The following is a 144179-nucleotide window of genomic DNA, read 5'->3' on the forward strand; positions in this document are numbered from 1 at the left end:
TAGAACAAATAGTGTTCCCTTTGTTAGATATTTTATGAATATGGGTGTTCATTCTATTTTCCATGCAGAAGCATTAATAAAGGTAGTATTTCCAAGAATTCTGATAGTGTGTGGATTTTCTTACATATTCTACATTGACAGAAAAGTTGGCATTTATTGGCAAAACTATTAAGCGTATTAAATTACTTCACTCACACACAAAGCAACTTCTTCAGTTCCTCCTTCTGCTCCTCTTCCTCCTTTGCTCTGTCTAGCTTGACTTACAATTTAAAGGTTAGATACCTTTCATACACTAGACACACAGATTTTGTTTTATACTATAACACAAGTACCAGCAATAAATTAGTTCTATTTCTTGGTTCAAGAAAGGAAATAAGTGTGATTGGATGATACATTTCAAAGACTCCAAACTTAAAAAAATCATGCTAATGATAATATATTAACATTACAATCATTGCATTCAATTGTATACCTCTTATAAATACATACCTGATAAGCATTAAATTGAATGATAAAAAACTTACTGAATTGCTGAACAAGTTGTATATTCATTTATTAGATGGTTAAACTCATTAATTAAATGGTGTATATCTTATAGCTTTCTGCCTTCATTTTGTTGCCAGGTTTAAGCTGAGAGTACAACTAGAGGTCACTGGCTCTGTCCCTTTCTTCTTCTCCTCCTCCTCTTTCCTCTTACTCCCTCCTTCCTTTCTCCTCTTCCTCCTCCTCTTCCCCCCTACTCCCCTCCCTTTCTTCCTCCCATTCCCCCCCCCCTCCTTTTATTTTCCTCTTTCATCTCCTCTTCTACTTCGTTCTCTTCTCCCCTCACTCCTTTCTGGAGCAGCCCCTCATGGTACTAGATAACTTTTAAAGATGTGGATTGTCTTAGAATTTTCAGTTGATGGTTGGTGTTTAATTCTGGAGAAGATTGGAAATGCCTTCATAATCTCAATATAGAAATAAGGTTTAATAAGAAACGTGGGATCATCGGAAGAACCTGATTTCTGAAGTTCTGTAGACTGAAAACTCAGTGCTTCTGGTAATTCACAGCTGATTTGATAGCTTCAAATATACTTGAATTTTCATTATTTGAAGAGTGGAGCTAATAATAGTTATAAAATTATTTTGAGTGTCTTCATTTCTTCCCTTCCCTGCATATCAAGTAGGAGGTATTTCTCCCTCCCTCTTATATTTCTCACTACTTCATTTTATTTTCATAATTAAGTATATGTGAATTCTTTTGATGATATACAGCTATCTAAATATCTACTGGGTCTACCAGTATAAAATAGGTCATAGAAGACAGAAGTGATAGGTTTATCAATTTTTTAATTGTTAAAAATATTTTAAGGAATTTAATTTTTTGAGTTCCAAGTATATTTTAGATATGAGACCCTTATCTGCTGTATGGCTAGTGAAGATCTCCCAATCCGTGGGCTTTCTTTTGATCTTGCAATGTCCTTTGCCATGCAGAAGCTCTGCAGCTTTATGCAATCCTATTTGTCCAGATTTTCTTTGATTTGTTGTGTTTCTAGGTCTCTATTAAGAAAATTTCAGCCTGTGCCAAGGAGACCTGGGGTTTCTCCTAGTCTTTCCTGATCTGGTTAAGAAGTAAATCAAATTCCATGCATCTATCCAGAAAAAAATTTAAAATATATCAATTCATATTGAGGCAACCTTCTTAATACTGGGTGATAAACTTATGATATTGATTCTTTATTTTTTTATTGTGAAAATGCTGTACAGAGGGATTGCAATTACATGGGCAAGGTAATGAGTACATTTCTTATCAAGCATTGTAGCCTCCTCCTTTGTTTCCCCTTCCCATCCCTGCCCTCCCACCTTCCCTCCACCCCCCCGCAAAGTCATAAAGTTCATTTTTTGACATAACGTCTTGTACATCTCATTGTTGCAATGGGTCCAACGTATGGCTATTTAAACAATTTGTTTTTTCCCTTCCCCTCCACAAATTATACCAACAGACATTGATTCTTTTTATGAATAGACAGTTTTTGCTCACCTTAGAACAGGTAACTGGATCCTCTAATATTTATTATATACAGATCTTTGAAAATCAATATACTATTTTTTGACTACAAGACCCAAGGACTCCTTTTTAGAGCTCCTCTCTAAATGGAGAGTCTTAATATTTTCTTTCAGGGTTTCTTTGCACTTTCAAATAAACTTATGTGGTTTACAATTAAAAAACTAAACTTAAAAAAACCTTATAAGACCAGTTCTTATTCTTAAGCAGATTTAAATAAAATGGACTGGCCATCCTAATTTCAGCTTAAAACTATATTTAATTCCAAAATGCCATTTTTAGGTAATACATTGAAATTATGTTCCAGTAAGAATAAGAATAGAAACAAAAAATCAATAGGGCAAGTGAGCTAAAGACCAGTTATGAAAAGTAGAAAGAGACCCAAGGCAGTTGTCTGATGAAGTTCCTATGTGAGCAAAATTTAGAAAGCAATTCTAAGTGTATAATCATAATGATATTGTATAAAATAATATTTAATCTTATAAGCTTTATGATACCATTTTCCTAATACTTGTCAAAACCATTCTTAAGAGCAAACTCTAAAACTTTATTCAAACCTGGAAAAAGAAACAGTGTGCTTAATTTCATGTTGATGTACTTTAAGAAAGAGCTAGGGCCAACAGCAGTACACACAATTTAAAAAATAAAACACGTTTTCAATAAAAGAATAACATTAGTAAGAAGCAGATTCATAGAGGACTGAAGGTGTATGAAAATTTCCAATGAGCCAGCTATAATAAAAACTATGTCTCTAGTGGAGGGTCTGGATCTGTATGGTGGCAGGTGTTTTTAACACTAAGATTTAAAGATCTGCACAGAGATAGGGCTCAATAAGTAGTTATAAAATATACTATTGGAGCTGTGACATTCTTTTCAATGGAAGCATACAATTATATATATATATATATATATATATATATATATATATATATATATATATAAACACAGACACAGACACACACAGACACAGACACACACACACACACATATCACATTTTCTGGATCCATTCATCTACTGAGGAGCATCTAGGTTGGTTCCATATCTTAGCTATGGTGAATAATACTGCAAAAAACCTAGATGTGCTGGTAGCTTTAGTGTGGCCTTGTTTGTGATTATTTGGGTAAATGCCCAGAAGTGGGATTGCTGGGTCATAGGGGAGCTCTATGTTTAGTCTTTTGAGGAACCTCCATACTGTTCTCCAGAGTGGTTGAACAAATTTACACTCCCACCAACAGTGCAGTAGGGTTCCCTTCTGTCCATATCCCCTCCAGGATCTGGTGTGATTAGATTTCTTGATTATTGCCATTTTAAATGGGGTAAGGTGGAATCTCAATTTGTTTTGATTTGCATTTCATTTTATGGCCAGAGAATTTTAAGTGAAGTAAGCCAGACACAAAGAAACATAGGTCATATGGTTTTCCTTATTTGCAATAATTAGTATACGTCTAGGATAATCTTAGCCAATGAGCAGACTAGCCCAATATCTATATACATATGACCATATAAGATGATGTTTGATGTTGGTGTAATTTATGGAGGGGAAGGGAAAAAAACAAATTGTTTAAATAGGGATACAGGTGGACCCATTGCAACAATGAGACTCACAAGTCGTTATGTGGAAAACGAACTTTACAACTTTGGTAGGTGGGGGGAGAAGGATTGGGGGGGGGGAAGGATGGGAAGGGATGGGAAGGGAAACAAAGGAGGAAGCTACAATGCTTGATAAGAAATGTACTCATTATCTTGCCCATGTAATTGTAACCCCTCTGTACAGTATTTTCACAATAAAAAATGAAAAAAAAAAAAGATGATGGGAAGTGAAATGAACTTCAAGACATGGACACAAGAGATTTTTCTTTGTTGTTGTTTTTAATGTACTATGTGATTTTTTTGTTTCTTTTGTATATTCTTCCCCCTATGGTATATCCTCTGTTGTTATTGTATTTGATTTTGGTACACTGGTATTGAATATATGTTTATTTGAAATAGGGAAGAGAAGGGGAACAACAGAATGGTGAGACAAAGGGCAAGGTGGAACCAATGTAATAGTGATGTACATAAGACAATATGCTGGAAATGATCTGTACAACTTGGGGGAAGAGGTTGGGAGGAGGGAAAGTAGGAGAAAAATGAGGGAAGGGGTAACAAGATTGACAAGAAATGTACTTATTACTTATGTAACTCTATATCACTTTGACAATTTAAAAAGTGAGAAAAAAATTCTATTGGGATCTTTGTGACTTTAGAGACCTTCTCAGTACTGTGAGTTGCTAGGGTAGGCCCTTAGTTTGTCTTCAGCATTTAAGTTCATATTGACCATAGCTTCCATATCCCAGACACATATTTGGGGACTATGAATTCAAAATGAGAATTGCTACTTGGAATTTCCTCATTTTTGCCTTTTCTTTATACATTTCTTAACTAAGTTAAACTATTACAAATATTTCCGCTACTTCAGTAGAGAAGGGGAAAGAAGGAATAAAAACTCCAATATTGATTATGTTAGCAGTTTCAATATTATTATAACTGAGGAAATAAGATGTAGGAAAATAAGAGGACATCAGACTTCATGAATGTGAAGATATTGGTACTAGGTAATATTTAAGAAAGAAAACTAAAGCAATGTTTGTCATTTCTGTATTGCTTTTATATAACCAGAACAATCCCGTGGCATTATTATATTAACTTCACACTTAATTTAAATTAAAGCCAATTGTCATTGGAATGAATAAACACAGTTTGTTGAGGTAGATAACTTTCTAGAATCCATGTCAGTGAGCCAAATGGAACTTTCCATCAACCAAATCTGACTCAGAATTCTTTTTTTTCAATATGTAAAAAATTTATTGTAAAAAATACTGTACAGAGGGGTTACAGTTACATGAGGAAGGTAATGAGTACATATCCTACTGAGCATTACCTGGTCCTTTGTTTTTCCCTTACCATCCCTTCCCTCCCCAGCTCCCTAATTCCTCCCTCCCCCCACCCAAAGTTATAGTTGTTTATTTGTACTAGTACTGGGACTTAAACTTGGGGTTTGCTCCTGTTCCTTATCATTTTCACTCACGGTGGGCATACTACCACTTGAACCAGAGCTTTTTGCTCGTTGGCTTTTTGCTGGTTATTTGGAGACAAAAATCTCACAAACTCACCTGCATGGCCTGTCTTGGAACCACAATGCTGGGATCTTAGTCTCATGAGTAGATAGAATTACAGGCATTTGCTGTCAGTGCCTAGCAGGCTTACTATTTTCTCTACTGTTAGCATCAGTGAGAAAAACATTTCTGCATTATAAACTTTAATATATTCAATTGATCTACATCTAAGACATCCTGTGAGATTTCAGAAATGATGCCAGGAAATTGGGATGTCCTAGCTAAAGCTTGCCTTTTTCCTTATAGAAGCAAATGCAAATGCATGTCTTCATTTAATCTCTAAAATAAATATGCTAGGTCAGTGAAATTATGCTACAGTTTGTTATTTTTAAATACTTGAAAATAGATACTTAAATGTCTGGGGGATTTTAGTAAAATTAGATACAGATATTTATTTCCATTTAGAAAGGGTCTCTGACAATAAAGTCCTGAAAGCCACTGCCATATCATGCATCTAAAATAAGATTTTGCTAAAATTGCATTACAGTTGTCTTTGGATCTTTAATGCTTGCTTTTACATGCAATTTAGGCTAAAACATCTAGGTATTATTCTTTAATCTGACCTAATCAACTTCTAAAATATACTATGTAGACTGCTCTCAAAAGTGTTGAATCAGATTACTAAATGGTACCATAGAGATTTGATTAAATGGTTTAAGTTCACTTTTGTGGAAAGCTTTAAAGCATAATAAGCTTAATCACATTAGTTAACATATCTCTTTTGTACTTTTGTAACAAATCAAATATACACGTTATTTAATACCACTGCTACAAAAGATTATATGCCCACCATCAACTAATGGGTTGTCCTGAATTGTCTTTAATCCTAACATAATAGAGCAAGTATTGTTCATTGAGCCTGGAATTTAAATTACTAATTTACCTTTAGCATTTCCTTAGAATTAAAAGCACAGAGGAAGATTTCTAATACTTCAGTGAAAGTTCATTTGTCTTTTAATTTATGACTTCTAAATGTATCAACTAGCACTGGAGAATGTGTAGACATTTTTTAAAGTGTTCATTATTAAACCCAAATCCTGGTCGAAAGCAGGTGTCATTTCTCTGTTTCTTGTTAGTTCGTTTTTTCAGGATTTCTTTGGTGAATCCATCATACAATTCTAAGTGTTGTGTCTACCGGGATTTACACCACTTGTTCAGTCTATTTATACCGAGTTAATTAAGTGATAATCCCAAAGTATCAGAGGACATATGAAGTAATAAATGCCTGCTTCACTCCCAGACACACTGAGACCCATGTGAGGAGTCACAGAATGGAAGACTCCCTTATTACCTAATGCCACATTCCTCTGTGGAGCGATATTGCTATTAAGCAATCTGTGCACTTATTTTCTTTCAGAGGTGGTATGCCTTTCATTTGATGAATATTTTTTTGACAACTGATGTGACAACCGAAGGTATGCAGACATGAGATTTTAAAATAGAAAGAAGTGATTGGCTTCACTTTAGTCATCTTAGGCAAATCCATAGCCCAAAGAGATCAAAACCGTTTCATTTTCTAGCCGATATCCATGAGTAGATGAAGGAAACAATCTCCAAAATGCCTTTACTTTGAACTCCTCACTGATCCTATATAAGCTTCTATATGCAAGCACACACGTACACACACATGCACACACACACACACAGGGTAGGGATTAATATAGTTTAATATAGCCAATTGCTTGCTTGTTTATTAATTTCCTCTATTTCCATAACTAAAAATAAGGCAGTAAAACTCCTTGGTGTTTTATTAACACTACAGACAATGTTAAGAGATGAATACCTAAAAATATGTCTTAGAAATTCTGTGAGTGAATTTTAGCTATAAACTAAGTGCAAAACTGCAGGTGTTTTTAATAATTTGAAAAAATGAAAACAATATTGGTCAATCCAGGAAACTCCCTTTTTAAACTGATTTTTTAAAAAAGATTTACTATTAAATCCAGTCAAAGTTAACTATCTTGTATTCATTCTTTTTTTTTTTTTTTTTTGGGTCGGTTGTGTGGCTTGAACTCTGGGCTTGGGCGCTGTCCCTGCGCTCTTCAGCTCAAGGCGAGCGCTCTACCTCTTGAGCTACAGCACCACTTCCGGTATATTTATTCTTTAATGATGGACTCCTTTCACACCAATTTAAAATGCCTTTAAACATGGATAAAAAGTAAAAGAACTTCAATGAGCTTAAATGTACAAGTTGCAAATGTGGAATTTGGCTATTATTCATGTCTAGTTGTACTGCTACTAATAGCTACTTATAAACAAACATTTACTCTCATTGGCCATTAGAAGCATTGAGGTATGTCAGTTAGTTCTTGGTTGTTATTTTTTAATTATTATCATTTGATATTTCAAATCTTGATAGAGCACAGAATAGATTTCAAACTCTTTTACTTGAGATGAATTAATTATTGTGTGGTAAAAAGAAATAGCTCTTCAAATGAAGCTCTCTACCTGCCCACAAAAGCCTAAAATAAAATCACTCTGGAATTGTCCCCAAAGGCTCTTATATAAGACAGGCTGGCTAGACTTATTCTCTGTGAGCATCCAGCACAGAAAGATATGTGGGAGAGAGTGACATCATACCTAATATGAATTAGAATACATAATGCAATGTGAAGGATTGACTAGACCTATGGAACATCTAACCCTTTTGGTAATTAATAATATTAAACCTTTGACTAAAATGAGATCAAACATGAGGCCAGGCCCTAAATATATATTAACTCATTTGAGTATTATAATTACTTGATTGTATCCAGCACTATATTTTCCAAATAAGAAAGTGAAATACACTGAGATTTAGAAATTTAAATAATAGCTTCCCTTTGGACCCTAGCAAACAATCACAGAGTCACTACTTAATAGTTGTACCAATGCCTATCATTTGTCCCAGAGGAAACGGTTTAACTGATTTATAAATGCTTTGCCAGTAAATGTGCATAATTAAAATATTAGGGATAGCTATAAGGAGAAGAAAAAGTAAAGTTTGTTGTTCTTGTTGTTGTTGTTTTTTGTTAATTCAGCCAAAGCTAAGGTAAGACTCTAGACCACAAAATCATATTCGTGATAGGCATGCAGGAGACTAGACCAGCAAAGCTGCAGTGAAGTTTTAGCAAGTGAAGAAGAAACAATGGAGGTTCATTTTAAACGGCCATAGATTTTTATAGAGATGTTATTCCATGCCAATAGAGAAAAAGGAATTGTTGTGAAAAGCACTGGGAAATTTTGGAATTAACGTAACCCTGAATAGTAGGGGGGTATTACAAATCCTCCATCCTGTACATACAGTCTGCCTTGTGAAAGAACTGTAATTTATCTTTCCTGTCCATGGCCAGAGACATAAGCTCTTGGAGCAACAATCTTGAGCCTTGTTACCCCTGCCCATGGCCTGAAGAGGCTAGAGCTGATCCACCAGGAATGAAGGAAAAGGACGTTTCTCTCATCGTAACCTTTAAGCTAGACATTGAGCTCAGCTATCTCTAACCACAGGCCCTTTGTTTCCTGTATTACCAAGGCTGTCTGAATACAGCTTGTGATAAATACCTTGGTCTATCCCTTCCCTTCCTTATGGAAAAATGCTGTGTACATCAATATGCTGAACTAGAGCCTTATCTACTCCAGTCCCTCAGAATTTTGGGTGCAGACAGTCCATGTGGCTCAGCCTTTTCTAAGGTTAAAAAAAAGACAACAGTAAACCTTTTCTGACACCCACCCTCTACACAGGGAACTTGTTATCGGGAATATATTATGAACAATTCTCAGTGTTAGAAATAAACAGATTTTTCAAATGGGTCTGATTACCATGGAACCTAGAAATAAACCTTAATGATACCTGGGAAAAACAAACATTTAATCCTATACCTGCTCCTACAAAAGCTTTATTAAACACAGTGTAGCTAATCTTGTTCATCACTTCTATGCTAGCATGACAAATAAGTATATTTTTAAAAGGCAAATAGCACTGTATATGTTAAACTGCATAGCTATTTTCACAGCTTAAATGTACCTCTAAAACTCCATCATAAGTTTCATATGTTCATTTAAAGGAAGAAAATGTTGTAGGCTGGATTAAGTAGGATATGAATGAGCAAGCAGAATAAACCAGTAAAATTTAATTAAGCAATTTAGCACTCCATAAAAGCAGCAACACATAAAAGTAAGATGTAAACGATAGGGGGTCGATGCATGACAATTCTAATCTTATAGGGAATTAGAAAGGGCACTGGGTACAAGAAACAGACAGGCATTTTTCTGCACATGCTAACTTTCTGCATGATTGAAGGGGAGTTTTCTTGTGGAAAGTCTACCACTGTCTTGGCACTTTTTGTCTTGGGCAGATAAGGTTCTAAGAACAGGCACTAAAGAAACTTTCATATGCGGCAAAGACATGGCTATCAGTCTTAATGTCCAACACTGATGCATCCAAAGGGGACCCTGAGGAGAAATCTCTTTTTATTAAATATCTAACATTCAAATCCATCTACCTACCACATACAGTGATTAAATAATCCCAATAAGGTCATTGAACAAAAAAAAAAAGCATAGGATCCCAGAGATAAACAACATGAGCTCCCTGTATAAAGACACAAAGGACGAGCAGTACAGTGTCCTTTGCTTCCATAGCAACCATTTCAGGACTCTGACTTGTACTTTTGAATCTTGAAATTATTGTGATATCATCTTTCTTTTAAATCAAGCTTCATTTTCAAGGTGCCCTTCACTTGGCCATTTCTAACCTTATTTCCTATGAATTTCCAAAAATTCCCCAGAAATTTATTTTAAATGAAGCTCCATCTTAAATATTAAAAGATTTAAATTCAAAAATCAAAATTGGATCCCTTAATACTTAATGATGGTTTTTCTCATAGGCTCATCTAATTTACACAAGGGCGCATTTGATAAGATGTATAAAATTACATTTCATTGTACCCTGATTCATATTCTTTTTTCCTAATTTTTAAATTATATAATTACATGTTATGTTATTATTTATATAATTTATATTTTATGTGCCCTCAATCACATCTAGTACAAATTAATTTAAATAATTCAGATAAGGAATAAGTAGGTAGATATACAAAAATACAGTATTTCAAAATATATCCATTAACATTGAATTTGGTTTAATTTCTCTATAATGAATAAATTATGATTGTACATTTCTCTTCCTTCAGGTACCTTAAGGGTCTCAATATAGAGAGCACACAGTAACTATCACTTGTCTTTGTAAAATTTATACGTTTTATCTTCTCTAACATCATTTTATTTTGGCAGACGTTGGCCTTGAATTCTGGGCCTGGGCACTGTCTCTCAGGCCTTCAACTCAAGGCAAGCACTCTACCACTTGAACCATAGCACCATTTCTGGTTTTCTGGTGGTTTATTGGAGATAAGAGTCTCATGCCTTTCCTGCCCGATCTCAGCCTTCTGAGTAGCTAGGAATTCAGGCTGAGCCACCATGCCCGGCTTCTCTAACATTTTTTAACTAATTCTATCTTTTAGATACGTCATGTATCATTGTTTGTAAAGATTTCCCATGCAGAAATTTTCTAAGAAAGGTATAAGGAGTTCATGAATACTTACATTGTCATGCATGTCTATTCACCAGTGGTTGATGTTTTAGAACATTCGGTCCATTTCCCTGTCTTACTGTAGAACGCAGTGCAGTCTCTAAATCCTCCTACTTGTATCTCAGGGAAACAAAGACATTAAATAATGTCTTTGTTTAATTTATTTAACCCAGAAGCAACAGAGCACAGCAGTTCAAAGCATAAAATTGTACACCATTCCCAACTAGTTCACATATCTCCATTCAGTTTTGCAAACTCTGAAAACTATCTATATTTTTATGTACTTATCCAGGCTCTTAGTTATGGAAGATATTTTCCTACACCTTTATTCTTCTTCAATATATTAGCTACAACTTTTTAATCTTTTACATCTGTCAGGAATTGGACAGCAATAGAAAATATGAGTCTTTCATGTTTCATTCATTACCCGTTTTTGATAATGCTGGATAAGGAATTACTTGTAAGACAACTACATCATCTTATTTTCAAATGTCAAAGCTGTTTTACATTCAATCTCCACCCACCGGGTTTCACATCTCTCTGTGACTTCTTCCTGATACAACCACCAAAATGAATTTTGCCAAGTGTTTTTCTGTTTCCATTGCTCTTTCTAAATTTAGTAGCTGGTATTTTACTCTACGGAAGAACTTCCTCTTTGCTTCAATTTATCTATCGATTATTTTGGTTTTGTGAGTCTGGATTCAGACTTACATTTTATTCATTCCATGTTAGCTTATTATTATTTTTCTTTTTTTTTTTAAATTTTTATTGTGAAAATACTGTACAGAGGAGTTACAATTACATGGGCAAGATAATGACTACATTTCTTTTGCATGTTAGTTTTTAAAGTAAACATGACCCTCGCCTGGCCAAAAGGGTTTCCTTTAGCCCTGGTTTGTGCTCATCATTTGTTGAGAGTTGCTATACTTCCTGGTTCATAAGATGTTCCAGGATCATCTTATATTTTTCTGTCCTGGGCCCCGTATCAACAATTTTTTCAAGAGGATCTTATATTTTGTTTAGTAATAATACCAAAGAAACAGACAAATGAAAATAGCAATAAAGGAAAACAGAGCGACCCCTGTGAAATCAGCTGTGATGTATAGTGGGCTCATCCTCTGAGTTTCACTGTTTAACTTACCAAAATATGTATCTCGGTATAGTCAGTGAGGTAGAGATAGAATTAAGAAACACTTTGTACTAAGAAGAATTGTGAAAACAATGAAATTATTCTTCTTTTTGAAAAAAAATCATTTAACCATTTCATAAGAAAAGCATGACATGAAAATGTAAATGTGTAGTGATGATTTACATTATTTTTAGTACTTTCTCGTATTTAGGACTTTTCTATTCTACCTGTACTGGCTTTGAATGTAAGCCCTTATATCTCAGCTATCTGAGTAGCTAGGATTACAGCATGATCCTTTAGCACTCAACTGACTTATATGATATTAGAATAAATAACTAAGCCCTGCACACACACACACACACACACACACACACACACACACACACACACACACACACACACACACACACACACACACACACACACACACACACACACACACACACACACACACACACCCTCACTCACTCATACACTTTTGTATACCTTCATGATATATCACAACCTATTCCATTAATTGCAGAAAAGAAAAAAAATAACTTGAACTCTAAAAGTACTTGCATACCACAATTCACTTCTAATAGATAATAAACTATACTGTAGTCTAGTCAATGAGTTGGTATTTTGCTTCTCTCATGGTTCAAGAAGAGAATTAACTACCTCATTTCTATACTAGATGTTTTTCTTTTTGCTGGCAGTTTCTCCTAATAATGGTATTTTTCTCATAAAATAACCTGTGACAAAATCATTTATAGACATTGATCAATCTTATTGTTTTCAAAATATAAATTAATCTATTAAGATAAACCAAGTGATAATATATTGAATGTTTGGTGTCACAGAATTGAATATGTTACAGTGAATGCTATTAACTTCAATAGAACTCAACTGGAGGATTTAGAATAACCCAGGATTTCAGAGAAAGATCATGCTGAAAAGTGGGAAGGGGATCCAGCAAGCCCAATTCAACTGTCTTTAAATCCATGTGCAATCCCAGCATAAACATCTATGTAGACACTAATAGAATTTTTTCATCCTGCTAAATGAGTTACTCCTTTTACTAAACACACATTTTTTTAAAAATGTGTGGCATTAAAATTTTTCTTTTGAAATATCAAAATCAGATTTAAAGTCAGATATAATTATGGGAAGTTCTGCAGTCTCTTAAAAGCAAGGTGACAATGTGTGAACTCCTTGGGGACATTAAAAGATGGCAATATATATTTAATACACAGTTTTGCCAATAAAATGTGTTATTTGCATAGTTTTTGCACCCATGTTAAAGCAGTGAACAGATGGTCAGGAGAAGTAGAAAGGTAGAGCTTGTTCACATTTGGTAGCATATAATTCAAATACACATTTGAATGAAAGACACACAGGGCACGGGCCTGTATGAAGCTACTGTTGATTAGTTAAATGACTTGGTCAAGCCACAACGTCTTCGGCCTTATAATTAGGAAGATGTGTCCTAATTATAACCAGGTGGGTAATTATAGCAATTAAATGGAATAATAAATAATATTACTTAGAATTCTGGTCTGCGTCTTATAGATACCTGTTTTTGTTTTTTCTTCTTTTACTTTCTTACTCTTCCCCCTACCTACTGGGTGTGTTCAAAAAGTAAACACATTAACTTATCAGAGAGATTCTTTATAATTTATTTAATTAGTATTAGATATACATCACTGTCCACTGTTGGAGAACATTGTTTAAAAATTTGAAAACCTAGATAGTGAGATTAAGTAACTTCTTTATGACTACAGTTATTTTGTCAGGATATAGATTAAAGTCCAACTTTTGACGTTTTTTATTCTTCACATTTTGTCTTCAGATTTATTAGGTTCAGCTACTTATAGAGCAGCTAATGTCCTAAACATTAATATTGAAATATTCTCAGTATCAATATAATTAATTACTTCTTTTTAAATGGAATCATGAATTAAAACTTTACAGGAGACAAAGGGGCTCTAGCATGTTTCAAAGTTATTTTTCAACTTCATTTGGTAATATTTCAGTTTCAACAGCCCATTAGAATTTATTAAAATTAAATGTGGAAATTAAGTAATCTTGATAGTCTACGACTTCATATCGACACTGTGATAGCTTACTGATGATTTGGGATAGAATTAGTCGCTGGTCTGTTCTCATTGTGATAGTCTCATTTTTTCCAAAACTTATAAGAGGGAGGGAGGGAAGGAGGGAGAGAGAGAGGTGTGAAAGAGAAATGAAGGGAAATAAATACATATGATTATTTTTTAATATGATGTTTTGTTTGTGAGACATTTCTGGAATAAATATGTTAAAAAGAGAGAGAGAACAAAGAAAACAAGAAAATAAAAAATAGGAAAAAAATGAACTGAATTCTGAAAGATCATGAGGTATGATTTACATTTTAGCAGGGAAATCACAAAATGTTTCAAAAGAATGTGCTGATACATTCCCTGTAGATACTCAAATGTGCAAAAACAGGGCTAAAGAAAAGTTTGTTTTGTATATAGGCAAGAACAATGAGAAAGGAATGTTAAGTAGCTGTAATTAGGGTCAGAAGTGAATACATGTGGTACTTAGGCAGGTTTACATTTAGGGAGAAAATAAAAAATAAAATTGTGGTCCAAGTAAATAAAAACAAAAGTTACTAGAGTCACAGACTGAGTTCAGATTCAGTGATTGTAGTCTTTGATCAATGCAACTTCTAGAAATATATTTGCAAGTCATGACGGTTTGTATGAAATTTCCTGTACTACCTAGTCAGTGAAAGTTTAAAGAATGAATAAAAATGATGAAAGAAAAAAATATATAGCCTTAAGGGAAATAATTTACTGCTCAACTATGATCTAATTTTCTCCATCCAAGCCAATAATCAACTCTATATAGTTCTTCTTAAACATAATCACCAAAGAGAGTCCTTATTTATAGCAACACAGAGGATGTTTTAATGTTGTCTCTTTTCAACAGAATGATGTGAGTCGGAAATGCAGAAGCTTCTTGTCAACACGGAGCATGTAGCAGTAAGGAAAATACTGAGAGACCCTCCCCAGATGCATGTCAATCAAACAAAATTATATTGCTTTCCTTTACTCCTCTCAAACTCTGAAAGGCAGAAACCACACAGAAGAAAACATGAAATTTGCAATTATGTTAAAACGATGAATCAATCTGAAAAAGTCTTGAGTTATTAGGTGAACAAGTAGATTCTAGGCTGAGGCAATTGTACACTGGATTTGAAGGTGAGAGAAAGATATACTCTGAGCTTGTTAGGTCTCCATTTTAAGAATCAGTCTTTAAGATTAACATCTGATTTTTTTTAATTTCAGGTAAGTTCTGGTAGGTTGCAGAAAAGCCCAGCATAAAATTTAAATAATGTCACATTTAACTTGTTCCCAAAATATTGCATAAAATCGCACCAGATGAAATGTATTACTGGCCAGACCTAATTCGTATACAACAGGGCACAAGAAAAAGAGTATCACGTGAGTTCTTTCCTGTCAGTGTGGCCCCATCCTTTGTTCTTTGAGTTTTTATTACAGAGCAACAAATCAGCAATATTTATCAGGTGTGCATACATACAGATGTTGTGTGCATATGTCGCCTCTTCTTGCCAAGTTATAAGTCTGTGAAAAATTGTGCCTTCAAATCAGAGGAATATCAGTGTATGTGAAAACACAACTCAGTTCCTAAAGGTGCTGACAAAGTGATTGCCTAGTCAAGTCTGACCTGTGAGGCACACTCTTCCACCAAGAATAAATATTTTCAATTTCTAATACAAAAACACATTAGGCAAAGCTGTTATTTCCAGCGTATAAACAAATATTTTGTTGTGAATGTATTTGGGTAAAGCTCCAAAATTTCTGAAAACAAACTCATGTATTTGACTGTGAAGACTTCCTTAACAACTTGAGTATTTTATTTAGTAAAAATATATTTTTTCCATTGTAAAAATACTGTACGGAGGGGTTACAGTTACATGAGCAGGATAGTGAGGACATTTCCTATTGAGCATTGTTACCTCCTCCTTTGTTTTTCCCCTACCATCCTTTCCCTCCCTCCCTCTACAACTCCTCCCTCCCTCCCCCCACCCTACCCCAAAAATGTAAAGTTGGTTTTCAACGCAGTGTCTCCTACTCATTGTTACAATGGGTCAACCTGTCTCCTTATTTAAACAATGGAGTATTCCTATATATCAGTTTTATTTTCCAAAACATGAGCAAAATTATTCTGCATAGGATAAATCTACCTATTTACCTCTACCTAAAGATGAAACACAATTCTGTATCATTCTTTTCTTGATAAGTAACTGCAGAAATCTTTTAGTTCGAAGAAAACATTTAGTTTTAATATATTTAAATTCATATTTTTTGTGCTAGCACTGGGGTTTTGACTCAGAGTCTGGGCACAGTCTCTTTTCTTTTCATTCAAGGGGGGCACTGCACCACTTGAGCTACAACTCTACTTACACTTTTTTGGCTGGTTAATTGGAAATATGAGTCCCATAGACTTTCCTGCCCAGGCCAGCTTTGAACCACGATCCTCAGATCTCAGGCTCTGAGTAACTAGAACTACAGGTGTAAGCTACCAGTGCCCAGGTAACTTCGTAATTTTTAATAAGTGCTAACTTCATATAAACTTTATAGAGGCATTTCGCTTATCAAGAAATGCAATTACATCATTTTACAAATGTACAATAAAATGCAACGTAATCATTTTCAGCAGAATATAGAGATTATAAGATTCCATTCTAAGGTGACAATATGAACTATCAGCAAAAAAAGTGTCTTGTGTTCATCAATAAATCTCTATATGTAAGGTTCTAACTGAATGACTATTTTGGTGTCTACACATTGTCTTTTGTTTAATTAATGAAATGCCTAAAATTTTCAGGGAACTAGTTTGAGCATATAAAAGCAAAATAATTCACTTGATAGTTGTTTGACTTTCCTAATTGGGATAGTGTGATAAACTCTCAAATTTTTGGAAGTATTTTAAGATGTCATTATTTCCAGTGAAAGCAGGAAGCAACAAGAACCCCCAGATCTCTTGGGTGATTGTGTAGTTGACACTATTTTTCCTGCCAGGTCTGAAAAGAAAAGTTGAGGTAACCAGGAAGAGTAACCAAGTTCCATGTATGTGAAGGGAATTGAGTGGTTTCTGAATTTTCAGACGAGTCCTTTAGAAATCAAATTTATCTTAAATGACATTTTCTTTTTTACTTTATTTTTGGTATTCTGAATCTCCGAAAAGCCACTTGACAACCTCTAGATACCTCCTGCTGTTAAAATGTCCAAGGGAAAGAAACATGACATTGTATCTTATTGTTTCATTTCAGTGAGTTTAGAGTCCTAAAAACAGGAAGCCAGCATGACAGGAATTACAAATAGCTTTTAAATATTATTTGTCTCCTAACTTTTGCAATTTCTTTTTTTTTTATTTTGGTATAAATTTTCCCTGTGTCCTGCTTGCTTATTGTGTGCAAAAGTCTTATTAGTGGTCTGGCTCAAGTCGAGTTAGAGTATATTATCTTTTCCATTCTAATAACTATCATTTCAAAATTACCTTGCCTGGAAAACCTCCTCTTCTAGCAAGCCCTCATAGGACAGCAGCCATGAATCCATAGCTCAACAATGAGTTTATAGCAACAATGACTAACCCATTGGTCATTATTTATTTGTCCTATTAGGATTTTCTTCTTACTGGCAATTTAATTGCTATTGAGGCTGAAATCCATACTTTGTAATCATCATTATATTACTGGCTTATTTGATCCTTAGGCCTTCATATATAGTTATTGTTCAAATGGCCTGTATTTAAAAGATAAAATTCACAAGTGGTGCTGTGACTCAAGTGGTAGAATGCTAGCCTTAGGCAAAAGCACTCAGGGACAGTACCCAGGCCCCAAGTTCAAGCCCTACAGTCCACAAAAATAAATAAATAAATAAAAATAAAATTCACAACACTATATTCAGGCTTCCTCATGTCTAGCTCCTACTTGTCAACTACAACAGTATGAATGGGCTGACTTTCTATGAGAGGGCAGAGGACAGTTCTGAGTATCAATTAAAGGTTTACTGACTGCCATCAATGCTGTCATTCACACCTCAGTCTGCTCTCAATGGAAGTTTTGTGGATGGAAAGGCAGAAGAGGAAGGACCCAAAGGCTGTGAGCTAGGAGCCCTTAAAGGTTAGCAGAGGATATAGAAAGAGCAGCTAGCTAGCAGATCTGCTTTTGGCTTTTTATTTTGAAGATAGAATCTCGTGAACTTCTGTTTAGTCTGACTTTGAACTATGATGGTCTAGGTCTCTGGCTCCTGAGTGGGTGGGATTACAGATGGGAGCTACCAGTGCCAGGCTTGCTTTTTACATTTTAATTTTCCATATTTTAGGATAGCAGCCAATCTGTTCAAAACCCCGTATTTGTTTTACTCATGCCGTAAATAATGTGCTCTGGAATGAGACTGTGTTCTTATCATCATACGCTCAAACACTGAAGTTGTATTTCTGTGTTTAAAACTAGGTGTTTTTTTTTTTTTTTTTCCTTTAACTCTGTCATTTTCCAAAACCTAGCACTGTAGATTTCTGGAAGAGCCTTCCTCCAACACCTTGACTTGGTAATTTGACTTTGCCCTAAGCTTTGCAGGCCTCCTGTGGCTGGTTGTAATAGGCAGTGGAAAAGGAAAAAAAAAAGCATTTGCCAGCTAGTAGTGAAGACAGAAATAACCCAGACACCTGGAGACAAATATTCAATTACACTTCCCTGCCTCCCAGCATTTTCATAGCCAAACCACGAACTTCACAAAAGTAATAGTCAATTCCACAAATATTTACAGAACTCCTGGTATGGGGTTGGGGAGAAAGAAAAGACACTGCCAAGTCTAAAGCAGGAAGAAACAAAGGAAAGGAAGAGAGGTGCCAGTTTCTAAAACTGAGCATTTTAGTGAAATGAATCTGGAAAATTTTAACACTATCCCTCAAGTTAACCTATGTAACTATATTTTTTATTTTTTTTTTTAATTGAGAAAATACCATACAGAGGGGTTACAATTATGTGATCAAGGTAATGAGTACATTTCTTTTTTTTTTTATTCCTTAATCTAGTTATCTTTCCCCTTATTTCCCCTTCTTTTTTTTTTTATTGTGAGACTACCATACAGAGGAGTTACAATCACATGGGCAAGATAACGAGTACATTTCTTATCAAGCATTGTTGCCTCCTCCTTTGTTTCCCCTTCCCAAGTAATTAATTATATTTCTTGTCTTGGAAAAGTTTTAAAGATACTCATGTAAAACAAATAGTAAATACTGGCACTATTACTTTTGAATTTCAAATGAACCAATAATAGAAATTATAGTTAGGAAAAGCAAATGACTGATATACCAGAGGCCTGTGGTATATAGATGTAGTTGGAGGTAATTTCTAGATACAGAGGGGAGATACATGTGCACAAGAAAGAGGGGGGAAAAAAGGAAAAAGAAAGCATCAATACTTAGACTTGACATATGCTAAAATTTGGAATTGGGGAAAAGAATAAATCTGTGTGTGTACAATCAGCACAAATCATCTATAGAGTAAAAATATCAAAAGAATGTGGAAACTAAATGAGAAAAAAAGAAGTAATTCAAGAGTAGAAATGAAAACAATGGCAATATTTTAGGCCTGTTAAAATTGACTAGTAGGGTAAAGAATTATCCAGAAAATCAACCTTTGATATCCAGCCAATTTGAAACACAGTAGATATCCTGGGGCTACATCATCAAAGAATAAACTGACAGAGTAAAAATATCTGGTGTTTGGTTTACAAGCCATATCCTGAAAAGAATGGCTCTGGCCTCTGAACTACAGAGGAAACTTTGATTTCCTTCATGGCAATCAATCTTTCTAGAATAGTACCCTGGCTTATGAATTGGAGCAGAAAAAATAAATTTTCTTTCGAAAGTATTTGCATAAAAGTTGACTGGTTTTAGAGAAAATGAGTCACTCCTCAGAGCAACCAACTTAGACTTTCCCATAGATATGGTAAGAAATTTCTAGAAAGAATTCCTGACTTCAGTGGAATGAGATTACCCAATACAACAACAGAATTGCTTAAGAGGGTTTGGAAAATGAGGAATCACTGCTTTTGAGGATTCAAAAGGAATAACCACATATATAAAAATTACACTTACTTATAATAAGTTATGGGTCACCTTCAAGTTTACTGCTGGTCCTTTGTTTGAACCCTGAATCAACAGGAAAGAGTGTTTTGCTCTCCAGCCCAGGACTCTGATACACAGAGACATTGTAATTGCTCCACATTCCTGAGTAATCATTTTCTGATGGGTTTATTGCCACCTCTGCCTTATCAGGGCATGGCACTGTTATGGACCCTGGTGATAAATTACCCTTTAGAGAGGGATAAGACAGTGCCACTTTAACAAGTGCAATAAAGCACTTTTTATACGGGGAGAGTTCAGTGCATTTCCCATTCATCATACACCCTCAGTGATTTTACACAGATTTTACACTGTTGATTAGCTCATTAGTGGGGTTAATTGGATACATTAACTGGCAGAATTACAGCTTGACTATGAACCAGGGGCTGCAGCATTATAAATGACAGACAAACCAGAGACATGCATGGCCAGCCTGAAGGAAGTTCTTCTCTTTGATTAACTTTCATTAGATTTTAATTCTTTCCTCCTCCCCAGTTCTGTAATTGACTCCATATGAATATTTACTGTGGGTTGGGTAAGTGAATAGATGACAGTAATAGATATTTTCAGTCTTATTCTAGCTTAACATTACTTTTATTGTAAAATAATAAGAAAAAGTAAAGAAAAATAAGGAGTAATTTAGAAAAGTGATGGAATACGCTATAAGAAAACAAGAAATGATTGCTGTCTTAAATTTAAAAAAACTTCTTTGAAAAACTATGATATTTTACAGACTCCTTGGTAATTTGCAGTATAAATAAATGATTCTCTCTTGGGTTGGACATCAGAATCACACGGAAAGCATTTTAAAATAACTCTACACATTAAGCTATTAAATAACAATGTCTAGAGGTAGGCCCACAAATCCTTATAATTAAGAAATTTCCCAGGCAATTTTATACTGGGATTAAAGTAGTATGTGACAGATCTTTAAAATATGAAGCAAAGAGTTGTCTTTATTTTCATGAAAGTGACTTTAAATGGACCTATTACTATCCGAGAAAAGGCCAGAGTCTTTTCAGAAACAAGAATTCTTTATCACCCATCGCAGTCTTCAAAAGCTCAGGCCCTAAAAACATTCTTCATCTATATATCTTTGGTGATTCTTCTATATATCTTTTTTATTGTAAAGATGTTGTACAGAGGGGTTACAGTTACATGAGTAAGGTAATGAGTACATTTCTTATCAAACATTGTTACCCCCTCCTTTGTTGTAAAGTTCATTTTCAACACAGTGCCTTGTGAGTATCATTCTTACAATAGGTCATCTTTTGTCCTTGGTTCAGCATTTTGTTATTCCCCATCGCTTCCCCAATTACTGTCTTTGATTCTGGAACCCTGAGTCTTGTATATACATTTATGTATATATCTTTTGATTGTCATCTGTTTAAACTTTATATCCTTCTAGTTATTTGTACAAGCTTCCACTGACTTTGGGAGAAGCCACTTTGAATTTTCTTTCCCTTTCTGAGAAAAGGTATTTGCCTCTGTGTAAATTTTGTGTGTGTGTGTGTGAAAATACTGTACAGAGGGGTTACAATTACATGGGCAAGATAGTGAGTACATTTCTTATCAAGCATTGTAGCCTTCTCCTTTGTTTCCCCTTCCCATCCCTTCCCAGCCTCTCCCCGCCCCCCCCCCCCATGCAATCCTCTCCCCCACCACACCAAAGTTGTAAAGTTCGTTTTCGACATGACAACTTGTACTTCCTCTGTGTAAAATTTAAGAATGTAAATGATATGTGCTTCATGCCTGTAATGTATGTGGCAGATGGGGTAGAGGTGGGCAGTGGGAAGAACAGGAGCTTTTCCATGGGCAACTGCTTTTCAGCTTTGCCCTATTACCCACGTGTTAAGACAATAGGGAGATTCCTCCTTCACTGACCTCCATTTACTTCATGAGTTGGAATCTGTCACATTATCCATAGGACTAGTCCTGAAAGGTTAGTGAATGTTTACCCGATTCCATGTGCATATGGGACACTAGTTCAAGTCAGAAAGAACCATCTCTAGAAGAGGGGAAGGAAAAAGTCTGGACTGTAAGGTATAATGCATAGAACAAGTCTGAGAATTTCTTATGAGTGACAAGCACACACTTTATGAAAAGAAAAAGGAAAAAAAAAACAAGAACAAGAAATTCGTGTGGAAGGAAGACTGTTCATGGCAGTGGCTTAACCATCTCTATTTGCTACCTTCAAGCAATGAGTCAGAACATCATACTTATAAAATGTCAGCTGAGAAGTGAACCACTGAATGAGAAGATGAGGATGCAGGACTGGTTGGCAGGGGTTTATTTTAATAGAAGCAAGCAAAAATAAATAAAATGGTTTTTTGACAATTGTTAAAAAAGTAAAACAAGCATTCCAGAAAAATGAGGAAAAAATAATATCCATGGCAGAACAAATAAATATTAGAAAACCCTATCTGAAAATAGTTAATTATACATGTGTATGTAATAGAAATTTGATATAAATAAAGTGTAACGACCATATATCGGCAGTGATTCTCTGTTCTGAAATTGAGCAAATTCCACATCAGTTAAAGCTTTACGCTGATCAGGAAATGTACCATGGGTTTCACAATTGCCACTGAAATTCTACAATAGATTTTGATTGCTCTCTGTAAGAGTAAAATGAAGCTTCTAAGACACATTGTGGACTTTTGTTAACAGAACATTGTCATGTTTTCAGGTGGTCTAGAACCCAGAATTGCCTATCAGACTCCATGTGTGTCAGTGATTTGTAACTTTAAGAACAGTGAGCTGTTGGGTGCATCATAATTTTTCCTGAAACCAATATTATTTCTACTTTTTGGAGGAAAATTCATATTAATGATTTTCTTTCCTTAAATTATGTAATTATTTTTATTTTGAAAGCATTAGCAAGTTTCTGTTAGTAATAATGACCAAAATAGAATAGCAGAATAACTTAAAGCTAAAGAACTAAAGTTTATAAAGTACTAAAGTTTATATATATGTATATATGTGTGTATATTTCCCTCTGTACTTTGAAAGCAAAGTAAAAATGCAATCTATTAACCAGAGCTCTTGCCGTTCATCTGTTCATCCAGGTCTCTTTCTTTTCTAAATACTTAGACCTGCTGTTTGTACCCCTCATGTGACACTTATCTTATTTGCCTTCTGCCATAGTTATTTGCCTATGAACTTTATCTTCCTCTTTAGATAATCTGTTTCTGAAGGATAGAAGCTAGGTTTAATGAAATATAAAACAGGCAGCCAGCTAATCATTGTAATTTTCATAATACACACGAAGATCTCTGGAGAACAAAGGGTGAGTCAAAGAGAACACAGGTTGAGATCGACATTGATTGCACCTGCCTTCAAAGTTCATATCATGAGCTCAACAGATCTCACAGCTTGGAGCAAAATTGATGAATATACATTAGTGTCAGACAAACTATTTTTGTATCTTACAGGATTTTAAAATGACTAAGAAATAAGGGCTAATAAAAGCATATTGGAAAAGGGTATTGAAATAGGGAAATAAGTTTTGTCTTTTTTTTTTTTTTAACTACATTGTAGGCTATATTTAGCCTCTTTGAGAAGAAAAAAACAACATATAGCAAAATGGACTAGGCACAAATTGAACAATGTATTGAAATCCAATCACAAGATGAAACAAAAGGTATGTTTAAATATGCAGAATGTAGGAAAGAAGATTGCTTTAATGTTTTTTTGGGAAGCAATGAAGAATGTGACAGCACAGAGAAAAGTTGAAAATGTGTTTAGAATACACAAAATATATTACTATGCTATTTCTCTCTAGCTACAGATTCTGCAAGGCTTTCTTGTTTTCTTTCTTAGTGGAGTTCAGACACTACTAATGTTGAGTTGTCGTAGCATAGTACCAAAGGCAATCACCTACATCTGGAAGAGCATTAGGAAGGGAAATCCCCTAAGTGGGACACAAACTATGTAGATCGTTTTTTACCTGCCATTCAGCATGGCTCACACTTTGTACATGGTGGAATCCGTTTTGCATTATCTACCACAGAGTTATGGCTTCCTTTGGTTCTTGATTAGTGAATTCATTGCCATTCGTCCTGGGGTCTAAATTTCAATCTCTGGATACTCAGCTAGAGGAATAATTTTAAAACACCCATAACCAGTTCTCTTTTTCTAAGCTCAAAAACCTATTCTGTACTCATTTTTAGCTGTGACCAAGAATATGTCTCTGAATAGCAGAAATGCAAGAGTCTCACACTGAATATCTGCTACCTCAGCCTTGTCATGTGAGCTCCATTGAATGCGTCAGCAGGGTGAAATCTCAGACAGCCCCACCAACTGCATATTACAATTTGAGGACATTAAGTTATTGTTTCATCAATTAAAGATAGGAATATATTGAACATGTTCTTGAAATGTAACATGTTTTTTCATGAGTCATTCATTTCATTTGCTTATTTCATTTGAGCAATCCTGCCTGCAAAATAATAGAAAATAGCAATAAATAGAAATGTAAAAACCAGAATTAAGGACACCTAAAATAGGAACAAAAAAAGACTGGCTAAATACAGTCTGGAACCTGAATTTTATTTATTCAGAGAAAACTTATCGTTTGTATAACTCTATTGTTTATCCTAAGTTTCATCCATGCAGACAGGTGTAAGTATTCGTTGGAAAGATAAATATCTGCTCTATGCCAAAAATGATTAGTCAACAGAAATCATAAATGAAAGTAAAGCATGGTATGTCTGTTTAGTATATAGACCTGCAACCAAATCAAAATCCAAAATAAAATGATAGTTTCCAAAGGTATAATATGCTGATAATGAGTGTCTGTGGATTAATTTGCCTGGTTTAATTCATTTAAGTAGTTTAGTGCAATCTTAGAGTACTTTAGTTAGAATGCATTTTAAGTCACAGGATGTACTTTAATTACAAGATAATTTAGTACAGCATTGGTTAGAAGAGTAATGAATAAAAAGATGTATGTGTGTGTGTGTGTATGTGTGTGTGTATATGTGTTTCACACATATCTACACCCAGAACAACAAACAGTTTCCATATCAATTTACAAATCTGTTTTCCTGGGATTGCATACATACCTAAAGGATTATACTGAAAAATATTGTGATCCTGAGAAAAAGTTCCATGCCAACGTTTCATTATCTGTCCTGTGGAAAGCTGGAAGCAGAGATAGGATGTGAATAGAATCGTCCTGTTTCTATACTTCACATAGCTGTCTTTACTATGAGAAGAAAATAAACTGGGCCCAGGAAATGTTGTATAGACAGATCCATAGATAGACAGATGAGAGCATCAATACTCCCATACAAAATTATTTATCTCATTGAATTTATTTCAGAAATGGAATTAAATTTAACATAAGTCCACACACAAAATACATTGGATGCTGCTATCTTATAATAAATCCCTCCTCTTAAGCTGCTTTGAGGTATAAATGCAGCCTGAATATGAAGGATATTTAATGTCAAAAGCATTCATGATATTGCATATATACTAGGCCCCAGTTGGAAATGCAAATTTACATGAAAAATCCTTGCTCTCAAGATTTATAACTTAGTAGATACGCTTTTTAACAATAACACCAACATAAGAAAGTATAGAAAGCTTAATACAAACATTATTAGAGAAAATCTGCATTTAACTGTGCTGTCTCCCTATCTGTAAGTCAGCATGTGTGTGTGTGTGTGTGTGTGTGTGTGCATGCATGCATGCACATACCTATTTGCAGTCCCCTGAGTTGCTGAAATTAGAACACCCAGCTTAGGTAGATAATAATTCAGTTTGAGACCAAAGAGCCATTTTATGTACTTTCCACTCCAGTGTTTCCATCCAGAATTTCACATGCCTCTGTCTTTTATTGCTGTCTCATTTTTACTCCAGATCATAGTGCTTCTTGAAGGCTGCTAGTGAATGAACAATTTTGTTTCTATTCCCAGGATAACACCTGTAGGAAAACAACTCAAGCAGAGTATTTTCAGTTACGCAAGAAAATCCTACTTTCTATGATCCCTCTAAAGTCATTTGAGGTATAGATTATGCAGTACCTGCTAAGATATTACAGAGTGCTCTTCTCTCTTAAGAAGCTGTGTTTCTTCCATTCTATCTATTTTTAGCTCCCTTATCAAAGATTAGGTGGCTATAGGTCTATGGGTTCATTTCTGGGTTTTCACCTTCTATTCCATTGGTCTTCAGGTCTGTTCTTGTGCCAGTACTAAGTTGTTTTGATTACTATGGCTTTCTTCAGTAAATGGTGCTGGCAAAATTGGTTAATCACCTGTAGCAAACTAAAGCTAGATCCTTATATATCACCCTGCAACAGAATCAACTCCAAATGGATCAGAGACCTGGGAGTCAAAGCGGACACCCTAAAAACATTACAAGAAGAAATAGGAGAAACCTTAGGTCTCCTTGGCACAGGCCAAAATTTTCTCCACAGAGACCCAGAAACACAACTAATCAAAGAAAGTTTGGGCAAATGGGATTTGCATGAAGCTGCAGAGCTTCTGCATGGCAAAGGGCATAGCTAGCAAGAGCAATAGAAAACCCCCGGATTGGGGGAAAATCTTCACTAGCCATACAATGGACAAGGGTCTCATATCTGAAATATACCTGGAACTCGAAAAATTAAATCCTCCAACAACAAATCCTCAAAGAAATAACAGCTCAATAAACAAGTGGGCTAAAGACTTAAAGAGAAACTTCTCTGAAGAGGAAATAAGAATGGCCAATAGACATATGAAGAAATGCTCAACCTCTCTAGCTGTGAAAGAAATGCAGATCAAAATAACATTGAGGTTCCACCTCACCCCAGTTAAAATGGCTATAATCAAGAACTCTAATAACAACAGGTACTGGAGGGGATGTGGCCAGAAGGGAACCTTACTTCATTGTTGGTGGAAGTGTAAACTTGTTCAACCACTTTGGAAAGTAGTATGGAGGTTCCTCAAAAGACTCCACATAGAGCTCCCCTATGACCCAGCAATCCCACTTTTGGGCATTTACCCAAATGATCACAAACAAGACCATACTAAAGCTACCAGCACGACTATGTTTATTGCAGCATTATTTACCACAGCTAAGATATGAACCAAATGCCCCTCAGTAGATGAATGGATCAAGAAATGTGGCATATATATATATATATATATATATATATATATGCCACATTTCTTGATCCATTCCATTATATATATATAATGGAATTCTATGCCTCCATCAGAAAGAACAGCATCACCCATTTGTTAGGAAGTGGAAAGACTTGGAAAAACTTATATGAACTGAAGTAAACCAGGTCCAAAGTAATATAGGTCCCATGGTTTCCCTTATTTGCAATAACTAGTACATGTGTAGGACAAGCAGAAAAGGTCAAAAGCTATCTACATATAACAATATAAGATGATATTAAGCAAAATGAACCCCAAGATAGGGATACAAATGTCTTTTGTTCTTTCTTGCTATTGTTTCTAATGTATTTATAATGTAGCATGTGATTTTTTTTTGTTTCTTTGTATGTTCTTTCCCTATGGTATAACCTTATTTTCAGTGTTTTTGATGTCGGTGCCCTGCATCTTGTATATACACTTCTCTAATTTGAGGAGGGGAAGGGATAAAACAAAATACTTAAATAAGGTACAGGTTAACTCATTGTATCAATGAGATATACAAGACACTATGTTGAAAATGAACTTTACAACTTCGCGGTGGGGGAGTAGTTTTGGAGGTGGGGGGAAGGGGATGGTAGAGGCAACAATGCTTGATAGGAAATGTACTCATTACCTTGCTCACATAATTGTAACCCTTCTGTACAGTATTTTTATAATAAAAATGTACAAAAAAGAGAATGCAAAAACTAAAAAGAGAATGCAAAACAAAACATGCTGTGGTATTGTATTGAAAGGTAAAAGTTAGTGTTGAGATGGTTCTCCTCTCTCATTGGCAGGCAGAGTTCTGAGCAAGGCTTTTTTTTTTTTTCTTCTACATAAAGCTCGCCTTATGCAAATGGGACAAATGCCACACTCACACAATCCTTGAAATAAAATGATAAGTACTCAGCCTATCAACCGGATTTAATCTTCCTTATAAGAGATCAGTCACTACAAAATTGTCCAGTATTTTCTGTTTGTCCCCTCTTTCTCTCTATATTATAATACCCTTTGAGTGCAAATTACCATATTTTGCTGTAAGACTTTCTGTCCCTTCATTGTAGAAACTATTTTCATATCTATAAATACATACCTATAGACTACTGAACGTTGTTTCCACCTTAGCATAGCAAAACAAAGTATAATTATTCATGGGAGAATTTGAGAAGTTATTGAAATCATGTGTTTCATTTGAGACTGCTTATCCTACCTTGATTTGGTTCCTGATCTCATTTGGTATAGAATTACTATCACATTAGTCTTCTTTTCTCAAAGGGTCTCTTGGTATCATTTCTGACAACTAAATGTGAATCTTATAATTATCTCAGAATAAAAGGCTTAATTTTAGCCAGATACCAGTGGCTCACACCTGTAATTCTAGCTTCAGGATGCTGAGATCCTGCAGCTCATGGACCAAGGCCAGCCCAATATGAAAATTCTCTGAAACTCCATCTCCAAAATACCCAGTAAAACAATGGGCTGGAAATGTGGCCCAAGTGATAGAGCACCACCTGTGTTAGCAAGCCATACAAACATGAGGTCTTTCAAACTCCAGTACTTCCAACAAAGAAGATAAAGAGGTGTGAGAGCTTAATTTTGAGAAATTTCTCTTAGGAAAAAAAATACTTTTATAGCATCTTTAATCAGGATAAATGAGAATATTCGCCCCCAAAGTATTCTTCGGCCTTGAAACCATAACATAGTACTAACATTCACAAACCTTTAACAGTTGTATTGTAGTTCTGTGTTCTATTCATCAACCAAATCTCTGTGTAATTTAGAGACAATTTTCATTTTAAAATTCGCATTTTTAAATGTTGTCGACTTCTAGTCTGCTTACTGTAAAGTCTTACAACATGGCACTTAAAAACCACTGCTCATAAAATTTACAGAGGCTGTTTGCTGCCCAAGACAAAATAGATTTTGCTGTTCGTTGATTCAGACATCGTGTTACCTTTAGGTTTATGCTCAAGTTTTCACATTCATTTTTCCTAGTCTTGAAGTGACAGTTATTGCAAGCACGGCATCAACCGCAGAGCAAAAGATACCCCTGGACTCCATCGGAGCTGCTCAAAGTGATGTGCTGTCCTTGCTGTCATTGTGTTCCTAGAGTTACTCTGTGATTTTAGCTGCTTCCACTTCTGGCTGACTTGATGTTGCTTTTTATTGCTTGGTAGCGAGAACAGGCTATTCACATTCAACTCATTATTATATTTCTCTCTTTTCTTTTCTGTTCCAGATCAAACCTTATTAACAAACCTGATTCTGGCTCATTTCATTGTGAGTCCTCTTAAGGTCTGACTAGCAACTTTCATGCTTTTAAAAAGGTGAAGGTACACAGTCAGTCTACCAACCACTGACACCTTAAAGCATAACGCTAAAATACCTATAAATCAAAACTCATTGAATATACTTTTAACATTCTTAAACAAAAATGTTCCTGAGGCCATTTAGAGGAGGATGAATAGGGCCTTTTTCTTTCCAAATACCTCATATTATTCTTTAAGAATACTTTTCTTGTCTGTTTTGGCAAGGGACAATTGAGCCATCCCATGTATGGCTGCTTTAGACAAGCCATATTAAAGAAGTAATGTGTGAAAAATCAATCATAACTCACATTCCACTTCAAGTACCACTATAGTAGATTGCCTGTCTTCATATAACATATGTGCCTGTGTAAGATGCTTAAAGAAATGTACTACATTCATAAACGTTATCACTGATGTAAAAGTATTGATCTTATAAAATGTAAGGGGTAAGAAAGTATATTGCTAAGTGTTAGCATTTCCATTAAAAATCAAGAATAATGCTGTATTTCTGTAATACTTTTTGTATAATTCTACTAATGACAAGCAGCAATTGTCACTGACATTAAGAAATCACACATGAACACACAAACAAAACTTCATGTGATTGAATGAGTGGACTTTTGTGTTTATTTATACCACTTTCTTGTTGACTACTAACAATCAAAAATGATAAATTCATGTGGTGTTTTATTATTCAAAGAGTGAGGGGAAAATGTGTTTGTCAGTAAATAGGAAATCTTAAAATAGATCTTTCTGCTGTAGAAAAGTTCATGTCTTTTTCAAATGCACAAAAACTGAGAGTTGGAGTACAAAGCTCTGATGCCTACCGTAGCCAGTAGTTAGCTGTTGAGTGAGATTATGGAGAAGTATTAGATCAACAGATTTCAGTGTAGGCGGAGCTAATGTTCTTTCTATGTCAGTAGTTAGGCCTGTTGTGGAATTTATTTTCATAAAAATGCAGACTAAGGAATGTGTACAAAAACATATCTTTTTGACTAAATACCATCAACTGGTAGCCACAATTTCTAATATTCTTCATTGATATAAACACATTTTTAATATCAACTACTCCTGGGTTTAAACATGGATTTACTTACTTCAATTTTCATAGTGTTTCTGATTATTTCAAAAATCACATAAGGTTAGCCTCATTTAACAATAACTAATAGGTTTTCCTAAAATTTCCAGCATCTCTCATCTCACAACAGAATCCTTTTGTCCACTTATTGATTGGACAAGCCATGTGCCATGCCTTGTTCAATCCAATGCAATGGGAAAATAGCAGGACACCGTGGTAAACCCTTATGAGCCCAGGATTGGAGAGGCAGGAAGATGCTCACTTTAAGGGCAGCCTGGATTACATTGCAAGACCTTGTCGCTCAATGACAAAGGTAAAAGAAGAATGCACGAGAAATGGTAACGAGTACCTTTCTGGGAAGTATCTTGTTCTTCTCATAATCTTCTGGGATTCACATCAAACTATAACAGTATTCCCAGGACATGATATGGACTAAAAAACTACGAATGAGGAAGAAACCTGCCTTAAAATTATACTTGAGTTAATTCTACAAGATACAGATCGCCTGGAAAAAATGGAGAGAGGACTCCAAAATCATCATTGCCTCATTCTGAGATTAGAAAGTAAAGCCATTGGATCAATAAGGGGGGATACTAGGCTGATAAGTGAACTGACTCATTGTCCCTTTACTAGCTACCAAATTTGACTAAATACTGTCATTGTCTGAGCACAGTACTCATAAACATACATCACGAGATACCTAGTTTTGTTACATGGCTTCATTTTCTCACTCAGTTGAACCATCTAAAACAGCCTGTCAGATAGGCATGAGGGATTTTTGTTTTATTATCTTTTAAGTAGTTGCCCTTTAACAAAGCAGTTTATGAATACAATCTGGTTTGATCCATGCCACCCCTTTCAATATTCTCCCCTATGCCCCTTCCTGCCCTCTGTGTAATTTTGTAGGATGTATATCAGATTCTTGTCTACATTTCCCCGCCTCTTTTCTTCATTCATTACCTCTTTCCTCTTGATGCCATCCAACCTCTTTCAACTTTTGCTGTGTTTTGTTTTTTAAGCAAACGAATGGCTGCTGCTGATGTTATTGGAGAATTTAAATAGATGAATAATGAACACATTCAGAATACAACTGTGTGATAGATACCTCCAGTGAAACAAATAAGTCATTAGGAATGTATAAATAAAAGAATTTAGTTTAAAAATATTTTTTTGGAAAATACCATACAGAGGGGTTACAATTACATGGGCAAGATAATGAGTATATTTCTTATCAAGCATTGTTGCCTCCTCCTTTGTTTCCCCTTCCCATCCCTTCCCATCTCCCCCCACTCACCTGGCCAAAGTTGTAAAGTTTGTTTTTCAACATAACGAGTTGTACATCTCATTGTTGCAATGGGTCCACCTGTATCCCTATTTAAACAATTTGTTTTTTCCCTTCTTCTCCACAAATTATACCAACATCAAATACAGTGAAAACAGTGGTTGTATCGTGGGGCAGGGACATAAAAAGCAACAAAGAACTCATCTTATAAATATGTTAGAAACAATTGCATGAAAGAAAAACATGTGAACACTTATCTCAGGGTTCATTTCCCCTAACTTCAACTTATCTGACCTTTCTGCTTGTCTCAGACTTATACTAGTTATTGCAAAGAAGGGAAACTATGGGACCTATGTTTCTTTGGGCCTGGCTTACTTCACTTACTATAATTTTTTCCAAGTCTTTCCATTTCCTAACAAACGGGGCAATGTCATTCTTTCTGATGGAGGCATAGAATTCCGTTGTGTATATATACCACATTTTCTTGATCCATTCATCTACTGAGGGGCATCTGGGTTGGTTCCATATCTTAGCTATGGTAAATAATGCTGCAATAAACATAGTTGTGCTGGTAGCTTTAGTATGGTCTTATCTATAATATTGTTTTCATATTGATGGTTAGAATTTGAGAAATAAAATAAGAGAGAAAAGGCAACACATACCTGTGAGAACAAGAAAAAGGAAAAGAAATATTGATAAAAGTTATGCAAACTCTAGGTCGTTTCCTAGTCAACATCAGAAGCGTAGATGAGATCTGGGCTGGATTTTTCAGGAGCCATTAGCAATAATGGTCTTGAAACAAATAGTGAGATACCAAAAACATATTAGCCTTACTTTAACTTAAATGATGTGCACTGTAGAAGAATAGTTTCTTTTTAAATACTATGAATCTATGTTTACTGGGCCACAAATCAAAGGCACAGGAGGAATGAAAACTAGCCATAAACTTAAGTGTCAGAATTCACAGCAAACCGCTTTAGAAGAAGAGTAAACAGAAGATAGAAAGCATTTTGAAAGTATATTGCTAGGATAAGTGGAAAGAATATATTATAGAAGAAGCTTCTATCTTGAGCACTGGTCAAAAGTTTCAAGAATGGGAAGAATGGTGGATGGTACTTTTGTGTAGTAGGGAATATTTAAGAGAGTTGTGCAAAAATACTATGAAGATTCCTTGTAAAGGGATCACAAAATATTGCTATATTGATTCTTGAAATACTTTGTGTTATGCATTTTCCATTAAAGCATAAAATTACAAACTGTTCTATTTTTATTTCACTAGTAAAATTGTAAAATCCCTAAACTTACAGAGCAACATCATTAGATGTCTATGAAATGAATTTTCTTAGGAGAAAAAAACATATTATTTTGATATCATTAATCATGGATAGTATCATTATCCTTCAAAAAGACTATTTGAAAACATTAACTAAAGGTAATTTTTTAACCAGAAGAATAGATCCTTTTAATTGCATTACCATTAATAGGGAATGCCTTTATCCAAGGCAACATTTTTCACAATTAATTTTGAGACTTTGATACATGATTACCATGTATCAAACACATTTCTAACTTTCCCAAATGATTTTAATGAAACGTATTTTAAGAGGTGACAGATGCAAAACACATTTGGCATTTCAAATGCAGGTTAAATTTTTTTTCTAATAAAATTCCCTACTTATTTTGGTCTTATTTTGTTCTAAAATTTTCAAAATAAAAGAAGGACTTTTACAGGAAGAATAGTAGTTGTTGAATGCACAGACACATAAGTGACTCAAATACTTTTCTCATACATTTCCTATATCACCATGGTAACAATCAGGCAGGTTAACTGGAGAATCTCACTGAGGGCATGTATTTTCTGTGCAGCCCAGTTAATGATTGTCAGGGAGCTTCTTGTTGGTATTGACTTGTATGCCAGGTTAAGTCAGGAGCTATAATTTTGCAGAACTAGGGTCCATTTACAAATAGATATTTGGGGGATAAGGTGAGTCACTCCGCCACCTCAGTTCATTCGAAACTCAGGAACTTCACCTGTAGCTAAATTAGTTTTGTGTGTCCAGGGACAGCTGGGAAAATTGGACTGTGTACCATCTTGATAGAACTGACAATTGAAATTTTGGTTAAATCTCTTCGTGTTTTGTTCCAGAACAATTCTCTTCCATCACCCCAGTTAAATCCCATTGAACAGAGGTAGATGTTTTAAATGATTTACATAAGCGTAATGGATTTAAGTTCATTATCCAGCTGAATGACTTCAATCATCAATATCAGATACAGAATATCTTGGCTAGCTTCTCGATTCTCTTAGTGCCTTATTATTGTAAAGAGACTAATAAAACTAGGTCAAGGTATCTCCTCTGACACATACACTTTACTATTGATTCAAAATGCAAACATGGCTTGATTAAGGTTCTTTTTGTAATTTAGTTAAAATAATGGACACATTTCATGCTCCTAACCTCACTACAATAAAACATTTAGTTCATATATTTAGGAATATGTATATTTTATTTATGTTCATAATTTCTAACCTGCTTTTATACTAACTCTGATAGGTTCCTGGTAGAGAGGTCCCATGAAATTTGAACAAGTTAATGGTGCGTAATGTATAGGTCTTGTAGAGTAGTAAGCTACACCATTGCTTTACCACACATCACCCAATAACTTTGTCCTATTTTTCAGTCTGCCTTGGAATTCTAGTATGAGTCAGAGATGAGCGTGAATAATCCTAAAATCATTTTTTTCCTGCTGTTAGATAGGCATAGTCTTCACAATGTCATGAGTAACAATGAGGAAACATGAGAAAAACAAAATGATATCTATGTACAAATATTAAATGAACCTGAGTGCTCTACAACATATTTATGATGAAAAGAAAATTTCTATTTAATAATATATCTGAAAGTTTAAAAGGATGAATAAAGTATTACTTTTCAAATAATAAAAAAACCTTGAAAAATTGCTGTTGAAAAAGCAAAAATCATATTAACTCCAAAGGGATGGCAATGTATACAATCTTTAACATTCTCTATTTGCTACATTTTCATAAAAAATAGACAAAGTTAGGAGGAAAGCCCATCTGTTTCAGAGTATCTCCATTCCAGTCAGATTTGGGAAAGAAATTAACCTACCCTGAGTCATCTGTCCACTTTGTACATGGCAGCCTGAATCTTGGGATTAGTTTCTTTGTTAAAATCTCATAGAACAAAAATTATCTCAAGATAATTGAGCCTGGTTCCACCCTTGTGGCTCATCTTAGGAGAGTGAGAACTGAAGAGTCACAGTTTGATGTCATCTCAGGCAGAAAATTTGTGATAGTTAATTGACAAAATAACCAGGAAATTGCAGGACTAGAAGCATGGGACAAGTAGTAGAGCACCAGGTATAAGGAAAAAAAAAACAAATAGGAGCAAAAGGCTTTGAGTTCAAGCTCTGCCACACAGTAAATAAAAAATGGTCATTAATCCTGGACAAATAATCACACACACTTGTACACACAAGCACTCAAGCGCACATGCACACACATACACACTGTACATGTTTATATATAATTTATGTTATTTATACATTACAAATATACATCCCACAGAAGTTTTCCCTATAAATGTCTGCTTCCAAAATTATTCTTATCTATATAACAGACCAACTTACATTAGAAACAATTTTACTGATTGTCAAAAGCAGGTAATCTAGAATATTGTACAATGAAGCCTATCAAGGTCCTGTCTTGAGTCTTCTTTTTGCTAAATAAAAATGATTTGAGTATTATAAACTTACCAAGGATGGACTGGGGAATGTGGCTTAGTGGTAGAGTGCTTGCCTAGCATGTGTGAAGCCCTGGGTTTGATTCCCCAGTACCACAGACACAGAAAAAGCCAGAATTGGCACTGTGGCTCAAGTGGTAGAGTGCTAGCCTGAGCCAAAGAAGCTCAGGGACAGTGCCCAGGCCCTGAGTTCAAGCCCCAGGACTGGCAAAAAAACAAAACAAAACAGAACAACAATAACAACAAAAACTTACCAAGGGTTCAATATTAAGGCAGCATCATTCTGCTTGGTAAAAACACAGAAGAAAGACTGTCATGTCCCATCCTCCAACTTGAAGTCTTCCAAGAAATGAATTTTCTAGTCTATTAGTCACAACTCATGAATTAGTGCAGTTTCTGACCTCAGGCCATCACTCCCTTAAAACAGAGTCGGAAAAAATGTAATGGTTGAAGTTCTTGCCTAATCAGAAAATTCTTTCCTCCTTAGGGACTTGCTATTAATGAGGCTATAATATTCCAGTTGCTCTCTTACTGCTGTTGTCTGCATATTTTAAGCATCATCTGTAATTTGGATAAGAGCTTCAATTTCTTATTTAATTGATTCAAAGCAGCCCCTTGATTTCAATTTTTGGTAGTAAGGAAGTAGTATGTGTGCGTGGTACCCAAGAAATGGCAACGCATCAATGTGATTTGTATGTTTCTAAGTGGGATGTCTTGTCTCCTTCACAATTCAGACTGAAGTCCACAGGCTGGCTAGGCTTATTCAGTTAAGATGAGCAAGATAAAGCAGGCTCATCTTCTACACTTGGGTAAGACTGCTAGTCACCTTCAGAAATCCATCAGAAACCAAAATTTGGTCTTGACACCATCTGCAAAGCCTTTCTGGACATAACTCTAACTTTTAAAATTTCACTCACCAGTTAAGGTGTCCTTAACTGTGTTTATGCCACTGTGTTAGTACTACCAGCAAGAGGCATGTATGAGAAGGGACAGATTCCTTCCACAGGAAAGTCATAGCAGTTTCAGATGAGGAAGGCTCAATGCAGGTCATATTTAGGAAATGTGAGAATCTGAGATGCTTCAAGTATTTACTGCGTCTAAAGAAAATGATTCCCCTTAAGAGTTTTCACCTTGAAGATGCCTGTCAATGCAGCTCAGTCACTCCTCCATTTTATTAATATCGTTTTAATAACCTCTGTAAATAGTAAGCACTCCTTTCACCATGGTTTCATAAAGATTCTAAGTAAGAAATAAATTAGATTTTTATTAATTTTCCTTTTGGATTATTTAAATTTTCAATGACATGTAAGCCACCTTCCCTGTCTCTTACAATTATTTCTCACCTCTATATTTATATTGACCTATCTTGACTGGTGTACACACTCCTAAAATTTATGTAAAGGAATATTTTGCTAAGAAACTATATGAAGTAATTTCATTAACTAAGACATTGCCATTTCAATCCATGGACTGTCTCTTCCAGAAAATAAATGAAGACATCAATTCCATTGACCATATGTAAGTTTGGCAGCTTGATACTTGCTCTTGAATACCACATTCCTTATTTTCTTCAGGTCCAATATCAATTTCTGCATGCATTAGACTCTTTGATAGTCAATAGCACTCAAATCTCAACTAACTTATGCATCAAAGGGGATAAAGGAAAGTAGAATGGAATTCACATTCAAAAATCAATCACTATGTAATAAGGTCTCAAACCTGGTGAGGGAGAGGAACAATAGAATAACTCAGCGGTAGGATCACTGTGGGCCTCTCTGGGACTCTGTAACAATTCAACTCCAACCCTTTTGAGAGTTGGGCCATAGCCTTATTTATGGGAGCTCTCCCATAAATGGAGAACCTCCAGTTCACCATCAGGAATAGAGAAAGGTTGTTTCCAAAAGGATGCTTTGAGGAATGATAACTAGACAGTTCAGTTTTCTCCCAGAAATATTTATATTTTACCCTTTGGAGATTTTTTTAACCTGGCTAGAAATTTCTTGATACGTAATTTTCAAACTTATTTTTGAGAATTCTTTGAATATTTATTATTTATTAGTTCTCCATTATATCTTTCAATAGAAATATTTATGAGACAGACTGTAAAATTTATGGAAATGGAAAATTTACAGCAATTTTATTAGCTCAGGACTGTTATATAGGAATCAACATTGATTTTGGGATTAGTTTTGTTTAGTCATTGTTATTTAAATAAAGCTCCTTATTGAAAACTTACTCATTTATGTCTACCTACTACATAGATTGGTTGTAATTGTATTTTCTTTAAATAACTTGTCTGAAATGACGGAGAACATTAATGTTAGAATTGATCAATATTATACTCTGAATAAAGAGGTCAAGAGGAATCATTCCTAAGAAATAACCTATATGTCCTCATTAGGTAAAGTCAGTGAGAGGAAATTATTGAATAAAAGAATGTTTGAATAACCGAGGAGTCCCAATAAATGTTCTGAAAATGCTGAACTAGAAATTTGAGTTCCTTCAACTTGCTTTTAATAATAATAATATTGATCAATTTTTAGTTCAAAGCTCTATAGCCAGGACTATTCTGATCTACTAGATGCATAAATGTATTAGCTAAGGATTTTCTTCTTTTGTTCTGTATCAAGTGGCCCTTTGAATAGGGGTATACATGATTACAAAGAGTAGACATTTACAAGTCCCTTGGGCACTTCAAGCCCAATGTGTCCTTCACAGGACCAATAATCTTCTTTACAAAGGTATTTACCCAACTCAGCTTCTAACGCCATCTAGTTAAGTGCATATTCATCGTTATACCCATGCCAAATTTTTGTAATTTATACTCTTTTAACTTCACTGTATTTCAAGTTGGTATAATTTGGGGAGGGGAAGGGAAAAAACAAAATGTTTAAATAGGGATACAGGTTGACCCATTGCAACAATGAGATGTACAAGACACTATGTTGAAAACAAACTTTACAATTTCGGCTAGGGGTGGGGAGTGTAGTTATGGAGGTGGGAGGGAAGGGAAAAAGGAGGAGGCAACAATGCTTGATAAGAAATGTACTTATTACCTTGTTCATGTAACTGTAACCTCTCTGTACAGTATTTTCACAATAAAAAATTTATTAAAAAATCCATTTGCTAGCAATATCTCCTAAACTTAGCCATTCCTTTTATCTAACTTTTCTACCTATTTTGTTTCTTTCACTCATATTTCTCAACAATGATAACCTGGCAAATGTTTTTGTTCACATCATTTTTATCCACACATACATATATTTGTGTTCTATCTATCTATCTATCTATCTATCTATCTATCTATCTATCTATCTATCTATCTATCTATCTATCTATCTATCTATTTACCTATGTATCGATCAATCTGTCTGTCTATGTATCTATCTCCATATATAATTTTGTCAAAGATTTATTTTCAGAAAACTAATAATGTTTTTTTAAGACTAAAAGATCTTGTTGGTTCACAATTATCTTCATTATAAAATCAACCTCAGCTTATGGTGTAGAATACATGTAAACTTGTAAAAAAACAACAACCTTACTCTCCATTTATCTATTTGTTTATTCAATTTAGTCAATGTATTTTCTACAAAGATTTTCTTTTGCCTTTGCAATACTGATATTCTCAAATGCACAAGGATGTTTTTTTGGTTCTGTGAGTTTTAAAAGAAGCAGTTCTGCCAGAGACATTATTTTCCTCATCTCTTCCTGAACATTCTTAACCATTACTCAAAACATAACACTTTTGTAACTTGGGTTGTCTCTTGGTGACTTCATACTTGATAACTTTATCTGTAAATTCTAGAAAAATAATCCAGAAGCAGTTACCATTATCATTGTTCTTTCATTGAAAGAACATGTTCAGCTTCATGAATACCTTCTGAGAAGTTCAAAAAGGACCATAGACATTTCATACATGCATTGCATATCCTTAGTGCTTAGCATTGGGTATTACTTCTATATTTGGTGGTAAGCAAGTTTTTAATTGAATTTCCCAAAACTAAAACATAAAGCCTGTTAGCCACAAAGGATTCTAAGTTCCAATCATTTACTACTCTAAAACCCTTTAGAAATGGACAAAGCTGTATTTACATTAATGCCACATTTATATCAATAGAAATAAAATAAATTCTATTTAAATATATTTTATTCACATTAAAGATATTTAAGTTTTGTCACCCAATGCAAAGATGAACAATTCTCAGAAATTATTGCAACCAAGCGCTGGTGGCTCATATCTATAATCCTGTCTACTCAAAAGGCTGAGATTTGAGAATTGTGGTTCAAAGCCAGCCTGATCAAGAAAGTCCATGAGATTCTTGTCACCAATGAATCACCCAAAACCTGGAAGTGGAGCTGTGGCTCAACTGGGTAGTGTGCTTGCCTTGAGCAAAAATGCTCAGGGACAGCACCCAGGCCCTGATTTCAAGCCCCCTGACTGGACTGGCATAAATATATTTTGTATTGCTTACTTAGAAATCTGATCTTACCCACTAAGATAATGGTGTGGCATTATCATTTTTCCAAAGAACATCTTTAGCTGATCAAGTGTATTTTTATGTATCTTTAAGTATTCATCTTAACAGTATGAAAGGGACCACTGAATCAAAAAGAATTTCACTAAAGCTGGGCCCAGTATGAGGGAGAATGCAGAGTGGACACAGATATAGCAGGATTTTTAGGCAACTCATGTTTTTACTTCTACCCAAACATGCCAGGATGAAAAACTTCAAATGTGATTCGAAATGCTTCATGTCTTTTTTCTGAAACTTATCCACATGGAGCACATTTAAGTAATAATAACTTCACAACGTAAAGAAAAAAAAATCCTAGGAGAAAAAAATCAGTAAAATATTTTTGATCTTTTGAAACTTTCTTCAAGTCTAAAACCTGTCAGAAACAAATCAAAGTGAAGACTTGTGGTTGGGTCCTTGAAAGACTGTCTTTCTATTCCCAGTGTGAACTGGACTGGACATGTGTTCGTGATGAAACCTGTCTTAACGGAGACGAGTGGTTGGTTTTCTAGGCACCAATATCAGGCAAAGCAACTCTGATACAGGAAAGCAAGTCTGCACAGTCACTCATTCAACAAATATTAATCAACATGATTCAGGACTCTGGAGGTAGTATGGTAAAACCTAAAACTTATCCCTCTGTTGAGGGTAATTCCTACTACGGGGGGAGAAATACTGATTCCACACACACACACACACACACACACACACACACACACACGAAATACTGATTACACACACACACACACACACACACACACACACACACAAATTCATTCCTTAGCTTTACAATGCATGATGTGTCCCTACAGGTAAAATGTTGTGAATACCAGCCTCTGAGCAAAAGGACTGCTTGGTTCCTAGGGAGATTGTGATATATTTGTAATTTCGGTTTGGCTTTGAGAAATATTACAAGGTGTATCTGTGAACTGAGAGAAAACAATGCATTGGACTGGGGAAAGTTTATAACATAGATGAGAGAGAATCAGTCTATCTGCAAAGTCCTTGGGAGCCTGGGGGAATTTGCTTTAAACTGTATATGGTGATTGGTGGGAAGAAAATTTTTACGGAAAAATAGACAAACTGGATATTAGATTTGTTGGTAGCTAGATAAGGCAATTCCTAGCTGATGGCAACTGTTACAAATTCCTTTCCTATATATCTTTCTAGAAATATTTGCTTAGTATTTGCATAGCATTAATATTTATTATTAATACTATGTGGAGAAAGTATATTCCCGTAGATTTTTTTTGTTGTTAGTCATGGAGCTTGAACTCTGGGCCTGGGCGCTGTCTAGCTCCTCAGCTCCAGGCTAGCACTCCATCACTTGAGCCACAGTGCCACTTCCAGTTTTCTGGTAGTGGATTGGAGATAAGATTTTCATGGACTTTCCTGCCTGGGCTGACTATGAACCATGATCCTCAGATCTCAGCCTCCTGAGTAGCTAGGATTATAGGCGTGAGTCACTGGTGCCTGCATTGTAAATTTTATATCATGTGTATCATGATGATGATGCTGGTAGGTTTTATGTTTTGTTTTTAAATAACTGGGAAGATGCTTTGCAGAGCAGTATACAAATGAAAAATTCTAATAATGAGATATAAATAAAATTGAGAAAAGCAGATTTTTGGAATTCAAAAATAGTGTTAAAAACTATTGGGCTATGCGAAGTCATTTAAGTAATCAACATTAAGTAGGAAAAAAAGAAAATATATGAGAATATATCATTCATCCATTTTTTTCTATATTATTTCCTTTTTTTCCTTTTTTCCTGTGTCTTAGAGGAATGGTCCCTAATAAATCTTAAAGAGTTTTGCTAGAGAGATAGAAGGAGAGAGAGAAAGACACAGAGAGAGACAGAGAGACAGAGAGACACAGAGAGAGAGAGACAGAGAGAGAGAGAGAGAGATTTCTCATAAGGTACTGAGCTCTCTGATGAGCAAAGTAAGTGGAGAAAGTTAAGGCTAAGCAGCAATTTCTTTCTTCATGTAACACTTTAGTATTTGTTTTGTCATTTTGCTAGGTCACAGATTTTCTTTCTGAAGTTAGGCCAAGACATTGTCCCTCATTTTCTTGTAATTTCCATTAAATAAAGATGAAAGACATGAGTTCTGAGAACGTCCACATATTTTAAACTTCTCTTCTGTCTATTTTCCCTCTTTTCTTCCTTCTGTAACAGTTTATAGAAGTCTGAACCATAGTCAAGTACTTTCTCAACAAGACTTCCTTCTCAGGCAACATTAAAACTATTTAAAAAGTGCATTATAAGTGCAGCATAAAAAGCACAGGAGAGAAATACACTTTTCAATATAGAAGATCTGGAAAACATATCCTATTTAAAGGTAATCAATGTTATTTTTCTCAATTCAATCAATATCTGAAAAGTTTGGACCGTTTCTTGATGAAAAAGATATCAGAGACATTCTTTCTATCTATCTATCTTTCTTTCTTTCTTTCTCTCTCTCTTTTTCTCTTTCTTTCTGCTTGCTACACTGCCCTACCTTCTCAAAACTTAAGGTGACATTGTGAAGTACATGTGAAGAATTTTAAACTGAAAATGTTATGAAATGTTATATAAACTGAAAATTTATCTTGTAGGATAATTCTAGGTTTTACCTGAAGGCTTATTTTCCATCATAGCAGTGACGATGGCATTGTAGTATTTTAAATGCATCCATACCGAGATGATAAAACACGACAAAATGTTGGCTCTACTGAGAGTTGTGGTAATTGCTCTGACCTGAAGATAAAAATATTTTAGGAACACCAGAAGAGCCAGAATACTATCAATGCCTTAGGGCAGGAATTACTCCCATTCACTTCACACATGCCCATGTCTTTCTATGCCTTTTCTTGCAGTCACAGAACTGGCTCAATCTCACTTTTATAGTGACAAATCATGTAAATGATCACAGCCCACCCTTAATATGAAGAATGGGAAGTTCAATGAATCACTGATTTACTGCTTCTGTGACCATAGGAAAGAGGAGGATAACCTGTGATCTTTATAACAGACAGGAATATTGTCATGGAGTTCAGTGGACTGGTGTCTAAGCAAAAGGAAACCACGAGTCTTAACTGCAAGCTTCTTCTGTGTTATTTCACCTGTTCTAATGTTTTCCTGCTTGTTACACCAGACAGATATATGTGCAATTCTTGAAATTGACTTTGGAAGACACACAATTAGCAGATAGTGTTGTTTCTTGCTACATGTTTTTCTCACAAGTCAGCTTACAACTGCATGGCAGAGATATTTCATTCTTTAAAAAATTTAACAACTAGCCGGGCACAGGTGGCTCACGCCTGTAATCCTAGCTCCTCGGGAGGTTGAGATCTGAGGGTTGCAGTTCAAAGCCAGCCTGGGTGGGAAAGTCCCTGAGACTCTTATCTCCAATAAACCACCAGAAAACTGGAAGTGGCGCTGTAGCCTTCAGCTGAAGAGCTGAGGGACAGCGCTCAGGTCCAGAGTTCAAGCCCCACGACCCACACACACACAAAAAAAGTTTACAAATTACAAAGTCGTTTAAATAAAGATACAGGTGGACCTGTTGCAACAATGAGAAGTACAAGTTGTCATGTCGAAAACGAACTTTACAACTTTGGTGTGGAGGGGGGAGGATTGGGGTGGGGGGGCAGGGGGGAGGCTGGGAAGGGATGGGAAGGGGAAACAAAGGAGGAGACTACAATGCTTGATAAGAAATGTACTCTCTATCTTGCCCATGTAATTGTAACCCCTCTGTACAGTATTTTCACAATAAAAAGTAAATAAAAATTAAAAAAAGAAAAAAACAGCTTGAACCACTGTAATCTATCATTCTATTTTATTCAATCACATTGTCTCATATTATTTATTTTTAGTTATATTTATTATTTTAATATTTAATATTATTTTAATAATTAAATATTTAATAATGTAATTATTTTGTGCTATTCCTGGGGACTGAACTCAGGGCTTGAGTGCTGTCCCTGAGAGATTTTTTTTGCTCAAGGCTAGCACTCTATCACTTGAAACATAGCCTCATTTCCATTTTTCAGGGGTTGGGGAGGGTGGGTCTCATGGGCTATTCTGCCTGGGCTGGCTTTGAACTACCATCCTCAGATCTCAGCCTCCTGAGTAGCTAGGATTATAGGTGTAAGCTTATGACTCCCAGCAATAACTTAACTATTTTAATTATTAAAATAGTTTATTTTAAAACAATTTAATTCAATTTAAATCCAAAATGTTCAGAATGTCCTTCAGAAGGATCAAAGCCCTACCAAAATAACACCTTGAAGTCAATATGGAGATTCTCTGTCAATACTACAACTCAGATCTCTGCTGGAAAATGTGTTTATTCTGTCTTTTTGCCTGCTTTTGAATAAGCTACTCAGATTTTCTGGGATCCTAATTCGATTTTCTTCTTGTAGATTTTGTCCGGTGTACACTCTGCCCCATTTTCCTTCTTAGCCTCTACCCGCAGCTCAAATGTAACACGAGTTTACTGACGATGATTTGTCATAACAAATTCCTATTTAATTGCAAGGCAGCTGGGAATACCGGAAGATAGGAAATCAAAGGAGTATTGGTGAATGCATACTGTACTATGTCCATCACGCCAAAGAAACAAAAAAAAATGTAAAATAATAAACTCATCAGTATCTTTATCTAGGATGTCATTCACATAGGAACTGAGTCTTACTGGATGGCAACAAACACCATGCAGACTTCTCTACATAGTTTTTAATATTTCTTCCCTTCATGTCTTTATGACAAATGTTAATAACACTGTTGTAGTTAAAAAGTAATATGTGGGGCTGGGAAGGTGGCTCAGTGGTAGAGTACTTGTCTTGCTAGCATGAAACCTTGGGTTTGATTCCTCAGCACCACATAAGCAGAAAAAGCCCAAAGTGGTGCTGTGGCTCAAGTGGTAGAGTGTTAGCCTTGAGCTGAAGAGCTGAGAGACAGCGACTAGGCCCAAAGGTTAGGCCCCACATCTGACAAAAATAAAAGGTAATATACATTCACAAGGACAACAAAAGCAAGACATCTCTCCCAAACATTCTTAAAACTTGTAACATTTAGAACAATTTGTATTTATTCATTCTAAATTGCCTAGCCAGGGAAGTTTCTTATTAATTCATATGCTAATTAAGTATGTCATGATTTTTTTTTCCCCTCAGGGGAAGAAAATGGGAAAAATTTGGAATCAAACCAAAGTTTCCATGCCAGGTGCTGATTATAATAAACCAGTTTCTTTTATAAAATGAAAACCCATTCAGATGAGTAAGGATTAAATAGATCAGTAAATAGACACTTTTTACTCTAGTGCCTGACACTTCTCATATGGATTATTTCCCTTTCTTTCCACCTCTGAAAGATTTCCTAGTGTTAATTTCTTGATTAGCCAGTCCTTCCAAAAAGCCATTTTTCTGAATTCCTGATTGCTATCTCTCTCTCTGCTTCCCTATTTTGATAAGATTGCACATAAGGAACGCTGCAGCCCATGTTGAAGCTTTCTAGTGAAACATTTTGGATGGAATTGTTTAACTACCCATGGCTTGCTTGACATGATGAAGTTCTGGCAGTTTCACCTGAGAGTTCTAGTCCAGAGCAACTTTTATCATCTGGCCCTACAGGTCTGCTCTACTGGCCCCAGTCTGTAAGCCTTCCTTCCTCTCAAAAAGTATTTTGCACAGCTCTTTTTATATCCCTAGGAAAGAGTCTCTTTATGCAATGATTTTAGATTTGCTACATGTTATGGAAAACAAACACAAAACCAGTTATCATTTCATAAATTCTCACTGTATTGGCATATTAGAGCGCATATTAATAATTCCTAGGATTGATGAGTTTTGAAAAAGACTTTTCCATTTTTAAGCAGTAGAGATGGTTAGAAGAAAACATTTGTGAAAGCACATCTTCTAATAGTGGAAGCCTTGTTTTCAAGGTAATTTAATTATTTAATTTAATTATACTATATTATATTATTTTAATTAAGTATAAATGCACAAACAATAAGCGACTCCATTTAAAAGTAATTCCTACTGTAGTTGGCCAGATTCCCTGAGTGGGAAAACAGAAAACAATGAACTAAAAAATTGAAACATACAGAAAGGAACAGCTTTACTAGTTAGTAAAGATAATTCATGTCTGCAAATTTCCTGTTAATATGTAAGAGTTTCTAAAGATTTTCTTTAGAGTATTTTTATATGAACATTTTGGGTGGTTAATATTGAGTATTCATGATTTTCTGCATAGGATCTAGCAATTTCTTCATGTGGTGTCTGAAGAAATGGTTGTCAATATTTTCATGAAGTTAAATATTTCTCTGATGAGAATATAAAATATATCTCCATTTCTCTATCAACCATCTTCTCTCCTGGAGGTCCCTAAGGAAACTATGTGCATGGCAGAATGGGAATCAAAGTATGCTTTATAATGTAGGTTTACCCAAATCAACAGTAAGGCAGAAGTCATTCAAGTGGAATGGATGGCTTTGTGTAGAAATCTACTGCAGGCTTAAAATTGTTCCTGAACCTAAATCTTGGTCCCAGCAAGTAAAGCCTGAAGGTAAGACAAAGGGACATATGGCTTGGCTTCAGAACCTGTCCTGAATAGCCTATCTATGAAGTCATTAATAAAAGAAAAATAGAAGACACCGTGCTTACTTGTGGTCCACAGAAGCAGTCTGGGTCCTGAGAAAGAGGGTATAGGCTGTACTTCTGCCCTTAGGGTGTGATGTATCCACTGGTAGAATGTGACAAAAGGAAACAGACTTGGTTTCTAACCTGTCAGAAGAAATGAACAGCAGGGCAGGATGCAGAATTGGCATGGCCATGATGACACTCAAAAGCACAGTGTTGGAGAAGAGATGAGACTTAAATGCTTCTCATAAGTCTTCTTCTCTCATCCTTTCCCCAGAAATCTAGACGAAGCCAGATGAATGTCAGAAACACCACCATTACAGAAGTAAACTTTATCTTTTGCACTTCACCCATCAGTGTTGAAAATGTCCACAGAGTGTGGTTGGTTTGGAAAAACAACTTAATTAAACATCAATGCTAATGGACCCATGTAAGATTATGTGAATCTTACGAATGTATTACAGTAGTGTTCACACTATTTGCCAAAGGCACATTTCCTACCAAATACAGTTTAGTCTATGAAATGGTAATTTTGGTAGCGGATGTTACTATGTTTGTGTGTGTATTTGCCCATGACAAGTAGAAATTCTTCTACACACCACCTGGTTAGCATTAAACTACTAGAGGATCCTAGATATATCCAATGTTCTCTTAGTTGAGACATTGTGGAGCTTGAATAGGAGTTTGATTAAATGTATGCTAATGATTCTTTTGCCTAAATGAAACTGAATTCTATTCATAATTGCAAATTATTCTGAAATTACAGTTTGGTTCCAGATTGAATGTTTTAATATTTTTCTGCAAAAGTGATTTTAATCCAAATAATGGGGAATATTATATAGAGACAAAGGAACAAGAATATATTGATAGGTATATATGGACCCCTCATCAAGACTAAGTAGTTGTTAACATAGCTTTTTAATTTTTGATTAGAAAAATAACTAAAGCTATAGGTAGGTATAAGTAAACTTTTCCTTCCTGGGATACCTCCCCTCAATTTGACACATTCTAATTAGCTATATGCTAAAACGTAATCTACATGGCTATATATCATTGTAATATTAATAGTTTGACATGCATATTTTGAAACATCATACTTCCTTATTTTGTATATTGCCAGTTATTTGACTTGGAATTATGAGGATTCCCATAGAGATGCATGTATCCCTAACTTACTTTATACTTTTACATGTATTAATTAATTCATACATTTTTGTGACAAGGTTTGGATCATTTTCATGGTTTTGTATTTTAAATGAGGGTACAATAATTATCCTCTATCTGCTTATTCACAGAAAGATTCACAAGTTGATTTGCTGGGTCAAAGAATGTCTGCATAATCATCCTTTCTTGGTATTGTCTTAATTTCCAAAGTGTAGCAATTTAGCTTTCATCCGCAAAGCTATAAAAGGTCTCATTACTTCATATTCTTACCAAATAACACCAAGCATTAACAGCATTAATTTTGAATAATATGAGAGATGTGATATAGTATCTAATTGCTCTCATTATAACCCCTCCACTCCTAGATGGAAAAGGTTGGCAGTGACCTCTGCTCGCCTTTCTGATGTTGAATGTTTTTGATTGATTGGCAGGAATTTTTTCCTCTAATTTGTCTATGTTATTTATGTTGGCCTGGAGAATACTTCCCTCTATCACTTTTTTCATATTTATGTCTTTAATTTGCCTGAAATTTATTATCTGGCAGACAGCCTGACATCGAACCTTTATTATTGCTTAGACATGTTTAGTTAGCTTGCCTATTCTTTCTTTCCTCACTGATTTGGGTTCTCCACGATATTATAAAAGATTCTTTGCCTAGCAGTGCCACAGTTTGAACTAAGGGCCTGACACTTAGCGAGCATTCTGCACCTTGAAACACCTGTCAAGCCCTTTTTGATTTATTTTTATTTTCTTATGTAATTTTATTGTCAAGCTGATGCACAGCGGGGTGACAGTTACATACAGAAGGTAGTGAGTACATTTCTTGTAGAACAGATAGGGTCTCAGTTTTCTTCCTCTCCAGCCTGGGGTCATGATCCAATATCACTAAAACAGCATTTTGTTTCTTTTGTAAAAGTCTATTTTCTAAATTTTATCTTTTTTTAAGATATCTTACTCATTACCTTGTTCATGTAATTGTAACCCCTCTGTACAGTATTTTCACAATTAAAAAATATTTTAATTATTAAAAAAAGTAAAAAGATATTTTATTTTTGTTTTTTAAATAAGTTTTTTAATTGTGAAAATATCATACAGAGGGGTTACAATTACATGAGGAAGGTAATGAGTACATTTCTTATCCAGCATTGTTGCCTCCTCCTTTGTTTTTCCCCTCCCATCCCTGCCTTCCCATCTCCATGACTACAATCCCCCACCACAAAGTTGTAAAGTTTGTTTTTTGACATAACATCTTATATATCTCATTGTTGCAATGGGTCCACTTGTATCCCTATTTAAACATTTTGTTTTTTCCCTTCCCCTCCCCAATTTATACCAATATCACATTCAGTGAACACAGGGGTTATACTGTGGAGGGAGGGACATACAAAGCAACAAAAAATCACCTTATAAATATGTTAGAAACAATAACAAGAAAGAAAAAAAACACTTGTGTCCTTATCTTGGGGTCCATTTCACCTAACATCATCTTTTCTGACCTTTTGGGCTTGACTCAGACATATACTAGTTATTGCAAATAAGGGAAACCATGGGAACTATGTTTCTTTGGGCCTGGCTTACTTCATTTAAAAGCTACCAGCACAACTATGTTTATTCACCATAGCTAAGATATAGAACCAACCCAGATGTCCCTCAGTAGATGAATGGATCAAGAAAATGTGGTATATATACCAATTCTATGGCTCCATCAGAAAGAATGCCATTGGAATTTTTTATCTTTATTAAAGACAACATTGAGAAAGTTTTTTTGGTGGAGTCAGGGGGTCATCAGAGGAGGACTGTGTGGAATTCTGAGTGCTGTGTGGAATGGAAATCACGGTCTTCTCTGCCCTGTGATCACACCACCTCTATGGTAACAAGACCATCACGTGGGGGCCAGGTTTTGTTTCTATGGATAGTTTTGCTCTATTCACATATTATTATTTTGGACTCACATGTTATTAATAAGCACATAAGCTCCTGTTCCTTCCAACATTTAATAGATAAATATAAATAATCACTTCTCTGCTGTCTTTGGATCACTAACATAGAGCTATCTCAATTATGTCTCCAGTATTTCTCTTCAGACTGCAGCTGAAGTTATGTTTATTGTCCAGTTCCTGAGTTTGGATGGATAACATAGATTCGTTTTTATAGATCTATAATGGTGTTTAGAGTATTCATGTTGTTTTCTGCAGCAGATTCTTTTACTATGGAATGCTTGGTGATCAGTTAGGCTCTGAGTTTCACCTGTACTGTTTTCCCATAATCTACTTGAGCCCTTCTTCGGTGTGCTTTTATCAATGCTTATTCTAAGATTAGAACAGCATTGTGTTTGGTGTTTGACACTGACAACCAGTCAAGGCTCTCCATAGCCCAGGAGCAATTTTTTTATGACCTTTACTAGATTTGAATGTTTGCAAACTGTGACATGCTAAGCCATTTAACAAACAAAATTTCTGAAATGTGTAAGGTAGGGCCATCAATACTAACAAAGCTTTTCTTTTTAGCTATAGATGAAGAAGTTTCATTTTTAACACAAGTGTCATCGAACAGCCTTTGTTTTCTGCAGTCAAATGTCCCCGGTATGACGTTAACACAAGCTTTTCCTTTTCACTGAATGTGATCACGCTAATGGGTTAAAATGCTTACAAACCTTCAGATACTCCTCTCCTCCTTTCCACTATAACTGCCAAATGCCTGATGGCATTTCGGTTACATACAGGACATTTGCCCTTTTGAAAATTTCTTTAGTCAAAATTACATACCTGAAAATGGAAACAGGAAAATGGAACCACGGTTGGATTTTAGAAGACAGGGGAAAATGATGGTAGGGATAAGACTGACCAAGATCCATAGTGCTCATGCCAACCAAGGAAAAACAGGAAGTCTATGTCTGGGTGATAGGTCAACCTTTACATGAATATGTGACGTAAGGACAATATCACTTTGGAGGTTGGGAAATGTTCATTTCATGGTATTTTTTGTAGTAAGCTCATTTTTGCAAGTTGAGTTTTATTAATAAGGGTTGTCTCCCTCCTCTTTTAATACATCCATCTTAGCTATCTCTCAAAGCACCAACCATCAACTTTATGATACAGTATAGTTTTTTAGGCTCTGATTTATTAATCTCTGATTTATTAATCTTTTGATACAGTATAGTTTTGGGGGCTCTGATTTATTAATCTCTACCCTAGTCTTCATTATTTCATTTCATTTGCTACTTCATCTTGTTTCCTAGTTAGTCTTCTTTTCTAGTAGATTGGAGTGCATCATTAGGTTATTGGATGTCTCTAACACTGTGTTTTCTACATGCCAGAGGTTCTGGTTATGTTTCACACACATAATAATAACAGCAATAATATTCATACATATTTACTAAGAGTTTATTATGACTCAGGTCATTTGGGTATATATTTCTACTAGTTATTTCTCTCTAAAATCTTAAGTGAGATATTATAATTACCTTTATTTTCCAGATGAAAAACTTAAGGCATTGACTAGTAACTTGCCTTAAGACTTTTTTAGTGAGCTATCTGGTTCAGAGAATAGGCAAGAAGTCAGACTGTACAGATAAGAGTTTTCCTCAGAAATATACTGAGTCCTAAAATTGTAGATGATAGAGTCATGCCCAAATTTGGTATTCATAATGTATAAAGTAAAAATGCTTAACTTTCCAACAAGTGAAAGTCATATAAACATCATTAGGTGGGAAAGAGAGAAGTTGAGTTACATAGCATAACCTGTAAGTTTGGCAGAAAGAATAGTCTAGAAAATCTGGAAGAGACTCTGCTCAAGGCTGGGAAATATCCTCAATAGCTGGCAATAGTAGGGTGAAGATTAAAAAAAACAAAAACATTACATGCCAAGCATTTAAGATAATTCTCAGAAACATATGATAAAATACGATAAAATCAGGAAGGTGAAGGAATGAGTTTGAAAATAAAGGAGATACAGTTGTTAGGAAGAAAGTGATGGAGTGAGAGTTCGCAGAAGTTTAAAAAGTGAGTAAAGGAAAACTTTGAGTGTAATGTTGGGTGTGAGTGCAAATGTATCATTGTGATAAAAGTTTGAACACTGGAGTTGCTTATACTTAGTCCAGTGGCCATGAAAATAAACCTTAACATTCTCTTTGAAGACTCTAGGTATTGGATTTTTAAAACAAAAAGCAATATTACAGGGGTGAAGGTAGTTTCAGAACTTGCAGACCTCTGATTATTGATTGGCAGGAATTACCTGAGGCACTTTGCTGATAAAGATTCTCAGGTCATTTCCTAACTTGGTAGGAAGGAGTGGTGTAATTGTATAGAAGCCTTTACCGGGAACACAGAAGGAGACAGTTGAGAACACAGAGCTGAGTTTGCTAATCCAGATTCATAATTTATCTAGCAAACACACCCTTCCTGGAAGTTGATAATGTTTGTGATGAAATATTTAATAAAAATAGACTACATACATTTTTCCACATCTCTATAAAAGTTGAAAATATTATATACAAATATTGAGTTGAAGATATTATATACAAATATACCAACCAAATATATGACAATGTTCATTAAATTGTCCCTGGAGGATATATTACTTCTCCTAGCTGTCAAGACAAAGGCAATGGAAAATGTACCCCAGATCCAGAGGCTTGGATTGCATAACTTTTGCTGGAGCCATCCAAAGGAAAAAAACTGACTAAGAAAACAGAGATTCTACAAGATGAAATATAGAGAAATGACATTGGGGATTTTCTTTGGAATATAGAAAGCATGGAACCTAGGGTAAATGTCAGCCTCTAGACATCTACTTCAGAAGGTAGACAATGATCTGTACACACAACTCCAGGAGGAATGGACCCAATGGGCAGCTATATCAATGACATTCTTTGCATTCATCTGCCAGCTATGGACTCAGGGTTTATTTGACCAATCTTTAAAAACATAACCAGATTATGACTTATCTTTTCCACATAATATTAAAATTCAAATCAAAAGAGAATTCCAAGCTGTTATGATATGTGAGAGCACCTCCTCTCACAGATTGAATTTTAATGGACCAGTCATAGTCATTAATTGGGACACAGCTGTTGCTCACAATAGCCTTCTACAGGTGCCGATTTCCTTTCTGTTTGTTTACATATTAGCAACACATGATTTCACATAGCTCCCAACTGGAAATCTTAAACCACAATGAGAAGTATTTTATTTTCAAAAAGCACTATGTGAAACAGACCAAAACCAAATTTGCAATGCAGCTCTAACCTGGTGAAGTTATACTTAAGAGAGCCATGAGAGAGTACAGATTGAGAAGCAGTTGATGTTTGTCAAGTGAGTTGAGAATCATCACTGATGATAGACAAGTTGCCAGTAATGTAATTGAATCATGATTTCTTCTTAAGTAGCTCAATCTTAAGAAGTTTGGGGAAATAAATAAAAGAACGGGGGAACTAAAGTGGTAACCTTGGATACAGATACAGATTCTCATATATTATTTGACTGTAGAGAAGCTGAAGAAATATATTTAAGTTAATCTCAATGTTCATGAAGCACTCATGATACTACTGTTTTGTGAATAAATAGATAGTATCCTTCTGCTTGTTAAAAGTGTGGTATAAAAGCTGGGTTGACTGGGAGGGTTGCTTAGTGGTGGACTGTTTGCTTAAGAAGCATTAACCCTGGGTTTGATTCCTCCATACCTCATAAACAGAAAAATGATAAAAGCTGGGTTGTAGGCTATGGAAGATCCTTTGGCCAGCATATGTGAAGACCTAGGTTGTCAATTCTCAAAACAAGAAAAAATACAGTAATTATTTAAGTAAATATTAACATTCTAATTGTAAAGTAACAGCTGAGTAGAGAGAAGCTGGCTGTACTATCAAGTTTACTGAAGATTTGCTTATATGTTTTACTGTTATTCAACAATACCATCTTTGTTTTGAGAAGGGTCAAGACAGTTAAAAGCAGATTATATTTTATTACCTAGTCACCATAATATCTATCGAGCAATTTTCATCATTAAAAGGTATAGGAAATCAAAATGTACAGGAAAAAGATATTAGCAAAGGGGAATGGAGAATGCATAATGTCAGAAAGAAGAGTTGTTATACACAGCGTAGGAAATAGCTACAAAACTATTGATTCAGTGAGTTTCATTGTCCATTATGTAAATATATGTGAAGACAATAGTATTTAAATGGCAAAATGCAGTATTTGAAAACCTCAGCTAATGAAAAAAATGGTAGGAGTTCTTAAATTCATTGTCACATTCAAGAATAGAATTTAACATAATGTTGTAAAATAAAGGACATGTAAACTGGGAGATTAAACATAAGAAAACTTTTTCAAGTATTCATATTTTCCCATTTCCTCAGCAAAATATCAATTCATAAACTCAGATTTCTGTTCCAACTTCAGAAATAATGCATTCACTCGTGTTAGACTGTCATCCCAAATTCTACCACATGCCAGTTATGTCTCTAAGTTCAATTAAAGTGACAAGGATGACATACATCAGTAGTCTGGGAATCACAAATGAAGAGTGAGGGAACTTCTAAATGACATTTAATTATGATCTTATGGAAGAAATTATTCTATAAAGCAGCGAAATGTAATAGAAGCAACATTTTATATTTGGGAATTATCATCTCCAGAGCCAGTTAACCAACAGAAACCATAGCAGGGTTTGATTAAGTCTGCATGTTGTTATTGACCTCATTAATGGAGTCAGCTGATGGATTTCTGGATCAATTTGTATGCAAATGTAACAGAAATAAGAATGGAGTTTCAAACTAACCTGCCTACTTTCACTGACTGCCTTTTTCTCTTCCTGGGAGTTTCACTGATGTAACAAGTGATGCTTATTGGTGCCCTTTGAAAAGTGTTTTCATCACTGATATATATTAAACAAGAAAATAAAAATGTGATTCTACTAGTTTCACTCATAGGAGAATGAATTTAACTCAATTTTCTTTTTTTGCTGAGACTTTTATGCTGTGATTTCCTTTACTTCTAAATTATTCTAATGCATTTGTGTACGTTACATACCCTAGTATTAGGAAGCTGTACTTTTCCAAAGCAGAAATCTCATCTCAATAAATAAAACAGCATTACGTAGACAGCTATGTAAAGTGTTTATTTCCAACAACGTGTGAAAGATACCATGTGCTCATTTATCACACATACCTGGGCTCAATCCTAGTCATCTTGCACTACCAATCTCTCTGTCTCTACTCATTTTCTGACACATTCTTTACAAATAAGTAAGTTGATATTAAGTAATATATTTTCCATCACTGAAAGGCTAAATCCTGTTGTTTGCTTGTAAATCTTCATGTCTTAATTTTGTTTCATATCTTAGGAAAAGATACTGGAGTCACTGCTAACAATCAAAAGCTATTATCAAATGATTTGACATTGGATGATCTTATTCATGTCCATTTTAACATATTATTGACCAAAACGAAATGAATCACTAGAACTAAGCATTACTGAGTAAATAGCCAGAGGAAAATACATATTTTTAGAATAGCTTGAAAATAATTGGCTTCTCTTCAATTTTCCTCATCTCTGAAACTCTGATTCAAGATTAGTCCTTTATCTTTCTAATTGATTAAAGTAGGTTTAATTTGAACACAAGTTTAGTGAGATTTCTCTCTCTCTTTTTCTCTCTCTATACCTCTCTCTCTATATATACATATATACATATATATTTGGTTGCAAGTAGAATGATAAATCATCTCTAAATTGTAGCATTAGACTAATTATAATGGCCTAAAAACGAGTAAACGTCAACAGTATTATAAATTCTGTTTAGTACTCACAAATTCTGAAAATGATTATCTAAAATTGCTGTTTCATAATTTATCCAAACTAATGAAATTAGTTTGAACAAATTGGACTAAGACTAAAGCATTCCAATTCTAGAAATGAACATATGAGGACAGGAGAATGTAGAACTATTACTTTTAAAAATTATGTATTGGTTGGGTGATGGCTTTGGCAGAATGAGTTCATTAATCTAGAATCTCACACTCCAGCATGAGTTGGAGGAAAGGTTTGTCATTCTCAAAGCTGGAGTCTTGTCAGCATGGCTCAGATTGATGAGGCGAAGTTCTAATCCCTCATGATTATCTATCCTGTTGTTCTCCATTATGGATTCCTGGAGGAGGCTATTTGCTCTCACACTCCTTCTGTCAGACTTGGCTGAAGTATAACAGACTGGAAGACCTCCTCCACTTCCACCCCATTCCCTCAGAAACCAATGGGTGCTAGAAAAGTTGTACATCCATTAAGGAGAGCATTAGTTTTGATGTTCTTCATTTATCTATCAAAAGTACTTAGACATATGATTTCTCTGAAGGTTTGTTTGCTGAGATATGGTGTTTTGCTCTCTGATAGGGGAAATAAAAGATATTGCAGCTGTCAATAAACTTAAAGGCTTTTATGCAGAAGTCTGACAAACGAGAACTCACGTCACTGTTCCATCATGTGTTTCATAGCATTTTCTAAGGGATGTCTTTCAGCAGACTAGCTTTGTGTTGTGTTCAGACAGAAAAGTTGGGTTCCCTTTTTATTTCTAATGGGATGTCTACGGAAATTTTAGGATCAATGACTGAGCTCTTTTAATTGCATATAGACTTTAAAACATACAGTAACTAGGTGGTTAAAGGTATCAGTTTTTAATAGAGAAAATTGCACTAAATTTTTTAAAAATAAGATTTCATTGTGAAAATACTGTACAGAGGGGTTACAATCATATGAGCAAGGTAATGAGTACATTTCTTATCAAGCATTGTTGCCTCCTCGTTTGTTTTTTCCCTACCATCCCTTCCCTCCCATCTCCACAACTACATTCCCCCACCTTCACTCCCCCTCACCCCCGCCTAAATTGTAAAGTTTGTTTTTCGACATAGCATCTTGTACATCTCATTGTTGCAATGGGTCAACCTGTGTCCCTATTTAAAAAATTTGTTTTTTTTTCCCTTCCACTTCCCAAATTATACCAACATCAAATACAGTGAAAACAGGGGTACACTAAATTATATACTGTGTAACCAAAGACAGAAGCTATGAAGGGCAAGCTAGGTTAAATTGTAGTGAAGAGTATGCTCAATTTTGTGATAAAAATATATTACATAAAATATAATAAGGGGAGTTCCGGGAAGATGGCGGAGGAGAAGCTGGAATCTGAACAAGCTCTCGCATAGAAAGCAGTTTTAGAGTTCCAGTGAACAGTCCTAAGCCAGAGAATCACACCAAGTGTGCCATCACAGGACAGAGAGTTAGACAAGAGAGGGGAAGCCAAGACAAGGAGACACATCTGACCGCCTGCCAGCAGCCGCGGCGGCGGCGGCAGGGTCGCAGCGGCGACCGCAGCCGCGGCCATACCTGAGCGCTCACACAGAGAGTCCGGGACGAAGGAGCCAGACGCAGAGGGCGAGAGGATTCTACTCAACACCAGCAAGAACCGACAAGGAGCGGACAACTTCATCCTGCACTTTGCAGACCAGAGACGACCCAGGATCCAAGACTCGGCGTGAGTAGCCCCACTTCCTCACTCCTTCTCTGGGAGCAGAGGAGGGAAGGCCACCCCTCCCCCCCCAGCACCGGTGATCTCCATCTTGGATACCGACAAAGCTCAGAGGAGCTGCTAGCTCCAACTCAGGCCTTGGAATAAAACGAGTCATTTAACAGGTCACAAGAACTTAACGGCGAAGTGACCTGCCAGACTCAGCTCCATCCAGGGAAAAGTCACCCAGCTCAGGCACCAGCCATTGGAGTGGCTTTCCTCACTGGGTAACCAGAGCCAGAGGCTGCCCCTCCCTCTAGCAGCCTCCACAATCAATTGAAAAACAGAAACCCTGAGAATGGCTCCAGGGTGGGCTCTGTGAATTTTTCACAAAATAGCCCCAGGGAAAAGCTACTGTTTGTTGAAAGGCCTCAACTCTACCAGAACCTAGCCTCATCACCCCTCTTTTGTGATTCTCAAAGCAGATCACCCTCCCATTAAACTAACCTGGGAGGGGGATCTCAAAATCTTGGGTAAAGCAGAGCATTTTTCTGCCTGTTCGAACAAACTGACTTAAGAAACCAATCAAGCCACGGGACCTCAAGCTGACCAGAGACTCCAACAAGAGGCTGGTAACAGACAAAAGGGAGATACAGGATTCTTCCCACCCCTCCCAAAAAAAAAAATCAAAAAAAAAAATCAAAGAACTTTTTTTTTCTTCTTTTCTTTTTTCTTTTCTTTTTTTTTTTTTTTTGGTACCTTATATATATAAAATTTTTTTTTTCCTTTTCTAAAACTTTTATTAATCTTTAATTTTTGCCTTTTTTGAAAAAATAATTGTTTTCCAGTAACTTTTTTTTCCTCTTATAATTTTTATTTTAGGAATACGTGAATGTACGTTTTCCTTTCTTTTCTTGTCTTCTCTCTTTTTATTTCTTTCTTTCTTAATTATCTTTTGGTTTTTTGTCTAGCTCTACTGAACTTCTGATCTTTTTTTTTCTCCCTTTCTTATCCTTTTCACCTTTTCCTTTCTTTTGTTCTTCTGTATGTGCCTTAACTCTTATCCTGCACATCCTGATAAACCCATAGTTAACTAGTAGACCCTATCCCCCATTGTGTACACACTTAATCCACAAATTTATTACTCAATCCAAAACCTCTGAGACTTAAATTCCTTAATAGCAGTACTACCTCTTTATACCTATATAATATTTTAAGCATTTTTTAAGTTTTTCACATCTCCTCTATCTCCCTCCTGTTTTCTCATTATATTCACATTCCTCTCTAAATAGATGGTCTTTCAATCTCCATAACTATATTAATTTTTACGTTTCTAATTTTTTTTCTGGTCTCTTTTCATTTCCCTTTACCTTTCTTCTTTTTCTCTCCCTCTCTACTTGCATCCTACCCAACCTATTTCCTGCATTGAGATTAGGACATAGTTAACTCTCCCTGTGCCTCCCCACACCAATCTATTCCTAATTTTTACCCACATCTCTCCCTAACCCTAAAAATTTCTGGTTTCCCAAATTCTTCTCTGCGGTTCGAAGCCCATTAACATATAGTTGTTTGATGTTGAATAGATGTATCTGTTGAACTAGATTGTATCTGTAGACTATTGACTGTATAAATGCAAACGTTGGTTGATGGTTGCCTTAAGATAGTGTTCTAGCACAAAACTGGTGCTATTTTCATCTCAAATGGGCAGAGTAAGCCGAAAAAACACAAGAAAAATGGCAAATCCAGGTATCTCAATTCCCAATCTTGATAATCAGGGGTCAGATCAGATAATGAACAATCCAGAGGAGAGTTCCCAAATAGCTCTACAAACACTGGTGGCAAATATGATAAATGAGAAGTTTGACAACTTACAAAGGACTCTGTATGAGCGTGATAGGGAGAGAGAGGAGGCATCCCAAAAGTTTATGCAGGAATATCATAAGCGTGAGGAAGCTACTCAAAAAATGATACAGGATTTGCGTGAACAACTTGAGAATACTCAAAGAGAAAGGGAGGAATGGCGTGAGCAGGCTGAGAACACTCAAAGAGAACTGCAGGAATCCCAGGAACGGGAGGAAAGAGAACTGCAGGAATCCCACAAACGGGAGGAAGATAATCAAAGAGTAATTCAGGAATTGAGAGACCAGGTAGAGAACACACAAAGATCAGTAAAGGCATTCATGGAATCCATTAACAAAGAGCTGAAGGAAGTCAGGGAGACCACAAAGGGAATGCTGAATGGAACCCAACAGAAGGAATGGGAGTCCAAAGAAAGCATAACCAATCAACTAAGTGATTTGAGAACAAACACTGAACACCAAATTAAGGAAGTAAAGAAATTCATACAAGACCTAAAACAGAGCTTCAACAAAGAACTTGAAGCCATCAAAGCTGACCAATTAGAAGGAAAAGAGATAAAAAACAAAGTAGAGAGTCTTGACAGCAGGTTAGACCATGCAGAAGATCGAATCTCAGGGATTGAAGACAGCCTAGATATTATAGAGAAAGAACATACAACCATCCAAGACAAGTCCAAGAAGTATGATAGATCTATTCAACACCTAGAAGACACCATCAGAAGGCCTAATCTAAGGATAATGGGTGTAGAGGAGCACCTAGAAACAGAAGTTAATGGTCTAGGAAATTTGTTTAACAGGATCCTAGCAGAGAACTTCCCAAACATACAAAAAGATAGGCCTATTCAGATACAAGAAGCTTTTAGAACCCCAAATAGACCAGACCAGAATAGGACATCCCACCGTCACATTATAATCCACACAGGATCAACTCAGACCAAGGAAAAGATCCTTAAAGCTGTCAAGGAGAAAAGGGTAATCACCTATAAAGGGAAACCAATTAGAATCACCTCAGATTTCTCAGCAGAGACAATCAAAGCAAGAAGAGCCTGGAATGATGTATGCCATGCCCTAAAAACAAACAACTATCAACCAAGAATACTGTACCCAGCTAAACTCTCCTTCATAACTGAAGGCCAAATAAAAACCTTCCATAGCAAAGAAAAATTGAAACAATACATCTCCACCAAACCAGCCCTACAAAAGATTCTTAAAGATGTCCTACACATAGAAAACCAACAAGACCGCAACAAAGGCCAAGAAACTGCACCCAAACTGAGAATCCAAGAACCATAGGAAGAACCTAGTTTTCGCAGCCCCCAAGAAGGTGGATAACATGGCAGGAACTCCCAAATACCTCTCAGTCCTATCTCTTAATGTTAACGGACTGAACTCTCCAATTAAGCGACATAGACTGTCTAGTTGGATTAAAAAACAAGACCCTTCTATCTGCTGCCTGCAGGAGTCACATCTTGCCCGTAAAAACAAACACATTTTCAATGTTAAAGGCTGGAACAAAATCTACCAAGCAAACGGCCCCCATAAACAGGCGGGAGTTGCAATCTTAATATCAGATAAAATAGACTTCAAATTAAAATTCGTGAGAAGAGATAAAGAAGGTCGCTACATACTAATTAAAGGATCTCTCCTTCAGGAGGATATTACAATTCTAAATATCTATTCGCCAAACAATGGAGCACCCAAATTTATCAAAGAAACACTACTTTCCCTCAAATCCCATATAGATCCAAAGACATTAATTGTTGGGGATTTTAACACACCACTCTCCCCACTAGATAGATCAACTCGGCAAAAACTCAACAGAGAAACCGCAGATCTAAACAGCTGCATAGATCAACTAGACTTAACAGACATCTACCGAACATTTCACCCAGCAGCATCAGAATACACGTTTTTCTCAGCAACACATGGAACGTTTTCTAAAATAGACCACATTTTAGGCCACAAAGCAAACTTGTCTAAATTCAGAAACATTGAAGTTATACCTTGCATTCTCTCTGACCACAAGGGAATAAAATTAGAACTCAACACCAAAAGCCACCAAAGAAAGGCCAGTATCACATGGAGGCTGAACAACACACTGCTGAATCAAGAGTGGGTCATGGAAGAGATTAGAAAGGAAATTCAAATGTTCATGCTATTCAACAAAAATGAACACACAAATTACCAGCTCCTCTGGGACACAGCAAAGGCAGTACTCAGAGGCAAGTTTATAGCTCTGAGCTCCCATATCAACAAATTGGAGAAATCTGAAACTAGCAATTTAATGACACATCTAAACCTCCTTGAAAAAGAGCAGCAAGATAAACCCCAATCCAGTAGACGGAAAGAAATAATCAAAATTAAATCAGAATTAAATGAATTAGAATCCAAAAAAACTATAGAAAGAATCAACAAAACAAAGAGTTGGTTCTTCGAAAAACTTAACAAAATTGACAGACCCTTAGCAAATCTTATCAGAAAAAGAAGAGAACACACCCAAATTAATAAACTCAGAGATGAAAATGGAGACATCACCACGGAAACAACCAAGATTCAGAACATTATAAGGGAATACTTCTCAAAACTTTATGCTAATAAGTTTGAGAACTTGACAGAAATGGACCTTTTCCTAGCAAATATTGACATGCCAAAACTAAACCAAGATGAGTTAAACCAGCTTAACAGGCCCATATCAAGCATTGAAATAGAAACAGCAATAAGAGACCTCCCAGCTAAGAAAAGTCCAGGACCAGATGGTTTTACAGCGGAATTTTACAAGGCCTTCAAAGCAGAGCTCACACCAATACTCCTCCAACTCTTCAATGAAATTGAAAGAGAAAGCTCACTACCGAACACATTCTATGAAGCCATCATAACCCTCATCCCAAAACCAGGCAGGGACTCATCAAAGAAAGAGAACTATAGACCCATTTCTTTGATGAACATTGATGCAAAACTTCTCAACAAAATTTTGGCCAATCGACTTCAACAATTCATCCAAAAAATCATACACCACGATCAAACAGGATTCATTTCAGGGATGCAAAGCTGGTTCAATATACGCAAATCAATTAATATTATTCATCACATCAACAGGAGCAAGAATAAGAACCACATGGTTATCTCAATAGATGCAGAAAAAGCATTCGACAAGATCCAACACCCCTTTATGATGAAGGTTTTGGAAAAATTAGGAATCCATGGAACATTCCTCAATACGATAAAGGCTGTATATGACAAGCCTACAGCCAGCATTATACTCAATGGTGAAAAACTAAAGCCATTTCCTCTTAACTCAGGAACAAGACAAGGATGCCCACTCTCTCCACTTCTCTTCAATCTAGTATTAGAATGCCTAGCTACAGCAATAAGACAAGATGCAGGCATAAAGGGGATCCAAATAGGGAAAGAAGAAATAAAACTCTCCCTCTTTGCAGATGACATGATCTTGTATTTAAAGAATCCCATAGACTCCACTCCCAAATTACTCAAGCTGATTCAAAACTTCGGCAAAGTAGCAGGTTATAAAATTAACCCCCAAAAATCAATGGCTTTTCTGTATGCCAACAATGAGAAAAGTGTGGCTGAAATTAGGAAAGCAACTCCATTTGTAATAGCCCCACAAAAAATAAAATACCTAGGAATTAACTTAACTAAAGAAGTGAAGGACCTCTATGATGAAAACTTTAAAATCTTGAAAAAGGAAATCAACACAGAACTTAAAAAATGGCAAAACCTCCCATGCTCCTGGATTGGAAAGATTAACATCGTGAAAATGGCAATACTTCCCAAGGCTATCTACAAATTCAATGCAATACCTATCAAAATTCCACCCTCATTCTTCAAGGAAATAGAAGAGGCAATCCAAAAATTCATATGGAACAATAAAAGACCCCGAATAGCAAAAACGCTCCTGAATGGAAAGAACACTGCTGGAGGAATATCAATACCAAACTTCAAACTCTACTATAAAGCCATAGTAATCAAAACAGCTTGGTATTGGCATAAGAACAGACCTCAGGACCAATGGAATAGAATTGAAAACCCAGAAATGAACCCACAGACCTATAGCCATCTAATCTTCGATAAGGGAGCTAAAACAATAGAATGGAAGAAGGACAACCTCTTCAGTAAATGGTGCTGGCAAAATTGGTTAACTACATGTAGAAAACTTAAGCTAGATCCTTATATATCACCCTGCACCAGAATCAACTCCAAATGGATCAAAGACCTTGAAGTCAAAGCAGACACTCTGAAAACATTACAGGATGGAATAGGAGAAACACTAGGTCTCCTTGGCTCAGGCCGAAATTTTCTGAATAGAGACCTGGAAACACAACAAATCAAAGAAAGATTGGACAAATGGGATTGCATAAAGTTGCAGAGCTTCTGCAGGGCAAATGACATAGCTAGCAAGATCAATAGAAAGCCCACGGATTGGGAGAAGATCTTTACTAGCCATACAACGGACAAGGGTCTCATATCTAAAATATACTTGGAACTCAAAAAATTAAACCCCCCAACAACAAATCCTCAAAGAAACAACTGCCCAATAAATAAGTGGGCGAAAGACTCAAAGAGAAACTTCTCTGAAGAAGAAAGAAGGATGGCCAATAGACACATGAAGAAATGTTCAACATCCCTAGCCATAAAAGAAATGCAAATCAAAACAACATTGAGATATCACCTCACTCCAGTGAGAACGGCAAAAATCAAGAACTCTAACAACAACAGATGCTGGAGGGGATGTGGACAGAAAGGAACCTTAATTCATTGTTGGTGGGAATGTAAACTTGTTCAACCACTTTGGAAAGCAGTATGGAGGTTCCTCAAAAGACTCCACATAGAGCTCCCCTATGACCCAGCAATCCCACTTTTGGGCATTTACCCTAATGTTTACAAACAAGACCACACTAAAGCTACCAGCACAACTATGTTTATTGCAGCATTATTTACCATAGCTAAGATATGGAACCAACCCAGATGCCCCTCAGTAGATGAATGGATCAAGAAAATGTGGTATATATACACAATGGAATTCTATGCCTCCATCAGAAAGAATGACATTGCCCCATTTGTTAGGAAATGGAAAAACTTGGAAAAAATTATATTAAGTGAAGTAAGCCAGGCCCAAAGAAACGTAGGTCCCATGGTTTCCCTTATTTGTAATATCTAGTATATGTATGAGTCAAGCGGAAAAGGTCAGATAATGTGATGTCAGGAAAATGATCCCTTAGATGTGTATTTTAATGTTTTTTTCTTTCATGCATGTGTTTCTAACACATTTATAAGATTATCTCTTTGTTGCTTTGTATGTCCCTCCCCCACAGTATAACCCTTGCTTTCACTATATTTGATGTCAGTATAACTTGTGGAGGAGATGGGGAAAAACCAGTTGTTTAAGGATACAGGTGGACCTGTTGCAACAATGAGAAGTACAAGTTGTCATGTCCAAAACGAACTTTACAATGTTGGTGGGGGGGGGGGGGCTGGGGGGAGGGAGGAAGGAGAAGGATTGGGATTAGGGGGGGAGGGGGGAGGCTGGGAAGGGATGTGAAGGATAAACAAAGGAGGAGGCTGCAATGCTTGGTAAGAAATGTACACATTATCCTGCCCATGTAACTGTAACTCCTCTGTACAGTATGTTCACAAATAAAATTAAATTAAATTAAAAAAAAAAAATATAATAAGGGAATTGATGCTGTTATGAGGGTCTTTGGAAACTCCATTGGGGAAGTAAAGAAATAAAATTCTGAAGACTGAACAAGAATGAACAAGGAAAAATAGGGAAAGGTTAGATCATATGGGACTTTGTAGTTTTTCTCAATAGTTTTAGGCTTTCTTATTAGAAAACATTAATCAATGAAGGATTTTATTCATGCAGTGGGAACTATGGATGTGAACTTTAAGAAATAGTATTTTGGCTGTTATTTGAAGAAGAAATTGAATGCCAGAGTCAAGATTATGACTGTTAGAATAGTCTGGAAAAGGGAGCTCTGGTTAACACTTATGACAAGCATATAGAGGAATGAGGAAATAAACACATTTAAAATATAACTGTATTCTTGAGTTAATGATTTTGTGTTCATCAACTCATTGAAATCCTGAGTTGTTGTGCAATAGTTTTCACAGTACATTTTGTTCTGCAAATATAGAATTTTAGGGAAAGCTGAAAAAAAGGAAATGAAATGAAATGTCAGAAAAATGGAAGACTTTTTATTGTTTGTTTGTTTCTAGTATTGAGCTGTTTGTCATATAGGCTTATTATTTTATTTGAAGTAGATGCAAAAGCATTTAATTTATTCTGAGATTTCATTTAACAAATTGTAATGTGATAGATTTTTCTAATGTAATTGAAAAAAAATTGAAAAGCTTGAAAAACATAAAAATTGCTATTTTATTTAGTCAATTCACATCTGATACCTTCTTTTGCTACTAAAATCATAGGTGTGCTGGGTGCTAGTGGTTCACCCCTATAACCCTAGCTATTCAGAAAGATGAGATATTTTCTGCCAGGGCAGAAAAGTCCCCTTAAGACTCTTATCTCCAATTAGGCACTCAAAAACCAGAAATGGCGCTATGACTAAAAGTAGTAGAGCGCTACCCTTGAATTGCTCAGGAACTGCTCCCAGGCTCAGAGTTCTAGTCCTACAACCTGTAAAAATAAAAATACAAGTTCAACAAGAATGTTATCACTGCCTTACATATGTAACTATAACCCCTCTGTACATCACCTTGATAATAAAATTTAAAAAATAAAGTAAAATCATATGTGTGACAATATAATTGCTATATCTCTATACAGAAAATATAAATAATTATATGATAATGCCAGTAGATTTCCAGTGTTAACACAAAGGGTGATGAAGTTAAATAACAATTACTTTTCTGTACATACTTGTAACTCAAGATTACATCCTGGTGACAAGTTTCCCAACCTACACATTACCTGGAAACTATCCAGTGTTTGCGTGCCAATTGAATTAACTCTCCAACAAATCATTGACCCTATTTATGGAAAGTATTCTTTTAGCTCAGTATTCCTGGTAAAGAGGAAAGAATGTACAGATAATATAATAATACAAAGTGAAACATTTATAGTTTCTCATAGAAATTTTCCCATCTATTTAGACTTAATTCTGTCTTTGAGGTGTATTATTTTCTACCGTGTATTAAAATAGATCTAAAAGTATTGCAGTAGATTCTTAAGTTCAAGATTTCTTAGGATCACAGACACAAGGAGTAGTAAAACTATTTAAGGGAAAATAAAGTTATTGATATAGCTAACATGGCGCAACATTGTGTTTTGCGCACTCATTAAATAAACATTTATTTGTTTATTTGTTTATATATTTGTTTGTTTATTTATTTTGGGTCTGGTCGTGGGGCCTGAGTTCTGGGCCTGGGCACTGTCCCTCAGCTCTTCAGCTCAAGGCTAGCGCTCTACCACTTGAGCCACAGCACCACTTTCAGCTTTTTTCTTTTTGCTTATGTGGTGCTGAGGAATCGAACCCAGGGCCTCATGCATGCAAGGCAAGCACTCTACCACTGAGCCACCTTCCAAGCCCCAAACCAACATTTTATAATGGACCTGAAGATGAGTTTTTAAACCTCAGTTCCAAAATCTGAGTCCCGTATTTTATTTCAAGTCTCTGATCTCCATTTGCTAAATGAAGAGACATAGTAAATATTAGAGATTTATTTCAAGGCAGCTATGGGAAGACAGCAGTTCAGCCTATCTTTAGCCATCTTTAGCTGTGGGCATTTGTCTTAGTTTCAATTGGGAACATTAGGGGCATGTCTTTGGCTCATTCTGACTCACTTTGCGTGGACAGAGGTCAATGAACGTGCCTGCTGTTAAACCTGGTCAAGAGACTGTGCCTTCCTTGATTCACTTTCTTAGCTCCTCTCCCTCATGAGGTCAAAATCTTGTCTGTGTGGTTACACTCATGGTACTTGCTTCATAAAATCGGATTCTGTTTTGAGTAGCATTTGTATCATGGCTGGTGTGTCCTACGCAGCTTTAGACATGCAATGTCTTCACAGCTCATGGCAGATACTGAGCTTGCCTACTAGCATTTCCTTGCCACAAAGCTGTCAGTCCAAGTGGCAACTACATTATTGTAGCTTTCAAGATACAGTGGTCATCCCTTTTGCTACCTTATAGAACCTGCAGCATGCTGGGCTGTCTAAGGCTCATGTGATAGAGTTGTCTGTTCCTGATCTGAATCTGCTATTTAGGCTGCTCCTTCACCAAAACATAGCACCTTTCCATGTAAACATTGACTGGTGATACTTTCACTTGGACCATATACCAGAAAACAAACAAGCAAAAGACAAATATAACTAGCCCTCTCACTCCCCTCCTCCCTTTGCACTCCACCCCCCCCCCCCATAAAAACAGTCATTGAGCTTCTTTCTTAGTGGTAAAAGGTGCTGATTCCTAGCAACTAGGGGAATCAGCATTGCTACCCTGCTGGATGTCTTTAAGAATGTCATGAATGAACATTATCAGTGTCTAATCTCCTCTCAGTTTGGAGTTCACGTGATTCGCAATACATCTCAAGTGCTTGTTATTTATTTCTCCGAGGACTGATTAATATAATGTAAATACAGTGAACCACTAAGATGCTCTTCAGAATCTCCAGATGGTCCAGGTCCCTTTGGACTATATTATGACAGAAAGCGACAACATGAGGCTTGTGGTAAATCTGAGTATGTCCTATCTAGTAATTCATTCAGGAGCCCGAGAAATGTTTACTAAATAGACCAATGGACTGGGAGGAGGTACCATGAGATCGACTATAGCTATGATGTCCTGTGTTATTTAACCCTGCTGGGTAGCTGAGAAATTTGGGTTTCCAAATAAGTACGTCCATTAAGACATTTTACCAATTGCACTATAAATACATACATATATGTATATATACTTTTTATTGTTTTTATTTGTATGATTTGATTTTAATTGTTTTATTTGTATGATTTGATATCTCAGAAAACAAGTAACATGTTTCTAGTTTAGAAGAGAAAGCCCCTCCTAAGATTAATCAGATCTTATCGGTAAGAAACGACTCAGTACAAACATGTTTTGAATACTTAAGCCAGTCCAAGGCAGGCCTTCTATCTAACCCATGCACTCCAGTAGGCAGTATTACTCTATCATTCTAAAGCCTGATGTTCTACCAAACCTGGCAATTCACCAACTGTGGGGTTTGAGTACTTTTCTCCCTCTTTCTCTCTCTCTTTCTCTCTCTCTCATACGAGTGTCTAATACAATTTTATTTTCTAATACTTCTGTGTCTGACAGCACAGAGCTGCCCATCATCTTAGAAACACAGGATACCAGCTGGTTATCTGTGGCTCACACCTATAATCCTAGCTTCTTAGGAGACTGAGATCTGAAGATCCAGGTTTGAACCCAACCTAAGCAGAAAAGTCAGGGAAATCCTTTATCTCCAAATAACTACCAAAAATTAGAGAAGTGGAGGTGTGGCTCAAGTGATAAGAGTGTTAGCCTCAAGCCAAAAAGTTGGCCTTGAGTTCAAGCTCTAAGACTGGCATGCGCGCGCACACACACACACACACACACACACACATCCACACACACATCCACACACATGCACACACACAAACATAGGATTATCAACTTGCTTTAAGTCACATCCTATTCTATTACCACCTAAGTTTCTTGGAGAAGTGAATCAGTAGATGTATATGTGTGTGTTTCTATACATGTATCTAATGTACACTTAGACACAAGCACATGAACATTAGTCATAAGACCATTTAGAATGGCATCAATGGAGAGACATAGACACCCATCTGAAGGAAGTAAGGAATATAATTCAGCAAAGGGGTCATCTTGGGTTTTTATCAGTGGATACATCTAGCAGTTACTTAGCTACTAAGTGCATTCAACCATATGATGAGTATACCAGCCTGAAAAGGTAATTTGTTCAAGACAGAAACCAAGGCTTTCTGTTGTATATTTGCTTAATTATCCTATCATAGAAAAAAATCTTAGGATCAAGAGATGAGCCTTTGTCCTTTGAGCATTTATTTAATTCTGAACAACAAATGCAATAAGTGTTGTGCTTCTTTCTACAATTTTATGTGAGTTAGTGTATGCATATACAAATGTATATACAAATGACCAGTGAATTGCTATGATCTTTCTACGTAGTACCACATTTATCAAACATGACAAAATTATTTCAAAATATTCACCAATATTATTATTAAAATTCTAGTGGTTTCTAGCCAGGGTCTGGTGGCTCACAACCGTAATCCTAGCTACTTGAGAGGCTGAGATCAAGATTCAGAGCCAGCCAGGATGCAAATCCATGATACTCTTATCTGCAGTAAACCACCAGAAAGCCTGAGAAGCGGAGATGTGGTTTAAGTTGGAAAGTGCCAGCCTTCAGTGAAAAAGCTCAGAGACAGCATCCAGGTCCTGTATTCAAGACCTAGTACCAGCGCACATACAAAAAAATAATAATAACATCTAGTGGTTTTTAATGCATCTTTAAAAAATTACCATCATATAGTTCCATTGTAAACATTTTCCATTTTATTGCAGTCCAACACTTGTCGATGGAAGGCAGGACCATGAGATCAGCAGATCAATCTCCTATCATGTAATTTCTTTCCAATTTAACTGTACATATTTGCTCTTGCCACCCCAATTTGGAAATGGCACCAAACATATGCCAAGCTGCTTACAGCATATAAGCATTAAATAACCAATGTTTTATTTCCTACTAAGTGAACACCACTAGAAAGATGTTCTGTTCCCTGAGGAACAGCTCAGTGATACAGGCACTGTGGACATCTGAGCCCGAGAACCCCAAACATTCATAGATTAGAAAGTAAATAAGCATATAGTATATGCAAATTCTCTCCTTATGAATAGTTATTTGTGTTTTCACTATCTAATGAAGTTATAGACCGTGGCCTTTCTGTGAAAGTACAGTAATTAGGAATCAATTACACTTTACATTGAAACACGGGTTACTCCTGCCACTGGGGGATAATTGGGAAATAACTATATTGTCATTTTTATGTACTTTGGCTACATTGAATCGCAGCCTTTCAGCAGTGATGCACTGGCAAATTGCACATACATTTGTTCATATTAGGTCATGGAATATAGAAACTGTGAAAAACTGCTCACTTAGAAAGAACTCCAAAGATAATGGGCAAGTTCAAGCAACTATGCAAAGATAGAAAAGGATTCTCTTTTAATTTCCATTCCCAGTGCAATTAGTGCCACTTAATAGAATGGGGTACAGTATTAGAAAGTAGATTTAAATATCCTGCTGGGTTCTTGGTGTGTGTGTGTGTGTGTGTGTGTGTGTGTGTGAAAGAGAGAGAGAGAGAGAGAGAGAGAGAGAGAGAGAGAGAGAAAGAGAGAGAGTTTTAATTTGATTACTAAAAGAATGAAAAGAATTAGACTAAAGGATTCTTTTTAAAGGGAAATATCTTTAAAATATAAATTGACTGAGAATAATTCAGCAAAATAGTTTGCTGTGAGACTCAGTGTCCTAATTTCCGTTGTCCTGAAGATGTGTCATTGGCATAGTTTTATAGAGAAATAATACTCTACTTACTATATGCCTGGAAAACAAAATCTTGTATCTTGCTGTTTGTACTGTGTATAATTTATTTCTAGTACTGTTCCTGATAAGCAAGTCTAACAGGAAAAGTTAGAGGTAATACAGAAACTTAGGCATAGATTCCCATACGAATGTTATAGGGATTTTCACACTAATGATAGATATGTTGTCATTTACTTTCTAAAAACAAAGCAGAGGAGTTCTTAACAGTTAGCAGAATAAACATTTGTGACATTGTTTGTGCAGCCGATCCCAATTGTTGGCAAATGATGAGAATTTAGTATGCATATTTGCTCATTTTTCCTTTTCTTTGCATTATTTTTTTCTTATTTTTCTCCTTAAAATATTATCAATTCATCTGATTTCAGATTCATCCCAAATGAGTCATTTGAGATTGTTGTAAAGATTCGCTAACTTGTACATTTACCATGTTACAAATGTTTAATATATATACATATATATATATATATATACACCTACATGTATATACACACATATATATGTATATATATTTATGTTTTTCTGATTTGAGGATGGGAAGAGGAATCACAGAAGTGGTGAGACAAAGGACAAAGGACAATGCAACAGTAACACTTACAAGTCACTATGTTGGAAATGAACTTTATGACTTGGGGGGAGAAAGTCAGGGAGGGAAGGAAAGAGGGAGAAAACAGGGAGGGGGTAACAATGTTTGACAAGAATTGTCCTCATCTCCTTCCTTATGTAACTGTAACCCCTCTGTACATCACCTTTACAATTAAAAAGTCAAAGGAAATAAACATATATATATATATAATACCTGTATATAAAGATTATATGTATATATAAAGACTATACACACATGCATATACACATATATGTATGTATGTATGTATATAGTCTTTTTTCCTCCTTTTTCTTTCCATCTGCCAAGATACTTCATTGCCATATTCTGTTACCACTGTGAATTGCTCCAATTTGCAGATCCTTAATCTGGGATATCCATACACAATGCTAAGGAAAATCTTCCTTGATTTCAAATTTATTTTCTTATGGTCACAGCAAAGTAAATTTTCAAATTTCTATACATAGACATTTCTTTTAAAGCATTTGTACCTTCAAGGTTTCATGAGAAGTATTGCTCAGATACCAGTGCATTCAGTTCTTGGAATACACTCTGTTAAGTGGAGTATGTAGTTTCTTCTATTGGCTGGGGATTACGTATATGCAATAACAAGACTTGCAGCCTTTAAAATAAATTGAAAGCATTGTTCCAGAGCTGAGTTCAACTAATGCCAACCTTATTATCTTTATTCAGATGAGCCTACTAAATGAGGCGGTACAAATACCCTATAAACATCCAACTATTCTAAAAGCCTGGGATATTTGATCACAGATTACACAACTACTTAAAAAGGAGGAATCTGAGAACAAAACAAAAGTAATTAAGTACTGGGGGTTTGTTTTTTAATTAGAAGCAAACTAAATTAAGGAAACAGAGTTATCTCCGTGAAAGAAAGAATACAACAGAAATTGTCTTGAATGTGACTCCATAAAACATTACTTAGTAGTCAACTAACTGGCATCATTTAACAATAGAAAATTAAGACCATTGGCAGAAATGTATTTTTCTGTTCTAACAGTGCAATCTGATTATCTTTAATTTGTGCAATTGTGAAATTAAAATTAACTATGATGAAAGAAGTAAATTATTTAAAATGCCTTTGTCTAAAAAATTAGCAACGTAAATAGGCTTTATTACATCTATTTGTTCTATTCCTTTTTTTTGAAAAATAATCATGAGTAAAATGATGTTACTTGAAGACAGAATGAGAATAACATTAGGTCTCCTTGAAAAGAGATAAAATAGAATGTTGTGGTAGTTTTATAATCATGCAAGTTTTAGAGGCCTGGATTTTCAATTGTTCCTGAAATGTATGTTTCAAATACAAGGAGAATTTTCTCCCAATCTTTCTATATCTACTTGATTAAAGCAATTGAAGCAATTGAAACATTTAAGTGAAAAATATGAAGTCATGGCTATTTGAATATTTTTAACTAGAAAATGGTGGTTTCATGAGATCTATGGGCAAGTATTAGCAAGTACATGTTTTCTGGGCTCATTTCAGCATATACAGGGAAGAAGACTGAAGATACAAAAGAGAACTCGTACAGCTGGGTCTCTGCAGAGTTGTCAGTAGACATTAAATAGTATGCCATTCTCTCCATGTCTATTCCTACAGTCTCAAATCTAGGTGTCTGCTTTCCAGGTAATTGAGTTCCAGTGATTCTGCAGTAGGTGCTTGCTCACTGCTTTGGAATATTCCGTGTTCAGGATAAACTTGACAGGAGAGGAGAGTGGTAGAACCAATTGGTTCTAGCACTCACAGGCCAGAGGAATGATCATAATAATTTTTGAACAGATAAGAATGATGACTGTGGCTCTTCCCAGAGCATAGTGAATGAGGCCATTACCTATCAGGTCTCTTGGTCTCTTCCTTTCTGTAACTGAGTAATGACTCTGTTCATATAATTACGGATGACATGAAAGTAGCCAATGTTTGATCTTTGGGTCACTAGAGAGCTTCTTTTTTAAACAAACCATACTGAAATATTTAAGTTCCTCTCTCCAGAAATTCTCACCTTAGTACCCTTAGCAAACCCTTAGCAAACCCTTCCTGCATGACACACTTGACGTATTTTAAGGAAACTAGATCTAGCTCAGGTTTGGATTTATCCTTTTGCTGTACCACCAGGCTACATGGATATATTTCCCTATAACTGAGGATTAAGTCCTTGTTACAACATAGTGTACAAAGGAAAACACCCGGAGTTTCTGGCCACTCATATGCTCAGATCAAAATCATCTTGTGCTATTGCTTGTACCAATTTAGTTTCTAGCTGAGTAGTTGCAGTTTTGGTTTTCATGTTGCTTCTTTGTTTGGTTAATTTTACCTCTTGATAGCTGAGTCTCCCATGGATTTATGTTTTTCAGGAACATTTCTTCTATAACTCAACATACATAGGAACTGGAAATTTTGTTTCCTTATATTGGCAAAATGGTATGGAAATCATTTCACTATTTTTTATTTCTTTAGGTAGAGACATTACTAACCATGTATAAGAATTTCACTATTAGCTGGGCGCCAGTGGCTCATGCCTGTAATCCTAGCTACTCAGGAGGCTGAGATCTGATGATTGTGTTTCAAAGCCAGCCCGGGCAAGAAAGTCCGTGAAACTCTTATCTCCAATAAGCCACTCAGAAAACCAGAAGTGGTGCTGTGGCTGAAGTGGTAGAGCGCTCGCCTTGAGCTGAAGAGTACTCAGGCCCAGAGTTCAAGCTCCATGACCGACCCCCCCCCCCCCAAAAAAAAAAGAATTTCACTATTAATACTCACAAAGATCTAGGTAAATAAGGTACAATATCTCTCTCACTGAGTAATGCATGAGTTGCTTGTTTGTTATAAGGGGTAATTCTATGTCCATTTATTCTTAGATAAAAAGGGGCAGAATATACATTTGGTGAGTATCCAGCATATTCCACATATTTATGAACACTGCATTTTACTTAGCATTGTGATAATCCAGAAAGGGACATACTCAAGTTACAGTGACTATGTGAACCAGATATTAGAGACTTATGCTGAACTACAGAGTAGCTAAATGTGTGTATAATGGTCTAAACCCACGATTGTACCTAAACTATGTCCTCATTTCTTTCAAAATATAATCATTCCCATTCAGAAAGTAAGATAGGAGACTCTCATTTAGAGTATCCTCACATGTGGCATAAAAAATAATTCAATTATATACTGCATAGGTCTCTGCTTACTTGGAGCCACATTGGTAATTAGCTTTGGAGAAATGTGTAGAAGGTGTTCACAATTTATGTGCTCATTCATCAATTATTTATTGCTGATTAGTAAGTAGGTGCCACACACCAGTTTATATACTTTGAAGATAGTAGAAACAAAAATCTCTGTTCTAAAGGACCTAATAATCTAAAATACCAGGCAGTTTTATGTAAATAAGTAAATAGGTAATTATCTAGTTACAACACCAGCCAGAAGGAAAAATGTAAGAAGGAGATGGTGAATATTAGAATGAGTTGAGGCTGTGTTGTGCTTTCTCTAGGATGAATAGCAAAGGAAAACGTCATGTCACTGAGGAGGTGTAGTCTAGCTGGATGCAGTGGCACACATCTGTAAGCTCTTCTTTTAGGGAAGTAGAGGCAGGAGGTTCTCAAGTTTGAGGAAAACCTGGGCAAAGTTAGTAAGACCCTATCTTAGAACAAAATGAAGGGAAGGGAGGGAGGGAGGGAGGGAGGGAGGGAGGGAGGGAGGGAGGGAGGAAGGAAGGAAGGAAGGAAGGAAGGAAGGAAGGAAGGAAGGAAGGAAGGAAGGAAAGGAAAGGAAGAAGGGAGGGAGGGAGGGAGGGAGGGAGGAGAAGGAGGGAGGGAAGGAGGGAGGGAGGAGAAGGAGGGAGGGAGGGAGGAAGGGAAGGGAAAGGAAAGGAGAAAGGAAAGGAGGAAAGGTAAGGGGAAGGAGGGAGGGAGGAAGGAAGGAAGGAAGGGAAGGAATCTACAATATTAAATGGACTGAAAACAAACTTTACAACTTGTGAAGGAAGGGAGTCGGAGGGGAGGTAAAGTGGGAGAAAATGAGGGAGGGTGTAATAATGTTCAACAAGAAATGTGCTTATTATCTTACTTATGGAACTGTAAGCCCTAAGTACATCACAATAAAAGAAAAGAACATTTAGAAAAAAAAATCACACTATCAAAGGAAATCAAAGTTACTAAGAGAATATGATGGTATAGTTTGCTAGAAATGTCCTGAAAGAGAAGCTATGGAAGTTAGGTACAGTATTTTTATTGCTGTGAAGTTGGTTGTATGCAATGAAGTTAATTTCAGGTCACAAGCAAAAGGTTACTCATGAATTTAGAATCACTCTGACACACAAATCTTCCTTTTTATGCACATATGTTGTTATGGACCTTAATTAAGATTATTCCTATAATAACAAATCAAAGAAAGCACAGACATCCTAGACTACAGTATACAAGAGTAATTCCATTTAAGCAGTGCATTTATGTTTCCTTCAAAGGCATAGCAGATCCATCATCATAAATTTGTGTACACTTTATATAGCATTGAGTTTTTTATGGGCACTTTATTGACTTTAACATTTATGAAATAGTAGCCATTTTAACTCCATATATTCAAATGTATTGATTTTCTTCAGCCTGGTACCCTTGCTTCAACAACATTCCATTTAAACTTTGTAGGGTAGAATGGTTATCTCTTGGCAGTTCCTATTGATCATGCATAGTCATTTGAATTCATGGTGAGGTAGAGTACTATAAGCTGTGTGTGTTATATTGGTTTCTAGGTTTAAATGCTTACAGTGTTTTGCCAATCATTGAGAATTATTTTCAAAGCAGTGGGAAAAAATAACATGGGAAAATATTTCCTAGTCCATAAATACAAACTTTGTATTCAATAAAATTAGCAACAAAAACAAATAAAAATGTCAGCGCATTATAGTTCATCAAATAAAACAAACACAGTCATCAGAAAGGAACTAGCCATATAGTTCCATCCTTCTTTTTACCTGTCCATCTGTCTACCTATCTGATATATGTAGCCCAAAGAAAATGTGTATAAAAATGCATTTTTTAAAAAGGATGAGAACAATTATACAGATTTCTAGGCATTTAGGTATTCACATACGGTGAGACCAAAGGAGGAGAGAAACATAAAAGTGCAATGACTCTGTGCATCTGATCATACAAAATAATATTTATAGAGATGAACTCCAGGAAATGAAAGCAAAGGCTTATTTTTCGGTATAGCGGTTTTCCTTTTCTTTTTGTTATTTTTGTTATTTGTATGTTTTTGGAAGCGTAAGGGGAGGCACAGAATTGGATATACAAAGGGCTAACAAATGCAGCAGTGGTACTCACTGGACATTATGTTGGAAATGAACTATACAATTCATAGGTGGGGATGGAAAGGAAAAAAATGAGAGAGATTGAGAGAAGGGGCAAATTGTCCAAAAAAGGAATGTTCTATTTTCCTGACTTATATAACTGTATATCATCTTTATAATAACAATAAAAGAAGATGAGCAAAAATATTTAATATCATTGATAATCAAAACAAAGCAATTAGGGGCTGGGAATGTGGGTTACCAGTAGAGTGCTTGCCTAGTGTGCATGAATCCCTGGGTTCAATTCCTCAGTACCACATAAACAGAACAAGCCAGATGTGGCACTGTGGCTTAAGTAATAGAGTGTTAGCCTTGAGCAAAAAGAAGTATAGGGACAGTGCTCATTCCCTGAATTCAAGCACCAGGACTGGCAAAAATTAAAACATCAACAACAACAAAGCAATTAGAAACATTACTGCACCGTGGAAATACTTGTCTGTTAAAGTTAAATGCTGTTAGTTCAATACTATATAAAATTCTAATTTATAAGCTGTAAAAAATTCAATTCCAACTTTATTAAAAATAATTTATTATTAACAGAGACTTATGCCTGTAATCCTGCCTACTCAGGAAGCTGAGATTTAGAGGCACACAGTTTAAAGAAATTCCAGGTAGAACATTCATAAGACTTCATCTCAAAAATGACCAGCATAAAGCATGGCTCAAGTTGTTAAGTGCCAGTCTAGCAAGAACACCAAAAGAAGTGAGACAAAAAAATAATTTATTGTCAATCTTATTTGATTTAAAATACTTTATAAAATGTATAATTTACCAGAAAGTAATTGCTTGAGGACAAAAGGTTTATATAAGTAAACAAAAGAAACAATGAACATAATATCACATAAAATTTCAACAGGTAGCCTTTTGTGCACAGACTCAGTAGAATTAGTCCAAAACAGGTGGCTTAAATTTCCTGGTGACAAGAAAACGAAAACAAAATTTACATAAAATATTCATCACAAGGGATGACATTGACCAAGAAGCATTCTACTCACAACCTGACTTACATGATTGTGACTTCTTCATATTAAAGTAGTTAATATTAAATTTTAAAATAAGAAAAAAAACAAAAAGTTTTCATCATGTAAAATCTAACCTTAAATAAGGATAGTTTTTCTGAATGGTAGAAGGAAGGGGAAACATTTTCTGTATACTACAATTATGAATCATTACATTCCTGTATTGCTCAATTACATTTTCTGTATCACTACAATTCTGGTTCTGATGAAGCCATTACTCTAGCACTCACTGATGCAGACTGATCAAGAAGGCTGACCTCAACTTGTAAGATTCTAAAAGCTCAGTTCAAGTTATGCAATATGCAATTTCATATCAATCACAAAGTAATGTTTTAAAGCCCTGTGTAAGTACATATAATTTTAGCATATGATTTTTACCTAAGGTTCTCAAAAGCTTAGGAACATTCCAGTTAAAGTTGAAAATATCTAGAATTTCCCTTCCAAAATATTCCTCTAGTAGGCCAGTAAATAAATTTCTTTCTCTTTGGTATTCCATTAGATGCATTCCAGAAGATACAGTTTCATTATGTGAAGGCACCTGTAGGAACATTATTTGGTATAAAAGAAACCTCCTCCAGGGCTGGGAATGTAGCCTAGGCTTAGAGTGCTTGCCTAGCATGCATGAAGTCCTGGGTTCGATTCCTCAGTACCACATAAACAGAAAAAGCCTGAAGTTGTGCTGTGGCTCAAGTGGTAGAGTGCTAGCCTTGAGCAAAAGAAGCTCAAGGACAGTGCTCAGGTCCTGAGTTCAAGCCCCAGGTCTGGCAAAAAGAAAGAGAAAGAAAAAGGAAGAAAAAAGAAGAAAGAAAGGAAGGAAGGAAGGAAGGAAGGAAGGAAGGAAGGAAGGAAGGAAGGAAGGAAGGAAGGAAGGAGAGAAAGAAAGGAAGCAAGTTATGAAAGAAGGTAAGAAAAGAACAGAAAAGAAAATAAATCTCTGGTCAATGCTAGGAGTTTAGAGCAAGAAGACTAGTAATTCCAATAGATTTTAATTTTTGGAAGAGGGTTATGTAGATAGTATCCAAAAGATTGCTGGGTTTTGTTGTTGTTGTTATTGTAATTGTTTTGTTTTCCCACCTATGTTGGAGCTTGAACTCAGGTACTTGAGCTCTTGCTTGGCCTTTTTATTTATAGCTTGTGTTCTACCCCTTAAGCCACCTCTCTACTTCTGGTTTTATTTTTGCTGGTTAATTGGAGATAAGAGTCTCACGATGAGTCTGCCTAGGCTGACTTTCAACCATGATCTTCAGCTTTCCAAAGTAGCTAGGTTTATAGGTGTAAAAAACCTGTGCCCAACATAAAAACTCTTTGAGTTTCTTAGGACTTCAATTCCTGTAGCACAGATTCCTATAGAAATTATAATGTGTCCCATTAGAGAATGCTCGAGAGAATTCTTTCAAAGGTTAAAACGAGCAGGTTAAATAAGTTGCCTGAATTGTTTATTAAAATTTATGACTGGGGAATACATTTGTCTCCATAGCCCAATATTTCAGCACAGACCAGCTTAGATTATATCATTGTTTCAAGAAAAATTTTAGTTTATGCAATCTTCAAGATGTTTTGTCACAATAAATTTGAGGGGGGGAGGTATGTCAGCAAGTTTAGGGCACAAATTTGAGCACAAATTCAAGCATCAGTCAGAAAAAGAATTACAGCTGAAAATTTTCAGAATGTACTATGGGATCCTTGCAAAGTAACAAAATAATGCACACTTTCTAGTGCTCGGGTTTTTTTTGTTTGTTTCTTTTCTTTTTCACCAATCCTGAGCTTGAACTCAAGCCCTAGGTGCTGTCCCTGAGCTTTATTGCTCAAGGCTAGGGCTCTACCACATTTACCACACCACTAAATCTGGTTTCTTAGTGGTTAATTGGAGATAAGAATCTCAAGGTCTTTTCTGCCCAGGTTGGTTTTGTACTGAGATCCTGAGATCTCAGCTTCTGATGAAAAATACTCAACACTGGAGAGAGAGAGAGAGAGAGAGAGAGAGAGAGAGAGAGAGAGAGAGAGAGAGAGAGAGAGAGAGAGAGAGAGAGAGAGAGAGAGGGAGGGAGGGAGCTGTATTAAAAAACACAGCACAGGTAAGCAATCTGGGGTAAGTTTCCCTCCTATAAAAGAAATCTGCATCCCTCAACATTGTCCTGAGCACTCAGAGGGGCTAAAGGTTGTACAGAGAGCTTATGCGGGTTGCATAAAGCTTCTGATTGGTTTTGAGGACTGATAGGTCCTGAGGTCTGTCCAATGACAATGAAAATCTGGAAGCTCTTTCTTGGAGAAACTTAACCCCTGCACAACATCTCAAGCAGTGACCTCCTTGAGACCCTTTCAAATCTAACAGGGGCTCTGCCTTTTCTGTTTGTTTCCTTCAATAAATTTTTGTCATTTCACTTTTCCCTCTGTGTTTGTGAGCTCATTCCTTGAGAACATAGAGTCAAAGGACCCAGACTTAAGTGTTATAGGTTTTTAGTTTCACATCTTCTTTCCTATTTCCCCTTCTAGTCATCTCGCTCATCACTTCCATCAAAGATTTTGTTATTTTTTAACCAGTCTCTCCTTTCCAATCTATTATTTGCATCACTGTTAACATTTTTCCTTTTCTGTAGTCTTAAAGTTGACAGAGAAAGTTCAATGGTTTTATTCTTGTTCTAGTCTCATGTGTATTTAATGTAAAAAGGGCTTTTATATTTTTTAAGTGCATTACTTCAATGATTTATCTGATACGAAGTGTAGAAATGTAGTCCCTAGAGAACTTTGCTATTTCTAGTTTCTTAAATGTATTCTGGTGAAAGCCAATAGAATATTCCTTAAGTACAGTCTTGGGAATTATATTGTAATGTCAAGTAAACAGTAGGATATTAATGTCAAAATTTTGATTGTATGGTGAAAAACACTTAGTGTTTGGGGAACCCATGATGCTTCAATAATTCCAAGAGTCCTTTTGCTATTGTGATTTTGATATCATCTTCAGTTGCACAAAACAATCAGTCACCTTTTGTACATATATCACAAAAATATTCTTTTGTATTTTACTTCAAGGGATCAAACCCAGGGCTTTAGGCAAGCTGAATAAGTGCTTTATCACCAAGCTACATCCCCAGTCGCAAATAATTTGTTATAAGATAATTATATGAAACCTGTTGATTTTGTTAATAATACAGTTCCACTGGCACAAGACACCTGTCCATTATCAGCATCCATGTTACTGACGAACAGGTGCTACTTTTATGTTTCATGCTTCAAAATTATCTCTTCTTAGAAAAATGATACATTGAACTTCTATGAAATTTTACATATCTCATTATCAATGGCTCATGGCTACCATGTTTAGATTTTAGAGTAACTACTGATAATAGTATGAAAATTTTAAATTACATTTCTTTTGATGAAACATAATATTCACTAGGTTGTTTTCCCAGGTGAATTGTTGAGTATGGGTTGAGTTTGCCTCTACTAAATGATTGCAATCACCCTGATAGAAATAGAACTTGTTTCTGGGTGTTCGTGGCTCAAGCCTGTAATCCAAGTTACTGTGGTGGCTGAGGTCTGAGGATCACTGTTCAAAGCCAGCCTGGGCAGGAAAGTCTGTGAGACTTTACCCCCAAACCAGAAGTAAAGTAGTGGCTAAAGTGTTAGAGCACTAGTATTGAGCAAAAACCCAGGGATAGTTCCCACACCGGGAGTTCAAGCCCCATGACTCACAAAAGCAGCAACAATCATCTCCATGATTTTTTCAAGCCATATACAACCAGAATTGGGATCAGGACTGACCATACTGCTTAACTATTGGGTCATGCTTGGTGGCGACCATGAGCCAGTGTGACAGAGACTGATAAATTATGCAAACTTCTTGACAGACTATATCAATTCTTCCTCTATTCAAACCTAAAGCTCATGTCAGTACCCCTGAAGATCATTTGAATTGTCTTTGTTTATTTGCTGGTGTCAGAGTTTGAACTCAGGGCCTCCTGCTTGCTTCGTTGGCACTTTACTACTTAAATGATAACTCCAGTAGCACCTTTATTTGTTATATTGGAGATGGAATCCCATGAACTTTGATGTACAGGCTGGTTTCAAAACATAATCCTCAGGTAGGTGCTGGTGGCTTATACCTGTAATCCTAGCTTCTCAGGAGGCTGAGATATGAGGATTGTGGGTTCAAAGCCAGCCTGGCCAAGAACATCCATGAGACTCTTATTTCCATTTAATCACCAGAAAACTGGAAGTGGTGCTGTGGCTCAAGTGGAAGAACACTAGCCTTGAGGTAATGAGCTCAGGGACAATGTCCAGGTCCAGAGTTCAACCCCATGACTGACAAGAAGAAAAAAAAACCCTCTAGCTCTCAGCCTCTTAAGTAACTAGAATTAATAGTGAACCATTGTCACCAGCTGATTTTTTGATATGTAATAATTTAGGTTTTATCAAATGTCTCCTATCTGCATAATTTTCAAATCCTTACATTCTTTCAAAGTAGAGTCAAATACAGTATATTAGCAAACTATCAGCAGTATATTCCAATTTTAAAACTTAAAAAAATTGTATTATTAAATTAACTTAAAAATATGAGCAATGACTGTCAGGAAACGCCCATCTCCCACACTGAACCTCTGCCCTCCCTGGCAGCACCTCCCAGTTCCGTCCCCAATATAAAAGGGGCGCCATTTTCTCCCTTTCTTCATGCAGCTATTTGGAAGGAATGAGGCCTACTAACAACGAAGGAACCTCGGTAATAAAGGCCTCTTTCCTCCCCTCAAATTGGCATAGTTCATTTCACCCATATGCCAACCATCCGCAGGGACAGATACTTGCTGGTGCAGGTGGACACCTTCACGGGATGGATAGAGGCATTTCCCACCACCACCAAGAAAGCCTCCTCTCTGTCTCAGCATTTCTTACAGGAAACAATTCCCAGCTTTGGCCTGCCTGCTTCCGTCCAGATGGACAATGGAAGGGAATTTGCCTCCTCCAAGACCCTCTAGTTCTCTAAATATCTCCTGGTCTTTCCATATTCCCTATCACCCCCAGTCTTTGGGGCAGGAAGGATGGGCCAACCGCTCCCTTAGGCAGACTCTGACCAAGCTGTCCCTTGAACTGCACCTGGATTGGCTAAAGCTTTTACCTTTAGCTGTTTTCCGCTTAAGGGTCTTGCCAAAAAAATCCTTAATATTAAGTCCTTTTGAAATGATGTATGGCCGCTCACCTTTTTCTCCCCTAGTTCAGACCTTCCCCCCCCTCTGATCTTCCCCCATGAAGTCCTCTTTCCTTCAGCACCTGCACCTTCCTCTGGAAGTATGTGTATCCATATGAACCCAAGCCTTCCCTCAAGGCTGGGGACCTAGTGTACAGTTCAAGAAATGACCTGCCACAGGCACTTAGTTCCACACAGCTCTCTGCCAAGTGGGAGGGACCCTATTGGTAACGCTCTCTACTGCCACAGCCGTGCTGGTTCAGGTCTGTCCACAATGGATTCAGAGCCTGCACGTTAAATGTCACATGCCTGATAGACCCTCATATACGTTTGAGCCAACTGGGCCTCTATCTCTACGGATAAAAAAGGTTGGACCAAGTCTTCCTCCAGTCATCGAGAACCAGAGGACCCTGCTCCGGACAAGTAACATCTTCCTAACCATCATGACCTTGGTCAACTTCATGTACAGTACCTGGCACCCCTCTCCCCATACAGCACCCCCTCTCCGCAGGAAGTAGCTCCAGAAGAAGAGATCTTCACCCATATTCCCTGCCCAGTACTGCACATATTAAACCAAAAAGGGGGGAACTGTCAGGAAACGCCCACCTAGCAGACCTAATTGCTGCCCTGGATGACAGAGCCTGAGCAGTGAGGCACTTCCCACTTCCAGCCTCCAATGAGCCAGATGGGGACATTTTCTCCCTTCCTCAGGAGAACTTGGCCTTGTCAGATCTGCTGGCAATAAATCTTTCCTTCTACTTGACTTCTGTCCACGTGGTCTTTGGGTGACTTTCTTTGGGGTTACTTTCTACCTAGGTTACATTTTTCCCTTCAGTGACAGTATCTGTTAAGTTGTACCCACATATTAATTATACAAACACTTTACAATATGTGTATGTAATAACAAACAATGCAGCTAAACTAAGTTTTGGTGATATAACTATCAGTAAAAAAGGATGATCTTTAATGCAAAAATGGTTACAATTTAGAGAGACTACAGAAAAATATACATTAGATGAGATTATCATATAATAAGGACCATATTAGCAAAGAACAGAGTTACCTAAATATGTATATGTATACAAATATGTGTATGTATGTATGTATATTTTAATTTTAATATATCATGTCCAACTGTTAAATTGCCTTTAATATGGTTACTTATGTGTTCTGAAACTTAGGTATCAATTTCACTAAGGACAAGTAAATTGAGAGTACATTATTTTAAATTATTGTATATATTCAGGTTCTTGTCATTAATTTGATAATGCTACACGTTTATAACTCATAAAAATGGATAAAACTTTATTACTGTCAAGCAACACATAAAGATCTCTTTCAGATCAGCAATTCCATTTGAAAATACATATTATTAAAATTATTATGAAAGATATAAAACGCATGTTCATTTTCATGTAGCATACTTTATAACCTTGTATTTAAGGATTTCCAAAAGTTATAGCTTTTGATTTCTACTGTGATAAATATTATAATAACCTCTTGTTAAATTGACTTTCAAATAATTTTTATGTAATGATTTTTGTAATATAAAAATGCAATAAGCTAATACCATAAAGGATTTAATTGTAAATTGCATATTTTTCAATAAGTAGCTACTAGATGGCCAGCCTTCTGTCTACTGTTTCTTTCTTTTCTTTTTTTTTTGTCAGTCGAGGTCCTAAATTCTGGGCCTGGGCACTGTCCCTCAGCTTTTTAGCTAAAGGCTACCACTTGAGCCACAGCACCACTTCCGGCATTTTCTGCTTCTGTGGTGCTGAGGAATCAAACCCAGAGCCTCATGCATGCAAGGCAAGCGCTCTACCACTGAGCCACCTTCCCTTCATTCTCCTTATTGGATCTATTATAGAATGGCTGATACTTCCTAAGTACCAGCTGTTTTTGTTTGTTGTTTGTTTTTATTTCTTATTTTATGCTGGTACCCAGTCCTGGATATAGGGCCTTGTGCTCTCACTAATCCTTTTTGCTCAAGATTGGGTGCTCTACCATTTAAGCCACAGCTGCACTTCTGGGTTTTTGCTAGTTAATTGGAGATAAGAATCTCTTGGATGTGTTTGCCCAGACTGGCTTTGGTGGTGATAATTTAATATTTTTTTATCTTATTGAATTAGATGCTACTTATCTCTCAATTATTAGGACATGGGGTATTATACAGTAGATAAATAACTTAATAGATCATAATGCTGATTTATTAAACCATAGGTATTACAAATGCAAAATTGCAAGGAAGTTCAGAAAACATTTTTTTGTGTGGATACATTAATCCTTGGCTTGAACTCAGGACATGGATGCTCAAGGTTAGCACTCTATCACTTGAGTCTCAGCTTCACTTTCAACTTTTTGGTGATTAATTGTAAATAAGGGTCTCACAGATTTTCCTGTCCAGATTGGTTTTCAACCTTGATTATCAGATCTCAGCCTTCTGAATAGCTAGGATTACAAGCCTGAGCCACTGGCAACAAGCCAAAAAACATCTTTGAATGTATTTCAGGATTCACTCAAGTTCCTTTCCTTGTTTTCATCAGTTAATGACTATAAGTCACCATAAGATGTTTTGAATATAACATCCACTTTAAAATAGTTTGACTAGTCTACTTGACAATAGAAGAGGTACATGAATTCAGCAACAAAGGGATGCCAAAGAGCTCTGCTTATCATGCATTGTCAAAGAAAAATGTATATAAGAATTCCTTTGAAATTTCCATTAGGGGAATCAGATTTGCTTTTCTATAATGTGGATGCTGTTTGAAATGTGGCCAAAAGGGAATGGGATGTGTGGGTTTTCCCCAAACAAGAGAGTAGATAAAAGAAATCATACCACTAGGAGTTACCAGTATAGTGCATCTATCAGTTTTCATGGAAAACACTGAAGTTTTTCTACTCAATATTGCAAATACAAATGGATGCAAGCTTTCTGTGATGCAGTTCACCCCCCAGGAACTTTGTAATCAGCATCAGGAAGAATAATCGTCATCATGGGAGCAAAGTCAAGTGATTCTGTGTGTGTGTGTGTGTGTGTGTGTGTGTGCGTGTGTGTACTTGTGTACATGCATGCACACTTACTGGGGGATTTTTAGATGGGGATAGAGATAGATTTGTGATACCTGGATACTTCAAATAATAAAGCCAAACTCTATCAGGCTTGATTTAACAGTTCACAATTTCTAATGTATTGCTTTAAATACAGTAATGGTAGATATTAGGAAAGGAGGGAAATAAATTGATCTAAGAGAAGATGACCATGAAAGTTAAATAGACCTGTATATAATAAGTCTAACATCCTTGCTATGGAATAAATCTAATGTCCCACTATTCAGCTCTTTGGCCTTCAGATTTCTTATCTATATAACAAAGCTAATCATTTCTCTCTCATACTATTGATGTGCCTGCTCTCCTTCTTGGCACAGAGGTAGCACTCAAACATTGTTAGCTATTATTCACTGAGTATCATTATTTTTATCCCTGGTGGGCTTTCTGTTAGTCACAGAAAAGACAATGTCAGCAGTTTTGAGAGATCAATATAAAGTTACACTATGCTTCTTCTAAAATATGTTGTAATTAACAATAACATTAATTCTGTACATCATTTTTTCCCTCAGAGTTGAGATTATTGCAGCTGGTATTAAATGTAGAGTTAATATAGGATTCAGAAATCAGTTATAAAGAAGGGAATCAGTGAATTTTGTGTTAGCAGAGGGGCTTTATTGCAGGTCACTAAATGCTTACAGAAAGTTTGAGGGATTTGAAGAAACAGCTCTCTCTGGGCTCATATGTCAAGAACTATTATTACCAAAAATATGCTTCAGAACTGAGCTGAAAGCTGTCATTTCATTTTGATTGATAAACAAGCTATGTTGATCATCAAGAAGTTCCAGCTTCATAAACCTCACTGTAACACTCATGTGAAAAATAGATGTCCCAAGCCCTGCCACTGTGCTGACATAATTTAATTCTAAATGCAAATTTTCCTCAAATACGTTGGATTTGCAGCATCTAGATCATTTTGAAATGCTATGTTCAAAATTAGAAAATTAACTTTTCAGATTTATGCCCTTCTGTACAAAAACATTTATAGGGGATGATTATACTGTGTATTTGAAATACCATATGTCTGTTATATCCTACACTTTTGCTACTCTATAACTATTTTCATTAAAAAGAAAAAAAGAAGCAATTATAGTTTCTCACATCTATTCAAATTAGTAAAGAAGATAGAAAAGTTATAAATAGAAATAACTAAAATAGGGGCTGGGAAGGTGGCTCAGTGGTAGAGCGCTTGCCTTGCATGCATGAGGCCCTGGGTTCGATTCCTCAGCACCACATAAGCAGAAAAGAAAAGCTGGAAGTGGGGCTGTGGCTCAAGTGGTAGAGCGCTAGCCTTGAGCTGAAGAGCTAAGGGACAGAGCTCAGGCCCAGAGTTCAGGCCCCACGACCGGACCCAAAAAAAAAAAAAAAAAAAGAAATAACTAAAATAATGATGATTAAATGCTAGCAATATTAGACAAATATTTCACTGGAGAAATATTTTACAAAATGTTTTACAAAACTTATTATACTCCTGAAATGTGGAGATTTTTTATTCACACTTCTAAAAACTAAACTTGGACCTCCATTAACATCAACCAAGATTTTCTTATGGAACATTTAAATAACCACAATACAAGTATGGAAAATATTTTTTCAAGAACTTTTACTTTGGTCTAGTAAATCAGTAATCATAAATACTAGTGCTAACCAGTCACTAATAGAGACATGGCTATTTTCCATTACTGCTTTGTTTTCCTTATTAGATTTGCCATACCCTAATGGTAAATATATATATATATATATATATATATATACATATATATATATATATACCATTATATACTTATTTTATCTATTTTATATATGTTTTATATTATATATTTAACACACACTATATATACACTATATATATACATACACTATATATATCTATATCTATATGTAGATATGTAGATATAGATATATATAGTGTGTATGAGCAAAATAGTAACACCAAAAGTCAGGGAAGAGAAACAGAAGGAGAATAAGGTCTCCTATTCCACATTAAGAGCACACTCTATTCACCTACAACCTTGCACTAGATTTTTAAGTCCTTAAACCTTCCTAGAAGTAATAGACTGGAGTTCCAGCATCTACAAATGAATTTTTCAGCTACACTCAACATCCAACCACAGCCATATTTTGTTTATAACTGACAATAGTAGGATCTATAAAAGCCCATTTACCTATTTACTTCCAAGGAATAGAGCAAGATCTCTAACTTCTATAGTAATAAATCACTAACTTCACTTTGGTTGGACAAGTTCACTTTCCAGAAGCAGGACATTCTGATATTGAATAAAGCATTCATTAAATTTATGGTAACATTGTTGGCAGAGAAATTGCAAGCAGAGAAGAATAAACCAGACAAGTTAGGGAACCTTCCATAATGGATCTACTTAGAAATATATATATATATATATATATATATATATATTATACATATAATATATATATATATAGTTTATCAGGAATATATTTTAAGTCTTTAATATTAGCTTTTTGTGTTGACATTTGGCATGCTGACCGGTGTTAATCAAATATGACTTGGGAAAAGAAAGACAGTTGATGTATACTCATAGTCTCTTCCCTATCAATACATGCTTTATGTTATAGGCATATAATTACTGATTAAAAATCTCTCCTTCCAGCAAAGAGCAGAACATACATACATCCTCTTATTCTGAAACATACATAAACGCAGCCTCTTCTGCAAACCTCTTTGTAAACCTAGCTATCTTTTTAATCTTTGTCTTTCTCTGACCATTTGGTCAAACCATTTGCCACTGTTGTGAAATAAATGTACTGTACTTGCCGCCAATTTTCCTGGCAGGGAACAACCACATGTTTCATTCACATATCTGCTGAATATCGGAATCTACCCTGGTTTCTTTTCAGCTATCAGATTATTACAGCATTACATCCTTCTCTTAGCTACTTATAGACTCTAATGTAGAACTATGTATAAACTAGGTACTGGGTCTTCCTTGTTTACCAGCTAATCACAGGAAATGATGTCTGAATTGTTAAATAAAGAAGTATGGTGGTTCAGTAGAGAAGAAGGCACTGAATTTAGAAACTTTTAGATCCCCCAATTTTATTTTTTCTGGACATTTTTGAATATTTCCAGTTACAAGACTAGAGTCCTATTAAAGATGTGGACAGAAAAATAAGACTCCTATATCCAATTAACAACGCAAAAACCAGAAGTGGTGCTGTGGCTCAAGTGGTAGAGCACTAGCATTGAGGACAAATAGGCTCAGGGACAATGCTCAGGCCCTGAATCATAGCCCCACAACCAACCCCCCCCCCAAAAAAAAAGAATAAAGAAAAGAAAAAAAGCATATGGTACATTATGGCTTCCTCTTCCTCTACCTCGCTTTATTTCTCAGTGACTGGAAAACACCCTCTAGGGGTCATAGTTAGGGGATGCATAATTTGATCATTATGCAATTCTGACATTTTTGGACTCAGATGATAAGATCCTACGCTATCTAGATAGTCACATATTTTTAGCATCTCAACAGTTTACAAGAAACCATACCTGTAGCCATGTTTTAGCAATCAAAAAAGGAGATAGAACAACTCTCAAGTCTCTCAGAAATAATTCTCAGGCAAACTTTTAGGTACAGCCTTATATTTCATTTTAAGTAAAATTTGGTTTCTTCCATCTTCTTCTAATGCATTTAAGATTGTCATATATTTCCTCATTTGAATGTGTATGTACGAGCAAACTTGTTTATCATTTAAGAACAAACTATATCCTCACTCCATCCTCAGATCGCAGTCTTTGGAGTAGGTTTCTCCTTAATGTAAACATTACAGGTGATATCAAGTTTAGCAGCAATATGTTTAGAGGCCATCAGAAATAACCTCATCACTTGGAAGACAAAGCTGCTTTTTTTTAAAATAAGGAAAAATAAACAGATAATGCTGGAATTCAGATTCAACTAAGAATTTAAACTATAAATGCCGATTTTGATTCTTTTGGTCCTCTTACTATACTAATTTTTCCATGAGATACCTGGCAAAGATATGAATGTTTCCAATACACTAGTGTAGAAGCCAGCAGCCTTAAATTCACTGCTCAGTGGCCATAATAATAACTTTAATTGAAATATTTCCAAGTTTAAAAACACTTTTGTCATGGGTTGTATTTTCAACCTCCAGGAGGTTAAAGAGAACCATATTGATTATGCTCAGAAAGCTGTAAGAAAATTGTGTATTTAATTTTGAAATTAAAGCACTTAACTGCTGGTAAAAATCATGCTGCACATTGCTTTAATGTAGTTCAGTGACTATATTCTAGGTGTAGGCACTTCAACTACCTGATTCCCTTATAGACTAAGCTTAGGAATCCTCCAGCTCACCAATAATGGATATGTGGTTTAAACTACATTTGTTTGAAGTTATTTATATTTGGTTTTTTTTTTTTAATGCATCATAGCCCCATTTATTCCGATTGTCATGGATATTGGATTAAGGATAAGAAATTGTAATTCTTTTAGAATACTGACAGAAATTCTCTGGGCCTGAGATAGTGTCTTGAATTTGAGAAGAAATTTGAGAGTTCTTTTCCTAATCTTGTCTGCACAGTTGAATCACTTCATTCATTCAGAAGAGTCCCTGCTTTCATTCTTGTCATACAGCCACATTGCAGCAGCTAAGTAGCTTACCAAAGACCTGACTTCAACCTACTCTTCCTTCCAGGAGACTACAAAAAATGGCCAAAGCATATTTATAGGGAATGAGGTTCCTTCTAACATCTTGAAAGATCCATAATAGAACATGACAAATGTCCATTTACCCAAGGCTTATTACTGAGTCTTAATAGCGCTATCAGTTTGAGTTTAGTAAAAAAAAAAACAAACAAACAAAAAACATGACATATATATTCAAGTTATTAAAAGTAGAAAACTATACTTTAAAAAGTCTTTAATATTTTATTTAATTAATATTTTATTGAGTTATTTCTTAGTGGCTTTAAAATAAAATCTAATGTGGAGAAGAGTGTAGTGGAAAGAGGATGGATGAATAAAAAAAGGAGCAGGGGCCAGGCTTTGGTGGTTCACACCTGTTATCTTTGCTACTCAGGAGGTTGAGTTTTGAGGGTTGTGGTTTGAAGCCAGCCCAGGCAGGAAATTTTATAAGACCCTTTTAGCCAATTAAGCACCAAATAAAAGCCAGAAGGTAAGCTATGTCTCCAGTGGTAGAGTGCTAGCCTTGAGCACAAAAGCACAAGGACAGTGCCTAGTACCAGCACATTAATGAATTAATTCATTAGTGTAAAGAGATATGCCAAGAATGTCTTCTTTCCCTCTCTCTCTGTATATGTATATAATACATTATATATTACACACACACACACACACACACACACACACACACACACACACACACACATTTTAAGGGGGGTAGGAAACATGAATTTCATCTGTGGAGAATGGATCAGATGTTACTGAGGGAAGGGTGACTCTGATCAAGAACCACTGGACATTAATATAGATGTATTCAACTCTAACCCCTGGAACAATGTTTTCAATTTCAGAAAATTATTAAAAGGAATAAATGATGGATTGATATCCCAAGAATAATTTCTAAAGCAATAATAAAACTGGATTGTCACAGGAGCTAGTTTTTCCTGATGAGAACAAAACAACACCTGATGATTTCATTACTATAAATATAACAAGGCTGAAAGGCTCTTTACTAAATGCGGTGACTCCTTTGGCCTATAGGTGCCCCGTTGTAACTAAACACAGGACAAAATATGACCTTTTGGTTCTATCTTTGCCTGAAACTTGGGGTCAGATTTTTGTTCACCTCTGCACCTTTAAAGAGAGTTCAGGAGGTACTGGTTATGCATGCCTATAATCCTATCTACTCAAGAGACTCTGATCTAAGGACCACAATTTGAGGCGAGCCCAGGCAGAAAAGTCTATGAAAGTCTCCTGTCTCCAACTGATCACCAAAGGGCTAGAAGTAGTAGAACACTTGCCTTGCATGAAAAAGCCAAGCTAGACTCTGAGGCCCTTAGTTCAAGCTCCAACTTCTGGCACAAACAGAAAAACAAAGAGAATTTATACAGCTTAGTAACTTTCTTTCCTTGAAGGATGAAGACACCACGGTAACAGCAGAAAAAGCAATTTCATGATTTCCCAGAATCACAACATATACCTGTCATAACACACACAAGCAAGGATTTAGATTTGCATCATGATGAAAGCCTTGAGCCTTTTTAGTTCTGTCCATTTTAACTCCAATCAAGATTTTCAAATTAAAGTCTCATTCAAATCTGCCTCATCATTGTAATGCCAAATTACAATGGGTTTGGGTATGTGAGTCTTAGAGGATTTTTTTTTTTTTTTGCTTTATTTTAGAAAATGAGCTTTTGCATGATGAGAAAGCATGTAGAAAGAGTTGGATGGAGGTGGCGTTGCCTAAGCCAGTGCTTATGCCATGATTCCTTGTACGGTTGTGATTTATGGAGTGAGATTCTAATCGCAGAAAGTCCTGAGCATCAGCACTTCAATTTTGAAATGTTCCATCGAGCATTAGCTCTAAAGAATTGTGGCCAACATTTTTGTTTAATTCAATACGTAATTTGTGCCAGTTCCTGGGGATTCAGAAATGAATGATGCCAGCTTCAAACCCTAACGGTGGCTAACAGTCTCAAATGTGGAATGGATGAATGATAGCATCATAGCATAGTTTTTGGAGCCCTACTTACCAGGCCTGGCTCTGGGTTCTAATATTCACTCATGTGAAGAGAAAAGGACACAGTTTTACCAAACCTAAAGAGAGAGAAGCTGTCAGTCTGGGATATTCACTGGTATGTGTGGCACACATTACAGATGAAACATTTTCATACTAACTTAATTTCCTTCTCTTATTTGTCTCTTCCCTAGTCCTATCCAGCTCAACTAATTACATAGACTCTGTTTAACTAAACCAGAACATCACCCCTTATTCCCTAACATGCTTACGTTTTTCTTCCAGCCCAGCCACAAATGTTCTAGATTCTTCTTTCAAAGATATGCCCCCAGATCAACCACTATTCACTCTTAAATCACTGCTATCTGTCATAGTCAATATTATTGCTCGCCTGTTAGGCTAAAATAACCTCTAAAGAAACCTAATATTTTCGCCGCTGTCCCCAGAGACTATTCATCATACAATGTCATAGGGAGAGATTACAAATACACCAAGCTAGGTAAATAACTTGCTCAGATGCTTTCAATAACTTTCTTTTACTTATGGAATGGAAGTCAAAACTGTGTACTTTGGCCCAGAGTTGGTAACATCTCATCCATGTCTTCCTTCTAATGTTGTCCTTATAATCATCTTTTCTTTTAAAAACATTGATAAAGTCTAACGTTCAACTAAGGTGTTATTGACATAGTAGATGGCTATCCTTAAGTTCTATAATTTGATCAGATGTGATATTGGCATGAACCAATCACTATGATGCTAGAACTGGGAGGGGGAGGGAAAATGGGGAAGGTAAAGGAATTGAACTATGGTCGAAAACACTTTCTATACAATTGTTGAAACAGAGCAGTGTCACTACACTTGACCGGTTTGGGAAGGAGGAGGGGAATGGGGGAGAGCAATGGAGCAGCTGAGTCTGATCAAAGTATATTTATTCATAGATGGACATATCAACATGAAATCCCCTTGTATAACTAATTGATGCTAATTTATGATATGTGTCAAAAATGTATCAATCATACCCTCCACTTCCAAATATTGATTTGGGGCTACTTTGTACAAACTTTCCCAATTTTCTGCCTCTTCCATACTTAGACAAACGTTTGAACTACTTTATGTCATGACTCACTTCTGTAAAGCTAGGTACTTGACAGTTGGAAATAGGAAGAATTGCGGCTTAATACTAGTCCCAGGCAAAAAGTTTATGAGCTCCCAGATCAGCTAATAAAAAGCTGGGGGCAGTGACTCATCTCTTTTATGCCAGCTGAACAATCAGTATAAGCAGGAGTATTTTTAGTGCAGGCCAAATTGGACATACATGTGAGACCCTATTTAAAAAAAATAGTGAAGGCGTAAAGTTCTGGTGGCATGCCCCAGGAGGTACAACACTTCTTTAGGAAGCACAATGTCCTTAGTTCAAACCTCATTACTTATAAAAAGAAAAAAAATGTGATACAGTACCACTGTATTACTGAAAAAATTCGTAGTATTTTTCTTCTGACTCTCCTTTCTGCCACCTCATTGCTTAGATACCTTCATTTTTCTATTTTCGTGACTATTCCTTAGATTTTTAGTAGAATTATAAGCATATAACAGCATCTGTGCATTCTTTCATTTGATTCTAAAGGGAAATAATCTCTTGTTCACATTGCCCTTTCAAACTGACAATATGCTTTAATGATCTTCCATGTAAACAGTTATCTCCTGCATATTTTTTTTCTTTAGATAGATAGAGCTCCACTTGTAAGGTCTTTATTTAGACAGTAAATCGCAAAGGGATATTTTGGTTAATTACAGATAAACGTATAATGCTTTTATAACATTAAGCCACTTTGAATGAGCAAATGCATGTACAACATATGTTCTTTCTCATATTTGCAGAGTATTCTTACCATTAATTTCATTGTCTTATTTGTTACAGGAAACCAGTGGAGAAAGTTGCTTGTCCTCCAAGAACTATGTCTTCGGAATGAGTTGAGGAGTTGATGGTATGAAGAAAGACCACAAGGAGGTAAGAATTAGAATGGTAGAGGGAACTGAAAGTGGGGGCAATGTAGAGATTGATCAACATAATTTACAATCATGGGAAGGTTCTCTTTCTGGCAGTATTTTCCCAACAGGAATTTGGCTTCCTGTGAACTATTAACCACTTGTGGTTTTCATTCTGCTTACTTAATATCCTGTACTTGTGATGGGTATCCTGGTTTCGCCATTGTATGTTAGGTATGGATGAAATATAACTCCTGTTCTTTAGTTTACAATTTTCCAGCTCAAGAGACTCTCTACTTGCGAAATAATGCAGATAAGAAATCATTGTCTTAACGTTTGCTGTTGCTATAACAGATAAATTAGTGGTCTTGAGATTGGACTACATGTGTCTTGCATGTGTAAGAATATTTTGAATTTTATTGAAATGTGGGGGAGGAGTTATGAGATCCTAATTGTTTACTTATAGCTTGACAAATGTTTGCCTTCTTCCTGCTTAGAATGCATGGGGTACACTGCCAAGTTCATGGACTTTAGATTCGGAGTGTGTTCTGTTTCCAAAAGGAGGTCAATTGAAAATGGTAGTGTCAATAATAGGATGTATAATCCAAACGTATATTTAAAGAAACATCATGTGATTCTTCAACCTTCTGTTCTTGCTCCTGAGCTCCATAATAAAACACAGCACAGCTACCACATGTACCTTGGGCATGTTCTGAGTGTGACTGATAGAATAGAGTATCTCCAGATAGCCTATGTATATGTATTTATATTGTATATGCATGTTATTTAAACACACAGAAACTAACATCTTTACATAAACTGGGCTTCCATTTCGTGCTTAGAGACACAATAGCTGATCTAAAAATCTTCAAGAAATACATATTGCTAACTGTCAAGGTATTTTGTTGAATGAGAGAGTGTTTTGATAATGCAATAACTGACCAGTACAGGGAGGAGGCTTTGCTATAAGAGGAAAAAGAAGCTAGAATATTTACTGAAACAAATAGGAAAAGTAACATGAAAAAGGACCATGGTTAATTTACTGAATTATTTTTAAAGGGGTAAAAAAAATAATGACTTAGAGGTAAGCTACATGGGAAAGAATTGAATGTTGAAAGTAAGGTTTATTCTTTCTTTTCCTGATGGAATAAATCTGTTACATGCTTGTCAGTTCCCAAATGGGATATTCCCATCTGGTTCTGATTTCAGACCTCACACTATAATTTGTTTCTTCACTTTGAGATCTTTGAGCATTAACACATAGCATTACAAATCTATTTACATGTTCATTTACAAATTAAAACAAAATTATAAAATTGTATGACTACATAATTAGAGCATCATAAGAAAGATGCTGTTTTCCTTTTAAGACAGTCAGAAATTTCTGAACATTGTAAGGTCCAACATGTCTCAAAGGTGCAGAAAGAAGTCTTGATGGCTTGAAAAAAGAAACCTACTTTGTTGGTTGTTTTTTTGCTCAAGGGCTCAACTCTTTAAAAATTCTATTATCATAGTAGAATATATATTACTTAGTAACAAAGAAATTCATTGATGTCTAAAGCTACTCACATGTCTAAATTCCTTTTTCCTCTCTTTTTTCTCAATTCCCCAACCAATTCATGCAGTAAACCTAATATATTAGTTTTTCTGTCTTTTACCTAAATTGCTACTTGTCAAGATATGATTGACAGTAGTAAACTCAGCAGAGAAATCCATTAAGGTCTTTTTCCTTTCCAATACTTCATTTTTAAGTGGTACTTAGTGTTCTTTATACCAGTTCAATCATCTTAATAAAAGTTGAGGATTCCTATACTTCTAATAACCAAAATGCCCCTTTCCAGATTTCATCCAACTTAAGATTTCTGTACTATTTAACATTACTAATGTTTATGTCCCATTTCAAATAGTCTTTGCTTTTCAGGACTTACAGTACATGACTTCTATTGATTAATTCTTGTGTTTGTATGGAGGACTCATGTCCTGATGCTGTAATTTAAACCAATGGTATCTATGTTTTTATATACTAAGCTTCTTTTCTCTTCATTCTTTACTACTACAACAGAAATACTTCCCCTTGTTGGTTTTGAAATTTGATCTATTTCTGTATAGTGTTTGTTTTCTCCACTTCAGATCAAATGTCTTCACATTCTCTCACTGTAATTCTTGCTTATTTGTGAGTTCATCAAATGTTTTTTGTGCATATGATTTTTTTGCCTGTGCTGAAATCTTTTATCTTTAAATGTTAGTTGAGTTTGAATATATCTTCTTTATTCTCAAATCTCCTCTGTGTCTTGGATGTAAATGATCAGTAAACATATTTGCCTCCATTCATGCATAATAAAAATGCTTTTAAAACCCCTGTGAGGCCATTTAGACTGAAACTCTTCTTGAAATCCCTTGAGATCATTTTTATCTTAACTCAAGACAAACAAACTGATGTTTATAATGGTGTCTCTGATGAACCATGAAAAAAATCCAAAATGAAATACTGAGTGAACTCACTCAGAGAAGCAGCCTACATGGTAAATGACTGTCTGAATTTTTCTAACAAGCTAAATTTTAATCCAAAAGAAGACAAACACATGATTTGAAAACATTCAGACATTTTAAAATGGATATTCTCTTGTACTAAAATAGATTTGCCAAGTAACATTCTGCCTAGTCTCCAAACACAGTTGTGAATATCTTACAGTCATAGATCTTTCTTGACTACTGAGCACATTCACAGATTTGTCTCCATTTCAATAGATTATAGAGATGTGTGCCTGACAAGATGTGTCATCTCCTTTGAAGAAAACTAAAGTACTAAGGATGGGCTGTTTTCTAAGCAACACCATCATGCATAACATTTGATTATTGCCAGCTCATTCCCAAGAGCAAAATTAGCACAGCGAAGCTGTATATGTTTTGAAGCTCTGTCTTCATTTAAAAAATATATTTGTTATTAAAAATGTGAAAAGATGACAGGGATCACAAGTTTAATAAAAATGGTGGATTTGAAAACAAACCTATAGAGAGGGGAAATAACTAGATTCCAGAAGAGTATAAAGTAATATCACAATGATTTCTAAGTGAGAATGGAGAATCATTTTTGGGCTACCAGTTATTACTATAAAGTCAAAACAATGCAAAGTACAGGATGTTATCTCCTAGGAAATCAAATCCCTACTGAGTAACAGGGAATGATTCTCAATTCTCATTTCTACCTGTTTGGTAAATGTGTGCTTGTGATGAACCAGAGGAAAAGGAATAAAGTGATTATGGCCCACACTCTCCATGGGGTTGTACTCTAGAGGTATGTGTGCAATCTCATCTGGGTAACTTGTTCCAAGACATTACACACTTGCCCAGTTGCCTATTTTCCAATTTTCACACTTAATCAATTCCAGTTAACTTTTCATTAAGGATCTGTGGTTATGAACACATGACTTTAACTATGAAAGAACATACCAAAAGCCTTTCATTTATCTCAGTGCTGACTTTACCACTTTCCCCTCCTGTGGCATGAAATCTAAGAATACTAATACTTGGTATCTAAAAGGCACATTGATATTTTTAAAGTATTTCATTCATTTTATTTTTTAAAATAGTAGATGAACTTCGCATTCTTTAAGAAGAAATCTTCTGGCTTTCTAGGCTTTCCAAACTGCAATGGAAATACTCTATTGCTTAGGAAGTCAGTGTGTGTAGGTCTTCTGAAATATTTAGATCGGCTGGTTGTATTTTAATTTTCTTTTTTAAATCATCTTTAAAAGACAGGTGAGGGATTCATAAAGCAGTTTTGTTGGGCACAAAGGGATCCAACTTGGGCCTCAATGAGTAAGTACAATAATGAATGTTCTACAATACATTCCTGCTTTAGAGATTTATTGATGTTGCAAGTGAGACAGTATCATTTGTGTAGTGGCAGTGTCTTCAGGTGTTTTACCAGGTCACTGTAAAAGTGGCTATCATTCTTGTCCTCAATGACTTTAATCATTTGGAGGATATCTTATTGTTATTCCTAACAATTTGTCACGTTGGCAGATTACATATTTAAATAAGGCTGTATTTCAATACTATTTACATGAATATATTTCATACAATTTTAAACTAAAAAATATCATGTCGAAATAATGAGTATTGTAAACATTTTGTAAGATTTTTCATATAATTAACCTTTTTATATTCAATAACATTTCTTTTTTTCATTATTTTTTGCCATTTAAAACTTTTTCTTTGTAAAGATGCTGTACAGAGGGGTTATGATTACGTGAGTAAGGCAATGAGTACATTACTTGTCCACTATTGTTACCCCTTCCTTTTTGTTGTACCACTATCCCTTTCCTACCCCACCTCCCACGCTCCTCGCCACACCCCCATCCCACCCACACCCCCCCCCCCGAAGTTGTAAAGTTCATTTCCAATATATTGTCCTGTGGGTATCATTGTTGCAATGGGTCATCCTCTGTCCTTGTTTCAGCGTTTTGTTATTCTCCTTCCCCTCCCCAGGTTAGACAAATGTGTATCCAAGATGCAGGGTACCAGCATCAAGTATGGTGACAACAGGGGATATACCATAGGGGAAGAAACACAAAAATCACATAGTATGTCCCTTCCCCACGGTATAACCCCTGTTGTCACTGTATTTGATGTCTATGTCCTGCATCTTGTATATACACTTCTCTAATCTGGGGAGGGGAAGGGAAAACACAAAATGCTTAAATAGGGATAGGTTGACCCCTTGTAAGAATGATATGTACAAGACACTATGTTGAAAAACGAACTTTACAATGTAGGCATGTGGGGGATGGGGAATGTAGTTGTGAAAGTCGGAGGGAAGGGATGGTAGGGGGAAAATAAAGGAGGAGGCAACAATGCTTGATAGTGCATGCATTCCGTTGCTCATACAACTGTAACCCTTCTGTACAGTATTTTTACAAAAAAAAACTTATTTAAAAATCACATATACATTTCAAACAATAACAACAAAGACAGATGTCTTGTGTCCATATCTTGTGGTTCATTTCATTTAGCATCATCTTATATGGCCATATGTATATAGCTTTTGAGCTTTTGAGCTCATCTGATGAGATTATCCTATATGTATACTAATTATTACAAATAAGGGAAACCATGGGACCTAAATGTCTTTGGGCCTGGCTTACTTCATTTAATATAATTTTTTCCAAGTCTTTTCATTTCCTAACAAATTGGGCAGTGTCGTTCTTTCTGATGGAAGCATAGAATTCCATTATATATAATATATTATAATGGAATTATATACTTTATATACAATGGAATTATATTATATATAATATATATGTGTATATAATGTATATATTATATATACCGCATTTTCTTGACCCATTCATCTACTGAGGGTATCTGGGTTGGTTCCATATCTTAGCTATGGTAAATAATGCTGTAATAAACATAGTTGTGCTGGTAGCTTTAGTATGGCCTTGTTTGTGATTTATTGGGTAAATGCCCAAAAGTGGGATTGCTGGGTCATAGGGGAGCTCTATGTGGAGTCTTTTTTTTTTCCAGTCATGGGGCCTAAACTCTGGGCCTGGGCACTGTCCTTAGCTCTTCAGCTCAAGGCTAGCACTCTACCACTTGAGCCACAGTGCCACTTCCAACTCTTTCTGCTTATGTGGTGCTGAGGAATCGAACCCAGGGCCTCTTGCATGCAAGCCAAGCACTCTAACCCTAGCCACCTTCCCTGCCCTATGTGTAGTCTTTTGAGGAACCTTCATACAGTTCAATCCCCCATTTCTGAACTGATTATATTAGCTCTTTCTCAAGTTTTGGTAAACATCAAATTGAAGGAATATATTTGTTTTACTAACATTACTTAAACTTATTTCCTTTTCCATTCTGTAATTGAGGGGCTTGATTGACAATTTCTGTGGTGGAATGAGGAGCAGATAAGTTTGTAATATATTAACATGAGAACAATTTTCATGGACACTCAATTTCTTTGTTGTCCTTATTTAGCTTATCTTTGTCTTTGATATGCATAGCCTGCCTATGTTGTAGATGTGGCTTGCCAGTGCTTACACTATGTTCCTGCACCTGAGATGTGATTATTTTCCAATAAACCATCTGGGTTACTTAGCTGTATAGCATTGTGATCAAATACCTTAGAAAAACAATTTAAAGTAGGAAAGATTTATTCTTGGCTCTCAATTTCAGAGAGTTTAGGCCATGATTGTTGAGATAAAACATCATGGCATTAGAAATGTAGGGTAGGACAGTTTGTGAATATGAAACAGAGAAGAAATACAGAAAAGGTCCAGAACAAGATGTATTCTCCAAGAACACACTTCATATGAGTGACCAACTTCCTCCCATGAGGTCCCATTTCCCACCTTTCATCACATTCTAATAATATAATCATATTACAGATCCATCAAAGGTTTGATCCCTCCATTAGCTCAGAGCCTTCATCATAGACTCATCTCTGGAAATGCCATCACAGACACCAATCAGTGTGCTTCAGGATACTTCTAGTCAATTCTCAACAGGATCAGGTTGATGATCAGACTAATCCTGACTCATCTGGAGTTGAAATTATCAGAATATTTTTTGTAGGTGTAAAACATTTTGTTCACTGGCGATCATAGCTTAGTTGCATGGTATGCTATGGAGTGTCTGTGGTTCACTCTTTGTAGCCATGTGAACTCTAGAAGCTAGAGTTCACTGTTGCAGCCCAGTGGTGTAAATTCCTTTACATTATTGTGCCTACATCACTAGATTGGGAAAATATCAAAATTCAAAATGTAGTTTCTATTTATCTGTGTTATAGTCTGTCATAAAGTCAAAAACTGTAAGTGGATTGATCATAAATTAGTGGCTTTCTGTTCTTTATCTCATTTCTCTCTAATAACCCAAAGCAGTATGTAGGTACTTGACATCCTAGCATTAATTTCCCTATAATATAACTATGACACTAATAACCTCTGAAGTACTTCTAAAGTATGTAAGTCCAATAATAGTTATAGAGTATAGACATTATGATTTTATTATGTATACATCAACATCACATGTACTTCCTATGAATAACAAATATAAAAGTATGTCTAGGACTTTATATGTATCTTCAAAGGAAAAATAGCATTTCTTCCTATTTGGACTCTAAAAAGAAAAGTGCTTATCACAGAAGTTAACACTGCCTTCTAGTCTTTGATCAATTACCACTCTGTTGTTCTGAACTATAAGATAGAAGAAAATTTATTTAGCCCATATTCCATTGGTTTTCTTATTTACAATTTCTCTACATTGACATGATAGTTGAAAATAAAATAGCACAAAGCAGTGGTTGTTTGTATATAATTGAATGATTTAGGTATAGCAAATATTTAATGGTGAAAATTAGTGTCTCAGTAACATCAGCTAGTATAACTTATCAAAACACTTTAGATGAGTAGAGAAATTGAATTGTTTGAAATGCAATGTGGCTGATGACAATTTGTAATCTCCTTATCAGTGCAGATATACTTGATCTAAAATATAACCAATTTAAAAATATTAAAAAATAATAGTCGAACATATTTATGTTAGGTTGTGAGCAACAAGACACTAACCCTAAGTTTGCTACTTCCTACCCATCCTAGATAATCAAGGCGGAGTTCTGTTTGTATACAACCATCCACGGAGCGTGAGACAGTTTATTTCTCTCTATAGCTAATTTCTGTAGAGCCAGCATGTATTCTCTTTGGTTTGTTTGTTTATCCATTTGTTTGTTTTCTAGGCAGTTACTGCTTCCCAAATAGTATGGGTTATTTTTGAGGTATCAGACGTTCAAACAATAATGATATCTCTCATTATATTAAGAAAGATTTGATTTGCAGCTCTGTAATTCCCAGATTAATGTCAGATTTTTGAGACATATGGGCAGTTCTTGTTACAAGAAATTTTATCCTTAGATGAGGAGAATGACTGGAGTTTCCAACCAGATCTCTCCAGAGTCTGGATCCTTTGCTGGTGAGGCAGCTTTTAGTTGTGTTTATAACCTTTCTTTATTGAGGTTCCTCTTACATAGATTTGTCAGCTTTAAGTCTTAAGTGGATTTTGGACATTGAACTCTGTTTAGCTTCAAAACACAACCATTTTGTTCTAGAAATACCAGAAAAAGAGAGGAAACCAATTTTGAGTGAAAAGTTTGCCTGAATCCCTATGTCCTCTGTTCACACATGTATGAAAATGTCTGGGGATAAAGATGGGGCAGCAAAATATACAGCTTAGAGAAAGAGAAAATGGAATGGGATTTTGAGTCTTGAAGCAACACAGATTTACAGTTAAAATGCAACAAAGTTAAATGATTACCAAAACTACCATCACAAACCAGCACAAATCAAAAGAAAATAATAGAATCTAGAGTCTCCACAGTGCATAATATAATATAACAGAATGTGTTATGTCTTTAGTATTATGTATTAAAAGGAAACACATGAAAACAATTGGTTCAGGCCTATAGGCTATGATCCAAAGACTGGAGTTATTTCTAGCGACAATTACAAAAATATTCATAGAGTACAGAAAAATAAGATTGTAAAGAATGTATTTTTATTTATTTAAAATATAGTTAGAAAAAATAGAGTGTGCACAGGGGGAAGTTTAACAAAAATAGCAGAAATAAAAAGTGTGTTAAAAATTGGGGTGGGGGAGATACTGGAATTTGAACTCATTTAGGCTCTCTGCCAAAACAGGACATTTTACTTTTGTTTTCAGATTGATTCTCCTACTTTGTTTCCAAGCTGTCTCCAACCTCAGTCTTATTACATTTACCATGTACATAGTTAACATTTTAGAAGTACTCTACCAAACCCCGTTTGTTTGTTGAGAAAGTCTTAGATGTTTTTGGCCTGGGCTTGCATAGAACTGTAGTCCTCCTATCTTTACTTCCCAAGAAGCTGAGATTACAGGGCAGAGCACTATACCCAGTTTATTTAAAATGACTTAAAATTCTTTACCCCTATTTTTTTAATGAAAGTGTGGCATAGGCTTTATAACATGATCCTTATTTACTTAATGCTTTACAAAATGATACATCTCGTAACTTCATTAATAAACATCATCCATCTGGTGAGTTCTTGCTTCACATTGCTATCATGGATCCAGCTTGGCAGTGCACTGACTTCCCTAGTGTTTAAATCAATAGCAATTGGGACCAGATGCCCTTTGAAAATTGTGTCATTTCTCTACTACACATGCCTGGAAACCTCATTACAATGGGACATAATAAAGTAATGAAATAAGAAGGAATACTCTAAGTATTACATTTGTATGACTAAATATACATAACAATTAGGGATTTTTTTGTCATTTAAAAATCCCCTCATTTTGCTATTTCCATAATACAACCTGATCACCTTCCTACCATGAATATTACCCTCACTAGAGTGATCTTAATGAAATTCAGAGTTCTCATGAGTGTACTAGCATCTTTATTTTTTTTTATTGTGAACAGTTGTGCTAATCTATTTGAAGCCTTTAGCTACATTATGCCTACAATCCTGGTGTAATCTTTTCATCACATTTGAAAAGCAATCAAGTTAACCCTCATTTTTAGATGCAAATATAGGAAATGGCATGATTAATAAACTGGAAAATAGGAATACAAACTGTATGATTCTACTTAAGTCTTTTAGGTAAATGTTTCATTTTCTAAATATGAAATTAGTTTTAAAATAAATGTCTGCATTGGTACTTATTGAATATGTTCTACTTAAAATCCTTATAAAATGCTGTGTTTTTGTTTAAACTGAACAAATATATTTGGACACGTGAACATGTCTGCTGAAAGTCTAGGATTAGACACTACTTTCAATGAGCTTTGAAGGGTCGTCTTGTGAAAAGATGTAACACATAGTTAACCCAGTGGTAGCTCACCTCCTAAGGAGTTGGGTCATTTGAAGCCAATAAAACCCAGGCTGTTGCTCTTGTACTTTTGTTCACCAAAGGTCCACATGCAGGAATAATTGGAGAGTTCAAAGTAATGTGGTTTACTAAGACCTGTTGTGAAAATCACTGTTTTCATTGAGGATTTTTTTGTTTGGTTTGGTTATTATTGTTAATCAATCTCTGTTTTTTAATCCTCACTCAAAATGCTTTAAAAGAGTGTCTCTTTCTTCCTTCTTTTTTTTTTTTATTGACTGAACTACCAAGGAAGACTTTCTGCTTCAGTGAATCCAGCTCACCCTTTCTATTTGTAAATGTTTTATCTTTTCAAGAACTGGTATGGCCCCAGGTTCATTCAGTCACATGCCTACATGGGAGATTCTTTCATCCCCCAAGTGTGAGGAGTCACTTTCAGCCTCTATGTAAAATGCATTATCATTCAAGTCAATGAAATGGCTTTTAGCCTCTGTACTTTTAAACTAAGGTGCTTAGTCCAGTATTGGGCTTCAACAAGGAAAAAAAAATAACCTAACTATACCCTGAAAAATGACACTCAGACATGCTGAGTACTTTGAACAAATAGAGATTGCAAGTCTAGAGAGGCATCAGAGGCCTCTCTGACCTCTTCCTACCTTCCTATCTTCCTACCCTCTTCTTTCCATAAAGGATTACAAAATCAGAAATCCTAGTCCCCAAGGCAGGTCATAGAAACCATAATCCACTTTCCCCAAAGCAAGCCATAAAGCCTAGAAAGGTCACTCTTTCCTTTCTCCCTTGCCATTCTTCAATCCATAATTATCCGCCCCATCATCTGGAGAATGAACACTATACAGACAGACATGGACCTTCCCAATCACTTCGTACCAGCACATACATTTTTCTCCAATTGCTTTCCTATGTGGCTGTTCATTTTTTTCATTGAAATGAAGTGTAAAAGTAGACGTTCATTTGTAATGAACTGTGTCACACACATACACATACACACAAACCAACAACACTCCATTAATGTTTGTTATGCTTTTTTATTGTTAATCTTCTTTTGTCTTGAAATACCAACTGTGACATTTAGAGGCAATCACTCTTTCTTTCCCTGTACCATCTTAAGAGAAACTTCTGAATTTTATTACTTATACTGATTTCACCTCTATCTGTTCATATGGTGAGTTAGATACCAGCTCAATTGATCATGTGTACCTCATTCTTTCTTTTAATATTGTTATTGTAAAGATACTATACAGAGGAGTTACAGTTATACGAGTAAGGTAATGAGTACATTTCCTATCGAGCATTGTTACCCTGTCCTTTATTTTTCCTCTAACATCCCCTCCCTCCCCACCTCCTCAACTCCAACTCTTCCACCCCTGGTCCCTTCTTTCAGCATTTTGTTATTCCCCTTCCCCTCCGCAAATTAGAAAAAAAATGTATATACAAGATGCAAGGCACCAGAATCAAATACAGTGACAACAGGGGTTATACCATAGGGAAGAACATACAAAAGAAACAAAAAAAGTCACATACTACATTTAAAAATCCTTCTTGAGAAATGTATTTGTGTTAGTTAAATATTTTCAGTCAAGAGGATGGCTTGTAATGCCACATTCTACGAAGTAATGTCTGTAAGTGTGGGGGAGAGGGAAGAAGAGGGGGAAGAAGAGAAATGTTCTAATAAAGTTATTAACTCGCAATTGTACCCACAGTCATTAAATCAGCCAAAAAAAAGAATAAAAACATGACCTGATAGTCAAGCTGAAAAATATATGTATAATGAAAAATAGATTGCTAACTCAAAGTTAACTCAAACCTTCCTGGAATAGCCAATTATTTCTTTTAGATTGCATCTGACTTATGTTTTACAGCAGCTGTTTTATGTTACATGACAGCAAAATGAGAGAATTAATATACCAATAAAAAGAGTACATATGAGTCCAAACTTGGTCTATGAAATGAATATTTTATAATGTGTGAGGAAAACAGTGTAGAAGCAATATCTCATAAGTGACACATTCCAAACACAGAGAGCTTTTGTATTTCCAAGGAGCATACTCTGTGGCAGCACAATTACTGACTCAGGGAGTGTGTGTGTGTGTGTGTATATATATATATTCTCATTAAAATATTACATAATATAGTATCATTACATATGGCACATTAGATTAATGTGATCTCAACATACATTAATTGTGTAATTTGCCTATATGTTCTTGAATGCTGTTTCTTTTTTTTCTTTTTTTATTGTGAAAATATTGTACAGAGGGGTTACAATTACATGGGCAAGATAATGGGTACATTTCTTCTTGAATGCTGTTTCTTATAAATGAGAAAATGACAAAGCATATGTGAGTTCATCTGTGTTCTCTTCCCATGTAACCATACCCTAAACTGGATAATTCAATAGACAAATGCATTTATTTCTCATCATTCTAGAGATTAGTGAGCCCAATATCAAGGGGTCCGTTTCATTGTAGTCCTTGTTTGCTTCAATAACATGGTGGAGTGTGTCTCTTGGAGAGGAAGAGGAAGGGAAGGGAGAGGGAGAGGGAGCTGGAAAGATAGAAGCAGAGGCAGGGAAACAGAGGAAAGAGGATGTGCTTGTGATTCGGTCTCTGTTTCCTCATCAAGACCTGAACCCCATCATAGGTGTCTTGTTCTCACACCTCAGCTAACCCTGAGTATTCCCAAGGGCCTGTCTCCGAATTCCATCAGCGAAGGATTTGGGTGATTTCCAGCACTTCAACTTTAGAGGGAAACATTCAAACTACACCAGTGCACAAGAAATAGAATACACACTTTTTTATTCATTACTATTCAGTTTCACTATTATGTATTTTTTGAGATGATGTAGAACATATTTCTATTCTTGTTTTGTGAGTAGACTTTAAATACAAGTAAAGTGTGAAGCCAATAAAAATCCTCAATAGTGTGTAAGAAAATATTTAGGAAATTGAGAATAAAAATACCTCAGTAGAAAACTATGCTGTTTATAACTCATCTGAGTGTGTTTGATTCCTTTTTGGAATTGCTGCCTTGTAATACTTTAAAACTATGCATGTTGTAAATTACTGATAACAATGTCAACTGGTTTTCTGTGTACACATAGCATATTAAATACACACAGATATGTATGCATTTGTAGATATTTATTGGGTTTCTTCCTTTAGCAGCTTTATTTTAAAGTTTGCTTTGCTTAGCAAATTTATTTCATTATTCCAGAAGTATCTTTCTTTTGATTCTTATTTGAACTAGTGGCAACTTACTTCTACTTCATTCACTTAATTAGTAAAAATAAAATATTTGTTTTATGTTTAACTTATAGATGAATCATAATTCTTAATTGAAAATTATATAATCTTAGGTAAAATTTCTAAATATTCCTTATTAGAGAAGAGGAAGTGAATAATTGCTTCTCAGCAAAGGATCTGAAAGTTTTAGAAATCAGGAGAACAATCATTTTTGATATAACCTGTAGTAACACAGAATTGCAAATAGCAATATGGATTCAAGACAACAAGAATTATAAATAAAGGAAAAAATGAAATGGAAAGAAAAATTGGAGCAAGGATAAAGAAAACAATGAAATATTGTAAGTTCACCTAACAAGGGAACATAAAAATTCAATGAATTGTCATTAGATCCATCATCTGGACTTAGCAGTATTTTCGTTTTTATACTTTTAACCTGTGTATTTTCAACCTTCAGATGTAGATGAACAATAAGAATTTTTTAGAAATCCAACCATCCCACGAAGCATACATTCTCTCTTGTTTAGCATGAGGAAAAAATAGTAGTATGTTCTTTTCTAAGTAAGTTTTTTTTTATTTTAAGAAAACAAAAGGTTCTTACAAATGGTCTGATCTTTATTTTCTAACAATGTAGTTCTAGGAAGCTGGCCATTTAGTTTCTAGTTCCTTAATTCTATTGTTTAAGAAGCTATTCATTTGAGCATTTGTATGAATTTTCCCTTAGGTATGTTTCAGATCCAATATTCATTTGTCAAACTTTGTCACTTTTATGAACCAAAATCTTCTTTCAAACTAATTATAACGTAGTATATGGGTCCAGAGTTTAAACATTGAATCCTCAAAGGGAAAGGAAATTTAAATAAACCAAAACAGCAAGGTTGCCTAGTATCTCTCCTTGTACTCTCATGTATATTTCTCTTAATAATAATAATGTCTTTAATTCAAATACTAGGGATCTATATTAGGATGTCCTTATTCAGGTATATACAATTATTGACATAGTTAAACTTAAATGTGGAAATACAGCGCCCTAATAAATATTCTACTTCTAAGAACATTTTACTTTTCATGACTCGTCTCTTCCTCCATACTGCATATTACATTTTAAAAACCTACGTTTAACATTTAAAAGTCTACTTTCCTAATACTTTCTAAAGTTTGATTGACTTTTGAAGACATAGGCTTCTACTTAGGAAGATGTTTCTTATTTAATAAGAGCATCCATTTCTGGTTTCTGTGTTATAGTTGGATCTCAAAACAGTATATGTCTGTGTGTATATATAATGTGACATTTTCAATGTCTGATTCTGTTCTTTACACTCTGGGTGAGACTTTTATTTCTAGGGGAAGATATTTTAACCAGAATATGTCCAGTATTTTAGGCTTCCTTTTCCCAAACTACAACCACAATTCTAATATGAAAGTGTGAAGTTAGGTGCCTGTAACTCACGCTTGTAATCACAATTAATCAAGAGGCTGATATCTGAGGATCTTAGATTGAAGCCAGTCTGGGTAAGAAAGTCTCTGATATTCTTATCTCCAATTAACCACAGAAAACTAGAAGTGGAGCTGAGGTTCACTAACCTTGAGCAAAAAATCTCAGGGATAGCACCCAGGCCCTAAGTCAAGCCCCATGACTGGCATAAAAAAAGCATAAAGTTATACTTAGCTTCAATCAGGTACTTATATCTCGGTGATTGTCTTCATATTTATGGAACAAAAGGAAGTGACTTAAGAAAACTATTGTTTTTCATATAACATAATAAATGAGTCAAGCTGATGTTTAAAATACAACAAACGTGCTCATCAAAAGTGGGTTGTATTTCATTTCTTTTATATTAATTTATGTATGAAATGTATGAAATGCATACATTTTTTTTTGTTGGTCCTGGGGCTTGAACTCTGTCCCTGAGCCCTGTCCCTCAGCTCTTCAGCTCAAGGCTAGGGCTGTACCACTTGAGCTACAGCACCACTTCCAGTTTTCTGAGTGGTTTATTAGAGATAAGAGTCTCATGGCCTTTCCTGTCTGGGCTGGCTTAGAACTGCAATCCTCAGATCTCAGCCTCCTGAGTAACTAGGATTATAGTCATGAGCCACTGGTGTTCAGTGAAAACATACATTTATATATGTGTATATGTATATACATAAAATGTTTTTTTTTAAGCTTTCATTCTAAATGCACTGGCTTCTAAACCCAGACCTAGGTACCAGTGTTATTTGCATGACACCTTCTGTCAGTTCATCTCTACAGTTGTTTGTGATCTGTTCTGCTCAAATTGCTCACCTAACATTAAGGCCTGGTAAATAAGGATTGATATAGAGAGCGTTTGTTCCTTATACATTATGTTCAAATAGACATTCTACAAAAGAAATATGAAGTAGCTCCTTTTGTTTTTGGTATTGGTACTTGGGCTTGAACTCAAAGCCTCAAGTTCTTACTTGGTGTTTTCACTGAAGTCTGGTGCTCAATTACTTGAGCCTACCTCCACTATTGGGTCTTTGGCTGGTTAATTGGTGATAAAAGCCTAATGGATTCTCTGCCTGAGCTGGTTTCAAACTGGGATCCTCAGATCTGAGCCTCCTAAGTAGCTAGGATTATAGCCATGAGTCACCAGCCACCAGTCCAATGCTTTTATGAATGGTAACTTAGTATCACAAAAAGGAATGAGAACAACATCATTGAAAAATAAATAGAAAGTATTAAAATAATTAGAAATGTACTCATTGCCTTGCTCATATAACTGTAACCCCTCTGTATAGCATCTTTACAACAAAAGAAAATTTAAGAAAGTAAAAATAATTCACAATAAAGAACAATTAGATAAAATTAGGAAATTATCAACAGCCATAGAGGACTATGGAAATAAATTCAAACGTTTCAGAAATGGGCACGGATTATTCCAAGGGATGAGAGAAAAATTCCATCATAATCACACTTTCATTTATATACTTAAGAATATATAAATTTCTCAAATTGCAAAATCAGACTTTTACGTACTTAAAAATTCAACAGCTCAATGATAAAAGATAGCTCAATGTCTTACTTCACTACAAAAATATGGTAGAACCCATTATAAAGCTTGGATATTTAACTGGTTATGTATCTGTCAAATAGAGATTACTAGGTTTTTAATGTTTACAACAGTGATTGTATAATTCACACTCTCTCTGCTTCTGACTGTGAGAAGATTTCTTCCATATACAGGTATTATGAGATTCCTTCTTTCCTACTGATATAATAGGTAGTACTTAGAAGGTGCTTTTGATGAAGACCACTGATTCCTTAATCAGTCCCTTGAATTAACTGAAAGCAGAATAAAAGCTTGGCATCCCCGCCCCTACTTTGAATCTGAGATTTTGCTCTGTGGCATTCTCTCCTACAGGGATTTTGTAGACATCTTGGAATCCAAGATAGATCAGAACCCTTCCCAAGCAACCATGACATTGCTTATGATAAAGAGGCTTCACCTACTACCCAACATGTGATAGGAAACTATATCACCTGTGGCTGCCAGCTGTAACCATCTATGACCACCAGAACATACCTGTAAATCAGACTGTGACATTAATGGTGTAAACTTCTTCCAACCTTCCCTTCAATTCTTTCTTCAATTTACAACTAAAGTAGCTGTCGACATTGGAAAAATAGGCTGAAATGCTCTCTTATAGAGGACATATTTCCATCTTGTCCTTGTACTATGCAATGCACCTTCTCTTCTCTGCCCTACATCATTACTTGTGTCTTTGGCATTTGGAAAGTTAGAATGAGTGGCTGTTACCTGAATTTTGAAACCCAGGAGCCAAGGTCTAGAGCATAAAATCCTATAATATTGACTCCAAGTAAATTCTTAGAATAGTTCAATGAGATTATATTTGCTTATGAGAGAAACCTTTTAATTCTGATGAGTTTGTATATAATATAGTAAGATGGAAGAAGGAAAAGCTACAACTCTAAGACCAGTTTTGGATGTCTATAAACAAATGATAATACTAATACATAGAAGGCACAGATACATAGACCATAGTCTCTGTAATGTAAATAACAATGAAAATTAAATGAGGATTATAAGAAAAACAGATGGTTGATGCAGAGATTAGAGGGAGACAAAGCTGCATTTGCTTCTGGAAATGTCAGAATATTTTCTGCTAAACTGATTCTTTCTGGAGACAGTAATTATAAAATTTGGCAAAATATTTTTCACAGCAACAGTTCAAAAGAAAATCAAGCCAAAAATAGAGAAGCTTTGACTCTTACAAGATGAGACTTATGGTTTGTGAAGTTTGTATTTATGTGGAGTGTCACCAAAGTCATTTGTATTCCATTGGATGCAGAGTAGCTACAAATTAAATGTCCAAAATCTCTACTAAATTAAAGAACAGGAGGATGAAGGTCCCAGCTCCAGTATCAGAGATGGCTATGGCCATGGTGTCACTGAAAGGACAGTCCATTAAATTTACTCAAAACCATGGCTGTTGCTGGGTATCTGGGGCTCATGCCTCTAATCCTAGCTACTCGGGAGGCTGAGATCTGAGGATGGCAGTTCAATGCCAGCCTGGGCAGTAAAGTTTTTGAGACTTTTATCTCCAATTAACCACCAGAAAACCAGAAGTAGGAGCTATGGCTCAAAATGATAGAAAAAGTTTGAGTGAAAAGACTTAGGTACAGTGCCTAGGCCCGAGTTCAAGGCCGTAACCTAAGGGGGAACAAAACAAACAAATGAAGGCTTTTCCCTTAATCAGACACATTTGGAGAGAAAAAAAATCAAGAAATTTGGAAAATCAAGGGGAGTGCATAAAAGCTACAGAAGAGAATAAGTGGGAATTTAATTCTAGGTAGAGTAATATTTATCTGAAGAAAAATCATGACTCTTCAGAGAAAGATGTTATAGGCCAATTCATTTCACTTCGCAAGGTTTCCACCAGTCACATGATATTGCATGGAAGGCACTTCTAGGTTGAGCTAATGTCCATCTACCAGCAATCTTCCAGTTTTTAGGGTTCTTCCTTCACCTATTTCTTTGGGATCATACCTAACAACTTAAGTGACCACTATCTCTTCCTCATTTGCCTTTTCTTAGGTAGTTTTGTCACAAGCCCTTCCCCACAAATCAGATTTTTAAAAAATTCCTTTCAGTGGAAGTAGAGCAATTTCAGATACTTCACATTCTTTTCACAGAAACCAAGGTCCTGACACAAAGCCTGAACCAACTGTTGGATATATGAATTTGAAATAGTCAGTAGGGCCTAGAGAAATGAATGCCTGGTTGTGTACTTTCTTGAATGTAAGTAACATAGTATGACCTGAATGTTGCTTATTACTCAAATTAATATGTTTTACCCACTTTAACATGGAAAACGTGAAGACTTTTCCTTAGCTCTTTTCTTAATAAAAACTTAGATTTTATGTCTAAAGGTCCTCAAATGCACAGATACTCAACAACCTGGAAGAATCATTTGCAACTCTCTCTGTGTCTCTCTGTTTCTCTCTGTCTCTCTGTGTCTCTCTGTTTCTCTCTGTCTCTCTCTCTCTCTCTGTTTGTGTATAATTTTCTGTTGCTTTACAAGCTTCAATGACTTTCAGGTGTGAAAGCTGGTACAGATCCAGAAATCAACTTAGATTCTTGGATGTATATTTTGATTACTTACAAACATGAGTACTACAGTCATTTTGCCACTCATTCTTTTGCTCTAAACTGTCCTGTGTTCTTTTAATCATTCTCATAATTCTGTAGGTGAGATACACCTAGATGAGTCTTCACTGAAATTTGCCACAATTTATGAATGCAAATAGAAATCTGACCTATATAATTTCTTCAGTCATCTTTGACTTAGAGAGGGAGATTACCATCAAACATCTCAGCAACACTGGTGATAGTTTCATGACTTCAAAAATAGTACATGCTTTGGATACTAGTGCAACACGATTGTTTACTACTAGATATTATGTCAATTCCAACTTTGCTCAGCATTAGTTCTCTATTTTCTCTCATAATGGTGAGTTTGTATCATCTCATAAACGTCTGTATTTCACGATGGTAGCCCGAAGTCAATAAACTCCCCATCCACAATTTTTGTTCTTCATCATTAAATGCGTACCCTTGGAATCTGATACCACTTAGATCCTGCTCCATGCTGCTGGTGCTCTTTATAACATAGACTCATTCTTCTCTTGGCAAATCCATGTTGGTGTCAGTTCATTTGTACTTCCAGGCAGCGCTAGTCGAGGATTAGTAGACGGAAGAGGAAAGAGGGTAAGTCCAAGATTGGTGGGGCAGCACCTTACCACAGAATGTCTCCACATGTGTAGACCCCACTCTTCAGATTATTCAGTATAGACAATTTTAGAGACGGCTAATTAATTAAACTTTTTAGTTTAAATTTTATTGTAAAGGTGACATAGACAGGGGTTATAGTTATATAAGTAAGGTAATGAGTACATTTCTTTTTGAAGAGAGTTACCCCCTCCCTCATTTTCTCCCACCTCCCACTAATCCCCGACTTGTAAAGTTCATTACAACATAATGTCTCAAGAGTAATTGAGTCATTATGATCATCTCCTAAGAGTATCCTCCTTTGTTTTCACTGTGTTAATGTTTAGAGTGCTGTTTAATCATGTTCAAATGCAATTATTTGTCTTTTACTATTGGATTAATTTGTAGATTTATAGACATATTCTAGTTATTATAAATGAGAGAAACCATGCAACCTATATTTCTTTGTCATATTCTAGTTATTATAAATGAGAGAAACCATGCAACCTATATTTCTTTGTGTCTGGCTTATTTCACTTAATATGATTTTTACCAAGTCTTTCCATTTCCTTATGATTGGGGCAATGACATTCTTTGTGAAAGAAACATAGAATTCCACTATATATATATATATATATATATATATATATACATATATATATATATATATAATTTTCTTGATCCATTCATCTACTGAGGAGCATCAGGGTTGGTGCTATATCTTAGCTATGGTAAATAATGCTGCAATGAACATGGTTGTGCTGGTGGCATTAGTGAGAGCTGGTTTGTGGTCATTTGGGTAAATGCGCAGAAATTGGACTGCTGGGTCATAGGGAAGCTCTATGTTTAGGCTTTTGAAGAAGCTTCATGCTTCTTTCCAGAATGGTTGAGTAAGTTAACATCCCCACCAACAGTGTAATAGTGTACTCTTTTGGCCACAAACCTGCTAGCATCTGTTATTTTTAGGTTACTTGATAATGGCCATTCTAACTGGCGTAAGGTGGAATCTCAATGATGTTTTGATTTGCATTTCCTTTATGACCAGAGATGTTGAACATTTCTTGATGTGTCTATTGACCATTCTTATTTCTTCTTTGGATATGTCTCTCTTTAAGTCTGCAGCCCATTTATTAATGGGGTTGTTTCTTTGAGGATTTTTAGGGGGTTAATTTTTGAGCTCTAAGCATACTTTAGATATAAGGCCCTTTTCTGATGTTTAACTGGTGAAGTCTCCCATTCTGTGTGCTATTTATCTTGCTAGCTATGTCCTTTGCCATGCAGCAACTCTTCAGTTTGATGAAATGCCATTTATTCAGTCTTTCTTTTTTATTATTAATAAGTTTTTTATTGTAAAAATACTGTACAGCGAGGTTACAATTACATGAGCAAGGTAATGAGCACATTTCTTACCAAGTATTGTTGCTTCCTCCTTTGTTTCCCCTTCTCATCCCTTCCCATCTCCCCCTTCCCCGCCCCTACCATTTGACATAGCATCTTGTACATTTCATTGTTGCAGTAGGTCCACCAGTCTTTCTTTGATTTGTTGTGTTTCTGGATCTGTGCCAAGTTTTGACCTGTGCCAAGAGTCATAATATTTCTCCTATAGCTTTCTGTAATATTTTCACAGTATCTGGTCTTACGTTGAGGTCTTTGATCCATTTGGAATTGATTCCAATGCAGGGTGATATATAAGGATCTAACTACAGTTTTTTGCATGTGTATAGCCAATTCTGCCAGAACTCTTTCTTGAAGAGGCAATCTTTCTTCCATCCTATATTTTTGGCTCCTTTATCAAAGATTACATGACTATAGGCTGTGGGTTCATTGCTGGGTCTTTGATTCTATTCCATTGGTCCTCAGGCCTGTTCATGTGCCAGTACCAAACTCTTGTTATAATTATGGCTTTGTAATAGAGTTTGAAGTTTGGTATTGATATTTCTCCAGCACTGTTCTTCCCACCAAGGATGATTTTTGTGATTCAAGGTCTTGTATTATTCTATATGAACTTTTGGATTGCTTCTTCTATCTCATGGAATAATGTTGTTGGGATATTGGTGGGTATTGCATTGAATTTGTAAATAGCTTTAGGCAGTTTTGCCATTTTCATGATATTAATCATCCCAATCCAGGAGCATGTGAGTTTTCTACTTGCTTAAATCTGCTTTAATTTCCTTTTTCAGGTTTTTAAAGTTTTCATCAGAGAAGTCCTTCACATTTTTGGTTAAGATAACTCCTAGGTATTTTATATTTTTGAAGGCTGTTATAAAAGAAGTTGCTTTCCTGATTTCAGCCTCACTCTTCTTATTGTTGGCACAGAAAAGCTAATGAGTTTTGTGCATTAATTTTATACCCTGCTACTTGGCCAAAGTTTTGGATCAGCTCAAGTAATTTAGGAGAGGAATCTGTGAGGTTCTTTAAATACAGGATCATGTCACCTGGAAAGACAGACAGTTTTACTTTTTTTCCCTATTTGGATCCCCTTTATGTTCGTCTCTTGCCTGATTGCTCTGGCTAGGAATTCCAATACTGTATTGAAGAGGAGTGGATAGAGTGGACATCCTTCTCTAAATCCTGATTTTATACTAAATGGTTTCACCTTTTCACCATTAAGTATAATGCTGGCTGTAGATTTCTCATATAGAGACTTTATTATATGGAACAATGTTCCATATATTCCTTACTTTTCCAGAGCTTTCATCATAGGGGGTCTTGGGTTGTCTCAAATGCTCCTTAGGCATCTATTGAGATGATTGTGTGTTTTTTATCCTTGCTCCTGTTGATGTATTGAATAACATTAATTGACTTGCCCATATTGAAACTGCTTTGCATTCCTGGAACCTGTTTGATCATAGTGTATGATTTTTTTGATTAGTTGTTGAAGTTGGTTGGTTAGAATTTTGTTGAGAAGTTTTGCATTAATGTTCCACAAAGAGATGTGTCTATAGTTCACTTTCTTTGATGGCTCCCTCTGGTTTGGAGATGGGGGTTATGCTGGTTTTAAAGAACGAGTTTGCCATGCAGAAGCTGTGCAGTTTTCATGCAATCCCATTTGTCCAACCTTTCGTTGATTTATTGTGTTTCTGGGTTTTATTAAGGAAATTTCAGCCTGTGCCAAGGAGCCCTAGAGTTTCTCCTACTCCTTAAGGTTTTATGGTGTCTGCTTTGAATTCGAGGTTTTTATTCCATTTGAAATTGATCCTGGTGCAGGGTGATATATGAGGATCTAGCTTTAGTTTTCTATAGGTGTTTAACCAGTTTTGCCAGCACCATTTACTGAAGAAGCTGTCTTTTTCCATTCTATTTTTTTAGCTTCTTTATTGAAGATGGCTATAGTTCTGTGGGTTCATTTCTAGGTCTTCAGTTCTATTCCAGTGGTGTTTAGGTCTGTTCTTGTGCCAATACCAAGCTGTTTTGATTACTATGGCTTTGTAGTAGAGTTTCAAGTTTTGTATTGATATTCCTCTGGCACTGTTCTTTCTGCTAAGGATTGTGTTTGCTAATCAGGGCCTTTTATTGTTCCATATGAATTTTTGGATTGCTTCTTTTATTTCATTGAAGAATGAGGTTTGAATATTGATAGGTATCACATTGAATTTGTGGATAGGCTTTGGAAGTATTGCCATTTTCACAATGTTAATCCTCCCAATCCAGGAGCATGGGAAGTTTTCCACTTCATTAGTTCCACTTTAATTTCCATTTTCAGGATTTTAAAGTTCTTTTTCACACAGGTCCTTCACGTTTTTAGTTAACTCATAAGTATTTTATTTTGGGGTGGCTATCACAAAAGGAGTTGCTTTCCTGATTTCAGCCGCGCTCTTCTCATTATTGTCATGCAGGAAAGGCATTGAGTTTTGAGGGATAATTTTGTATTCTGCTACTTTGCCAAAGTTTCAAATCAGCTTGAATGGGATTGCATGAAACTGCAAAGCTTCTGCATGGCAAAGGACATAGCAAACAAGATCAATAGGATTGAGAGATCTTCACTAGTCATACAAAGGACAAGAACCTCATATTTAAAATATACTTAAAACACTAAAATTAAATCTCCCAACAACAAATCCTCAAAGAAACAACTGCCCGGTAAATAAGTGGGCTAAAGTCTTAAAGAGAGACTTCTCTGAAGAGGAAATAAGAATGGCCAATAGACACGAAGAAATGCTCAACTTCTCTAGCCATGAAAGAAATGCTAATCAAAACAACGTTGAGATTCCACCTCACCCCAGTTAGAATGGCTAGTATCAAGAAATCTAGTAACAACAGATGCTGGAGGGTATGTGGCCAAAAGGAAACTCTACTGCACTGTTGGTGGGAATGTAAACTTGTTCAACCACTTTGGAAAGCAGAATGGAAGTTCCTCAAGACTCCACATAGAGCTCCCCTACTACCCCAGCAATCCTACTCTTGGGTATTTGTCCAAAGGATCACAAACAAGGTCATACTAAAGCTACCAGCACAGGTATGTTTATTGCAGCATTGTTCAACATAGCTAAGATATGTAACCAACCCAGATATCCCTCAGTAGAAGAATGGATCAAGAAAATGTGATATATGTATGTACACACACACAACACACACACACACACACACACACACACACACACACACACACACTCACATATACATACACAATGGAATTTTATGCCTCCATGAGAAAAAATAGCTCTACTCCATTTGTTAGGAAATGGAAAGACTTGGAAAAAATTATATTAAGTAAAGTAATCCAGACACAAAGAAACATAGGTCCTATGGTTTCCCTTATCTGAAATAACTAGTATATGTCTAGGACAAGCAGAAGAGGTAAAAATTATGTACATATGACCATATAACCTGATGCTAAGCGAAATGAACCCCAAGATAGGGACACAAGAGGTTTTATCTTTGTTGCTATTATTTTTAATGGACTTATAAGGTATTATGTGATATTTTTGTTTCTTTGTATGTTCTTCCCCCATGGTACAACCTCTGTTGTCGCTGTATTTGATTCCAGTGTTCTGCATCTCGTATATACACTTTTCTAATTTGGGGAGGGGAAGGGAAATAACAAAATGCTGAAGTAAGGAGACAGGATGACCCATTGTAATAATGAGATGTACAAGACCATATGCTGAAAATGAACTTTACAACTTTTGGGGGGGGGGGGCGGTAGGAGAGGGAGGAGTTGGGGAAGTAGGAAGGAAAGGTATTGTAGGGAAAAATAAAGGAGCATGTAAAAATGCTTGAAGGAAATGGTCTCATTACCTTGCTCACGTAACCATAACCCCTCTGTACAGTATCTTTACGATAAAAAATATATATTAAGAACAAAAAGGAATGGGTTTGGTAGTGATGTTTGTCCTTTGATTTTATTGAAGAGTCTGAAGAGTATTAGAGTACATTCTCCTTTGAAAACCTTATAGGATTCAGCTGTAAATCCATCTGGCCACTAGTGAGCGCTGAAATCTATCCTCTTATGCAGGCATAATTTTTTTTGTTTGGTATAAATCTCTGTATAATTATAGCTTACTTGGTGTGATTCTCTACATGCAGATATCTTGGTGGGACCCTAAATACCCTGCTTCTTTGGAGAGAGCTCTGTTGATCCTGTTAACTTTCCACCATCTTCCTACTTCCTCTTAATCAAACTATTTATGACATCTACTGAGATGTCTTTATCTTATGTGACATTGATCCAGGTTTACAAAACCATGTCCCCAGTTTGGAATAACAGATTTAACTTAATTGGAAATTAAGTCTTTGGCTTCCTCAGCCCATCAGCAAGAGAATTTCTTGGATGTAAACCACAGGTCTTTTGATTTTCACACTTGGCTTTCAATTGTTTGTTATTCATTATAAGCTGTTCATTATATTTCAGCTGAATATTAATGTTGCTAGGCAATAGTTATTGGATCCCTTTATCTTTGTTGCTATCAAAACCATCTGAAATAATAAGCCATCTAGCTCATGTGCTTCCACAGTAATACATTCTATTTTGCCATTCAGTGTCAATGAGTATTTTAACAATTGGTCAGTGGAGGTGGTGCTTCAACTAGTATTAGTGACTTTTTTATTCAGTGATATCCAGAAAATAAATGATTGTATTTTATTACTCTTTTTACCCTACCACTTGTAAATTGGCTATGTTAATTAGAGTTCTGTAGAAGCATATGCCAAAATGAAGTTTGAGATTCAAGCTATTATTCATGTCAATACACATAACGAGAAGGAATAAAAGCAGGATAGAGTAGAGAAAGCACTGAAACTCTAATATATGATGGACAAAGACTGATCAACCTACTAAATGACTCTGGAGTAAGTATTGAATACTCGAGTGTTCTTTCAAAGGCTGCAAAGACCTGCTTTTGACTGCTACTCTATATGGATTATGTGTTAGTCAAGGTTCTCTAGAGAAACAGAGCCAATAAGGTATGTATATAGAGAGAACAAGTTATAATACAGAATTAGGTCAATTACAGAGTCTGGAATGTTTAAATCTTTCAGAGTAGATTGACAGACTAGAGGTTTAAGAGAGCTGCTATTGATGCTGCCTTTTGAGTCTGAAGTAGTCTTTCTTATTCAAAAAAGGCCAATCATTTTGCTTCATTCAGGCCTTCAAATGATCAGATAACAATGTTGATGACCTATATTGAGAAGCATAATCTGCTTCATTTAAAATCTACCAATTTAAATGTTAACCTCATCCAAAATACTTTCCTTAAACACTCACTGTAATATTGAACTAGTTATCTGGGTACACTGTGACCTAGTCAGGTTGATACATACTTTTTAATTGTCACAAAGAATGACCCTGAGCTATGTGATCCTCTTTCTTGTGGAAAATCTGAAAGAGTTTTAAGTAAATTAAAAAATGAAGGTTCTTGTTTACTAAAACATTCTAATAAGGAAATGGCTTCCCTGTTGCCAATATCTACACATTCTCCAAAACAGGAGGACTTTGTTTTTATCCTACAGCTAGGAGAAGACAACTTGAAGGGCCACATTATATTATTGACATCTTTGGAACTTTTTTGTTCCAAAAACTTTTCAACCTCTTAATTTATACCATCGGTACCTATACTCTAAAAGAACACAACTAATTTGGGTTCTGTAGGTCTATAGAAGTTGATATATGTTCTTGTTATCCGAGTCATTCTTCCTTTGGCTCTATATATTACCCAATGTTTTTAGCATGGCTAAATGTTCCACAGATAACTTTCCCTTTGGCATTTTGAAGTGTCTTTGAGGCAACTTGCTTTCTCAGCTCTTCATTTGATGCTGTGCAAAATTCCTTTGTTTTATCTTCAGTGTTTCTGGTAAAGCTGAAGCTTTCTTTCTTTTTTCTTTATTGTCTTCCACGGTTCCAGATAGAAAATAGAAAGATGGGAATATACTTATTAAAGACTTCCACTAAATAAAAATGGCACACAAAATGAAAATAATTCATGGAAAAACCTATTTCATAAATGCCTAATTTAGGTGTCTGCTATTTATGTTAACATTCCCTAGGATGTTAAACAAAATCATGAATTCTGCAAAATGGGGGGAAATGAAATCTAAATATATAAATGTTCCATTATGTAAAGCAGAATACTTAAAAATTACAAACATGCTAATAGATAATACAATTAATGTATCAGATAGTACAATAAAAGGCATGGATTTTAAGTAACTTAGTAAATCTTTTTAGTTCAGTAAATTTTATTAATTTATCCATACAAAAGTATGGATAATTATCAATTGATTACAAATTTTAAGAGAGCAAATTGTATTTAAATGATCGTTACTCAGATATCAATATTAATTAATTTTGGATACTATGCATTCAAAACTATATACACATATGAGTCATAATAGTACTAAATGATACAGCCCTTACTTAAGTGAATAAAATGCTTATGTGATGTAAGAAAAACTGAAGTAATATGTCAAAATACTTAAAGAAAAAAATTATTAGACACACAGGGAAAACAATGTCTAAAAAGTTACAAAATACTTAAGTTACTCTCATATACTTCCATTTTGAAGTTTGGCTACTGCAGATGGCCTCATAACCCAGATATTGTTGAAACATTTTGTTTTGTTTGGATTGCTTTCTGGCTTCTTTTGGTTGCTATTTTGTTCACTCATATTAGTAAACTTATTAAATAAAACTAGGTATGTAAAATTAGAAAATACAATGAAAATTTGAAAATGAATTGTAATAATACATAGAAGAAAATGTATGAGAAGTCAGTAGATTTCAAATACCTTGGAGGGATTAACCTTAGTCAAAAGAAAGGTCACTTTTCCTTTGTGAAAGAAATAGGAAAAGGATGGAAAATAACAAAGTTAAATTTATGGATGATGTTAGGAAATGTCATAATTCTATAGATTATTTTAAATAGAAACTTTAGATGAAAGTTCAAAATAAATGATGTGCAGAATAAGATGGCTAGTTAAGGCAAACTTATCTTTCTGCATTGATTGCTTAAAGTTGGAGGAAATATATAGTATTTAAGAATATTTTCCATTATACATAGCAGTCCTGGTACAGGACAAATGTTAAAAGGTCAAAAACTAGAATTTGCCGTGCAGGGCACTTAAAAGAGAGCAGATTCATGGGTATTGTTGAAAAGAAGTTCAATCATAGAATTTCACTTAAGAATGACGAAAAGAAGTCTTCAGAATTTTGCTGGAATACATAATTCAGAGGTCAGCAAGTCTATGAGGTCTAAAAATATGGAGTTCAAGAATGGGCAAGGGAATTGAAAGTTAAGAGTTTGTGGTAAGAGTCTGGTGATCAAAAGTGTGATTTTATGATGGAAAACTCAAAATGACTTTAAAGCTTTTAAAACCGATGTTGAATGAATAAAATAAAAGGTTGCGTAGTTGTTGGATGTAGCTATAATGGCAGAAGGATTGGCAATACAAAGAACCAGTGTAAAGACAATGACATATTTTCACATACTAGGGCTATGTGTCACGTAGCCAGTGAAATATCATAACGCGGATACACTGTGACAGGAGTCACATTTTAATCATGAATATGTGGAATGCTTTGAATGTAATGCTAGGAATATGAAAGATTAATGTTAGAAACTGGGTTTTGAAAGGTGTCTGAAAAAGTAGAATTGTGTCTTTTTAAATCTGAAGGTCGAGAATGGGAGTTTTGAGAGGACATGACAAAAAAGACTAAAAGTGAATTTAATATATGAATAGCATAAAGATGCAAGTACAAGAAAGACAGTGGACTAAATCTTGGGGTGGCATCCAATGATAACATGAACCAGGATAGGCGAGGCCCTATTCAAGGATCTATGATGAAACTTCGGTGTGTGGAGGGTCATGACAGGGCATGAAATTTTAGTTGTTTAGGCAGTGGTTTTACAGGGCTCTTTAAAACAAGCACTGCTGTATTGTTTATGATAATGTATAACTTCTGTTTATTTTAGATTTAGAGAACCTTGATTTTATCTTATACTCTGTTCATACTTCATGTCTATGGGTAGAAACTTCTGTTACTTATGATGATAAATTTATGACTCAAAATTTACAGCCACTTTATAGTAGTGATATTTTTAAAGACTTTTTATTTTTTTAGCATTGTCTGTGTTCTTTATTTTATTTTTAAAAAATTTTTATGATGAAAATACCATACAGAGGAGTTACAATTACAAGGGCAAGATAATGAGTACATTTCTTATCAAGCATTGTAGACTCCTCCTTTGTTTCCCCTTCCTATCCTTTCCCATATCCCTCTCCCCCGCTTCCTCTCTTTCCCCCTCAAAGTGGTAAACTTCGTTTTTCGACATGACTTGTACATCTCATTGTTGCAATGGGTCCACCAGTATCCCTATTTAAATGATTTGTTTTTTCCCTTCCCCTCCACAAATTATACCAACATTAAATACAGTGAAAGCAGGGGTTATATTAAAGACTTTTAAAAATGATGGTATTCCCTTTAGCATTACAATATAACACAAGGCTGGATGGACATTATAAAATTGACCTTCCAATCCGTTGTTGATAGTTATTACCTCCCATGTACAATCCTTGCTCCACTGAATTCATGTTTCTTAAGTGAAGATGCTTTTTTCCTATTTCTTTAATTGCTTCATCTCTTCTTAGATATTTCTCATTTAAAAATTATCTGGGCCATGCACTGGTGGCTCACTCCTGTAATCTTAGCAACTCTGGAGGCTGAGATCTTAGGATCATGGCTCAAAGCCAGCCTGGGCAGAAAAGTCCATGAGATTCTTATCTCCAATTAACTACCAGAAAACAGGAAGTGGTGTTGTAGCTCAAGGGGTAGAGCACTCGCCTTGAGCTGAAGAGATGAGGGACAGCACCCTGGCCCAGAGTTCAAGCCCTATGACCAACAACAACACAATTAGCTGGCTCTCCCTCTTACCCCCACCCCCAACCCAACCCCTGATTTTCTTCCATCTTACCATTTGTCTCTTCTCTTTGTTGCACAGTCTTCAGCATGTCTTTTGGGCAGGGTGTGTACTCCCTTAATAATAAATCAGAAAGTAAGGTGAAAAATTAATGTGTTGTCCTAAACTGGTAAGAACAAGGTTAAAAAATAAAATCACAATGACATTATTAGGCAATAAAGTGGAAAGATTAGAATAAAAATATTAGAATAAAAATTTCCTACCTGCTATAGATAGATATATTGAGTATCATCTTAGAAGGAGAAATTACTTTGTGGAGTGAGAATAAATAAAAAAATGTTTCCATAGAATAACTGGGGTGTAATCTACAACATTAGGTATGTTTATTTAGTCATAGTCTTCTATCTTCTTAGCTTATGGTTTTATGAGTATTCTTCTGCATGTAATTATCCAATTAGTCAGAGTTTATATCTTCATCTATTTTTTATAGTCAAAACTCCTAATGTTTTTGCTATTTACAAAGCTACTGCAGTCTACCAAGGGGAAAGTGATTCTTTCAAGCAAAGTAGCAGCAAATAGAGAAAATATTACCCCAGGGACAAAAGAAACAATTTTATAATCATTTGGGAATACACCAAATACCCACAATATATGAAGAAAAATGACTGTTTTGAACTTGACAACAGTAAAAATTTTTAATGGTCAGCTTTTTATAGTTGAATCAGAGATAAAATATGCTTATCAATTGAGTGGAAAGCTAGTTGCTCTGGGATTTTGAAAATGTTCTGACAATTCATGTTTTTATATGTGTATGTGTTTGTGTATGTGTGTGTATATGTGTATAATAAGTATACATAAATTTAATTTTACATATTTGAGAATAGAATTTAGTTTCAAATGTATTTTTCATATTAGTATTTAATATATGTAAATATATATAACTGACATTATTTTAATGATTATTCCAAGTATACTAAGACAAATATTCTGCTGAAAATTTTGTAGAAGTTTGAGTTCCTAGTTGTGAATAGCATTTTAATAAGTAATTATTTAAATTGTTTGAAATATTGACTATATGAATTGTTTCACTGAGCAGAATTGAAAACTTTTAGTATTCTGCTCTCATAAATTAAATCTTCTATTTTTTTTCTTTTCTGCTCAGAGAATGGTAATAGGAGATTTCTATTGCTATAGCCAAAATCTTTTTTTCAACAATTGAAAGAGATTTTCAACATTGTCAATTCTAAATATCTTTCAAATTCTTCTCAGTTGAAAATGAAATAATGCATCTCTTTGGCCCATATCTTTATTAATAGTTTCAAAGATCTTTACTATCTTCACCTACCTTCAAAGTTTGTCACATCAACTTTATCACCACAGTGAAAAATGAACCACCCCTGCAGGTCTCTTCTCTGCAAATATTTGTCTTGAATAATTGTGCACTTTCAAAGCTGACTACCACTGTGTCATTCGCTGTGTCATTCGCTGTAACATGGGCTTTGGCTTTTAGAGTCTTAGATACTTTTTCACTTTGAAATCCTCAAAAAGCATTCCAGGAAACACTGTATTATGCAGAATAAGCCAGGCTCTGAAGTACAAATGCCACATGTTTTCTCACATATGTGGATATTAGACCTAAAACATAAACATACATGTAAACACACACGTATGAACAAATTGGAACTGAAGTTTGTAATATACCTGAATTAGGGCGCACATACAAGTAGGACAAACGTGGATAAACAGGGTGGATGAACAAAGGGTTTACATAATAAATATATTATACATTATTATGGAACAAGTATACTCAATGAGATTAGTTTGGAAAAGGGGCAGAATGATGGAGGAGGTGACTATTGTGCTCATAAATAGACACATGAAAATGAAAACCCCTTGCACAACTAATTCATATTAATATAAACTTTTAAAGTACGTAGTCTAGAGACTACACATGCAGGGTATGAGTATAGCACTTGTTTAGCATAACTGGGCATGGGTTAGATAGCCAGAACCTCATACAAAATAAGAACAATTTCCAGCATGCAGTCTAACCTGTGCACATCCCCTGTAGTGTTTTGGTGAGGACATTTTCCATTTAGCAACAAAGAAATGTAAAAGATGACCAAAGGCTAGGAAGTGTAAGTGGGTAGAGAGACAGTGAGTGAAAGAAAGGAAGTGAAAGAAACATAGGTCCCATGGTTTCCCTTATTTGCAATTACTAGTATTTGTCTGAGGCAAGCAGAAACAGTCAGATAAGTTGACGTTAGGTGAAATGAACCCCAAGGTAAGGATTCAATTTTTTTTCTTTCTTGCGATTGTTTCTAACATATTTATAAGATGATTTCTTTGTTGCTTTGTATGTCCCTCCCCCATGGTATGACCCCTGTTTTCACTGTATTTGATGTTGGTATAATTTGTGGAGGGGAAGGAAAAAAACAAATTGTTTAAATAGGGATACAGGTGGACCCATTGCAACAATGAGATGTACAAGTCATTATGTCAAAAAAGGAAATTTACACTTTTGGCGGGCTGGGGAGAGGGTGGGAATGGGAAGGGATGGGAAGGGGAAACAATGGAGGAGGCAACAATGCTTGATAAGAAATGTACCCATTACCTTGCCCATGTAATTGTAACCCCTCTGTATGGTATTTTCACAATTTTAAAAAAGGAAGTGAAATACAGAGAAAATGCTTAGAATAAATATTGTATTCCTGATGGAGTATATGCCTTAGAAGTGAGATGATCATTTTTTGAGTGAATATTAGTTTGAAAACAATAATCCAACTAATTTCTTTCTTTCTTTTTTTTTTTTTGTCTGTCATGGGGCTTGAACGCTGGGCCTGAGCGCTGTCTCTCAGCTCTCAGCTCAAGTCTAGCGCTCTACCACTTGAGTACAGCACCACTTCTGGTTCTCTGGTGGTTTATTGGAGATAAGAGTTTCATGGACTTCCCTGCCTGGGCTGGCTTTTATTATTTTATGATGGATAAAAAGCAGACATCTGATCATGGTTTGATGAGACAAATTCTTTAGTAATAATATGGAGAAAACCAAGGGTGTGATCAGGATTTGAAAAATCCTTGCTTGCTAATAGAAGCAGATGTGGAAGTATAATTCAGAAGATGAAGATCTCTTTACTGCCAGATATTTTAAGAATTTAAATTATCTACACAGTTCACTGTCTACATTATCATGATGTTACTATTTCATTAATTTTTATCAATATTGCCTCAAGGACGATTAAAACTGAATATAATTGTACATTTGCTAAATGCCTATGCTATCTTCAACAGAAGATATTGAATGACAATGACTCTATATTCCAGAATACTTACCCCAAAGTCCCATATTAGTATCTTACCACTCAAGCTGTGCCCTAGCCCTCTTAAACATTCTTAGCCAGCTTCTATTCTTTTACTATGTTAACATACAATAACTTGATGAATATTCCAGCTTTTCCTTTTTCTTTCTGAAACACTACTAAGTATGGTGGTCTTCCTTTCTAGAATAAACAATAAATCTGGTTTGTTTTCTCAAGAAGTTGGTGGAACAAGCACTTGATAGTATTTATGAGTAGCTATAAATAGCCATTCAGAATGTTCAGTAGCTACATTACCCTTTAAAATGTTACCTAAGGCTGGGAAGGTGGCTCAGTGGTAGAGCGCTTGCCTTGCATGCATGAGGCCATGGGTTCAATTCCCCAGCACCACATAAGCAAAAAAAAAAAGCCGGAAGTGGCGCTGTGGCTCGAGTGGTAGAGTGATAGCCTTGAGCTGAAATGCTGAGGGACAGCGCCCAGGCCCAGAGTTCAGGCCCCACGACCGGATCCCCTCCCCCCCAAAAAAACCCCAAAAAATAAAATGTTACCTAAGCAGCAATTATACCCCATAACCTGACCTGGGTACTAACAACCACATTTGATCAGTGTTCATTATAAGCAACTATCATACTATGTGATTAGAGGCATGTCAACTATCCAATGAGATATGTATTAATATTGTCATCACCTTCCCCATTTTCCAAGCATGTTACCTGGGACAAAAAGGGGTAAAAAAGTTATCTTAAGTTTATATGTAAGAGGAAGAGGCAGGACCTGATCTGATGATATTAGGTGCTGGAGCCTATGTTGTTTCCAGCTATTCTGATATACATTCGTGCCATGTGTAATGGTAGGTTATGTTCTAAGTATTGCAACATTAAATAATTATGAAATAATGATACTGGGTCTAACTGGTGCCATCTTGGCTTCTTGGTGGATGAAGGTCAAGCCCTACTCCCAGGTGATGGGAATATTGAATTCCTAGAGGCAGGGGTGAGGACTTTGTCAATAGGTTACAAGAACCTACTGGACTGTCGAGACCTAAACCACGAACTTGAGAGACTCTCAAGCTCCCTTTGACCCTATGCCCTGACCATGGCCCTATTTAGGCCCAACCAGCTCAGCTACTATTTTATGCCATGATTCCTGTCTCCTGATTCTTCTCAGGTCTCCATGGCTACCTCATCAGCTATCCATTAGAGTTGATCAGGTTCGTTGGGATTGTTTTTTGGTTCTCTCTTTGCTTTACTACCCTCATGGCTCAGTTTCCTAACAACATTGGGTGTATTTGAGGCTGCAAGTATTCTGGGGACATGTGTTCTCCTGCAGTGGCTGGCTTTCTAATAAAGACTCCTGATTTCACCTCTGAAAATGTGGCTTCTCTGAATCTTGTGATTGTATTCCCATATAACCATTGTGTGAATGTCAGAGTGTGTTTCCACAAACAGACTGGCTCAAGTGAATCACTTGATAAAGCCTTCGGATGCAACCAAGAAACAGGGTAAACATGAGATGGACAAGCTTCTGCTTCCATAATGTGACATACTATTTTACAGTATTCCTGTTGCTAATTAGTAGGACTAGAAGGACATCATAGTAAATATAGAAAGCAAAAATATGGTGGCATTTTTCATTATTAAATATTATGTACTCTATATAATTTTATGTGATGTATTTTATATGACTGACAGTAAGGGTGTTTATAGTAGAATCAATACAAGCACATACCCGATGACATTTCATCAGTAGGAATTTCTCATACTATAATAACCTTACCAGATCACTTTTTTATGTCCAACTACAGATAAAGAGGACAAGAATTCTTATGGTGTATGACTATTCATCTCAGTTCCTGATTTCATTGAATGCTCATCACAGTCTCCATTTGGGAAATGAAAGAAATTAAGTCTAAAAAGATTATACCATGTACTAAAAGCACATTTTGTAACAGGCAGACATTTAAAGTTTAGAAAAGTTTACTAATTTTCCCAATATCATACAAAGACCTAAGATCTGAAACAAAGAATTTTGAATCTAAAGTCAGTAGTATTTTATTAGTTACTGCTCAACACATGTATTAAGTTATTTACATTGAACTCTAGGCTTGGAGCTTACTAGACAAGAGCTATGCCACTTGAGCCATGCTCCAGTTCTATTGCTCCTATTTTATTTTTCAAATATTGCCTCATGATTTTTTTCTGGGCCAACTTTAGACTGAAGTCCTTCTAACTTGCCTCAACAGCTGGAACCACAGACATTCTTAACGTTCTTGGTTTTTTGAGATGGATGTCAATCATGTATGCCTAGGCTGATCTTAAACCATGATCCTCCATGATCCTTAACTTATAGAGTAGCCAATTCTGTATTACAGTGGGATATACCCCACTTGGCTTAATTTATTAAATTCTGAAACCGCCTGAACAGCCTTTTGAGCCATTTATTCCTGTTTTTGGAAGCTGTAAATCAAAACAGTTCTTTTCATCATGCAAATGTAAAGAGGTGCTATTCATTCTTGCCCACACAAGCAAATATTCTTAAAACCAACATCATGAAAATGTCTACGCCTTCTTAATTAATTCTTCCCTTATTACTGCCTAGTGCTTATAAACAAATGCATGTCAAACACTGCTCTGTCTTTCCCTGATTTCTTTAACTTTAGAAGGAAGCATTAAATGGTATTTAGTCACTCACAGAAGCAGTCTTACATCCATCAGCCTATTATGTGTAGCTAGTAATGTTAATGGGAGTGATTATAACATAACAAAAACCCAGAGCTGGGCATTTTCCTCTTCCAATAGAAAAGGCAAACTTAGTAATTTCCTTGCATGCCTCATTTAACAGACTGGCCAGAAAACAGGGAAAAGGTTTATTCAATAGATTTTACATGGAGAGGCTAGAGGTTTCCAAACTAAGGACCTTCTGTTCAGGTCTGCTATTTTATTTGCTAACCTAAACTCACTCCTACCATTCTAAATTATCACAAGAATTAACATATATTAAGATAGTTTCTTCAGATGGTTTAAAAAATGCAAATCCACCACATGCAAATGCTCACATTCCCTTGAGGTGTTCACTTTGTCTTCTCATAAATCCAAGCAGCATCTTCTCTTCAATTTGTTACACTGAGAAAATGGAGAGAGAATCAGAATGGGAACAATCAATAAGGAGCAGCCATCTGGATTTCGTCATATTGTAGGGTATACCAGAGGGACCACTTCTGTGCTTTAAAGATGAAGCCACGGATTGACTCCACAGGTGGCAAAGACACGAATGAACGTTCTTTGTACATTCTTCAACAAGTGTAACGAAGGAGAAAAAATGGTCACATGTGTGGCTTTTAGAAGTGGTATGTTCAGCCTTCAAAGAGGTGCACAGCCATGTTGAATTTCTGTTATGTCATTTTTCTTCTAAAAAACTAAATTCCCTCTGAGGCTGATATACCCATCTGGTCATAGATCTATCTAAATTCCAAGAAGAACAAAAATAATAAGCTTCAGAAATAAATAATTTGTACTTATTTTCTATTTTTGGTACCTGGATATGAAAAATATTTGGACTATATACATCAGAAAAAAATAACTGTATGAAGAAAGAGACGGTTACAGACTTTGATATATAGGATCAACAAACAGAGCTGTACTTTTTTTTTTAACTTTAAATGGTGATTTCTGGAACAAAATTATTTATTGAAGTTCTAACATTTCCACAATTGCATACTTAAAATAGCGAAATGAGGAAGTACAGGTAAATCCATTGAGAACGTGGTAGCCACTCAACTTTCAAGTGCATCTACATGACTATACCTAGGACTTTAGCTATCATGAAATTAATATATAATAAAAAATCTTCCTGAAAATGAAACAACTGAAAAAATAAATGAGGGCACTCCTTTCACAATAGTTTTCCTTCTGAAAACTCAGTAATTTGGTTCTGTTTATTAAGATCTCTCAAATGGCACTCCAATGTTTGTTTCCTATGGCTGATTTAACAAGATCTTTAAGCAATGTTTATCCAGAAAATGGGTATTTCTTGATTATCAGGACTGCTTTCCTTTACAAAGTGGAAGTGGGTAAAGCATGGTGCTCATGGCTCACACCTGTAATCCTAGCTACTCAGAAGGCTGAGATGGTGGGATTGAAGTTCAAAGCCAGCTGGAGCTGGAAAGTCTATGATTCATTTTATCTCCACTTAACCACCAGAAATCTGGAAGTGGGACTGTTGCTCAAAGTGGTAGAGCTCTGGCCATGAACAAAAAATCACTTAAGGACAATGCTCAGACATTGAGTTTAAGACTCCCAACTGATCAAAAACACAGAAAGAGAAAGTGGATCCCTGTCTTCAGGGCTCTTGAATAAAAGATGTGAAAGACATGAGGCACAAATTTGTTTGTGGAAAGTAGTGTTATGCTATTGTCTAATCTAGAGGAAATAAAGGCAGTTATAGGAAGAGTCTCACTAAGACTGCCACTTTGATCTTGTGGAGAGAGTTGTGTTGATTTAGAAACATTTAACATGATATAATCAGACAAATTTTGACATTAAAAAATAAGAGCTTTTCAGTAGAGTTCCTTTTTTTCTTAATTGTAAACCTTCTTTGTGGAGAGACACAGGGAAAATTCATTTGAGTTTTTCTGTAATAGAGGAGTCCAACTTAAATTGAAACATAAAAGTGAATGGCTTAGAGAGGCTTCAATTGAAGGATCTGAAAGCCAATTCAATGTGATTTCTGAACTACTAGTATACAAATTCTTCCTTTCTATCTTTGTTAATATAACATTTGATTTCTCATAGTTTACTTCGTAGTCTATTTCATGTTTTATCAGAAGTAATACATTTGAAGACATTTAATTTTATATATGAATGGTGGGACACAGGGTGAGCAAATGCAGCAGTGATATTCAGAAGACTGTATTGAAAATGAACTCTACAACTTGTTGGTGGAGGGCAAGGGTCAAGAAGGAAAAACTGGGAGAAAATGAGGGAAGAGATGAGAAAGAAATGTTCTCATCACCTGACTTATGTAAATGTAACACCTCTATAATAACAACTTAAAAACATTCAAAAAATAGAGATAAAGACAATTTTCTTTTAGAACAGGTATGATGAAGTCATGTGAGGAATGAATAAGATATGTTCATTAATTTCTTGTATCATTGAAGTATGACTTACCTGAATAATTGCACAAATAGCCTAAGCCTTCATGGATACAGATGACATACAGCTGATGAGAAGTAGAAAGTAGATGGAAAGTGGACTCGACTTTGTTGCTCAAAATTTCCCAGAGACATTCAAAACTAGTGAAAGAATCTTGTTATATACCAAAAAGAAATGTGGAGGAATAAGTTTTATTTCGAAAAGTAAGATATGTGTGTGTGTGTGTGTGTGTGTGTATGTGATATTCAAAATATTTTGTATTAAGTACCATTCTGAGGAGGGCAAAGATAAAATCTAGAACAAAGTTTGCTCTCTAGGGACCTAGAACTAGCTGGAATGTTAAGCCTAAATAACCTACAGAAGTAGAACTATATGAAGAATGGTGAATGAAATGCCCAAGTAGGGCGTTCTCATGGACTCTAAAAGCAGAGAAACTGTCTCAATAGTATGTTATTTCACTACGACTTATGACTAATGATTCCTTTATAGCTTGTGTCCAAGGATTCACAATAGAATGTTCTATTTTCAACAATCTACATGTAACAAATTCTATTAAATCTGTAACTGTAAGTCCTGAGGGGTAGAAAGAATAACTCAGAGCCTTTGAAATCTAATGGGAAAAACAAAAATACAAACCCCCCAGAAATATGTGAAGTAAAGGCTAGATATTATTGTTGCTAGCAGGAGAATAGAAGTGTTCAAAATAATATGTACCAGAACTGTTTCTAGGACAGCATTTAATAGCCTTTAATTTGTGGCTATTAATTTAAGGAAAGTGTTTATCTACATATATATGTGAGCAGTTGAATTAATAACACTATTTAATACTGTAATTATGAATATTATACCTGTATACAATATTGCAATGGACTTCTCATAATGCAGTAGAAGATTCTATTAAGAGCATGTAAAATTCTTTTTAGAAAATTATTTAGCTTTTGAAGATGACAGGAAATGCAATTTAAATTTAGTCCTTGTTTTGACCAACACTAAAAATTTCTTATCTGAATTCTCTTCAAAAGGGTCAACATATCAGTAAAAACTTAGAAAGTTGCTTCTAAAACCTATTTGGAGGCAGACTTAAAATAGAACTGCTGGACAAGGAATTAGGAGACATTAATTAGTGGTCTAGGAGATAAACTAACTCTGTAGCTTACACAAATTCATTTCATACCTGTACACCAGTCTCTCATTTGCAAACTGAAATTTGAGCTAAATTATGTTTAAAACAGTGTTTCAAAGATTTACCTGCATGAGTTAGAAATTCTCATATGACCTCATGGCTATCTCTACTAGTGGTTTGTCTTTACATGTAAATGTTTCTTACCATTATAAAATCAAATAAAAGTTAAACATATTGAGTGCGTTTTCTTGAAGAAAAACTAATTCCTCTGTTTATTACATTTACATGTCTAAAGATTCTTTCCTTCTTTATTTTTCATCAGGCCTGGGGCTTGAACTCTTGGCCTAAGAGCTGTCCCAGAGATCTTTTTGCTTAAAGCTAATGCTCTACCACTTCTAACTTTCAAGTGGTAACTGAAGAGGCTCATGCGGTACTTTTTTTTTTTTTTTCCAGGGCTGGCTTTGAACCTAGGTCCTCAGACTCAGCCTCCTAAGTAGCTAGGATGCCAGGAGTAAGCCACTCACACCCGGCTTATGTTCTTGATTTATTTGTAATGATTTCCTGTTTGGTTGAGCTTTATTTTCCTAAGTATCCTGTATATCTCTTAAAATGTATTAATTGCTGTTCTCTTGTTGACATCGCCTTTAACTGGCACTCAATCCAATATTGCCTTTGATATATAAATTTATCATGTAAGAAGACTTGTAAGCAGCCTTAAAATTGGTTATTAATCAAATTACAAAATATACTTACTTGTACTCAAATTTAGTGAGTTCTTTATCCATTATAACAGGATTAGGTGCCCTGTCAGCAAGAAGAATTTCATAATGTACGTTCTGTCCTTTGTTCACCTGTATAAGATCTCGCATCCTCCAGGGAATAACTAAAGAATGACCTCCATTATTTGAAATGTCAACTTCTCAGAAAGCCCTGTTCTCTCACCTTTGTCTGTTAGGATTCTTAACTCACTGCAGCCATTAGAGGACCCGAGGCTATTTTGTAAATTCAAGTTTGAATGTTTATAAATGAGATAAGATATATTCTCTAAGAGCATAATCTTTAGAACTGTAATAGAACAGACCATTAATCTTAAAGCTTTCTTGCTGCTATTCTTTTCCTGAAAAAAAATTCTGACCTATTCTATTCTATGTTCTATTATACATGAGGTGATTACTGCCATACAAATGAACTCCAAATTAGTTTGATGACTTATCTCAGCTTCATTAAAATGAAAATAAAGCTGGGTAAGTAGCTTACATCTGCAATCCTCCTAGCTACTCTGGAGGCTGAGATCTGAGGATCATGGTGCAAAGCCAGATTAGGCAGAAAAGTCCCTGTGAGTCTTATTGCCAATTAGCTACTCATAAACAAGAAATGAAACTGTGGCTCAACGTGCTAGCATGCTAGCCTTGAGCAAAAGGGCTCAGGTAAAGCCTGATTTCAAGCCCATGACCTACTAAATAAATTTATAAATTTTTTATATAATATATGTATATATAATTTAGCTAATGGTTTTTAAGTAAGAGTATGATGACAGATCTGTTCAGACTGAGGAGATATGATTTGGTAATGCAGTCTAACATTGAAGTAAAGGATTGTAAAATCTAGCCATAATGAAACATGTCCTTGTGTTTCCAATCTAAGGTTTTTGGAGTTTGGTGTAGTCATTTAACTGCCAAATATCAAATGAATAGTCAACTGCCAAAAACCACATCCTTTTATAGCTCCTTGTATAGTTAGCATTTTCTCAAGTATATCATATAGAATTCGTCTTGATAACTCTTTCCTAAGTAATTTTCTGAACTTTTCAAGAGTATGAATTTACATCTTTTGCCTTTAAAAATCATCTTTATGCAAGAATTAAATAAAGCAAAAGTATTGAGAAACCGCACACATAAATGTAACATTCCCCCAACGTCAAATACATCAACTTCCCTTCAGCAGATGTATGAGATCAATAAACGCTAAAAATAACACCTTGTCTCGTTAGGTCAATTAAGGTTTGTCAGATGAATTTGCAACAATCTTACAGAAGCATTTCCATGCTTTGGAATTCTAAACCTGCATAATGTATCATGACGATATTCGTTTCTCCAGTCCTAATCTTTCCTGGATTTACCTCTGGGGAAGAACTCTGACACGGGAGAATATGGATGGGTAGACTTCTATTAATAGTTGCACTTACAGACCTATACACAAGGAATCATCTGTCCCCAATGGCCTCCCCATAACTTCGTCTAAGCTTTCTGGTTCTCTTTTTATCGAAGTAAAAAGTTATTTTTAACACAAGAAACATTTGACTTGCCCCTGCATCTCTAGTGGCTCTAGCACAGGAAAGTAAAGTTAATTATTACAGTACCGAGTGAAAAGAAGCCTGGAAAGTTCAAGTAAGTTAGACATGTTTCTATCGATTGCAACACTACTGAGAGTAGGATGGGATAGATAAAAGCCAAAAGTTGGAATTAGTTTGAAATCATATCTCAAAGGACCAAGCCCTTTGGAGAAAGCAGTGTATGAATTATAAGTCACATTTTAATAACTTTCAAGGGCAATGCTCTGAATGTAACAAATGTGTGTGTGTTCTAAAGTAAAACACAATTGTAAACTATTTAGGTGCTTCTGTTCCTTAGAAATATTTAGTAGACTTTCAAAGGAAAACTCAAGAAATACCTTACAGTTGCTATAGCAGCAGAGCCAATGTATATTGAAGAAATTGACCTGAATTCTGTTTTGATAAGGAGAATAAGCATCTGTCATATGCCTTTGGAACAGCAATGTCCAACAGATCGCTCTGTGATAATATAAATATGATTGCTTACAGGCACTTGCTAATAGTGGACTTGGGGAACCAGGCCCTTTGATTGTGATCTCTTATTTAATTTTCATTTTTTTCAATTGTAAATGTAAGTACATAGTGTGAGTGTTGGTTGTCCTATTACACAACATAGTAATACAAGCTAACATCTATTAAATGTTCTGAGCCTTTTACAACAACTATAAAGTTATAAAGGCCAGAGAAAAGAGAAAAGAGAGACATATTTGAAAACATAATTCTAAATGAATCTATAATATGTTTTAGAGCATAATATGCCACTTGAATTCTACTTAACAAGATGAATGGATAAGATGATAGATGTGATGGTAGAAATAAAAATCTTAGTTATGTAACTCTAAGCATTGTGAGTGTTCTTCAAATTTGAGATTACGTAATGAACCGATGAAGAACTTGGCAGGTCCCAAATGTTTGCACTCCTTAGTCTCCAACGGATGCTTTTCATATGATAGCTCCCAGACACAGTTCGAATAGCACTTTATAGTAACTTGGTATCATTTTCTCTAAAACCAGCACCTTCACCATCAGAATCAGGGGGAATTTGCTTCGAAATCAAATTACTCAGGTTCATGCCAGACATACAAAACCAGAAATTCTAGAAATGTGCCTAGTGCTTTAACAAGCTTTCCAGTTGAACCTGGTACATGCTAAGGCTTAAGACTTATACATTCATGTGTGGATTGGGAGGTCCTCAGAATCTAAAAAACATGTGACTTATTAATGTTACTGTGCTCAGGAGAGATAATTTGATATTTACCTTAATTATTTCTGCTATAAAACAAATCTATCACCTCATAATGCCTGTGTACACATTCTGTTGCTTGAGTTTTGTGCCCAGGCATTTTGGTTTTAGTTTAGTTTTTCTCCTAGTATCTGGATTTACCTTTTCTTGGGCTGGTGCTAGATCACGATCTTCCTCTCACCACCTCCTGCAGTAGCTGGGATTACATGAACGCACCACTCTACCTTGCATAGGGTGCATATTTTGGATGAGAGGAAGCTGTGAAGTCTGAGAAGCAGCCTCAGTATCAAGACTTCGCTCCACTTACTTATGTGTCTGAAGCGCAGGGAATTGCTCACTCTGAAATGCCCTTAGATAGCTGAAGAAACCTCTCCTCAAAGATATGAAACTGTTTTGGATCCCTTCGTGAAATTTCATTAACCTGCAAGATTAGCCCCTAGGAAAAAGGATGCAAAGGTCTCTACCCATTTATATGAAATATACCAGCTATTCTACTGAGGGTGGGGGCCTGAGAGACTGATTGAATAATCAGACCACCTAGTTCATCTGACATTGTCTTCCCTTGAATTTTTGAAAACTTCCCCTGAAGCCTCAAGACCCTATTCATTTATGCCATAAAAACTCCAAGCATCTGCCCCCTCTGCGAGGCTGCCCTGCACAAGCTCACAACTAAAAGAGTCTCTCTCCTGTCTGTCCCATGTTTGTTTATTTTCACACTCAATTATACAATCCTCACTCAGCAGTGAGGAAGTTTCATTTGCCCCTACTAGATGGAATTTATTTACTTGCCCATTGAATTTCACAATAGAAAATATATTCACAAAGCCATAAAATTAATAGTTGCTACTTACCAATAATAAAAGCCAACAGCATATGTCTTGGAATTATAAAGTGATATGCATGTATATAAATATTAATTACAAAGACCTATTTTATCATCTTAAATTCATGAGTCCATAATTTTATTTTTAATATTTTATAAATGTGCTTGTATTAAGTTAAAAGGAAGTACCGTTGTTACTGTAACAGTGTATCATTATGTGATAATATTAACATTGAACCAATATTTTAGGCTAAATAATTCCATGTACAATATGATATCTTTTTATATAAGTATATGTATATGTACATTTACTTATATACACTAATATCATATATTAGTAGTATACATAGCATGTAATTTAGGTTCAATGATTATATTGTTATTCAGTTTTAATAATTAGAAAATATATGGACAAACTTTACAACTAGTGATCAACATAAGATTTTGATACCTTCTCTATAATTAAAGCTACTTGAAAATATATATAACAAGTACACATACACTTATTATTTGCATGTATTAGATAATGAATATATAAAAACTATACTTTTATAGGATTACTGATACATAAAAACTTTTTATATAATTTTAAGCAATGCTACTGCTTAGATAACATATACATATTTATAACTACATATAAACATAAAAAACATTTATGTTTTTAAATGACTTTAGAATCAATAAAATTGTAATACTATAGGAAGACAAAATGATAATGAGCTTTGATGCACGTAATTCCCTTGATCTATTTTGCTCAAGGCTAGAACTTTACTGCTTAAGTCACAGTTTCACTTCTAGCTTTTCACTGGTTAATTGGAGATATGTTTTCTCATAGACTTTCCTGCTTGGGCTGGCTTTGAACTGTGATTCTTATAGTTCAGCCTCCAGACTAGCTGGGATTAAAATCATGAGCCACCTGAACTTGGCTTAAAATGTTTCCATTTTATACCTAAACTTCTTTCCATAAACTCATTTTCTTAAACCTTTTTCTCAGTTGGTTCTACTTCTTTTCCCTAACAGCAAAAATCTATTCTGGGTTCAGTTTGTAAAACTGGTTATTTTCATCAATGTATGATTTTAGTGAATTCCCTCCCAAAATATATTTGTATTGCATAGGAAATCTCCTTGATTCTCTATTTAACAACTAATCATAAGAAAAATATTGTAAAACTGTACAGAATAATCCTGAGGCATTCTTTTATTGTGTTACTGTTAACATATCTAGGCTGTTAGCCATATCTAGGCTGAAGTCTTTCTTCTTGTTCCTATTGGGCATCTCCAGTCACAAGGACTATTTATGGTAACGCCTCATATGCTGAACATAGAAAGAAGCAAATGTACAAGTAAAATGATATTCATTTTTCAAAGTTTCCCACTTAACATTTTATTAAAATAAAACAATAAAACTCTATACTATACCTGGGATTAATAGTGCTATTTTAGTATTGAAATTAATTTAATACTGCTGAAATTAACTGTGATCATCAGTTTTATGTGTCAACTTGGCTTGGCTGCAAGTTTTATAATCAAACATTAATGCAAGTGTTGGCATGAAACTATTTTGTGATGTGATTGATATCCATAATGAGTTAACTTTATGTAGTGATTATCCTTGATAATCTGGATGAATCTGATCTAATCAGTGGAAAGGATCTAAGAGTAGGAGTGTAGTTTTCTGGTGGATTTTCATAACCACCCTGCTTAAATGGTTCCAGCTTATCCTTTCTCAATTTTTGAAACACTGGAAGATATGCATAATTACAGAGAACAAAAGTTTCTGGTACATGATAGGAAAAAACCTGCCAAGGAAATATTTGGCAGAGAAAAATGGACATTAAAATTGCTTCCAGTGACCTCTCAAAAGTTGCTGAAGAACATAACAGAAACTGTTTCTATAATCTTGAAAAACATATGTTATTGTGGGCAGAATATTGGCAGAAATATTTAAAAGTGCTTTTAGTAAGTGCTTAGAAGGCAAGAAATATAAATCATGGAAGGAAATATAATCATTGAGTGAGGCACAGAACACATTACTCAGTGTTATCCTAGAGTGGTACGGAAAGAAGAACTTGTTTAAAAAAAAAAAGATCTTGGACTTTTTGAAGAGATTTCCAAACAAGAGGCTATAGATTGAAGTCTAAGTTTCTTCTTGGTATTTCTAGTAAAATGAGAGATGAAGAGAATATACTGAGAAAAGGAAAACTTCTAGCTGAAGAACATGCCTGGTCTTCATTCTGGCATTTGGCTTCCTAAAGCTTCAATGTTCTGAGTGGAAAGTCCATGCGGGGAAATGTTGTTTATGCATGTCGTTTGCATGTGTAGCAAATACTAATTTTTTGAGTGATAACAGAGAAGATGAGAGTAGTGGCATTAACAAACAAATCTGTTCAGATTCTAATCACTGGATTTTATGAAGTTATTTTTGTGTTTTTTTTTTATTTCAGTGAGTGATGTTTGCACTTGTAGTAAAGGTTGTCCTGTATTATACAGGCTAGGGCTAAGAGAACTCACATTTATCAAATGGGGTAGATCAGTATGGAGAACAGAACAAACCACATAGAAAAGACAATTTGTTAGAGCAGTAACTGAACAATAATACATTAACTAAATCTGATTTACTTCCAGAGAAGCCTGGCATACATAGAATGAGAACTAAAGTATGGTTTTTATTTATTTGATTCTTTTAAACTATATTTTCCACCAGTTACCAAGCCAATCCTGATATTTTAAGTATGGACACCTTTGAATTACACACTGATACCGAGGTGAGATAGGAGGTGCATCTGACAATGTGGTTTTTTTTTTTCCCCGCAGAATATATACACAAGTTGAAATGTGTAGGGCCAAGGCTGTGATTCTCAAATAAAACTGAGGCGATTTCAAAAACAACAGAAATAGTGATTTTTCTTTCTCAAATTGCTCATGACTTTGTGGGACACAAACACACATCATATAACATTTTCTCTTCCCAATTTTGTAAGAGTGGCGTTGAAATGACTGCTGTTTCCTTCCTGAGCAATTTTCCTACATTTTAGAAGACAGTTACATCCACAACATGAGACTGCGACTTCACTTTTTCAACAGTAAAGGTTGACATGGCCAAGACACAGAATTTGGGGTTGCTTAACCAGTTAGTTCTTCACACAGCCTTGAGTTTTACAATGTATCATGAAGATTTCTGGGAAAGATTGTGATGAGAAAGAAATGGTTATGAGCTTTATTTGGTATGTAATGATAGAGTTCAGGTAGCACCATTAGCAATTTGACTTAGCATCTTTTAGCTCATATAGCAATTCACAGTAGGACTCCATATTCATTTCTTTTAGTACATTCTCAGGTTTTTCAGGTCAGATTAGGGAAATATTTGGGACTCACTAGCATTGAAAATTAGTTGCCTTCCACTAAGAAAGTGGCATTGAGTTCTGTGATCAGGTTGGCCTCTCAGTAATGAATCAATTCCATGGACTTTCCCTTAAGAACTATCTATTAAATTACAGAAGAAAAGGGCCCTGTTCATCCTATAGAAAATCAGAGATGTTTCATTGTTAAGTGAATATTTTAGATGCCACGAAGCTGATATTTTTTTCTGTAATTTTGCTGTTAGTGTAATTGTTGCAAAAGGGGGTATTTTAACATTTAAAAAATTAAATCATGTATCATTCATTTCATAGTTTTGATATTTGTTTTCCACAATAAGGACTTAGTCTATTTTCTCTCAGTATGGCAGGTGAGAGTGAAAAGATTATTCCACATGGAGTCTTTCTTTAGACTATCAATAAAATTCCGTGTTCAATATCTTTTCCAAGTAATTGCCAGAGCAACTAAGGAAGAAACAAAAAAACCTAATAACTACAAAATTTATCTTTCCTATTAAAACTGATTTAGCCTTGAAGCTCTTTTAACACATTACATATAGTTTGTTGCAAATAATTTCTAATGAAGTAATACATTTAACAAATTTGTTTAACTCAAAATCAGTGGAGTCCCCAAATCTCAGTAAATCCTTTATTTAAGACATGATGTATAAAAAAATTAATCTCTAGAAACATGTTATTTAAAAACCAAGTAGATTGACCAGAAAAAATAAACCACCTTTTTATAAAACCATAATGAGGCCAACACATATAACTTGTAGTGATTACATATTATTGCAACATGCAGCTTAGCAAATTGAAAACTCCATTATTTAATGCTAGGGAAGTTGAAATATGGAAGATAAACCATGTTAGATAGAGTGAGAGGTTTGAGGGCAATAAAAAAGTGCAGTAGTTTCTCCCTACTTATAGTTGAGTAATCAGATTTCTCATTTAAGTTCAAACTTTGGCAATTGTAAAAATTATAAATGTCAATGAAATTCATGAATAGCATTTTTTCTGCTGCCTTGTATTATCTAAAAAAAGAAATTCCACAGTACATCTAATAGTTTGTATTTTATCTAGAAAATTATTTCCAAGAAGAGCTGATTGGCTTCTTTACTGGTATTATAACCTCAGTGGCTGGATCCAAGAGAGATTTTTTTTGCTTACTGTTATAAAATAAAATTTTGACATTATTATCCTTTGCTTATTCACACAGAAGAAGGTGTCAGAATACTTGAAATTGAAGTGAAACTAAGCTATCTGGATGATGCTACAAAAATGATTGACTTAGATTAGAGACAGATCAGTTCACTTGAGAATTTTAAAAAATGAATACCTTGATAGACTGCATATAAATCTTTTAATGCATAAAGTAATAGAAGGAGAATTCTCAGCAAAATGTGAAGGAAGGGAAGACACTATACAAAAGAAGTGCTTATTACCTGACTCATAATTGTAATCCCTCTGTATATCCCCCCTTTAAAATAATAAGTAAATAAATGTCTTAAGTAGAAAAGTCAGCTTCCTTCAACACTTAAAGAATAATTAATCCCAATTTAGTTGAATACTTTGAAAATGATAAATGACTGCTGAACAAACCTAATTAGGAAGCACTATTTTTATCACTTGAACTAGTTGAACAAATTTCTGCCAGGCCCTGAAGTGGCAAGATTCCTATACTCAAAAATATCTTGAATCCTTCAAAAAGTCATATAGGAAAAAATATATATGCATGCTTCTACATTCATTTTGACATAAAGAGGTATTTCAGCAAACCTCATCCTAATTCTGTGTTAAGTAAAGAACTAACTACCAGCTACAATAAAATTTCTACAGTATATCCCAAATTATGAAACAAGACAAATGTCCAGATCAAGAGAATAGTAAACTTGTAAGAGAAATCTCACAGATATAAGGAAGAGCAAAAGAATAGGGCTCAAAACAATAAATACTGGTTGGTTTCTTTTATATTAAGTTCAAACTGAGGCAAAGAAAATATATGGTGTCAGGCATCAAAGCCTGATTCTTTTTGGGAGGAGGTAATAAATGGGAGGGTATAGATGAAGAATTCTCGATAAGGGCATCATTTGATGAATTCCTCTGGTTTATGTTATGTACAAATATGTAAATATGCTATCATTAAGCTTTCCAAGTGATTTATGAGAATTTAAAAGAGTAAATTAGGTTAAAATAACTTGCAGAAGTGTTTTATCCAAATACTAATTAGTAAGTATAGT

This window comes from Dipodomys spectabilis, unplaced genomic scaffold, assembly GCF_019054845.1.
Source record: "Dipodomys spectabilis isolate Male_0828 unplaced genomic scaffold, ASM1905484v1 ptg000297l, whole genome shotgun sequence".
NCBI lineage: Eukaryota > Metazoa > Chordata > Mammalia > Rodentia > Heteromyidae > Dipodomys > Dipodomys spectabilis.